This window comes from Talpa occidentalis, unplaced genomic scaffold (genome assembly GCF_014898055.3).
Source record: "Talpa occidentalis isolate TD23 unplaced genomic scaffold, MPIMG_talOcc4v2.1 talOcc4.5, whole genome shotgun sequence".
In the NCBI taxonomy this organism is placed as follows: domain Eukaryota; kingdom Metazoa; phylum Chordata; class Mammalia; order Eulipotyphla; family Talpidae; genus Talpa; species Talpa occidentalis.
In genome coordinates, this window is record NW_023604861.1 from 47,105,956 (window position 1) to 47,250,134 (window position 144,179).

The 144,179-nt window shown below is 40.3% G+C and overlaps 3 protein-coding genes and 1 long non-coding RNA gene across 6 annotated transcripts in view; 3 read left to right on the forward strand and 1 right to left on the reverse strand.

Moving 5' to 3' along the window:
- The first annotated feature begins 24,884 nt into the window (after nt 1-24,884).
- Nucleotides 24,885-38,970, forward strand: POMP (proteasome maturation protein). The gene is made up of 6 exons (XM_037527078.2): nt 24,885-25,055; nt 27,831-27,928; nt 29,560-29,620; nt 33,702-33,803; nt 36,063-36,156; nt 38,814-38,970. The coding sequence occupies exons 1-6, from the start codon at nt 25,053-25,055 to the stop codon at nt 38,879-38,881; spliced, it is 426 nt and encodes a 141-aa protein (XP_037382975.1). The 5' UTR covers nt 24,885-25,052; the 3' UTR covers nt 38,882-38,970.
- Nucleotides 38,971-46,473: 7,503 nt separating this feature from the next.
- Nucleotides 46,474-61,302, reverse strand: SLC46A3 (solute carrier family 46 member 3). Of its 2 annotated transcripts, XM_037527079.2 has the most exons (6): nt 60,979-61,302; nt 60,104-60,315; nt 57,274-58,144; nt 55,794-55,877; nt 49,790-49,946; nt 46,474-47,749 (listed from the first exon to the last, which is right to left on the reverse strand). In XM_037527079.2, exons 2-6 carry the CDS (start codon nt 60,290-60,292, stop codon nt 47,665-47,667), a joined length of 1,386 nt encoding a protein of 461 aa, XP_037382976.1. In that variant the 5' UTR covers nt 60,293-60,315; nt 60,979-61,302; the 3' UTR covers nt 46,474-47,664. The 2 variants fall into 2 exon arrangements, with proteins under 2 accessions (XP_037382976.1, XP_037382978.1); XM_037527081.2 differs by lacking the exons at nt 46,474-47,749; nt 49,790-49,946 and adding an exon at nt 53,196-54,222.
- A 333-nt stretch (nt 61,303-61,635) lies between these two features.
- LOC119258802 (uncharacterized) lies at nt 61,636-85,028 on the forward strand. Of its 2 annotated transcripts, none has more exons than XR_008554283.1 (4): nt 61,636-62,027; nt 62,143-62,217; nt 79,892-79,965; nt 85,002-85,028. It is a non-coding gene; the product is annotated as an uncharacterized LOC119258802 (long non-coding RNA). The 2 variants fall into 2 exon arrangements; XR_005128335.2 differs by lacking the exon at nt 85,002-85,028 and adding an exon at nt 80,964-81,173.
- A 36,645-nt stretch (nt 85,029-121,673) lies between these two features.
- Nucleotides 121,674-144,179, forward strand: part of MTUS2 (microtubule associated scaffold protein 2) — a 567,791-nt gene continuing 545,285 nt past the window's right edge. Inside the window, 1 exon segment of the mRNA XM_054701460.1 lies at nt 121,674-121,693. The gene's annotated coding sequence lies outside the window, so the exon portion shown is untranslated.

Consider the following 144,179-nt stretch of genomic DNA (forward strand, 5'->3'; position numbering starts at 1 on the left):
TCTTACACGTCCAAGAACAAGCTACATGTTCCAGGTCCTCCATTGTATTTTAAGTAGCGTTTAAATGAGGGTTCAAGAATGGATTGCATTCTTCTGAAAGGCCATTAGAGCCTCTTCCCCATGTTATCTGGAAGGTAATTTTCCAAAGATGTTCTTCTGGGGAATTTTGCTTTTTGGAGTGATCTTTAATTCCAAGATTGTATCATTTCAGTTTTTATGAAGACTTAACCTGAACTGATTTGCTTTGAGGTCTACTTTTCCTTTTTTTCTTTTTTTAAGATTTATTTATTTATGCATACAAGAGCTGGGGTACAGGCCAGAGGTGCAAGGCGGGGGTGGGGGTGGGTGGGTGAGAGGATTCACCAGAGACAAAGCGGGGTACAGAACAGGCAGACTGACTGAAATACACTGCTGAGGGGAGCAGCAGGCGAGACAGGAGAGGTCTGCTGTGCCATGTGGGTTGCTCCCTGAACTGCTAGGGATGGAACTCATGCTGCAGAGGCTGTGGATTGCTTCATAGTGTGATGCTTAACCCCTTGGGCCACTAGGGAGGCCCTGAGGTCTACTTTTCACAGACTGTGGCAGTGACCTGATGCCAAAACAATAAATTTGTAGCTTAGTCTTTCTTCGATTTCCCACAACCCTGTCCAGATAGCAACAATTTCATTTAGGTCAACCAATTGTCAATTTTTGGTTCTGGGAAAGAATATCTAATAAATCCTACTTCATTCCAGCAAACCCAGAGCACATTCCTTCTTGATGTCTAGCACATTCCGCTCTGAGCTAAGTACCATAGTTACAACTCCATCTTACATCTCAGGTCATCCATTTTCTGACTATGTTCTTAGAGAAACCCTAGAAGACCCCTCTATTTCAGTTTTCTCTGTGGAAAATATTTTTTTGCAGGAATCTGAAGCCAGGAGATAATCTACAAAATGACTCTGGTAATTCTAAACATTTTATTTTTTCTAAAGATTTATTTATTTATGCATACAAGAGCTGGGACACAGGCCAGAAATGTGGGAGGTGAGAAGACTCACCAGAGACAGACTGGGGAACAGAACAGACAGACTGACTGAAATACACTGCTGAAGGGAGCAGCGGGCGAGACAGGAGAGGTCTGCTGCGCCATGCGGGTTTCTCCTTGGCTGGCCAGGGATCGCACTCGTGCTGCAGAAGCTGTGGATCGCTTCATAGTGCGGTGCTTAACCCCTTGCGCCACCAGGGAGGCTCAATTCTAAACATTTTAAAAACATTTATCACACTTTATTAATTCACATGTGTATACCCTAGGAAATGACACCGGCATTAAAAAAATTGAGTCCCATAGTTGCAGAGCATGTAACATCCTTCTGCAAAGTGTCAGTTCGGTCTAAATATTTAATTTCTTTATTTGGGGCAGCATTCCTAAATTGGAGTAGAATAATTTTCCACTTGGAAGTAAAGAAGCTACTTATGAAAGTAAGTGTTCTAGTTGTATTTTTTTTTTTTTGGTGGGACCCTTGCTGGCGGCCGGGGAACGATCCGGCGCTGCAAGAGGCTGAGCCCAGCGCTCAACCGCTGCGCCACCAGGGGAAGCCCCAGTATCCTCGTTGTAAAGGTAGAAATAGATACCCATGTTTTCTTTTTTTTTTTTTTTACATTTCATTCAACTTTATTTTTTTTTTTTTAATAATAAATTTTATTTTAGATACCCATGTTTTCTGTTCCTGCCTGTCTCTCTCCTAACAGCAGTCTCTCCCCATTCAGATTTCTCAGGTCTGATTTGGGCTGCCATAATCGATAGCCTGCTGAGAGGACGGCTCTTCATCGCCACCTACCGTCTGCTCCAAGAACTGCATTTGCATGTCATTCGTCCCAGCCCCAAAATCCACCAAGGGGAATCAGTCTCCCAACTGCAGAATGAGAAAAGAAAGAATAAAACGGAAGAGCAAACGAACATTCAAAGGTTCTGAGGCACAAGCCTGAAAAATGAGTCACCAAAGGCAATCGGCTCTATCTCTATTTGGTTACTTCCAAAAAGGAAAACTTGTTTATAAAAGATCACAACCAAAGTCCAATAAGTTAAAGGGAAATGATATTTTCAATGTAATAATAAGACCTACTAATTATTCTCAAGTTGAATTAAAAGCGGTCATCGACTAACATTTCTATTCAGAGATATAAATACATTTGTTTTTATAATTGCTATCCCAGATGCTCACTGTTTGAAAGGTTAGCAACTTTGAACATAGTAGCAGTCTTTAAAAAAAAAATAGAACATATCTCCCTGATGTGTTGAGATTCTTTTTTTTCACTTCAGTGGTAATTATTTCATACTTTCACCAATTTCAGGAAAGGGTGGGTTAGAGTCAGGGGCTTCCTGAGACTTTTCAGAACAAGAATTCTCATGAAGTAGTGTGTTTAGAGAATCGTGTTTTGGAACATACCGACCCCATGTGGTATTATCTTTGTCACATTTTGCAGTTTTGTGTGAAATTTATTTTTAATCTTTAACAAAGCATGCCATGTTTACCTTAAGTTATGAAAAAGTGTAATAGTTTAAAACAAAACTTTTAAAAATAATTAAATATACAATGAATGCTGAAACATAAAAGTCAGACAGAATGTTACCTTAACAAGAAAGAACTTCCTAAAGATCAAAAGATTGTTGTTTGTTTTGTTTGCTAAAGACAAATAACAAGTACTTTCACTTTAAGGGATTCTGATGGCTACCAAAAAGGGTTAGGAGAAATTTTTATTTCTCTACCTCCACCGAAATAAAGATTTCCCACCCTTCACATTCACACATTTGGACAATTTACTTATGGACATAACAAAGATGCTTAGAAGAGTGGAATGCTGATACTTGACTGACAGCGCCTGAATCAAGTCAATAGCATTTTTGAGCATGTCTTTCAATCTTATATAAAATTAAGGGGAATTTTATAGGTGTAGTGGCAGAATGGTCACAGGGCTGGTTCTTTATGATCGAGCAGACCAGACGGGTAAAGTAGTCCTGGAGCCCTCGGTGGCTTTCTCAGGCATTTATTGAGCTTTTACATGAAGTGCAGCAACCAGGTACACGGCAGTCAGGGGTACTGTGGGGCCAGGAGGCTGGCAGGCCTCCAAGCCCAGAGCAAGTCTTCACTCTGGGCTTCTCTGGCATCCTTTCTCCCCTTCTCTCTCCTGCCTCTTCTCGGTGCCAATATCTCCCTACTGAGCCACAAGCCCAAAGAAGTAAACAACACAGCTTACAACAATGTAACAATTGCAGGTGCCTCATCAAGCAGGGCAATCCTAATGGTGGGAGGGCAGAAAAGCCTAAAAACCATTTACCCTACAATAGGCGAAGCAGGTGAAGAGACAATACCTTTTGCCTTACCTTATTTTGTGTAGGAGCAGCGAAGAACTAATGCAGCACTGAGTAGAACAATTGCATGGGCTGCTGAATTCAGTACTGAAAGCAAATGCTTTGAATTCCATTCACTTCTCTGGTTGAGGTGATTTTAATGCTAAAATTAATGGGACGCACTGGGCTTTTAGAAATGAAACCTCTTTTCTCTAAGAACTTAAAGATCTGGGTTTCCTTTAAGTCCCTAATATTAGTTAAGGAGGTTATATACTGGCATGTCCGAGAAGGACAAAATGGAAATGTAGTTCAGCTCAATTTGTGGTGGTTTGTAAAAATCTGTACCTTTCTTTATGGAGACATTGTAATTAACCAAAGCAACTTAGGGTGGTGTAAGATCTGATCATTTCCAATCTGCACATTGAATCTTTATGGGCCCGTATTATATGGGTCCTCTCAATTCCTACAAAAATATTAGTCCAACAGAAACAACAGTTCTTTTTATTTATCTTATATGTGTTCTTCCGAACAATTTCAAAGTGTTTTGCTATTTTCTAAGTCTTTATTAACTTATTTGCTAATTGCAAATATTCGTAGTACTTAACTTGAAAGGCTGCTGTGAGTGTAACAGGGTGGTCCCCAGGAAAGGGGTTTGAATTATATATAAGGAGCTCAGCACAGGGCCTGGTACTAAATGATAACTGTTATTAAGGTAAGTAAGGTTATATGTCCAAGTCTTGAAATCAATTACAAGGAACCTAAAAGGTGTTAGGCAGCAGTTGAGGGAAATCAAACACTTACTTTCAACTTCTGTTATAAACTCATGGAACGAAACTGGAAGTTCTTGGTAGAATACTCAAAGATAGGTAGACTACAGGTTCATACTGGGGTGGGGGGGGGAGAGGGAAGAAGGTCAAAAAGCAAAGAGAATGGCCCTGATAAGTGTAGAATTCACAGAAAATTGATGCTGAAGAGGGTTTTGTTGACCCAATCATTCTCTAAAACCTTACATGGGACTGAACTAAATTGCAGTGTGTGATAAAGGATATTCCGCGACTTCAGGAAATCTTACAGAAAAAACCCAAAACAAAAGTAAAAACCTCTCATGGTTGAAGAGCAGCAATGCACATACTGCAAAAATTGATACTCCCCAAATCCTGGCTTTGGAATGCACTGAGTCAGCAAGTTCCTTTGTTTGGTTTAATGTAGTTTGATGGGAAGCAGTATGGCAGAGCAGTGAATAAGGTAGTTCAACTATTATGATTGTTTTAAAATGTATGCTTAAAATATATTTCATGGTATCATTATAAATTTCTTGTGATTTTTTAATTGGCATTTCATAATTACATACCCCATAAGAACAGCAGGCAGTTCATATGTATTAGAAATAATAAAAGTAAGTTTTGAAAGTATTGAAGACAGAGGAAGGGGTTATTAGGAAACTGTACTAATTATTTTGGGTGGACTAAGTTTGTTATAAAAAACTTGAGGGCCTCCCTGGTGGTGCAAGGGATTAAACACCACACTGTGAAGCTATCTGCAGACTCTGCAACACAAGTGCAATCCCTGGCTGGCCAGGGAGCTACCCACATGGCACAATAGACCTTCCTGTCTTGCCTGCTGCTCCCCTCAGCAGTGTATTTCATTCAATCTTCCTTTTTTGTTTCCCACTCTGTCTCTGGTGACTCTTCATACCCCCCACACCTCTGGCATGTACCCTAGTTCTTATATGCATAAATAAATAAATCTTTAAAAAAAATAAAAGACTTGAAAGAGCATTGCTTTGGTTTGAGGAAAGGTGAGTTTGGGTCATTATCTAGTCAATATGTTTTATATGTAGATTTTTATTTAGTTTTCAATTGATTGAGTAGGTAACTTAAAAATTCCTTCATTTCATCCATGGTGTGATTAACATTAATATCTGGACTGAATCTGCAGTCCTTTCCCCAGTGTTGACTCCATATATCCTTTTCAGTCCTGTATGTGGAGAAGCTTTCACCTGAGTGGCTAATTCTGAATGAGGGTAGACTGTGCTATGGGCTAATTCTACCATCTCTATCGTATATTAAATTTCTTTATAGTCACATCCTGATCTGCCAAAATATTAGTGAACAGACAGTTGTAGGTCCAATCCCATAGCTCTAAAACCAAAATAGAATTTCAGATTCTTGTAATACAAGTGTTATCTAGATAAAACTATATCTAGGTCTTCCCTGACAAGTTATATGATTCAGTGCTTTGTTTCTATAAACTAAAGTTAGAAACTCAGAGTGACTCATTTTTCTTTTTTGTATGCATCTAAGTGTACAAGGAAATCAGACTTCTTTTGGTGTTGCTTTCTTTAAGAGAAAAAAAGGACATGCTCCTTCTCAAGTATCCTTTTTAGGTCAGCAATTTTGAAGTGCAAGACTTATTGGTATCCGAGCGGAAAGGGCTGATGCTCTGATTTATCACGACTCCCTGTGAGTGGAGTTCTTCCATGGCTGGAGAGAGGAAAACATTGTTGTACTAATAGTGAATGTGCTTCCTGTGTAAAATAACCTTTAACTCTGGAGATCCCCCATTTTAATGAGCAGGGACATAGTGGAAATAGAAGGAAGTCTAAACACCCCACTGGCAGCCATTCTCTCTCCGGCAGGTCAAGCTGCAGCCCTCCACATGACAGAAATCACTGCTAGGGGAATGCTCAGCTGTGCTCCCATGTCTCCTGTTTTAAGATATAATACGGTGATTGTTTAAAAATGCGTGTGACATTTTGACCTAAGAAGGTTGAGTTTTATCCCTCAGGGAGCATGAGCTGGAGGGACCACTCACACATCTTTCATGTGCACAGTAGGGAGTCTGGTCAACTGCAGGACCAGCTTGCAAACCCCCAAGCAGACTTCAGGTTCTGTCTCTCCATATCTTCACTGTGGAAACACTACTGAGCCTAAAGTGCTGCCCTAGGTGCTGGAACTTCTCTTTCTACGCAGAATTTGAAATGGAATTCCCTGTACTGAACAAGGGGAAAACCCAGCAGTGTTTAACTAAAGGAACGAACTTTGTGGGTATATATGCGTTTTTTTTTTACAACCCCCTACAAAGCCCAAATCTTTAAGTTCAGTGGAAAGGGAGTCGTTGTGATGGGAAATGAAGCTCCAGAGCTTCATGCTTCCATAACTTCCTATCACACTGGCACTACCTGTCCAAATGCAGACATAATCACATTCTCATAATCTCAGCAAACTACACCTTACTGATACACTCAGTATTCCCAGGATACACTTAGCACTGGCTGATGAACACGAGAGCTCTCCACCGGTCGATCAATGGCATGTCTGCCTCCAATTCCCTTGCAGATTGAGCCTTCTTAAAAGATATGTCTGCTTTTTAAAAGGTGTCTGAGCTGGGAGAGAGAAGAGTAACAGAGCTGGTTATTTTAATCTCTTTCCAATTCTGTCCCATTGTCTCCTCCCTCTTCCCCACTAGGCCTCAGGTCTGCAACTCCCTTAAGTCAGATCCTCCAATTAATCTTGATTTGCATCTGTTTTACCTCCTTATCCCTAGCAGTGAATGGCCTGTCAGTGAGTGCAGACCAAAGCTAACGACTTGAGTTGTGAGTTTCATGTGCCTTAGACTGCACTACTGGGTCTTAGAACTCTAGCTAACTCTGACATGATTGTGTCACAGTAGAAGGAACATTACCTGATAAATACACATTACCTTAGTGTCTAATAAATACTTACCAACTTCTGCTTGGTATTTGATGTTTGTTCATGGATTGCATACTCTTAGACACCAAGAAAGTCAGCATTCTACTAATTTGATGTGCAATCTTTGACAATCTTCTAGCCTGCATTTATAATTTCCTGGATTTCTAAAAAAAATTGCTCTCTCATCATTCTTGAAATGGAATATCCATGTACTTATATAGAATTGTTCAGGACTGTATCAGAGGATCCTAAAAACCAGAAGAGAAATATCTTCTAAAATTTCACTTGAGGGTAAATAATCTGAAAGTTTCTGTTACATGAAATCAAAATAGGATATATCAGCTACACCTAAAATGGTTTTGAATCATAACCACAGCTGACTCCTTCATTCTTACCTCCTATTCACATTCACGTGTCTCTGTTTGTAAAGGTTACTCAGGGAAAAATTCTGAATACTGTTAGGTAATATATACTTTCCTTTTGCCTCCTGCTTCTTTCTTAAAGTTCTTTCTCTTTGAAGGATCTTCCCTATGACCAGAGCTTCAGTTACCAATGATATGTATATGTCTCATTTATTTGTCTCCTCTGGGTGTCAAAAACCTGTATATTCATTGTCTACTTGGGATTTCCTTTTGCATATCTCAAAGGTACAAATCCAACATAAATAAAGCAGGACTCAACATTTTCCTTCAAAACCTGGCACTTTTCAGTGTTCCATAGCTGAGTAAATGCCACTATATCCACTAAATTGTCATCTTGAAATCTTCCTCTACCTGGTGCCCTATAGTCCATCTATCTATCATCAGAACTTGTCATTGATTTCTGAGTAGTTCTGAAATCCATCTTTTTTCCATCTTCAAATTGCTCCCATTCTTTACTTTAGCCTCCTCCTTATCTATGCCACATCCTACTCTGGCCCCTCTATCTACAGGACCCTGCATATTCTGGCCCTCTAATAGCCTCACTTTTCTGTTTCAGTCACACTGGCCTTCTTCTGGTCACTCATTTTGCTTCTTTCCATTTTCACTTGGTTAACTTCTGTTCTTTCAGCCCTTGGTTAATTTTTAATCATCAGATCAGAGAATCCTTTTCTGATCCCATTGATGAATTCAAATCTCCTTAATAAGGGCCATTTATTTCTCTTTTGTGGAGTTTGTCGGAGTTGCAGTTTTTGTTTGTTTGTGTCTTGTTTGACTCCCTGATTGATGTGTGCTCTCTACAAGACTGAAACTCCATAAGGATAGAAACCATACCTAGCAGGCATTATGGATCCACAAAGTAGCAAAATAGACACTGTAATGAAAAGATAGTTGGATAACCAATTAATAAAGTGGTTATTCACTAGCAAAGGCATGGGGACAATTTATAAATGACATCTATAATAATGAGCTAAAACAGAAGAATTTTGTGGATTAAACTGTTTAATTATTAATTTCTTTTTAAAGTGATTAGGTATCATTTTTCAGGCATCAAGTATAGATCATATACAAATAGTGTACACACTTTTTTTAAGATTTATTTATTTATGCATACAAGAGCTGGGGTACAGGCCAGAGGTGAGGGGGGTGGTGAGAGGATTCACCAGAGACAGAGTGGGGAACAGAGCAGGTAGAATGATCAAAACACACTGCTGAGGGGAGCAGCAGGTGAGACAGGAGAGGTCTGCTTTGCCATGTGGGCTTCTCTCTGGCCGCAGGGGATTGAACTCATGCTGCAGAGGCTGCGGATTGCTTCATAGTGCTGTGCTTAACCTCTTGCGCCACCAGAGAGGTCCAGTGTACACATTTATAAAGAAAAAATGCAAATAAGCTTTTGGAGTTAAGCACTAACATCCTTCAAGGGAATTGCCAGTTTTTTAATGGCTGTTGTACCTGTGCATTCAAAAGAAAGAGGAGTTTTTATACATATACATAAACCAGACTCTCCATATTCTATTAACTAATAAAAATATTTTCTATTAAAATTAACTTCCTAAGGGCCTCCCCGGTGGCACAGCCGTTGAGCGCTGGGTTGCAAAGCTGCCCACAGCTTCTGCAGCGCCGGTTCAAGCCCCGGCTGCTCCCCGGCCACCCGAGGAGGGTCCTACATGGTGCGCAGACCTCTCCTGCCGCCCGCTGCTCCCCTCAGCAGTGTACTTCAGTCCTTCTGCCTGCGCTGCTCCCCGCTCTGGCTCTGGTGAATTCTCTCACCCTCCCGCGCTTCTGACTGTACCCAGTGCTTGTATAAATAAATAAATCTTTTAAAAAAAAATTAACTTCCTGCACTTGAATGACTTTTGTCCTAACAAGATGAATACATTTTCACAGTGTTTCCCACTCAAAATGAATTTCCTTGAGGATTAATAGTATGGCATGGGAATATCAGCAATAGATATAATTTTCACATGATGCTCCTTTTATTTTAAGATACAGGTTTTTATAAAAAAGACAATATGGATCACAACAAAAAATTTTACAAAAGTAATTCCAATATGTACAGATTTTCAATAAATTTTAGTTGAGGATAAATCTCAACAAATTGTCTTTAGTCAATGATTCATCACCTTACTAATCATTAACTTAGGCATGATCAAAGACAAAGCATAGATATCTCCATGTATGTGGCACAAAATAACAAGTCGTCATTTGAGAAATATTATTAGGCACTTATTCCATTACAAAGTTGTATTAATACTAACAAAAAGTTGAAATTACAAAAAGAACAAAAGCTCATTTAAATACAATAGAGGAAATGATAAAAAATAAGAGCAAAAATAAGTGATATAGGAAACAATATTCAGTAGGAAGGATTAACAAAGCAAAATGTTATTCATTAAAAAAATTAATAAAACTGAAAAACCTTTAGCAAATTGGTGAAGAGCAAGACACAATTTTACAAAAGAAAATCACAAACAGCAATTACAGACAAAATATTACAAGCGATTTATCAATAAAATTTTAAAACTTAAATAAAATGGACAAAATCCTAGATACATGAAATTACAAAATTGACTTTAAAATTTTTAAATCTGAGCTAAATATCAGCACTGATAAATATCAGTGCTGATATTTAGCTTGTATGCAACTATACAGCTGTGGTGTTTGTTCAGTGTCAGGGTCTGTTCTAATTGGTTGGGGCAACCATTGTAGTTATTGTTTTGGTTTTTTTTAAGATTTATTTTTATTTATTTCTTTGTTTGTTTGTTTATACAAGCACTGGGTACAGTCAGAAGCGCGGCAGGGTGAGAGAATTCACCAGAGCCAGAGCGGGGAGCAGAACAGGCAGAAGGACCGAAGCACACTGCTGAGGGGAGCAGCGGGAGGCAGGAGAGATCTGGGCGCCACGTGGGACCCTCCTCTGGTGGCCGGGGAGCAGCCGGGGATTGAACCGGCGCTACAAAGGGTGCGGGCAGCTTCGCAACCCAGCGCTCAACCGCTGCGCCACTGGGAGGCCCTGTAGTTATTGTTAAATAATTTGATTACCATCCAACTGATATCACTAGTAAAATTTTATCAATATTTAACATTTTTTCCACAAAGAAAACACAAGGATAGGGTATTTTTTTAATTAATTTTTTTAAAATTTTTTACATCATTGTTTATTTTTAAACAATATTTGCTTGCCCCCTCCCCTCTTCAGGTGTAGTCCCCATAGAGTTTCCTTCACCAATGCACCCGTGCACCATCACCTCACTCCCCTGTGCTTCTCCCTCTGATCCCTCCAGGACCAGGAATTTTTATAGACAAATTTATCAAGATTCAAGGAACAGATAATTCCAATCTTGAATTCTTTCAGAACATAAAAGGAAGATCAACCCCTAACTAATTTTATAAGGCTAGTATAACTTTACACAAAAACCAGACCAAAAAAAAAAATATATATATATAGTCCAATTTTTGTTCTTGATCATGAATGCAAAAGTCTTAAACAAAATATTAGTAATTATATTGGTCATTGAACTGAGCTCTTTTTGACTTTACTAGCACCCTATCTCTGGGCCACAAGGACCACCACACAAGTTCTGGCCGACCTGGCTGATCTCTAGTTAACTAGACCTTTCTGCACCTGTGACCTGCATGGTTCTACCCTTGATTCTGTATGTACTGTATCTAATCATACCCCTACTTGTTTTATTTTATTTTATTTTTTTTTATAGAGGCATGTTTTATTTATTTATTTATTTGTTTTTGTTTTTGTTTATACAAGCACTGGGTACAGTCAGAAGCGCGGGAGGGTGAGAGAATCCACCAGAGCCAGAGCGGGGAGCAGAGCAGGCAGAAGGACCGAAGTACACTGCTGAGGGGAGCAGCGGGCGGCAGGAGAGGTCTGCGCGCCATGTGGGACCCTCCTCCGTTGGCCTGGGAGCAGCCGGGGATCGAACCGGCGCCGCAGAGGCCGCAGGCAGCATCGCAACCCAGCGCTCAACCGCTGCGCCACCGGGGAGGCCCCCTACTTGTTTTAATACAAATTTTTTTCTTTAAAGATTTATTTATTTTTTATAATTTATTTTTTATTATATATATATTTTTCAATTTAATTTTTTTAAATTTTATTATATATATTTTTACATCATTTTTCATTTTTGCACAATGTATGCATTTTCATCTTGGTTATAGTCCCCATATAATTTCTACCCCCCTTCAGTGTGACCCTAAACCCTCCTTCCCCCCCCTCCACAGTGTGTCTCTGGTTTATATTTGCTTGTTGAGTTTGATTTTTACTTTATTATAATTAGTCTTTTTCCTGGTCCCTTATATAGGTTTTCTAAATTCTTCCTATGAGTGAGACCATCCAGTATTTTTCTTTTTCTTTCTGGATTATTTCGCTGAGCATGAGCCCTTCCAGCTCCATCCATGCTGCTGCAAATTGCATGAGTTTATCTTTTTTGAATGCTGAGTAATATTCCATTGTGTATATGCACCACATCTTCTTGATCCAGTCATCTATTTTTGGGCATTTGGGTTATTTCCACAGCTTAGCTATTGTAAAGAGCACTGCTATAAACATAGGGGTGCAGGTGCCCTTTTGAATTAATGATGCTGTGTCCTTTGGGTAAATACCTAGGAATGGAATTGCTGGATCATATGGAAGCTCCATTTTCAGCAGACTGAGGAATCTCCACATAGCTTTCCATAGTGGTTGGACAAATTTGCACTCCCACCAGCAGTGCAGGAGAGTTCCTTTTTCTCCACATCCTCGCCAACATTTATTGTAGCTAGTTTTTTTAATATGTGCCATTCTCACTGCTGTAAGATAGTATCTCATTGTAGTTTTGATTTGCATTTCCCTGATTACAAGTGATACACAACCCTACTTTTTCTACTTACCTTCTCACTCCTTGCCTGCTCTCCAGCCTTTTCTGGAATCTCTCAGCAGGCGACTAGAGTCAAGGCAGTTCTCATATTTACTGACTGTAGTAAATAGTTTAGACCCAGGGCTAATTGTGCCCTGGCATTAATGTCACTCAGATCCTTCCACCAGCGCTATCAAACAAATAGCCATTGTTTACTGAGCTACTTGCTCTGGAGATTACCAGGAGAAAGATGGGGAGTAGGCTTTAGAGTCTAATGAGGAGAGGCACATGTGAAAACAAGAATAGCAACAATATGTTACAGATGCTGTGATGCAATTATTTGTGTGTATGCAATGGGGCACAGACTGTCTATTCTCTCTGGAATGGGGGAAGCAGGGCGGTACAGCAAGTCAAGAGATGTCATGCAGAAAGTGATATTTACCCTAAGGAGGAGCAATAGAGCATCCCGGAAAGAGGGAGAACAGGAATAAAAGTACAGAGGCATAAAATTAATGCCATTTCAGAGAATTCCAAGTAATTTAATCTGACAAAAGGATTTAAGAATGAGGTTGGCAGCAAGATCACAGAAGGCCTGTTTGCCATTCTAAAGGATCTGGAATTAATCCTGTAGGACAGGCCACAGGCGCTATTAAGGGCTTTGAAAGTAACAGATTTGAATTTTAGGGGACAAAACATCTCTGGCAGCAATGAGGACAAAGGTTTGGAGTAAGGCAAGGAGCTCCTCAACGCTCAGATTCCGCTAACCACGATATCCTGTTTCCTAGGCAATTTGACTGAGACACCTCGCAGGATAATAGACAATATCTTCTCCCCCTCCACACTCTATTGTATAAACTTAGTTGTACACTCTAATTTAATAAATGGAGTGAGGTTGAACAGCCTTTGGCATAAATCCCAGATACTGAAACAGTGAGAAAACAACAAAACATGAAACACGATATCTATCCATAAATCCAATTGTATGGTTAGAGTTATGGAACATTTTAAAAGTTATGATTTCCCTGGCGAAGTGTCAAAAAAACATACCTTCAAAAATTATTCAGAACAGTCATTTGGCAAGTAACCATGCTGACAGAATGAAAAATGTTGAGTAAATAGCCTACTTGTAATTCACCATTCCTAAAGAAGTAAAGGAAGGATGTTTCTTAAGGCTTCAGAATTATATACTTTATTAAATAATAATATGGTTATGAAAAAACCAAGGGGAAACGTCACAGATGACTTAGGAGTAGAGTCAGTCTATCGTTTTTTAAAACATAGATATATTCTGTCACACAGAAGAAGGTCTTTGAATGGATACATTCCCAGTGGTTACCCCTGCTCTCGAAATTCTCTTCTTTTTTTGTCTTACGGTGTTTTAAATTTTCTACAATGAGTATGCATGGCTTCTAGAAGGAAAAACAAGAAAGTCAAATACAATCAAAATGCCTTTGGATGTCTTTTTTCAGCTTTCAGATTCTATATCAGTCCTTAGATTCTGATTAAGTCTGATGTAGACAGCTTTTGAGAAAACTTTCTTTTTTCTTTTTTTTTTAAAGATTTATTTATTTATTTCTACAAGCACTGGGTACAGTCAGAAGTGCAGAAGGGTGAGAGAATTCATCAGAGCCAGAGTGGGGAGCAGACAGGCAGACTGGCGAAATACACTGCTGAGGGGAGCAACGGGCAGGGCAGGAGAGGTCTGCGCATTATGTAGGACCCTCGCCCAGCAGCCGGGGATCAAACCAGCCCTGCAGAGGCTGCTGGCAGCTTCGCAGCCCAGCACTCAACCACCTGCGCCACCGGGGAGGCCCTTTTGAGATAACTTTCTAGGGTGCTTTGAATATAGGCAAATGTTCTCTCTTTGAGCCTTTGTCTTCAGGAAATAAATTTTTGAATTTTCAAAAATACAAATAATTCCTCTCAATTACTCATGCCATGGCAGGAGAATTTTGATACTAGTATCTGAAAACATCAAGTATATATGCATATTATAGAGGGCTCTGTCATTGGGTTCTAAAAGGTACCGTGCAATATTTATGGCAAATACGCCTTTTGAATTAAATTTTTCTGGATCTAATATTTAAAAAACTCTATGCCCCTACATTTGGGCTGGCAAATGAAGGGAGGAGGCTATGATAAGAGAAACAGGTCTAGAATTTAAAAGTCATGGCATATAATCTACAAACTGTATGAGCCATAGGCAAATGAATAAACACTCTTTATGCTGGAAATATAAACCACTTTTTAAAACAGACCTGAAATAAGGCTGTGAAAGCATGGAAAACGGAATGCTAACCTCTGCTGTGACTGATGCAATGCTGATGAAAATAGTAAAACAAAACACCTGGATACAAGAGTCCATTCTAGTATTCATTCTCAAAACCCAGCTTTTCATAATCAGAGGACACTCTTTTAAAAGAAGCTCTATCTGAAATGACAGTCAGCAAAGTATTTCAGAAGAAATATGAAACACTCATATCTTAGGGTTAAAGAAAAGGGTCTGTCAAATAAACTTGATGTATTCTCAATCTCTTAACACATATCGAGGAATTTACAAAAACAGATATGTAAATATGATTTATCTTAAACTAAGCACATTGAAACTTTCCCAACACTATGAATTTAGATCATTTTAAAAAAAAGAGTTGGACGTATTATTTATAATTTATAGATTCTTTTCTAGTTCTTTGAAGTATAGTGATTTTCTTGAACTCACTTCCCCAACCTTATAGAGGGGCAGTTGCTGAAAGTTACAATAGTCTATTTAGTAGAATATAACAGTCTAATTATTAGGTGTCTTGGAGAATACGTTTTATAAACCTTTTACACTAATTCATTTCTTGCTCCCATCTTTCTCAGACAATGGAACCCTTGTGCTTCACCTACCCTAAATTCTAAGGGAAAACCATTGCCACCAACTGGTCACCAGTCCCTCTCCAAATCTCCCCATTCTTCTTTCAAAGCTCAAAAGAATCCATTAGGTTGAGAACTGTCGTTGAAATGGGGAAGGAAAAAGACTTAGCAGGTCTGACTAAAATGTGTGGCTAGGAGGGAGAAGGGAAGGTTAGGTATATTGCACACCTTGAGGCTCTTAATGTTGGTGAATGTCAAAAATGTAATTTGTGGTAGGATGCCAGTTTTTGTTGAGGGTCTCCCCTGAAAGGAAAGGGATAGTTGGAACCAGGTAGGGATTTAGGATTATTGTTGACAGAGTTGAGCTTTATGGTTGAGTTCCAGGCACAGAAGGTGATTCTAGAAACTTCTCCAAATAAGTTATTTGAACCACCATATATGCTTCCAACCTATTTCCCAGCCATGTTAGTCAGTCTTGCCTATTAGGCACAACTATCCATCAATCCATTCTTTGCCACACTTTTCACTCAATAAACATATATTGGGTGTTTTCTACATGTCAGATGCAGACTTAATAACATGTAAGGTAAGATATAGCCTCTGCTCATAGGAGCCTCTGGGGGAGAAGAAATTGATAGATGTGGAAATAGGTTACTGTAACCAAGTGTTAAAGGATATGATAAAGTGTGCACAGGTTCCATTAGGGGCATAAAGGAGAGGACCTAGACTTCTCTACTCCATGTACTCCTCTGCTGCCATTCTCTGCTCAGCCCCTTCACCTGTTGCTTCTCTTCACAAAATCTCGCCATTCCATCCCTTAGAACACGCAATTAGACTGCTCTGGTCTTCTGAGTTATTGCCACAAGTTCTCTTTTCCACATCTTAGCCTGAATGGAAATTCTGCTTTCTCATAAATGATGCCACTTACCTCAAAAGTGTGCCCAGTGGTATTTACTTTCTCCCAATTTCCCTGACTCGTATGTCATCACAACCTCTTGTTCCTCAATACTTCTGCTTCTTCACTAACATTATCACATTAACTACTTTGTCTAAAGATCACATGTCATCTGCTTTACACCACTCTTTCTCTATTTTTGGAGGGATGAGGATTCAATAAATCGTAGGAATCTTTCAAAAATCAGCATGCTTTACATCTCCTAATAATCAACCTCAGCTATCGGCTGGCTGTACTCATTTATCTGCTTCTCACCCATGCTTCATTATCAGAATACACTGTAGACAGGAGTTTCTTCCACATCCAACAACATGCATTCAGCAAATATTTGTGCCATGGAGCGAGTATTCAAGAATAGACAGATTGTAATTCCCATCTTTGAGGAGAGTGCTGTCAACAGAAATAAGCAAGTACAAAGGCTTTCAATACAAAGGCATGTTAAAAAAATTTGAAGTCAGGGGGCTTCCCTGGTGGCTCAAGGGTTAAGACAGAGCACTAGGAAGCTATTAGCAGCCACTGCAGCACATGTTCCAATCCCGGCCAGGCAGCTGACCCACATGGTTCAGCAGACCTTTCCTATCTCGCCCATCGCTCCCCTCAGCAGAGTATTTCAGCCAGTCTGCCTGTTCTGTTTCCCACTCTGTCTCTGGTGAATCCTCTCACCCCTCCCATCTCTGGCCTGCACCCCAGCTCTTGTATGCATAAATAAATCTTTAAAAAAAAATGAAGGCAGAAGCTATTGAGACATAAATGAAGGGGGTATTATTGTAGAACTTCCTGTTCACTTTCTGAGCCCCTCGTACTATCACCTAGAACCCCTAGAACCCCTAATCACTCTTCACTGATGGAAGTATGGAGTAGAAAAATTGGGGATAGGTGTACTCGCAAGGTCAAAACCAGAGGTGGGGGTAGGGATGATGAGTAAGTTGTTAAACTAATTATGGAAGTTTCCAGGAATCTGAGGTGGGGCCAGAAAAGGTTATTATAGAGAACCAACCCAACCAACTTCTAAAGCAATAAAATTCCACAAAAGAAAAACCCCTTGCCCCCAAGAATGCTATGTAAGAATGTCCCATTTTACACAATGTTTCTTGTTCTGCAAAATTCAGATCTTGTTCCAAGACTGCCCACCTGTGTCTATGCAGGCATCTCTTTTAATAAATCTGTCCTTTTCTAATGCAGCTCTTTGTCCACCTGTGTCTATACAGGTACCTCTTTTTCTTTTCTCTTTTTCCTAACAAACCTGGCCTTTTAAGATGCAGCCTCTGCCTATTTGTGTCTATGCAAATGTCTTTTTTCTTAATAAACTGGCAGTGTGCTGCTGAAGGGGAAACTGCTCAAATCTTTCTCAGAAGGACCCAGGAACCCAAGAACCCCATGCACCGAACTCCAACATTCATGAATCTGCTTTGTGAACACCTCATTATCTACACTGTGTTTCTGAGATTTGTTGCAGAAAATGAATACAACTCTATTGACCCAGTATATTACAAATTGATGTTACTACCGGCTCATATCCTTATGGTTCTGAACAGTCCTTTTAATTCACCTTATTGATTTTCTATTTCATGATCCATGTTGAGTCTTCAATTTTCTGGCTGTTCTAAAACTACCACCAGATCCTTTCATCCCATCAAGATTAACAGTGTTGGGGCCTCCCCGGTGGCGCAGCGGTTGAGTGCTGGGCTACGAAGCTGCCCTCAGCCTCTTCAGCACTGGTTTGATCACCAGCCACCGCGAGGGTCCCACATGGCATGGCAGACCTCTCCTGTTGTGTCCACTGCTCCCCTCAGCAGTGTATTTCATCACTCTGCCTGTTCTGTTCCCCGGTCTGGCTCTGGTGAATTCTCTCACCCTCCCGCACTTCTGACTGCACACAGTGCTTGTATAAATAAATAAATAAATCTTAAAAAAAAATAAACAACACTTTGCGATTTAAAAAAAAAAAAAGATTAACAGTGTTGACTGGTTTTTAACTTCCACAACATTCCTTCTCCACAGTGTAGGGCTTCTTTCTTCATCAAGTTTTCCATCTTTTCCCCTGTTTGAGAAACAGGCCACTTCCATGATTAACTGCTCCATTTCTACCCTTGCTCTCCCCTCATACCTACTCTGGCATCTGAGACATCTTTCCTTAATCACACCTTCTCAATGATTCTCTCTCCCTGGTATCTTCACTCTTGCACCTTCACTGACTCTTTCCAACATCTCCCTAATAAATGTTAGTCTTTTTAACTGTACTTATGAAACAAAACAAAACCCAACTTTCGTTCAAACCAAAATCCTGTTTCTCTTTTTTGGGACTGACAATTTTCTGGGAAAAAAAATCTACGTCATTTAACTGCAAGGTTAATATACAAAGTCCATTTTTTTAAAGATTTATTTATTTATGCACACAAGAGCTGGGGTGCAGGTCAGAGGTATGGGAATGGGGTGGGGGGGGGAGAGGATTCACCAGAAACAGAGTGGGGAGCAGAACAGACAGACTGATGAAATACAATGCTGAGGGGAGCAGCGGGTGAGACAGGAGAGGTCTGCTGTGCCATGTGGGTCATCTCCTTGGCTGGCTGGGAATTGAACTCATGCTGCAGTGGCTGGCAATAGCTTGATACCACTGTGTTTAACCCTTGTACCATCAGGGAGGACCCCAACATCCACTTCTTTACTACTAATTCTCTCATCCCTAGCAATCTGGTTTTTGTTCCCACCATTCTACTTAAATTTTCATCAGAAGACCATGAAAATGACATCCCATTTGTCAGACTACAGTGATTTTCCCACAATCCTGATACTTGACATCATCGGTCATTCCTATGCCTTGACCGATCTTCCTTGGCTCCTTAAACATTCCTTAAGGGAGACCCCTCTCTGCCTCTCTTCTCTATACCTTTTTTATGCCTCTTCTAGCTACTCCCAAAGAGAAATTCACTACATATAAAGACCTTTCTGAGTGCACACACCTTTCTTAACATCTGCACACACAGCATGCAAGGCACTGTGCTATACAGACACACCAGTCTTTAAGAAGGAAGCCAAGCAGGTTACTTTTCACTGCTTCTAAGTCTTTCCAATATCCTGTATTACCTTAATTTACATTTTTATCCTCTCTGGCTTGGGCTCTTGCAGCTCTCTAAATGGGATCCTGGTTCCTGTCTTCTCCCTCATGTTGTAACCAAGTTAATTGTTTTTTTAAATTTTTTTTGTGTGTAGAAGATGTTTTATTTATTTATTTTTTATGTGACGAAGATGTAGGGTGTAGGCCAGAGGTGGAGGGGGTGAGAGGAACTATCAGGGACAGAATGGGGAGCAGAACCAGTGGGCTTTACTGCAATACACTGGCAAGGGGAGCTGCAGGTGAGACAGGAGAGGTCCGCTGCACCGTATGTGGGTCAGCTTCCTGGCCTGGGTTCAAGCCCAGGCCATAGTGGTGACACAGCACTGAGACTCAGCCCCTAGGCCTCCAGGGAAGACTTATGATTTTTTTCCAATGTCAAATGTTTGTGAAAACGCCTCATTATTTTCTATAAGAAAAAGTCCAAAACCCAAGCCGTTTCTTCCATTGTTATCTCCTCTTGCTCTTCTGAATTCTAATCAGATGGAAATGTTCCTTACTGTTCAGATTGTAACTTGCCCTTTGCAAATTCCAGCCTTTCCCCATTTCCTCTCCCTCAAGTGCTATTTTTCCCTCTTTCCAATCACTTCCTGACTCAGTTCCTTTATCTTCTTGAATGTTTACCGCAATGCATTATAAATATGTTTACATATATATTCCCCCAAGAAAATAAAAGCATCTCAAGTACAGGGAAATGGCTTTTCATTTCTTTAGTTCCACAATGTAGTACCAAGCAAATGTTCAACAAATATTTAATGACTGAACTGTGAGCAATCACCAAACATTACATTGATTAAAAAAAAAAAAAAGTGGAATATTAAAAATTTCTCTTCAGGTGGAATTGAAAGGAAAATATGCAAATAAAACATTCAAGCTCAAATTTCATGGTAACATGGATATTATTTGCAAGAAACAGAGGACACATAAGGACAGCAGTGCAGAATACTTAAAAAATACTCAAGGGGCCTCTTTGGTGGCTCAAGGTGTTAAGCACTGTACTATGAAGCAATCCACAGCCTCTGCAGCATGAGTTCGATCCCAGGCTGACCAGGGAGAAACCCACATGGCGCAGCAGACCTCTCCTGCCTCTCCGGCTGCTCCCCTCAGCAGTGTATTTCAGTCAGTCTGCCTGTTCTGTTCCCCACTCAGTCTCTGGTGGATCCTCTCACCCCCTGCATCTCTGGCCTATGCCCCACCTCTTGTACGCATAAATAAATAAATATTTTTTTAAAGATTTATTTATTTATTTATATAAGCACTGGGTACAGTCAGAAGCGTGGGAGGGTGAGAGAATTCACCAGAGCCAGAGCGGGGAGCAGAATAGGCAGACTGACAGAAGTACACTGCTGAGGGGAGCAGTGGGCGCGGCAGGAGAGGTCTGCGCACTATATGGGACCCTCGCTAGTGGCTGGGGATCGAACCAGCGCTGCAGAGGCTGCGGGCAGCTTCACAGCCCAGCTCAACTGCTGCACCACCAGGGAAGGCCCAATAAATAAATCTTAAAAAAAAAAATACTTAAAATCTGAGGCAGTGCAGAAACTTCAAGTTTGCAGGACCTTGGCACTGGACATACATAGGACCTGATGATGGGGTTTTGATGAGATGTTGGGATTCAGTAAGAGGGTGTCCTTGAGTTAGTTACCTCTGAGAAAAATTTTGACAGAGTTCCCCTTTCAGTGGCACACTACAAATTTACTAAGGAAAAGACTTTTGCATAGACATATTAAAAGGATCGGCTTATTAGGAAAAACAGAAAGGAAAAAAGAGACAACTGCATAGACACAGGTGGGCACAGAGGTACTTCTGCTGATGTTTTTAAAGGAAAGGTTTGTTAAAAGAGATGCCTGTATAGACACAGGTGGGCACTCTTAGGACCAGAGCTGCATTTTTCAAGAACAGTTTTTCTTTTTCTCGTTTTAAAGATTTATTTATTTATTTATTTATTTATTTATTTATTTATTTATTTATACAAGCACTGGGTACAGTCAGAAGCGCGGGAGGGTGAGAGAATTCACCAGAGCCAGAGCGGGGAGCAGAGCAGGCAGAAGGACCGAAGTACACTGCTGAGGGGAGCAGCGGGCGGCAGGAGAGGTCTGCGCGCCATGTGGGACCCTCCTCCGGTGGCAGGGGAGCAGCCGGGGATCGAACCGGCGCCGCAGAGGCTGCGGGCAGCTTCTCAACCCAGCGCTAAACCACTGCGCCACCGGGGAGGCCCGAGAACAGTTTTTCTTGGCAGTGTTCTTTTGGGTATTCATACCTTTGTGGACTAACAGTCTCCATTTCTGTAGCAGTCTGTGTGGAAGAATTTTCTATAGCAGTCCATATAGCAGTCCAGTGCCTAAGGATTTCCTGTGCCTACAAATTTCCATAGCCAGTATAATGACTATTTTCGTTATTTCTTACCTCCACCTCTAGTTTCTGGCATTGTGAAGTTTCCATTCCCTATTTTTTCCTCTAATCCTCCATCGCTATCACCTGCCTCCTTAAAGTCCTTCAATGACTTTCTAAAGCTAAAACATCACCCTTAATCTGGCATATATGGGCCTCTGTAATAAACTTTCTTCTACCTGCTTACAACCTCATCTCTCACTACTCTCTACCTTACTATCTGAACTGCAACCTCACAGGCCTTTCCCACTTCAGACTGTGTACAAGCAAATCTGCCAAAAATGTTCTTTCATATACTCCACTTCATCTAGTTCATGCTCATCCTTTGGCTATCAGTCCAATGATTCTTTAAGTTTTCTTCATTATATGGTTGACAGCATAAAGTTTTACATATTTTATTTGGAAGACAATACAATATAGTATCATGACCTTAATAATGGGCCCTTAGGCCTATCTATTTAATCTCTTGTGGCATGGTCTGTGTTTGTAAAATCAGGGTAATAGAGTGGTCACTTCATAGATTATGTTACGATTCTGAAAGGCATTTGTCTGGCTTCCACTACTGAATTCCATACAAGTTTTGAAAGAACCAACAATAAGTTTCAAGCTAGGAACTTTTATTTTGGATCACCCAATAGCAGAGGGGCAGCAACTGCCCTGAGCCACTTATAGCCAGGATGTAGCCAAGTTTTGAATTTCAGTTTTTATGCAAGGGAGGGTCACCCAAGGGTAGTGTCAGAGCATATCTGGAGCTGAGGCTATTTTGAGCATGTGCAGTGGGTGATCATGTAGGCTATACACCCCATGCCTCATTAGAATCTTCAGTCTCCTCCCAGGAGTGTGCACTTTAGCATACTAAACACTTCAGGTCAGGTTCTTTTTTTTTTTTAATTTTTAATTTTTAATTTCATTTATTTATTTATTTTTAAAGATTTATTTATTTATTTATAAAAGCACTGGGTACAGTCAGAAGAGCGGGAGGGTGAGAGAATTCACCAGAGCCAAAGCAGGGAGCAGAGTAGGCAGAAGGACCGAAGTACACTGCTGAGGGGAGCAGCGGGCGGCAGGGGAGGTCTGCGCGCCATGTGGGACCCTCCTCCCGTGGCCTGGGAGCAGCCGGGAATCGAACCTGCGCTGCAGAGACTGCGGGCAGCTTCACAACCCAGCACTCAACAGCTGCGCCACCAGGGGAGGCCCTACTCCTGCTATCTTAAGGCCTATAGCTCTCTTTTTGTTTCTCTTGTGGCGATAGGGCTTGCAGTTGGTGAGGATGTTGGTGTGAGCCTGTACAGTCTCTCAGGAAGGGAGTACACAGCCAATTCTCCAAGTTCCTTCAGCATTGTTGAGGTTGTAGCATTGTATTTTAACTACTTTTACCTCTAAAAGATCTAGAAACATTGTGATTCCCAGGGAGACAAATAGTCCTGCGTATATCTGACGGATTAAGGAGTTTAGGGCTGAGTGATAGGGAGGTATCCAAGAGGATTAAGAAGCATGATCAAGTTCCTTGCTCCTGCCAATGGCATTTTCACAAGTATTAGGAGCCTAGGAAAACTGTGTTTCCTTATTGGTGCATCCAGGGTATGATTTCCACCATGGCAGGGTTCCTGAGTAGAATGCCAGGCAGCAAGAGCTTGGGTTGGAGTACAGTAGGTTGGCCAAGGAGTGGGGTAGTAGCAGGGTTTGAGGCAGCTGGACAGGAACACTTGGTAGTGGCTATCTGAAAAACTGCCTTTACCAATGCTTGCGAGTGCACTGTGGGACAAATTGAGTCCCACAGTTATCACATGGAATGCAAGCCAGGAGATGAGGATGTTTGTAAACCATCTAAAGGCTGACAGGAACAAATATTTAGAATTAAACTCGAAGAGCAGCAAGGTGCACTGCAATAAAAGGATTTGGGAAGATTCTGACTTATCTAGTTAGATTTCAGTCCAATTTGCAGGTTAGTCCCACATATTTGTTATGATGTGGTACCTACCAGGATGTGTATGGCAAATCCAACAGGCCTGAGGATAGGTCTGCCAAATAATGTCTTGGGTACGCCCCCCTGCAGGTGTTAAGAGCTCCAGCAGTGGGTGGTACTCTAGGTCCATACCCATAAGGTTACTTACAGTTAGGGGCAGTTTCAATAGCAATTCATCTTTAGCAGCCACTACTGCAGAGGAAAAAGTTCCAGGCAATGAGGCACAGTTAGAGAATAGGCTGAATACAGGCTAGAAGATAAAAGAACAAATACCCATGCATAAGGGCAGATACAGGGTTTTCAAGTTAGGATTACTTACTTTCTTGGGGTTTTCTTTTAAACAGCATAAAAATTATTGAAAAGATTAAGGGACATACTTTATATAAAGCACTTAGCATTATGTTATATGTAGTAAGAGCCCAATATTGGTAATTATCCTATTTACTAAATTAGTTGTCAGCTCCCCTCCACCACCCCTTTCCTCTACTCCACTAGCTCAGGAACCATATCAGCCTGATTCATTTCTGTATTAGCACAACAGGTCTTCCACGCGATTAAAAAAATAAACTGGCACAAAGTCTGGTGTTCTACTTTTACCTTGCTACCTAAACGGCTGCATTAAATCATGCATCCTACCTAAGAGTCATTTACCCTTATGAAAGTGTAGTATTTACCCCAAGAGGTTTTGAATTAATTGAGGATGCATCTGCCAAAGCACATCGCACATTTTTAAAGATTGATTTATTTATGCATACAACAGCTGGGGTACAGGCCAGAGGTATGGGATGAAAGTGTAGTATTTACCTCAAGGGGTTTTGAATTAATTGAGGATGCATCTACCAAAGCACATCGCACATTTTTTAAGATTTATTTATTTATGCATACAACAGCTGGGGTACAGGCCAGAGGTATGGGGATGGTGTGTGTGTGTGTTTGTGAGAGGATTCCCCAGAGACAAAGCGGGGAGCAGAACAGGCAGATCCACCAAAATACACTGCCGAGGGGAGCAGCGGCCGAGTCAGGAGAGGTCTGCGGCGCCATGTGGGTTGCTCCCTGGCCGGCGGGGGATCGAACTCCTGCTGCAGAGGCTGCGGATAGCTTCATAGTGCTGTGCTTAACCCCTTTCGCCACCAGGGAAGCCCCCCCACATCTCACATTTTCAAATGCACAAAAGGCAGGAGTTTATTATTAATTCAGCGAAGCTCCCGAGTCTGTCTCCCCTGCAGCACGTCTCGCCCCGACTCCCCTCCCCCCTCCCTGCACACACCCTCCCTGCGCCCTTGGCCCCCAGTCCGTCGGGGCCTCGGGCGTGGGAGTCTCGTCTCCGCGCGGCTCCCTCAGGGGCCCCGCGCCCTCCTTCCTTCCTCGTCCGGACCGACGCACTTCCGGCGGATGTGGGGGGCAGCCCCGGAAACGGAAGTGATCGGGAGGCCGCCTGACGGTAACGGCGCTGACAGGCCGCTCGCGGAGCTTGTTGAAAATGGTGAGTGAGCCCCGGGTGACCCGAGCGCCCGCGGGCTGGGGCCGGGGCCGGCGGGAAAGGCAGCCGCCTCCCAGCCAGCCCCGCGGCGGCGGTGGGGACCAGGGCGCGGACGAGCGCGGCCTAGGGCGCCATGATCTGTCGAGTCATGGGGACTGGGGTTGGTGGGTCTCGCCCAGGCGGTGCCCGGTGGAGGTCCCGCCAACAGTTCTTCCACGTCATCTTCTTCCATCGCTCTCTCTTCTCTCGGTTTGCGCCCTTCCGCCCCTGAGTCCCCAGGGTTCCCTGCCCCTTCCCCGTAGCTGCGGGGAGGAGGAAAGGACAGAACCGAAAGTGCCGCGCACCGTGGTGTGGCGCTGCCGACTGCCCTGTCGGGAGAACCCCTGGGGGCCCAGAGGCCTCGAACTCTCTGCCTCCGCTGACCCTCGCACAGCCCTGAAAAGCCACAGCTAAAGGGTCTCTTCTGTCGGCACAGCGGTTGAGCGCTGGGTTGCGGAGCTGCCCGCAGCCTCTGCGGCGCCGGTTCGATCCCCGGCTGCTCCCCGGCCACCGGAGGAGGGTCCCACATGGCGCGCAGACCTCTCCTGTCGCCCGCTGCTCCCCTCAGCAGTGTACTTCGGTCCTTCTGCCTGCTCTGCTCCCCGCTCTGGCTCTGGTGAATTCTCTCACCCTCCCGCGCTTCTGACTGTACCCAGTGCTTGTATAAATAAATAAATAAATAAATCTTTTTAAAAAAAAAGCGACAGCTAAAAGGAGCACGTTTTGAAAACTCATTTTTATTCTTCAGACATTTTTGAAAGCTTGGTAGTATGCTAGATGTTGGGGCGGGGGGGACATAGCAGACTGTGGCTTCTTCCTTTTGTCATTTTCCTCAGTGCCTCTCTTTCCCCCCCTTTTTTTACACTTAAAAGTTGTGATATTTGGGAAAGACCGCCGAATGGCCTTTGACCCCGACTTTGATGCCACAGAAAGCTGCTGTTGATAAATACTGCTCATCACTGTGAAGAGGTTTTTTTTTTTTTTTAAACTATTTTTTTTTTTAATAGAGGCATGTTTTATTTATTTATTTATTCATTTGTTTGTTTGTTTGTTTATACATGCACTGGGTACAGTCAGAAGCGCGGGAGGGTGAGAGAATTCACCAGAGCCAGAGCGGGGAGCAGAGCAGGCAGAAGGACCGAAGTACACTGCTGAGGGGAGCAGCGGGCGGCAGGAGAGGTCTGCGCGCCATGTGGGACCCTCCTCCGGTGGCCGGGGAGCAGCCGGGGATCGAACCGGCGCTGCAGAGGCTGCTGGCAGCTTCGCAACCCAGCGCTCAACCGCTGCGCCACCGGGGAGGCCCACTGTGAAGAGGTTTTATAGCCACTCTCAAGTGTAACTAGTGATAACTAATTTTCCATAGATTTTTTTTGTTTTCCTCTGCTACTTTATTGGGAACAGCAAGTACTACTCTTGATATTTTACAGAAGGAAACTGGGAAAATTAGAACAGTGTAACCCCTTTGCTTTGTGGAAGAAGAAACTTCTGTCATTTTTCAATACAGCAACCTGGGAAAAAGAGAATGTTTTTGTAGGAAAGTAACAGGAGATACATTTGGAAAAGTGAAGTCATACAACTGTAGTCCTGTGTTCAGGAACCTGGGGCAGATAAGTGGCTTTATGCCTTGGGCACGGTAACCTGCACTGTATTCCATTCTTTTCCGGATGGACCATGATTTCTGTGTCGAGGAGTTGAAACTGTTGTGTGGGTGCTTGAATTCCAGGCTAAGCACCTTGGACTTTTCTTCAAACAAGACATTGGTGAATCAGTGAAAGGGTTTTTTTTTTTTGTTGTTGTTCGTTTGTTTGTTTTTAGTAGCTTTGGTTGAGGAGGTTATATAATGTATGTATTAGGCAAACCTTGGTATGCAGAATTAGAAAATGAAATCGTCTAGAGGCAAAAACACGGAGTAGAGAGCTGTTGGAAGTTATCCGGCATGGGAACCTGCGCTAGGGTGGTATATTAAAGAAACCCTGGACAGGCTAAAGTATTTTTCCAAATAAAATATACAGATGAGTTAAGATATCAATAAAAAGTTGGTTTCATAGAATAGTTTCTTCAAGAATAGTGTAAGGCTGAATGCTAAAATATTTGTAGCTGCTTTATGTTTTTCTGCAGAATTGCAGGAATTTGTACTTGAGAGATTTGCATGGATATTGTCAGTATCTTGTTTTTACCTGTTGTAACATTTATTACATTTTATTTGATTGTTTTTATAGCAGTACCAGGAATTTCTGAAATTCCTTTTTTTTTTCTTAGCTACTGTGACCTGTCTTCTACCTTCCCTGTCTTTAATATTTTTCATTTTGTGCTTACCATCCCAAACTGAGGGAGAAATCTTTTTAATGAAAGTAATTCTGAGCATGCAGTCATCCTTCTGAGATGGTCAATTTCAGAATAAACCCAACTTTCTTTGTATGTTTAAGACTTTTCATTTTGCCAGTCCTTTGCTCCACTCAGGTATTTAGCCAATCATCTCAAACTACCTGTTCATTTATATTTTTATACCTTTACCCATGTTCTTTCTTTTTCTGTAATGACTTTTCACTCAGCATTCAGCAAAAACCTCAAAAATATATAACTGTACCATGTTTGTCCCACAATTATAATGCTTGAGATTCATTATAATTGACAAAGACCTTATTTTTTCTGTTTAATTCTCAGTGTTTTCACACAGGTGTTTGGTGTGGGTTTTTAACATTTTAAAATTTTTAACAGCATTTTAAATTTTTGTTATAGAATTCTAGAGGACTTGGATCTGAGCTCAAGGACAGTATTCCAGTTACTGAACTGTCAGCAAGTGGACCTTTTGAAAGTCAAGATCGTCTTCGAAAAGGGTACATGGGCGAGTTGTGTCTTTCACTGTTATAATAAAATATTTCTGTAAATTATTTTTCATGTATTTAAAAAATTTTTTTTTCGATAAGTCATAAATGTATATGTGATTTAGAGATATGAAGTCATATATTTCCATCTGGGCCCTGGTGGAAGCTTAGATGTTTTCTATAGTAGAAGCAGTCTTAATTGGAATGGTAGTTTCCCAGGAGAGGGCATCCTCTTAGGAGATGTGAACAAGTAGCATGGTTTGGTAGGAGTTTGATTTTTTGCTACTGATATTTTAGAAAGCAGTTTGTCTCCTTATCTTAATAACTACTGTGGAATAATTCACTTTTCTTTGGGAGACACTTGGACCTAGAAGGTGAGAGCATGGACTCTGCATCAGACTCTTTGGGTTTTGAGCCTGACTCTGCTGTTTACTAGATGTATGCCTTGGGACAAATTTCTTAATTCCTTATGTCTCAGTCCTCAATCTATGAAATAGGGCTGTTGAGAGTATGTAACTTAGTTGAGGAATGAATGAGTTAAGACATAGAAAATACTTAGAACAGGTGATGACAGTAGTAGGTACTCTGTAAGCGTTAGCTAGTATTTTTCTATTCTAACTTCAGCAGATAATTATAACCCTTTTCCTGGATTTGCCTTTTTTTGTTGTTGTTTATGTTTTAGTTTCTGGTACTTTTTCTTGACAGATGGCTTTTCTGCTTAATTAAGGACAATGCCTTTCTCCCATGAGTATCTTGTGTTTTGAATTTCATTTCTAATTTTAAGTTGTTTAATGTAACTGTAGTAGAATGTCATTCTAATACTGGTGTCATTATAGACTACCATTTTATAGTGAAAGATGCAGTACATAGCCTTTGGAATTGGATATATAAATTGATTTACAGCATAAGCATATTCATAGATCAGTCTTTAACCAAGTCCTGGCTTATTTATTCACATGAAATGTTCCTTTTTCTTTCCAGTTAGACTAAGATTGCCATGAGTGGAACCATTTTCAAATTCTACTTCTGGGATAATCCTCTGTATAAAGACAGTATACAATAAATGATTGTCATAGGATTTCTAAAATTTCTTTTCATTCTCAAATGATTTGGATAATAAGATAGTCATCTTTTCATATCTAGTGTTATAAAGACCAGTAGCTTGGTTCTAGCTGTGTGTCATGTAAAACATAGTACTTTGTACATAGTAGATATTTTATAAATGTCAAACACAGTATTCAGCATATGTTAAAGACATAGTCAATACTGAAGATGCATTAAACCTGAACAGAAGAGGCTTGAATAGTTTAAATAAGAAGCATGTCATCAGAATAATAATAATAAGCATACTTTATTAAATTTTGTGAGAGTTCTCCCTAGTACCTGTAATAGAGATATTGTAAAACAATTATTATAAAGTAAATTTGACTCACCCCGCCCCCCTATATGGCATATATTGATAGTTAAATGAATTTTAGTACATGTATCAGTTCCTGTAGCCATCATCATAGTCAAGATACAGGGCAGTTTCATCATCTCAAAAACTCTTTAGTGTTCTATTATAGTTACATCCTTGATAGATGTGATTTTTGAACTTGGGTATTGAGAGATATTTAACCTTCTATTTGAATGTTTATTTTCAGCTTTTCTTGTGTGAAAAATGAACTTCTGCCCAGTCATCCTCTTGAATTGTCAGAAAAAAATGTAAGTATGTTATGTGCACTTTATTAGTATTCTCCAGTAGATAAATACTTTTAATAGTCTTATTATGAAAAAAAATAATATTACTATGGTTTCATTTATTAAGACAGTTCTGATGTTGAGCATTTGACCGTGAAGCATGTTGAGCCTTGTTTTTAATGTCCTTTAGAAGACTTTAAGTGCTCACTTTGGCAGCACATACACTAGAATAGACTTTGAATTAGTGCTAGATTATCATTGCTTCACTAAAGCTCCCTTTCTACACATTCCTCTATTCTTATTTATGGACACTTTAAAAGGTCTGTCCACCTCTTCACTTTTCTCATGATGTTTTCTCATTTGATGACCTTATTTTCTTTTATATTTTTGCTGTTGATCTTCAAGTTCATATCTCTATCCTTGACCTCTTTTTCAAGCCGTCAGTCTCTAAGTTTTGTCTTTTTTTTAAAAGATTTATTTATTTATTTGTACAAGAACTGGGGTACAGTCAGAAGCGCGAGAGGGTGAGAGAATTCACCAGAGCCAGACCGGGGAACAGGACAGACTTGACTGATGAAATACCCTGCTGAGGGGACCAGCGGGCGGCAGGAGAGGTCTGCGTGCCATGTGGGACCCTCGCTGGCGGCCGGGGATCAAACCGGCGCTGCAGAGGCTGCGGGCAGCTTCGCAGCCCTGCACTCAACCGCTGTGCCACTGGGGAGGCCCCATTAGTCTCTAAGTTATTGAGACATGTTCACTTGCTAGACACACTAGGTACACAGATGAGTGTAATATAATTCCCCTACTTATGAAGCTGAAATTTAATGGAAGGAGGAGAAGTGGATAGGGGCTTCCTAAAGTGCTATTGAGGACCAAGGATGGAGCAACCACCTGTGCTTAGGGATGTGGAAGGTATTACAGTTAGGAACATTTGGACCGCTTAGATTGGTATTCACCAGGTAAATGTGGAAAAGTCACTCTCAGAGATAGTATAGTTTATATACATGTTCCAAAGACAACTTAAAGGGTTTTGAAATATACATTTAGAACAAGAAGAAAGAAGTCTCACCACTGGGAACATGTTGCATTGTTACCCAGTTTTTAGCTATCCTATTATGTTGTTTTGATTCCTTTCTCTTTAGTAAGGAAATGATTTTTTATAAAAAGGAGTAGAACAAATAATGTAATAAGGAAATTGAAGTTCAAATTAGATGAGAAAGTAAAGGATTCCTACTTGCTTTAATTACTCTGGTTTCATGCTCCAAGTTGACGTAGAAAGGTTAAGTGTTTTTCAAAGACTTGAGGTTGACCACTGAAAGCTTGTAAACTAGGTTTTGTGGAAGAAAGAGCTGGTATGGATAACTATTTTGATGACTTAGTGAACAGCTTTATAGATGCTACAATAGACCAAAAGACTAGGCCAGAGTTTCAAGAAAAATGCTTAAGTGGATGTGCGGTTCTGCATTTGGCTTCAGAAAATGAACTATGCACATTTACATGGAGTAAAATTTAACTTGTTATGTAAAGTTTAACAATTTTAATTGACTGTTTTTAGTGTAAGCCAGCAGATTGCGTTAGTCACTGGAAAGACCAGTTAATAATGCAATGTTGGACTTTATTAATAATAAGCTGGGACTCAAATCTAGAGAGATACAGTTTTACTTTCCTGTGAGCTAGTGGGGCCATTAGGTTTGGAGGATTGGTTCCGTTTTGAACAATATATGTTTATAGAGAAATTTTGGTAAGTGTGAGTGAGACTGGCCAAAATTGCCAAGAGTCTAAAAATTTTGTAGATCTTATGAAGCCCATCTTACATGTACTGCGTCTGTGTACTCTTCCCTAATGACTTAACCAACTAATGGCAGCCTCTCTCTTGAAATTCTGAGCACTTAATGTAAATCCTTTTGCACAGGTTGCATAATTGACCTGTAGTATGTTTAAATTGGCACCACACTTACTTGTTAAGTACACTCGAGGCGGGTTGTTTAATATCTTGTTTAAGTTTTAGTTTCTTTTTGTAAAATGGAATTAGTCCATCCCTTGGCATATGCTTGCTAAAATTAGTTCTCCATAATTGAGAGCTGCCATGGTAATAGTGATGAAAGAATACTATTACCATCTGCACTGGTGATTCTCAACAAGAAATGATTATGGCCCCTACAGAACATACAGCAATGTTTGATTGTTATAAGTGGTGTTTGGGGGGGGGGGGTGATACTGACATCTAGTGAGGAGAGTCTGCAGATTCTACCGATACTTCTAAATATCCTAGAATGCACAGAGTAGTCCTAATTACCCACAGCAAAGTATTATCTCACTCCAGATATCAGTAGTGCCAAGGGCTGAAAAGCCCTGATCTCTATGTAGTGTCTTTTCTGCTCAGTTCCTACAAGGTATACTGTTGGTTCTGTCTTGTTGTATATGACCATAAAGCCTAACTAACATTTACATATGAGGATTATTCAGTATTTAAAGGAAGCCCTTCAATTAGGATTTCAGATCATATGCTTAAAATACTGCATACTTTTCTTTAAGGAGCATTAGTTACAGTTTTGCTGTGAAGCTAATGTAATTGAGAACCAGATTGCTAGACAGCTTACGTTCAGATTTCATATTTGTGTCCCACAGATCATATCCTAGATGGGCACTTTTCTCAAAAAAATCCTGATTTTTTTGATTATGATATTTTTCTTACGAATGTTAGAAAAAAGTCTTATCCAGAGAGTCCTAATGTACAGGCACATCTCAGATATTTTTTCCTTTCTCTCTCTCTCTCTCTCTTTTAAAGATTTATGTATTTATTTATGGGGTATAGACCAGAGGTACAGTAGGTGAGAGGATTCACTAGAAACAGAGTGAAGAGCAGAACAGGCAGATTGACTGAAATACACTGCTAGGTGGAAAGACAGGAGATGGCTGCCCTGCCATAAGTGGGTTAGCTCTCTGCCGAGGATTGAACTGAGGCTGTGGTGGTGCTGAGATTTAACTCCTGTGCCACCAGAAAGTCCCACCTCAGAGATATTTCAGGTTTGTTATCAGACTACTGCCACTGCAATAATTATTACAGTAAAGCAAATCACATGAATTTTTTGATTTCCCAGTGTATATCAAAATTGCATGTACACTATAATACAGTCTGTTAAGTGTGCAATGTTACGTCTAAAAAACCCCAATGTACATACTCTTTAATATGACAGACACATGAAGTGAGCCCATGCTGTTGGAAAAATGGCACTGAGAGACTTTCCCTACATGGGTAACATCAAATGCAATATTTGAAATGCACAGTAAATCAAATTGCAATAAAATGAAGTATGCCTGTAATAAAAAATGATCACAGAGGTCACTTTTTCTAGTTGTTATTACCTTAACTCAGATAGATCTTTGTAATAGTCCTTAATAGTCCTTTTGGGAAACTGTCCATGAGTCAAGTTGATTCAATGCCTGAAATACATTAACTTGCTATACAAGTTTTTTGGAAGTTATATCAATATTCAGTAAAATTATGATTCCAGGGGAAAAAAGCTTATTAATATTCAATGCAAATTGGACCAAATTTTCATAGTTTTGGGGTTTTTTGCCCCTGGAATGAATCACCCAAAAACATAAGAGTTAGACATTGTAGTTTAACAGGATGATATGATGGTATGGTTATTTGTTTTGTAAAATCCTTTGCAATATATACTGTCATACTTACAAATACATCATTAACTTTTGTCACTGTGTGTAACTTTCTGCATCTCTATACTTTCACGCTACCAGTTTACAATAATTCTAATCAAACAAGTGTGATTATGCTTTGTAAACATACTTTTGCAGTGTGAAAAACATTCCTTATTAGTTTTGTGAATCCAGATTTTAGGTGGTAATTTTATACTGGCGAAGTACAGTGCATGAAGATAAGTACGGTGCATGCTGGGTAAAATATAGAAATACATCTACAATTTTTTGAAGAAGTAGGAAAAATAACATTGTTTTTAATTCTTCTTATGGATATTAAATCCTTCATCTGAATACTGTGTTATATATGTGTCAGTGCCATCTGCTTTGAATGTAGAATGTTGAGTGTGACATTTAAAATTATGTTTGTCTTTTTTTGTTGTAGTTCCGGCTCAACCAGGATAAAATGAATTTTTCCACACTGCGAAACATTCAGGGTCTATTTGCTCCACTGAAATTACAAATGGAATTCAAGGCGGTGCAGCAGGTGAGTTGTGGATGCCGTTTACATGTGCATCTCATATATGTGCTGGTAATCAGTTGGAAGGATTCTTCTATTTTAATATCAGCTGTGTAAACCTTACCTTCTTTTTTCTCCTACAACCTATTCTCCCTTCTCCCTTCTCAGGATAGGATCCTGATTCCTCCTTCATAGAGGGAAACAAGTCTTTAAGTGGAAAACTCCAGATTACAATTTCAGTGTCTGAAAATTTAAACCTGCATTAGCTTTCATGGTTTTCTCCTTTTGGGGGGTTTACAGTGAATTTAAGATGCCTCTAGGAATATCTAAGTGGGGTATATAGTGGGCATTTTGTGTATAGCTAAGCATGTCTGTTGCTCATGAATAAGATCTTCAGAAATGTCTTTCTAAGTGCGTAAAAACTATTTAACTGTTTCTCTTCCTACTCACCTTGGATTTTGCTTGAATTCTGCCACATCATAATGATTAAGGACATTCTCCTTTCTTGATCTTTTCCATAGCTGATACCTTCAACCTTTCTCTATTCTGACTCATCAGCAGCATTTATATATACTTGAACCTCTTGTTCTCTAAACCAAAATTGTGTCCATCTTAAATACCTTTATAGTAATTTCTCTCTCAGTAAGTGTGCTTTTGCAAGTTAAGTTTCTTAAAAAGTTGCCTACATTTGCTGTGTTTACTCCATTACCTCCTATTCACTCAACCTAGTTTTCTGACTTTAATCAAACCAGTGAAACTGCTCGAGTACAGGATGTTTAACAACTGCCTTTTCGTCCCTGCTTTTGATGTTTTCTCAGAATTAATACCTCTGATCAAGTTGTACCTATCATTCCCTTTACTCTCTGGTTTAATTTATAGGCTCGGTGTTTAACTATTTTTAATACTTTCTCTTTCTCCCTTTACCCTCCCACTTTTTATTTATTATTTAATTTTGACAGTCTAGAGGAATTTTTTCATGCTGTAAAAGGTTAAAATATAGGCCATTAGTAATTGAAAAAATGTTTAGTCTGGTTACGTTTTCTTTGGGGGAAAACATCTTAGTTGTCCCCTTAGATTCTGACATTGTGATTATTTAAAGTACAAGTATTATGTAGACATGGAGCACCTATTACTCTTGGTAATATCCAAAATTATATGCATTGATTCCAGTTATAACTGCTGAACAATTAACAAAGAACAGAAAACTGAAAATTTGCTTGGCTACATTAAAGCTTTTTGAATATCAGCTGTGTGCCAGTGACTATACTGTGTTTATACTATATACTATAGTACAAGTTTGAGAGGAAGGTAGCTACTATCCTGTTTCATGATGAGGAAACAGAGAGTTAACACATACAAAGCCATAGGGTTGGTCAGTGGTAAAATGAGAATTTGAATCCAGATCTGCGATTGCACAGCCTGTGGGTTTATCCACTACACATTGGTACCAGTCTCTACTGTGTGTACTTATTAGTCAAAAAAGTGACACCAGTTCAGACTGGCATTGTGTTTTAAAGCCCTGCAGTGACTTTGACCTTTATTTCTGGTTACCACTAATGTTTTCAAGGTTTATAACTAAATCTATACTTTTTTTTTTAAAGATTTTTATTTGTTGTGCATACAAGAACTGGGGTACAGGCTAGCGTTGTGGGAGGTGAGCGGATTCACCAGAGACAGAGTGGTAAATAGAACAGGCAGATTGATTGAAATACACTGCCAGGGGGAGCAGCGGGCAAGTCAGGAGAGGTCTGCTGCACCATGTGGGTAGCTCCCTGGCCGGGGATCGAACCCGTGTTGCAGTGGCTGTGGCTAGCTTCATAGGTTTTGTCTTAACCCCTTGCTCCAGCAAGGAGGCCTTAAATCTATACTTTAAGTAATATAAACAAATAGAATGATCAGTTTACTAAGGAGAATAATACTTTTCACTCATTGGGAATTCAGGAATCTGGTCATTTCACATATTTTCGGAAGGAGACGTGGGTTAGGCACTGGGATATTTCATTTCATCACATGGTATATATATATACTGTGGTATTCCTGGATATAAGCAAAGCTACAAAATATGTGCAAATTAATAAAAGGTATAGTTTCAGTGACTGTGTATTTTGAGTAACATTTTGAGGAGTTTAAAACGTTTGGTTTGTGTTAAATTCATGCTGATATGTTTTTTCCCCATTAGTATTAAAATGATAGTCTACTTAGTTTTGTGAATTTTAGAAACAAAAAAGATAAAATTAGGTCATATATTGTTTTTTTCTGATCTTGTCCTTTCATATTATCCCCAAGGTTCAGCGTCTTCCATTTCTTCCAAGCTCAAACCTTTCACTGGATATTTTGAGAGGTAATGATGAGACTATTGGATTTGAAGATATTCTTAATGGTAAGTGTCATTCAGCACTTTTTTTTGGAACCTCAGTAATGCACAGGCAATGGTAACAAACAAAACTAATAGGATTTTTCATCCACATCTAACTTAAAGTTGATTGGATTCACTTCTGTTTATTCACTACAACAAGATAAATTTAATGGTAATTGTTCTTCAGTTGGTTTTGAAAGTAAGACTTATTTATAAAGTTCTGAGGGTATAGTCATTCAGTCAAGTAATGTTAGTAAGTTTCATGTCCTAAGGATAATGTCTGATATGAGTATAATAGAGTATTCTTAAAGATAGCTTAAACAATGTTGACTGCAATACTCAAAAAGTTTGTGGGATATGACTTTTTAAAACTAGGAAAAAGACAAAAGTTTGTTTTTGGTTTTTTTTAAATAGGCCCTCACAAATTTTGTTTCTATAGAGTAGCAAAGCAGAATTTGTCATTTTTAATGAACTTCGAATAGTTCTATCATGTATAAGATAAATGGCTTTTATGTAAGAACAATACATGCAGCATCCTCTGTTTTCTGGTTCTGAGGAAGTTAAACAACTACAGTTCTGCTCAGTATTGCTTGTGCTTATTACGCCCCCAGCAGTTCAGGAGAAACAGAAAAACCCAACAGGATTAAATTACATTAGTTTTGCTTGGCTACTGATGTCCGGTAAGGAAATATGGTGGACACAACAGAAGTCTCGTGAGGCTCCTCTTTGACTATCTTCTCTGGGGGAGTTTTTTGAATGCTGGAAAACCTGGAAATTTTACTTTTTTACATTGACCTTAGACCTCATTTACAGTTAGAAAGGCGATAGTTCCATACTTTATATATTCTTATCTTTTTTTTGTGTGTGTGTGGGGGGGACCCTTGCCGGTGGCCGGGGATCGAACTAGCACTGCAGAGGCTGCAGGCTGCCTTACAACCCAGCGCTCAACCCTGCGCCACCAGGGGAGGCCCTATATTCTTATCTTTTAATTATAAAAGTCTTTTGTTTAAAAATCAACTCCTATAATTCTGTGTAAAGGAAAAAAATCTGTTTTCTAATGAAGGGGTATATATTAAACAGTTAAACATGTAATTACAAAAGGTGGGAGAGTCACATATCTCTGGTTATGACATAAGTTGATTCCTGAAAGATAGGTGAATTAGTTGAACTAAAACTAGAGACAGAAACAGCAGTATATTCAGGGTCTCCAACCTGAGAACAGCTGAAGAACTCTAGTATTTAAGATCTTATTCTAGTTAAAGGTAACAAGTTAGCCAGTCCTGGTTTCATGGATGTAGGTAGAAAACAAGACTTGAAAAGACAGGACAGTCACCAGAGTATCAATTTTCCTGTTGGTGCCCTGAACCTCATTTGCTACAGGGCAGCAAGAAGAGGATTAAGTCATGCCTGCATATATGGTGGATTTTGTTACAGGAAGAGGAACACCAAGTTAAGAGTGCCCAAATGTTTTATAATAGTCTATAAATCTGTCTTGTGCTCCATAGGAGGTAACAGTCTGTTTTCTGAAGTTGTTCACTTTAGAAAAAGCCATGGAAAGAGTCTAGAACAAAGACAGATACCGTCTCTAGTCCCAGGACTTACAGAATTGTGTGACACTGATTCTGTCTCCTGACACACATACGTGTGTTAAGATCCCCATGGCTGGATTTCTTGAGGAAAGTGGAGTGTGAAGTAGGGTGAGGTTGAAAGGCAGAGTGCAGGGGAGCCAGAATCTTGTGACTACAAAAAAGAAGTTTATTTTTGAGAGTTCAGTGTAAGGCTGTGAAAAGCAATGCAGTGGAAAGCAGTGATGTGATAGGATTTCATATTTAAAAAGATCACAGCTATTTTGTAGACTTCTTTTCATATTGATTCCTTGCCATCTCTCTAAGGTAGACATGAGCTAGAAAGGTTCCCTGAATGGGTAGGTGATTTTTGTTCAGTTGAGAACACTGGATTGCACTTTGGGTAATTCCTCAGTGGGAATTTTGCCTGTTACATACATAGCATTTTATTCTTAATAATTGTAGCAGTAACAGTTGCTGCTTAAGCTACTTTGTTGCATGATAAGGTCAGGAGTCTAGATTGCTGAACTGATGTAACACAGTAATGTCCAGTTTCTTGGGAAATTAGTGAGGAAACATCCAAATTGATCTGTAACTCTTGGTAATAATGATTTTAATGTGAGTGATTATTTTTACTAATTTTACAGTTTATTGAGTTTTTATTGTATTTCTAGTTCTGTGCTGAGGAATAGAGGACAAAAGGAAAAAAGACTTTATTGTCTTTAGGGAGCTTCCTGTTGGTATTCATTTTAAAGACTCTTAGGTGTACTATCACAATAAAAATAAGACTTTTGTCTGACCTATTTATAAAAATAGGAGTGAAGATTTTCAAGGTTTTTTTTTGTTTTAGAATTCTGACTCGTGGTATAATGGAAATGCAATAGAATATAAGCATGAATTCAAAGCAAATGGTGTCCAGCTATGTAATTGTCCTCCCAGTCAAGATATAAAATGTTGTCAACACTCCAGGCACTTCTCCACCCTTGGCCCCAGCCAACCACTAATGCTTTCTGTCACTTTAAATCAGTTTTGTCTACTAGAGGTTTTCATGTGGGTGGAATCGTTGAATTTATCTTTTTTTGAGAAAACTTTAATATGTTTTTTGTTTGTTTTCAGACCCGTCACAAAGTGAACTAATGGGAGAACCACACTTCATGGTTGAATATAAACTCGGTTTACTGTAATGCAGTATGTTCATGAGCACAGAGGCGCTGTTGTTTGTATAGTCTTCTTTTTACTATAATTTTATGTATACAACATTAAAAGTACTGACTGACACATGAGAATTTTTGCCTAAATGGTGTCTCTCATCATTTGAAATTTTTCGGGTCATTGGTTGAAACATACAACAGTTGAAAACACTGAAGGGACATAATTTTAGAACTCCTACTTTAAAACAGTAAAATTCTATCTTTAAAAATGTTAATGAGTACTGTGAAACTGTCCATAGGTTCCAGTTCAACTTATTTTCCATGTATTCCATAAATTTACTTTTAAATAAACATCAATATGACTATAGCCATCAGTGACTTCTTTCAGAATATATACCTGTCATTGATTTTCAGTGCTAACATTTTAAGTATAAAGTAACATACTTATATTGTTACCCTGTTTCAATTTAGCTTTCCAATATTTTGAAGAATAACATTTGCTTTGTTGATGATACTTTAGAATTATAGCTATTTTTGATTCTTTTAGATTAGAAAGCATAGGTTCAAAAGTTTTTTCTCATATCTAAATTGAAGGATAAAGCAACCAGCAAAAGCAGATTAAATTGTATAGATTTAAATATTGTCAAGTAACACTGTTAAAAGTAAAATTCATTTTACTTGATTATATATCACAAGATACTTTAAAAAATTAGTACATTCATGTACACCCACTATGCATCCACAAACAATTCCATGTTATTTTTTCCCCCTTATTTAAAACTAGTTCTTCCAACGATTGTTCTTTCTCATAAGGTGTTCTTTATGATTCTGGTATACAAAAATTGAAGATTCTTGGATTTAATTAGTGGATGGGTCGTCATTGAAGAAAAAGTATTTTTTTAATTTTTTTCAGGAACATTTCTATTGAATAAGGTTTACCACTTACAGCAATATCGCCCCCTCCTCTCTGGGATGGGGGTGTTTCACAATGTCTGCAGACATTTTTTGGTTGTCCCAATTCGGAGTGGAGGGCTGTGCTGTTACTGGAATCTAATAGGAAGAGGCCAGGGTGCTGCTAAACATGCAGTATATACTACATAGATTAGGGTTGTGTAATGAAAGTACTAAAGGAAGATAATTTAAAAGCTCTAAATTTATATTCAAGCAATAGCCCCTGTGTCTTAAAAAAATGTTACTGCAGAATGTTGTAAAGCTTCCTATATCCAAAGTTTGGTCCCTGCAACCAAGACTCATTTGGATCAAGGTATCAATAGTGTCAATGCTGACAGATGATGTATTTTTTAAAAATTGCTCCTGACTGTTAAGAAGACATTTAAAGCCATCTTTACCAACACAGTATTTGTCAACCTGTTTTACATTTAAGTTCTGAGAAAATACAGAGATAAGGTTCACCAATGCATGGTTTCTAGATACACATTCTCTTTTACTAGTTAAGAAAGTTTCATTAATTCTATACTTTAGATCTAGTTCTTCTGTACTTTAGTTCCTGAAAGGATGCCCTTCCTGACCAGTGAGGGAGTACTATAAAGTTAATGACCATAGTTTGAATGGGGAAGCCAGTGCTTTAAACATAAAATTGGTAATCATATGGTTAATGCTTACTTTCTGGAGGTCTTTTTGTTTCCTCTGACCCTCTACCTCCTGTATATTTATACCAGTGAACCTCATTCCTAGATGTCCCGTAAGGACTTAGTCTTATTTTGGTGTGTGGGTCTGAATCTCTGAAATTCCAAAAGAACTAGTTGGGTGTATCCCAGGAAGTACACTTTTAAGATGCTCTTCAGGGCTGAGAACCTTTGATTTATATGCTTCCTTTCTTTGTTTGCTTATGGCTTTTATTGGTGACATTCAGTAGTATCGGCTAATTCTGGCGTACCTCAAGTGTAAACTTTATTAATGTTTCTTATAATCTGCAGTGTTTGCTTGGCTCTGGGGAATTACTTGGGTTCCTTCACAAGTCAGTTACTGATCTCTGGGTTTCTTGCCTATGTACCAAACTTACTATTTTTTCAGATGCTATGATTTTGTTGAATTGGAAAGAACAATGTAAAGAACAGCCAAGAGAGCCTTTATGTAGATTTCTGGTGGTCAAATAGTATTTTTGCATGAGTAGGTTCATGCAGAACCTACATATTTGGCAGGAAGTGTACAGAGGTGGTGACATATACTTCTTAGTGACTCATAATGTCAAATTGTCCTACTTATTGGTGTTGCTAAGTATGATCACTTAATTGATGTGGTGGCACCAGAGTGTCCCATTTTGAAAGCACAGTTTTCCTGTTGCAATCAGAAAATAATCTGTGAGGAAATAATTTGAGAACTTGTGTATGTCCTGTTGCTCAGGGACCAGTCACCCACAGGCGTTAGCATCCATGAATTTTTACCTCAATCATTTATAACTTGGTTTTTGGGGACTAGGGAGGAGACTACAAAATCGCAATATTTTATTCTTCTACATTTATTGGCTGACAAAATTTTGTGAAGTCAGGTTTCCCCATTTCTCTTCTCTCTAAGGTATCCTAATTAACTGATGGATTTTTAATATTTCATAATCCATTTCTATTAGTACTCTGATTCCTTAAGCCTAATTGTTTTAATGAACAATTAGACCTTCATTTTGGAAACAAAATTACATTAGGGCTAGGGGGCTCCATATAATTCTTAACATTGCTAATTAATGTTATTTCATAGAATATGGAATATCGAATATCTTGAGACACTTTAATTATCGATATTGAAACCATAATTACAGAAAGTATGAGCAAAGAAATAGTGAGCCATCAGTCAGCATTTAGGCTGACCTTACTACTACTGATGTTTTGCTGAGTCACATGAGAAAGTCACAAGATCACAAGAGGCAAGGGTATCAATAATAGCCTTGCTCCATTCTGTGCAGTGTCTTAAAAATAAGCATTTTGAAAAGAGACAAAGGGAACTGATAAGGCACAAAAAGTAGTTTATTGTGCTTCCTAAGGTTTTTATTAGGGAAATTGTCAAAATGCAAAAGTAGACAGAGAAACACAATTAGCTCATGATCCCATCATCTGGCTTTCATAATTTACTTATGACCAATCTTATTTACATTTTTTAAAAGATTTATTTATGCATACAAGAACTGGGGTACAGGCCAGAGGTGTGGGGGGGCGAGAGGATTCACCAGAGACAGAGTAGGGAACAGAACAGGCAGATCAACTGAAATACACTGCTGAGGGGAGCAGTGGGCAAGTCAGGAGAGGTCTGCTGTGCCATGTGGGTGTCTCCCTGCCTGGGGATCGAACTCATGCTGCAGTGGCTGTGGATAGCTTCATAGGTTGTGTCTTAACCCCTTGTGCCACCAAGGAGGCCCCTTATTTACATTTTTCATCCCCTTTCCCCCTTGATAAATTTTTTTTAAATTCCAGACATTTCTATATATATGAATAATTTTATATTTTATATTAATATTTATGTATGTAAATATTAAGCTAGTGTAACCACAATACTGTTACACCTAAGTTAATAATTCCCTGTAATTAAATGTCCAGCCAGTCTTCAAATATCTTATGGTCCTATTGTTGGTGTATTTGGCAGCTATTTTGTTTGAATCAGGCCTAATCTAAGTAATTTACACACATTGTGATTGCTCTTTGTCCCAATTTTTCTTTATTTATGGGTTCCACCTCCATCTCTTCTTTTTCTTGCTACCTGTTGAAGAAACCAAGCTATTCTGTAGAATTTCCCAGTCTAGATTTTGCTCTTTGTATCTTTAAGGTGTAGATTTCCACCATTGTGTGTTTTGCCTCCCTCTTTAGAAATCTAAGAGGGCACACCTCTCTGCTCCTGGTCCCTCCTGTGGGCATGTGACCTAGGTCAGTCAATCAGACTTCTCCTGGACTTGGACAATAGAGCAAGGGCAGGAGGGTGCCAATGAGGTGACACTGCTGACAGTAGCAGTGCCCTTCCTGCTGCAGGATCACTGCTGTTAGTTGCCTTGTCTGTGGAGCTGTCTTCATGCCTGATATTTTCTTAACCCTTTCCTAGGCATTTTATTGAAACTGTGAGCTTCTACTCTCATTCCAGTAAATCCAGGGTGCTTTAGAAAACCTGAGTACGTCGTATTGCTTGAAATGAGATGTCTGTATGATATTGTAATTGGTATCAGACAACTGGTATTTCAGGGGCACATCCTCAGGGAAATGTGAGGATTGGGGACTAGGTGAACTAAAGTAGGTCAGGTAGTGAATCTAGATAGGAAATACAGTTGTCTTTGACAGGCAATTGTAAAATAGCTAGTCTATCTAGTCACATGCAGTCACATGCTCATTTTATAGCAAATTTTGGACAAGAAGAATATGAAAATGTCAGGATGATGGGGTGATTGCTTCTGATAGCATTGGAAAATTTAAAGTCAATAATAAGCTCAAATCCCCAAATCAACCTAAAGAATGTTAAAGAATGTTAAAGAAGCCTAAAGAATATTATTTCTTCAAGTTGTACTCAGCAAAAATCCAGAAGCAGTTCAGCTCGGAGGTTACTGCCGTGCCTGAGTTAATTTGTGAAAGTTGAAGCACTGACTCAGGACCCTGAGCATTGAATTGAGTGAAAACATAATTTAGGAGGGAAGTATTTTTTTCACTTAGAAGAACAGTGTTCCACTTTCTGTACTTGAAGGGGTTAGTGTACCAGAGAAAGCCAATTCCTCTTTTGCCAGAGAATTCTTTATTTCCAAACCCATAGCTAGTATAAAGAGCCCAGTATGCCCCCTGGAGGCCAAATCCAAAGAAACCCAACACGCAGCAACAATGTGGGGACTTGGCTAATTTATAGCTATAGGAATTTCAGGAACATGTGAAGGAATAGATTTTGAATATGCTTTTGGATTATCAATGTGATACCCTTATATAAGATGATTTTATTTATTTTTATTTTTTATTTTTAAGAAGATTTATGCATACAAGAACTGGGGTACAGGTCAGAGGTGTAGGGGCTAAGAGGATTCACCAGACAGAGTGGGGAGCAGAACAGGCAGATCTACTGAAATACACTGCTGAGGGGAGCTGAGCGGGCAGGTGAGACAGGAGAGGCCTGCTGTGCCATGTGGGCCACCTCCCTGGCCAGGGACTGAACTCGTGCTGCGGTGGCTGAGGGTAGCTTCATAGTCCTGTGTCTTAACCTCTTGCACCACCAGGGAGGCCCCAACACAAGATAATTTTATTTTATTTTATTTTTTTTATAGAGGCATGGTTTTATTTATTTATTTATTTGTTTGTTTATGCATGCACTGGGTACAGTCAGAAGCGCGGGAGGGTGAGAGAATTCACCAGAGCCAGAGTGGGGAGCAGCAGAGCCAGAGTGGGGAGCAGAACAGGCAGAAGGACCGAAGTACACTGCTGACGGGAGCAGCGGGCAGCAGGAGAGGTCTGCGCGCCATGTGGGACCCTCCTCCGGTGGCCGGGGAGCGGCCGGGGATCGAACCGGCGTTGCAGAGGCTGCGGGCGGCTTTGCAACCCAGCGCTCAACCGCTGCGCCACCGGGGAAGCCCACAAGATAATTTTAGATTCACTTAACTCAAGAAGCTGCATGTGGCTTTAGAGTTTGCAAATTTGAATTCAACACAGGTTCCATGCTAAATGAAACAGATGCCAGTAGTACGTGTAGAGCAGTGTTTCTCAAACTACTTTTTGCATAATACTCACAGGAGGTATTTTAAAAACACAGATTGTAGGGCCCCATTCCTAGAGTTTGTGATTCAAGAGGGTAGAGTGGAAGCCTGAAAATTTTCATTTCTAACAAGTTCTCAAATGATGGTGATGCTGCTAATCCAGGGACCACAATACTGGATTACCTGGAGAACAATGTTTTGAACCTACAGAACATGTCTGTCTGCTGCTCTCAAAACTTCTGAATTAGTTGATCTGTTAAAAGCTCTCCAGGTGATTCTACGTGGCAGCCGGGATACAACTGCTAGCCTAGATTGAGGCTTGGTATTCATATTTATTTTCACTTTCCACCCCACACTGTACACTTAGGGCTAAGATGCGCTCATTTCGGACAGTAGTTTCTAGATCTAGGTGTTTATGACTTACCTGGGAGGTTTGTAAAATTGCTTCTAAAATCCCACTCCATATCTGTTCTAACCAGTAAGAGTTTTGGAAATTGAATGAGTAACCAGAGGATTATTTAGTGAGTTCAAGAATAGAGAAAAGATTTCATGAGGTTGTGCTATGCTGGCTATGAATGATGATCCTTTTGAGGAGAAATGGCAGCACATCTTTGGTGATGAAAATATCCATTTCTATTAGATATGGTGTATTAAACCTCCCTTATATGGTGCTGGATAAAGAGGAACATGTTTTTCATCTTTATTCTCCTTTATCTGAACTCCAGGTCGGTCTTATTACAGGAGATTAGTTTTTTATTTTTGCATTTCTGTGTTTATTATAGTCCCCTATCAGCTTGTGTGTTTTTCTAGTCTTTTTTTTTTTAAGATTTATTTATTTATGCATACAAGAATGGGGGGGACAGGCCAGAAATATGGGGGGGTGAGAGGATTCACCACAGACAGAGTGGGGGAACAGGCAGATATGCTGAATACATTGCTGAGGGGAGCAGAGGGCGAGTGAGGAGAGGTCTGCTGCACCATGTGGGTAGCTCCCTGGCAGGGGATCAAACTCATGCTGCAGTGGCTGCAGGCAGCTTCATAGGTTGCATCTTAACCCCTTGCACCACCAGGGAGGCCCTGTTTTTCTAGTCTTTTAGTTTCACATTTACTAAACATCTCTTAGGATAGACACTTTGGGGTGTCTTTGGAGATGGCTAAGCCAATTCATGCTATATTTTTACCCTGGGCTACCTCAATCCAGTCCCTTGTTACATACTCAAACAGTTTTGGCTCCACTGAGAAACCATCTGCTAATCCTTCAACTGTATCAAGTAATACCATCTGTGGTCTCTTCAGTTCAGATGAAATGTGTAGGATCATGGAATGCTGATCTTGAAGAAACTTTGAAGATCATCTTCTCTAACCTCAAAAAAGGCAATATTGAGTTAGGTACAGATAATGCTGATGTATTTGGGGGAGCACAATATAAGCAGGGACAAGTCCACCTCTGTATAATGGGGTAGCTGAGTAACTGGTCAAATCTCTGAGACTTACTGCCTTCCTTCTCTGTAAATGAAGAAAACGAAGATCTACTTTGCAGGGTTATTAAGAGGATAAAATGAATAGATACAGCAAGCACTTTCTAACTTGTAAAGTGCTATTTCTTTCAGTTTTGGAACAGGAATGGAAACATAAATAAATCTGAGAATCACTCAGTTCTTACATGGTCTCCCAGTCCAGAAGACATTAGCTAAGTCTAAAAGTAAGGGTCTTGGAAATAAATTCTATTATTTTAAATTGTGAGTGCTATCTGCTAGTTAAGCAGTAATTGATGACTCTTCAGGAAAAAGCCCTAAACAATGTTATCAAACTCAAGACTGTCTGCATTCAAAAGATTCCAAAGAAGTCAATCATCCAGTTGTACTTAAAGGCATTTGTGTTATTACAACTATGACTTGGAAAATGGCAGCTATTGAAGGACCTGTGAAGATACCAATTTAAAAGGTATATGGGCCAACACATTTTCCAGTTTATTTGCTAGGCTGGCTTAATGATTGTTGCATGGTATCAGTGGCTACTCCCATAATGCATTAAAGACAAAATTTTGTAGGCACTGAAAATATTCAACAAACATTTATTGAGAATACACTGAGTAATCAAAGAATGTCCCTGTCCTCAATATGCTCATGGTCAAACAGGCAAACAAATGCCAGAATGGAAAGTGCTAGCATCTAAATATCCACAAAGTGCTCTGCAGGGGCTGGAGGAGGTCTGGAGAGAAGAGAAGAAATGGTAAGAAGGCTACACTGAGAAAGCAATGTTTTGCTGTTACTTGAAAGTTTCAAAGGACTAAAGTGCAAATGGAAAGGTGTTTTTTAAAAAAAGGTGGCATGAAAACGTGTTTTGAGAGACCAGGATGGATACCAGGATGAGTGTAAGGGAGCAAGAAATAGACATCCTTTCACAGAAATAATGAATACTGGTGCAGTAATATTACTTGACAATTAGCTGCTTATTCAGTATTCACATTTCTTTAGAAAGTATTTTGTTATCCAATCACTGCTATTTACATATAGAGTTAACATGCCTATCACTAATGAAACATTAAAAAGATGAAAATGGATTATTTCAATGTGTCCCTTCTAGGGATTTTCATTTTTTTTAAAAGCTTTGACTATTACCAGTACCTTGATGGGCTCTATCAAACAGCATTATCCAAGTAGAGATAAAATTATAAGTATTTAAAACTTTTGTCATTATTTTCCTGTCAGTCAAGTTCTCATAATTTTCAAGTTGTGCCTTCAAAATCCTTGAGAAAGGTCAGAAACCTATTTTGCAGATGAAGAAACTGAGGTAAAAAGTTCTTCGTCTCAATGTGATTGGAGTATATCAAGGAGATTATTGCTTTTAATTGTATTGCGTTTCTTAATCCCTTCTTACACCATTCAATTCCTGTTTTTTCCCCCTAAATCCAAAAGTGGGAAGTATTTTGATTGGTTCTATTGGAAACAGATCACATGGTATTTCTTCATAAAGTGCTCAAAGTGCATGGTACTGTCAGGAGCTCGTGCCAGGAACAATTTCCCTGAGTGTTCTTTTTAAAACGAAGGACGTAGAGCTTTGATTATTCAGGAAGGATTGATTGTGGAGCTAGGTTATAGCCTTCAGAAGTCAGAGAATGATATGCGCATATTTTTTTTTAAATCACAATTTGTCATCTGTCCGAAGAGTCTTCATTAGATTCTACTTCTGTGTGACGCATATAGCTTCCCTCATTCCAGCTGGTGCACTTGGCGACACTGCCAAAGCAAACAAGACATTTTAAAATTGGGATTAAGGCAACACCCAAATAATCTGTATTCCTTCTTTTTCCTGGTTATATGGTTTTTAATAAATTATGCAAAGAAGGATCATCCTGGTATTTTGAATCTAACTGACTTGTTATGCACAGTGTTCTGCATATGATAAAAAATCTGCTTGAGTTCTTTCTTATCCAGAGCCTAGACTATCCATCTGCCCCAATGTCTACACATATAAAATAGTTATAACTAGAGCTCTTACTGAAGTTCATGTTTAGTAGCTATATCTGAAGTTAGGACAAAAAGATCTGGAAATAATTTAAATAGCACATAATTTTAATTTTAAAAATATCGAACAGCATAGGGTTAAAAGAATCTCAGAAGACCATCTACATTCATATTATAAGAAGCATTTTTGAAAGGATAATTACCTTTTATCCATCTGCACTAATTATAAAAATTTTCTAATTATAAAAAAACTGTTCATAAGTAGAAATGAAAATAAAATTCAACCTGTTATCCCACTCTCTATGAATACAATTCTTTTTTTTTTTTTTTGTGGGACCCTCGCCAGTGGTTGGGGATCGAACTGGTGCTGCAGAGGCTGCAGGCAGCCTCGCAACCCAGCGCTCAACCACTGGGCCACCAGGGGAGGCCCTCCATGAATACAATTCTGACTAAAGTCATTTTTCATGATACGGATACTCCATGATATGGAGTTCGATCCCCAGCCAGGGACCTGACTCACATAGGACATAGCAGTCCTTTCCTGTCTCACCCGCTGCTATCCTCAGCATTGTATTTTAGTAAAAAATCTACCTGTTCTGCTCCTCACTCTGTCTCTGGTGAATCCTCTTACCCCCAGGCACCTCTGGACTACACCCTAGTTCTTTGATGTAAAATAAATAAATAAAAATGATAGTATTGAGTAACATTAAACCCAACAATGGGTAAGACTGACTGTCTCATAATGTGCTCACTAATACAGCATATTATTTTTAATTTGTCATATGAGTAGGTGAATAGTCTCTTTAAAAAAAAAAGATATCAAGTAACTTCTCATCAATTACAGAGGAACTGTCAATAATACTGTACTCTATCTTACACAGATGTAGGTGTCAGCATTCAGTTGAGACCACATGCATTGAGGTGAAACTATGAATAACATTTGGACAGCCTGTTAAGAAGTTCACAGTCTTGGTAGAAAGTTTTACGATTGCAAGCATGTGATACTTGCTCTCTGACAGCCACATCCACTGTGCATACCAGAAAGCCCAGATGCCTGACAATTGTGCCCCACCTTCTGTAGGTTCCCATTAGTCCTGTGAAATGGACATAGCCCAGGTGAGACAGGTTAATGAGCTCGCAACTCAAAGTTTTAGCCCCATAGAATGATTCAAATATCAATATATTTGCTTGGGTGCCTTCGTAACCACTTACCTAATTGGCTTAAACTTTTTGTTAAAAAGACAAAGGGAGAAATAAATATTGTCTTATGCTTATGTCTGATCTTTTTATTCTATGAACAATTCATAACTTGAATTTTGTAATTATTTTTATTTGCATACTTGGGCATTTACATATTAAAAGGGAGTCATTAAATTAGTCCAACTCTCTGGAAAGAGATTCCTAATATTTAGTGTCTGCTATCTGCTTTTGTCATTTATCCAAGAATCCATATTAGAGTATATCCTTTTATGGTAACCTTGGCCATCAGAGGCTATTATACTCTAGAAAAATCACAGTTTGAATATATATACCTATATTCTTAGATACTAATTTAATTAACTGCCTATATTTAAAGAAATGGGGTAACTTCTCAGAGTCTCTATCCAATCTAGTCTTTCTTTTTCCTGATTTTGGTCAGCCATGTCATCCGAATCTGTAAAATTATTGACAGGTGTCTTCAAGTCTAATGCTTCTTGAGAAAAGTTCACCCTGTGATAAAACTTCAATAGATCTATGTCATATTACTGGCAAGTTGAGGGAATTCACTCAACCTGGTTATCCTTGGATAAAATGATTTTAAAAATTACATACCATAGACTGGTGGCTGGAAGTAGTAACAGAACAGCAGACAACAGAAAGATAAAGCCTGGGTACCAAGCAACGGTGGCTGAATAAATTCCATTGAAAGTAGAAACTGCAATGACTCCACTGAGTGTTTCTGAGAAAGCAATACAAGCAAAAAGGGTACCTGTTTGGGGTCAGGGTGTAGAGGGAAAAAAAGAAAATGCTGAATTACAAAAATGGAGAAAATTATTGTTTATTGAAAAGAACAAACATGGAGGTACTACTTGGTAAAGCTATTCTGTCAAGCTCTGTGAGAAATCAGTAATCCATTTTGCAGGTAAAGAAACGGAGGTAAGAGTTCTCCTTGGACTTGATGGGAGAGATGTTGAAAACACAATAGCCAATATTCATAGGGCACAGCAAAAAGGACACAGTGGCTGACTTATTGGAGCACCACACATCTCCCCTCCCTGCCCGGCCTCAGCCAGAGACTACATTCATCTGAGGTTCTAGATGCTATAGCCCACTTTCCCTTGTGACAACTTGTTTTGTAGGGGCAGAATGGCTCCTAGCAGCAGATCTTTCCTCTCTTGAAAGGCAAAGAAATCTTTTTATCAGCCTCTCAGATCTGGAAGAGTGACAGCTACAGGCAAAGCGAAGTGCTCTTATACATTTTTTTGCAATTGGAATTTGAACCCTCTCTCCAAAGTGACAAAAATTCAGTTAAATAATTTTTTTTGATGCCTGCCTGTTTGACTTACCAAGTCAAAGACTGTGCCTTAGTGAATTAAACTATGGTTTCTTTTGTTACTGTTTTTTTAATACTATGGTTTGATGTTAAGTGTTTTTTCTGTCTTATCTGCTTGCAAGAGTATAAACCACGCTGAGGTGGTTCACAAGGGTGAGAAGAGTGGAGATTCTGCTGCCCTTCACACTTGTCACACACCAAGTCTGGCGAAGGGGAGGCCATGAGCACTGTTCAAGAAGCATGAAATGTCTGCATGGTCAGTGCAAGTTCAGAGTCAGAAGATGGTCATTATTCTAACCATTTTTAATTTTGTCTAGAATCTAAGACCATATTGATAGAAGAGTTAAACCTCCAAAACATAGCCTGGTCATTCAGACATACTTTTCTTCCTGTTTGTCAAATTTTGCAATACAATATAAAACATTTGTAACCATTCTTATTTCTCCATGACTTCCTTGGTATAAGTTCCTATATAGTTTTTGCTGATGCTATCATTAAACCACTATTCTTTCTCCCTACTTCACCAAATTTACTTTTCCATGATAATGGCCATGTTCTTTTATAAAAATGCAACTTAAGTAAATAGTTATATCTGAACTGATAGGAAGGCAAAGTCAAGCTTGAGGATTACCCTTCAAACTGGGTTATGGTTTACATGTTTCTATTTTCTCCATGGTCTTACTCTTTTAGACTGTGTATTGATTTTTATCTATGTAAACTTTTTACTCTATTACACATGTTTTGACACAAATCAGCAGATTCTTCCTTGAACAACAGGAAATGTTCAGAAAATAAACATATCTCTTCAGAAATGGTGTTATCATTTATGTGGTTTCCTTGGACTAAAATGAAAATCCTGTCTATGCCAAGACACCTTCGTTCACTGCTGTGTCCCCAGGGCCTAGCTGTGCTGGTAAATGTTTCATACGTATTTGTCAAATGAATGAATAAAATCTTCATTAAGGAGCCAGTTATCAGTCATTAAGTAGAATACTTACTGCCTCTGTAAATGATGTTGATACGTAAGTCAGCTTAATTGAGAAGAAATCCTCTTGTCTACCTTATTATTTTATTTTATTGCAAATCCTTTGCTACAGCCAGGGATAGTGCCATGGAGGACAGACCACAAAGCACTAGTCCCATTATGCAGTGGCTTGAATATATTCTCGGTGGGAAGAGGCAGGCAGTGCAACCTCTGTTCTGACACAACCAGCCATATTATTATAAAGTAGTTTCAGCTTATTGCTGACCTTCCCTGAGAAGTTCATGCTTAATAGCTGTCAGAGATTAATTGGATTAAATAATAAGTGGTATTTAGTTTTTATCTAAATTTAAAAAAATTCTCAAAACTGAAATCATGTTACTGTGTTTTCATTTATAATCATGAAGATATCAACAAAAACAAACAAAAAAGAAATGGGGAAAAATCAGAAGAAAAAAAAACCCACAAGCAGCACAGAGATTTCAAAATAATCATCCAAATCCAGTTTTCATATTTAAGGTAATAGACTGACAGGCATCTGAAAACTTCCGCAGCTTTCCCTGCTTCTCTTATTATTTTAAGTATATAATGTTTTCACAAAAATATTTGTTTTTAGAAAATGACAGGTGGGAATATATTCAGTTATGGAAATTGCAATACCATCAGGCTTACAGGTGGGAATATATTCAGTTATGGAAATTGCAACACCACCAAAGGATTACTTAGTTTGTATTTGAAAAATGAAGTAATTATAAAATCCCAAAATAATGGAATCCTAATTCACAAAATTAGAATTCAGAAATGCCAAAATGCAAGCCAACCTTTTAAACTAAACACTTAAAAAGGTCACTACATTTAATAATATGAAATGACGTTTTTAAAGATTTTATAAATCAAATATAAACAAAAACAAAGGTCTATTTCAGTTCTAAATCAAGCAGGTACCTTCTTTCTTAACTGAAAAGCTTCACTGATATATAATTCACATATCATAAAACTTTTTTTAAAGTTTTTTTTATTTTTATATATATATTTTACATTGTTCTTCCTTTTTGAACAATGCATGTTTTCCCCTTTCAGGTATAGTCCCTGCAAAATTCCCATCACCAATTCACCTGTGTGCGCCATCACCATAGTCCCTTGTAATAAGATCAGATTCCCTCTCCTGTTTTGATCCCTCTCCCTCTCCCACTCCCACTCCAACTCCCTGCAGTGTGTCTCTGATTAATAGTTGCCTGTTAATTTTATTTATTAATTTATTATAATTATTTCTTTTTCCTGGTCCTTTATTTGGTTTCCCTACATTCCTCCTATAAGTGAATCCATTTGATATTTCTCCTTTTCCTTCTGGCTTATTTCACTAAGCACAATCCCTTCCAACTCCATCCATGTTGCTGCAAATGGCATGATGGCCAATAGGTATATGAAAAAATGTTCAACATCACTTGTAATTAGGGTAATGTGATACCACCTTACCCAATGAAATACCACCTTCCACCAGTAAGAATGGAACATATTAAAAAAAATAGGAAACAACAAATGTTGGCAAGGATGTGGAGAAAAAGGAATTCTCCCACATTGCTGGTGGGAGTACAAACTGTTCCAACCACTATGGAAAGCTGTGTGGAGGTTCCTCAAACTACTAAAAATGGCACTTCTGGAGGATCCGGCAATTCCACTCCTAGGAATCTAACCAAAGGACACAAAAACATTAATTCAAAAGGATACCTGCACCCCTGTTTACTGCAGCACTATTTACAATAGGCAAGCTATGGAAACAACCCAAATGCCCCAAAATAGATGACTGGATCAAGAAGATATGGACACAATGGAATACTACTCAGCAATAAAAAAGTTTAATGTACAGTTCAGTGATTGTTAATATGTTCACAGAGTTGGACAAGCATCATATTATCTAACTTTAGACCGTTATAATCACCCCCGAAAGGAAGTGACTGCTAAAGTGACTTCCTTTCTCTTAAACATTAATTGAATTTCTGTCTCTATGGACAGAAATTATATGGAAATTTCATATAAATGGAATTATATTTACATCATAATATGTGGTCTTTTGTGACCAGCATCTTTCATTTAGCATAATGATTTCAAGTTCATCCATGTTGTAGCATATAACAATTCATTTCCTTTTATTGCCAAGTACTATTCCATTTGGCAGATGAACCACATTTTATTTATCCATTCATTAGTTCATGGACATTTACATTTTCTACTTTTGGTTAATATAATGTTGCTACGAACACTGTGTACAAAATTCTGTGTGGATTTATGTTTTCAGTGCTCTTGGGCATATACCTAGGAGTAGAATTGCTGCTGAATCATAAAACTCCAACTTTCTGAGGAGCTACCAAGCTGTTCTGCCAAATGGCTGCATCACTTTGTTTTCCCACAATCAGTGTATAAGGGCATCAATTCTCCATATCCTCACCAACACTTGTCATGGTCTTTGTTATTTTAGTCATCCTAGTGAGCCCTGTAGTTTTGATTTGCTTTTCCCTAACAGATAATGATGTTGAATCTTTTTTCATCTGCTTGTAGCCATTTATACATCTTTGTAGAGGTGTCTATACAAACATTTTCCCCAGTTTTTAATTAGTTTTTTTTGTTGAATTTCAAGAGTTCTTAAATATTCTACATGCAAGCTCTTTATCAGATGTATTATTTGCAAATATATTCCTGTGAGAGGTTTTTTCATGTTCTTGATGCTATTCTCTGAAATACAAAAGTTTTTAATTAGGACAAAGTCTAATTTATCTATTTTTTCTTTCATTGTGCTTTCGTATCATATTTAAAAAAACCATTGTATAATCCAAGGAAGCAGGTAGATATTTGCATACTATAGTAAATTTATATTTCTAAGTGGTTTTCCAATTAATCATTGTATAATCTATAAGTGAAAATCTATCTATATATAGTTATATCTCCTGAGTAGAAAATAATAAGGAAATACATTTTTTAATTTACTGAATCATGTAGTCTTCCCAGTGTTGACTAAATTGGCATAAATATAATAGCATATTTATGAATTATTCATAAATTAATATGAACATTTGTACCAGAATAAGGCATGAATCAAAGAAAGCTCCAGAGCCTAATAAAATTCATATAACACAAAGGGGAAGGAGGACAACCTGATATGCTTAATATCTTAGTAAACAGTTCTAACTTGAAATTTAATTCATTTGCTTTCAGTATTGGTAATTCTTCCCCTTTCCTGCCAACTCTAATGTTTTGTGCCCTGCTCTGTGCTTGGGAAGCTGATTATATAACTTGAACTTCCTTGCTTGTCTAACTTCCTGTTGTGCTTGTTCAGTGGGATGTGGCGTTTCTTCTCCACTCCCTCTCTACTAGGGCCATCCACTACTGCCTATTCCTCTGCACTGCCTTTTATTAAAGTCTCGGGCATAGTGGATCCTTTTTCCTGCCAGGACTCTGATTCAGGCTCAGTTCTAACATACATATGTCCCAAAGCTAGCATATAATTGGAGGTCTACATATTATAATCTAAGTATTTAAAGTTTTAATACTAACAAATCATTAGCTAAAATATGTTGTCTCCCTACTCTGAAAAATACCCTTGTAATGATCTGGAAGGCCAGACACAACCTAGAATTCTCAGACCTTTTAGATGTAGGGACATGACAGCATGGGGAAAGTTGGCCCTTTGCCCTCAGGCCCTGGCCTATAGGCTGCAGCCCACCAACACTGTATAGTACCACTTGCTCATCTGGCTCAAAAAGCCTTTATACATGGCCATAAACATGCCACTCAGGTTTTCCAAAGATGCATCAGACCCTTCTATAAGGAGTCACTGCTTAGCTATCTTTTTGATCTAGAGGTGAACACACTGAAGTCACTGTCCACCCTCAGGAGAAAATGTCTAAGGAAGGTCTTCTAGGCATTCACTAGATATGAGCCCAGAGCTGTCTGGCTGGGAAACATGGGGACTTAGGTGCCTAGAGTGTAGTTTAGAAGTGTGTATGTGTATGGGTGGGAGCTCCCAGTGGGCATAACCAACTGGCCAGAGGACTCCTCTCCTCCTGGACAGGGCAATGTTGAAAGCAAGTCCTGTAAAGCATGAAACCCTGGGTAGTAGTCCCTTGCATGAATATAGCCTCTTCCTAACACAGAACTTACCACTTAATTCAAAAGTAGTTTTGTGATGAAAAAGGGTGATAGAATATTTTGAAGACTTAAACACTGATTGTACATAAATTTGAGTTTTTACAAATTATAGATTAAGATTATAGATTAATTATATTTCTTAAACAAATTAAACTCACCTTGTTCAGTGGAACCAACCACTGCTGACATCATGGACCGTAGAACAGACAGTGGAACGACAGTGAAAAGGAAAGGCAACCTGACTGTGAGAAAGAATTGGAAATCAGAAAACTAATGGTCAATTTTAATATGAAACACTTTCAAAATATTTCATTTTCTATAAGCATCCTAATTCACTGCAGCTGAAGATTAATTGTAGTCTGCTTAATAAATTAAAATAATTATAGACAGGTATGTTTGTTAGTTTACTTTCAAATTCACACTGCAGTGCTAAGAACTAGAGTTCACCAAAATTTTAGGCCCATATATATATTTCCCTAATCATTACCTCTCACTTAACAAATCGCGACTTAGCTTTTTTTCCGTTTTTTTGCCTTTTCATCCCTAGTGCAATTTTTAGTGTTTGCACTCTTTTATTATATTGACTCATTTATTAATAAACTGGTTCTTTATCATCTTGTTTGTTCACCTTTTTGGCTGATAAACTTCATGAACACAAATTGCATCTGGCCTTAAAGTATGACCTTTAATAATCAGTAGCATTTTAGTTATATTATAAAATAGCAATATATTATATTTGCAGATTGCTTTAAAGTTTTTGACATGCTTTCATATATATTAACTTACTTTGCCTTGGAAACTAACTCTAAGGGAGACAAGGAGAACTGGCATTTATTGAATATTGGGTGTTGTGCTAAGTGCTTTATGGTTAACTATTTTAATATGCATTATTGCCCTCTGAATTAGGGACTGTTATGCTGATTTTTTCAGATGAAAAAATGAGGACTCACAGTGGTAAAGTAACTTTTCCAGGATCACCTAGATCACCTGGATGCTATGATAGAATCTAAGCCCAATTCTGTTTGGTCTTCCCACTTTTCTAAAGGATAGCAAGAGGTCAACACTGCCTTTGCAGAAAAAGATTAAATTGGACTTTCCCCATGGTCCCAATATAGAGAGCCTACAAACCTTTCAATGTAGTCTCTCATTCAAGCCCTACAAAAACTATTTCTGACGTAGGTATCTAAGGGTGCAGTTCAAGTTGCCAAAAAGTAACTTGCCAAATGACAATTCATGAAATGACCATTTGTAAAACCTTGTCAAAGAATTTTCTTATTGAATATATTCAATGAATATGATTTGTCTTGTGAATCTTTGGTGTATACTTTATTTTTAAAATTTTTTATGGGATGTAGTGTTAGCAGCATTTTATGAAATACTCAGTCTGGTGAAACCTATATCAAAGAGATGATTCACAAGAACATTTCTCAAAAATTTTTTTTTGGCAAAAATACACATTTGGAAAAAATTCAGTGGATTATAGTTTCTTGCAAACTAGCTTTTAACAAATAACTTTTAACTGAACTAGAATGGATTGAATGGAGAATTTAATATGAAAATTTCTCTCCCAACAGACTGAATTTATTTTATATAAAGATCAAATACACAGTCAGTTCTAAGGCTACATTTGTTACTCACCTAAAAACATCATCAGTGTTGTTGTGGCAAAAGCAGTCATAGCCATTCCCACCATGGTGGTAAAAATTCCAATGAAGGCCATGTAAATGTCTTTCATACAGTAAGAAAAAAGCCATATTCCTAGGAAACTAGTCAAGAAAGAGATGCTACCCAATGCTGACCCATAACCTATAAAAACTTCATTCCAGCAGAGTGGTGAATCTAATTCATAAAGGATAAAAATGGGGGCAGCGCCAATTATCACAAAAAAGTAACTGATCATTGTAAAAAGTAACAAAAAGAGCAGAGATCGTCCCCTACCAGCAGAATTTTTAAAAAGCATGTAAGTTCGGTTAAATAGGTTTTTAAACGCTTCACTGCATGATACGGAAACATTCTGAGATGAAGTCTCTTTCATTGAATCATCAAGAAAAAATAAAATATAAATCAAGTTAACAGTATGAGCCAGAGTAATAACTAAAAATGACCACGTATAATCTAGTTCTCTAATAAAATAGCCAGAAGACAGTCCTGTTAATCCAGTAACAAGTCCAAGTAAGAAGTCAGTTATAGCTATTCGAAATGTTCTTTGTTTCTCTTCTTTACATTGGTCAACGATATAGGCAAAACAGGCTCCCAAAAATGTGGTAGAATTGCCACAAAAGGAAGCAATAAAGGTAGATGCGATCAATAGCTGGAATGGAAAGGCAAAATAGGAAAGCAAACAGAGCCAAACACTGGTTGCGAGTGCACCCATGCAAGACAAAATCATAGGGAATTTTCGTCCTTTGTGATCACTATAAGACAGAAATATGAATGAAGACACTAGACCCGGAATTAATCCACTTATGTCCATCTGCAGATTAAAAAGGGACACTTTTTTCTGAACTTCCTGCAAAGAAATAAAAAGAAGACAATATGTTTACAGAGGTTTGTACAATAGGCATCAAAACATCATGGTGCACAATTTTCATGACATTGCCAGTAGGTCACAGAGGTGGAATCTCTGGTGCATGAGTTTGATACAGCTTAAATCTTTGTCCACTTTGCAACGCAAATATCAAGAAGTGATATAGTCATCAAGGCATCAGGTTTCCCAGCCCAGTGGGGACTTTAATCATAAAAATGTGTACACCAGTGTGTCCTGTCTTTGGACTCATAATCCAAAGTCTCTGGGACTGGCGAGAAAGAAAGAAGACTTTCTTCTATGAACAGTTAGTACTGAGAGATCATGATCCCTGCTCTAAAGCAATAGCAATACCCTTGTAGCTCTAGAGCATCAACTTGAAGGGGAGGTATCTAGGCCAGTGTTTTTTCCTTAAACATTAATCCAATTAAAAAGCAATAAGCAAAACAATAGTCAATAAGTTTAAAATTCTGGTAAAAATCTTCAAAATGAAATTACTGTTCTGGGCATTGGGGGCTCTCAGCAGCTGAACCAGGCTGAAGGTAGGGTCAATATGCATCACCTACACAGTCACAGACGCCACCGAGTGACTAGCTCAAGCCCTGTGTCCCCTCATTCCTGGAGGGCAAGAGCAGCCTACTTTCCAGAGAGTCAAGTACACTCCTCCTTTGTCTCTCTTACTCCTCCAAGGAGTTAAGAGAAGGAAAGCACAGAAATCGATAAGCCTATTAAACAAAACCAAGAAGGGAAGACACTTGCCTTTCTATGTTTATGACCTCAGTATAGACCAACACCTTAAGGTTTGCGTGACTGTCCAGAGTAGTCAGTTCCAAGGAAATTTCTCCATGGAAATTAGGAATTGAATAAGAACCAGGGCAGTGCTGAATAGCTAGGTCTCACCCCAGCAAGGCTATGATTCACATCCAGGGAACACATAAGGAAGAAGTGCTAGAACCTTTCTTCTCCAGCCCTCTGCCATTTCCCCCAGGCTTCATCTCCAGTCATAGCCCCAGCTCTCTGAGAAGAAAACTGAAGAGCCAGCAGGCAGGTGACACAAATTCCCTTTAATTTTTTGTTCCTTTGGGGAGGAAGAGCCAAGACTTGCCATTATAAAATAATACTGAGTTCAGAGTTTATAAGAATGGTCTGTTTGTCAAGAATTATGGGGAAAAAGTTCTAGAAGCTGGATGCTATCTCTGTTGCATTTGGACATTGGTAGGCTTTATTAAAAACTGTCTAAGGGGAATGGTCCTATACCTCCTGTTTTAACCAAATAATTGGGGGAGGAGGCTAGAGAGGGAGAAAAGGCTCTATAATGTCTGGCTAAATATTTTTGGTGTCCTCAGAGCCAAAAGGAGTGCTCTGCTGCCTTGATGCCCTCACATACTTGGGAGTCAAAGCTGATTTGATAATATCAGATGATGAATGACAAATGGTGGGCAGTGATGCTCCCCACCCCATGCTCATGACAGGCTCATCACAGTCTTCAGAAGTGACTCAATTTCAGGGGTCACTGAAAACTGGGTCACGCACATGCAATGGAAGTGGGCTGTGAAGAAGCAAGTAGGAGAAAGGCAGAAACACCATGTTTCACTCCACCAAGAACTTGTTCCTGCTGGCCTTGGTCCAACGTGCAGGCTTTTGGGTGGGAAGGAGAAAGAAGATAGCCACAGAGGAGATGAGACTTTGCTGAGATACTGAGAATGGAGAAGAATCTGTATGACTGAAGAAGGGGGTTTTAAGTAGAAGAGGCAGATTAAAGGTGTTAGTAATCTTCAAATGGAATAAACGAATAAAGACTTTTGGACTGGGACTTAGGAGTTTTATGGTGATCCTTGAGAGAACAATGCATGGTGAGTGCAATGTCCTCTTTCGTGTAAAGGTTGCATGTTCCCATTACAAGTTCCTTTTTTATTATATTTTAGGAATATTTTAATTTCTTACCTCCTGGAATGCAAATACTGGACTGTTTTCGTGCATTTCACATTTAGAAATATTGCTATCAGTTGTAATACTAGAGTTAACAGTTTTGTCCCATATTCTCTTATACACATATTGTGTTGTCAGTGGACCAACCAAAGTCATAGCAAATGCACTAATGCAAAGGGCAGGTTCTACAAATAAAATCTTCATATTGCTTGGTAGATAGCCAAACTCTACAGAAAAGAAAAAGGAGAGAGTTAAACAACTGTATTCTTATCAAAGATGCTGCTATTTTTAAAAAATCTTTATCCTTTTGGTTTTTGTTGATGCAACATTGGTTTACAACACCATATATGATTTAGGGGACTAGGTTCACACCTATTCAGATGTCTGTTACCACACCACACACCCCTCCAGAATACCTAGAGTCCTTACCTTAGAGAGCAGGGGGCTCCCTCCCAGTTACCTCCCTCCCCTATTTTTCCCCTCTACAGAAGCTGTGTTTTTTTAATCATGTGGGGTCAAGAAGCAAACTAGGGGACAGAAAGCAGTAAAAACTTCCTAATTCAGTAACTTTTACAATATTGAGTAAAGTAGAGGCTGTCATACTTCCCATTTTTAAGAGTAAGACCTGTTAGGGATCAAACCATCTTTAAGAATATTAAAAAAAAAAAAACCCTTAAGTTGTCACCGTCACCATTTTGGTTAGCCAGTGATCACATTATATTGTGTATTACCAGTTGGTTTTCACAAGGGAAAAGAGGTTCCTCTCAGGGCACTACAGTTACGAAACTGTTACTGTTTCTTCCCTGCATGTAAACAGCCGCCAGGAAGGGCAACTTTGTAAAACAGCTCCCAGTCATAAGGGGATTTTTTTTTTTTTTTTTTAAACTCACCCCGCAGTTACCAGTCTTTCTGCCAGGCTAGGCGCAGGGATGACAGTTTTCCGGGTTGATTCCTCTTTGGCCGGTGCCCTGCGCTCCGGAGGCGCCTCCTGAGCAGCAAGTGCCGGAGCCTGAGGTAGCTGAGGACGCGCGAGGGCACTGACCTCCGGGGCGGCCGGGCCCGCACCGCCCTCTGAGTCGGGCGGTTGCTTTGGATTAGCCCAAACACACTCACCAGGGACACTTAAGCCCTCGTCTGCAAGCAACCCGAGGAGAGCGCACTTCGGAATCCAAAGTGACAGCGGCGACCGGGCGCAGCGCGGCCCTGGCTGGGCACCTCGGTGGCCGCGCCCCGGCCTCGGCAAGCTCCGGTGGCCCCGGCGCGCCAGGCAGCTGTTCCCCGAGCGGTCGCTTCTCTGCCCGCCGGTGGTTCAGTGCCCCTGTGGGTGGGTCGGCCGTGGGACTTGCCCTCGGCCGGGACCAAACCCCGACCAGCCAGCACCTACCCGCCCGCCGAGGGGGCGGGGCCGCCGGGGTGCAGGTCCGGGGGCGGCCTACGCTGCTCTGGCCCTGGCAGCTCCCCTGCGATTGGGCCCCGTGGCCGGCGCCCCCACGGCGATTGGGTCGCCTCGACGTCACTCTCGTGCGCCAGTGCCCGGGGCACCCCTCCTGCTGCTTGGCGCAGCCTCTTTCTCTTCCTCAGTTCTTAGCAAGTGGTAGTTACGGAATGTGTCAAAAGCCTTAGATTCGAATCCTGATTGCTAATTAGTAGCTTGTAACTTTGAAATGACCACTTAACTTTCTTCAAAATTTCAGCAAATGAGCATTTACGAAGTGCTTGTCAGGAGTCTGAAACCGTGGAGTATGAATGTTGGAAAGATGGTATGCAAGACACACTTTCCTAGGAAGATAGATAATATTTTTAAATTGCAGTACTGTGTGTGCTAAGTGCTAAATGAGGGTCATACTCAAAGTGGAATGGGACAAAGAAGCAGCCCAGGAAGGAAGAGTTGGTCTGGGAGTGGTAGACATCTGACTGTCTCACAAGGACACTGGGAAGAGTAAGTGAAATAATCCATGCAGAAATGCTGTTGAGAAGTGTAAAGCCCTGGATAATCTTAATTATTGTCACTGAAATAACACTTGTACTTGCTGAATGTTTTTTTGTTTTGGCAGGTTAGACCCTCTTGTTAACTGTCAGGAGTAAAATGACCATTTCTGGTGCTTGGACCCTGTAAAATCAAGGTTAAGGTAATGCCCCTAATCGCAATACCTTAAAACAGTGAAGGTTATTTATTTATTTATTTATTTATTTATTTATTTATTTTTATAATCTCTCAAGGTACCTGTCCATCTTGGGGTTGGGGAGGGTAGCTTTGTATCCTATCATTTTCACTCAAACAAATTAATGGAGTCATCATCTGAATATTTTTGCTGGCATGGGGCAGAAAGAAGAGAATATAGTCTGTCTAACATACAGCTTTTAAAAAATTTCCCTCTGGAAATGGTGTGTTCCACTTCAGTTCAAATTTGATTGGCAAAAGCAAGTCATAGGGCTTTATGGAGAAGTGTAATTCTACTGTGTGCTCCAAAGCAAAGGAAATACTTGTAAATTGCTGTCATGACATCTTATGAAAATCAGTAGAAAGGAAAGGCATTCAGAAGATGTTCTTATGGACAGAAAGAATTAGTCTCCAATATATTTCTATGCTTTGCTGTCCCTACTCCTCCATGTGAAGAAGAAAGCTGGGCCTTCTTAATTTATTCCAGTTCATATCTCTATGGTAATATGCAATCTGCTTGAATTGTATTAAAGCAGATATTAATATTAACTGCTTGAATATGTATTAAAGAAATCTTAACCAATGTTAATTGGATATCACTGTACTGGGTACTGTGGATGAAACAGAAGTTAACATACCATAATTATTTCCATTTATTTAGTAAGAAAAGATGGGAAAGAAGTAAATAGTGATTTTTAAAATCATGTCTGGATATCATACAGACCAGTAGCTACCCTTTACCTACTACTATTACTATTCCTTCTGAATTCCTGATCAAACCTTAAAGACTGTGAAGCTGACAATAAAGTCTAGACAAAGGAGGAGGAGTTCCCATTCATTGGGCATAATCTCCCTGACCATGTTTCTGAAATGTGGGTCAATAGGAGTATTGACAAGGGTCACCAGGAAAAATTTTGACATTTTATGTTTTCAAAAGGGTTTTGAATCATATTATAATCCAGTTTTGACCCTTGATTTCAGTGTCTGTATTTGCATTTCTGTTTGTGATCATATTGGCTCCAAGAAGAAATATGTTAATAATGTGACATTAAAGCGAAACATTCTAAATAATATAAGTGATTTGTCCAAGCTATGTGAAGACCAAATGGTGTTATATCATGTTCAAGACATTTTCATTGCATTCCAGTACAAAGTGTGGGAGAACTGAATCACCACCTTACATGTGAATAGACACACTGAACTCAAAAATCCCACACTATACTAGGCAAGGCCATTTCCAAGTGGCTGTGCCAAAACATATAGTACTAGCAGATTTTGTTGGTTTCAAGAAAAAAGTGGCTTTTTCAGTTTTGGTAAAATCAGCCAAGTAAGATATGATGAAAAGACCTCAGTTATACCAATTACTGCTTCGTACTGATTGTCAACACTGTGCTGGTAAGAGTCTAATGGTACACCTTCCAAGTACAGATTGCTGAAAGGAAATGTAATCTGTTTATATGACCTTGGTCAATAAAATGCCAAAAACAGACTTAAATAGGTCTTATCTAGTTGAGAAATTCATAGCCTGACTTTAACCCTTGTCTTTTTTTTTTTTTAATAGAGGCATGTTTTATTTATTTATTTGTTTGTTTGTTTGTTTATTTTGTTTATACATGCACTGGGTACAGTCAGAAGCACGGAACGGTGAGAGAATTCACCAGAGCCAGAGCGAGGAGCAGAGCAGGCAGAAGGACCGAAGTACACTGCTGAGGGGAGCAGCGGGCGGCAGGAGAGGTCTGCGCGCCATGCGGGACCCTCCTCCAGTGGCCGGGGAGCAGCCGGGGATCGAACCGGCGCTGCAGAGGCCGCAGGCAGCTTCGCAACCCAGTGCTCAACCGCTGCGCCACTGGGGAGGCCCAACCCTTGTCTTTTTGACCTCTGTTGCTCTGTTGACCTTTGCTGCTTCTTGTTAACCAGGGTTTACCGTTCTCCCTCCAGTACATGTAGCACTGTTTGCAGTGGGCAAGGCATTCTACTCTTACACGCAAAAGCTAGATTTATCATTTTCTGTACCAAACTCACCACAGGAAAGGCTGGAGCCTTAGGCAGTCAGATTAGATTTCTCGATTTTTTTCCTGCATGACAGAAGTAAATAGATTTGACTCATTTAGGTGAAGTAACCACCGTGAAGAATTTCCTTTTCAAGGAAGGGAGAACTCAGAAGATGAATTGATTTCTCACGAGTAGGATGAACGCTCAAATTTGATTTGTGTAGTAAATTAAATATGACTTTATTTTCTGCCACAGCAGGTAGAATATATATGAAAGCTTAGAATAGAGTGTGACATGGTGGGTATTCAGTAATGTTTGAGTTTGAATGAAATACCTTGTATTGTGTTTGAGAAGTTGTAGAGAAGAACCTGGCCACTACTCCAAACTGACTTTTTCTTTATCCCAATAGGGCAGCTTTCCTCTTAAGAATAGTCAGTCCCTGGGTCTCCCCAGTGGGTGGCGCAGCGGGTTGAGCGCTGCACTGTGAAGCTGTCTGCAGCCTCCGCAGCGCCGGTTTGAGTCCCGTCTGGCCAGGGGGATTCCCACATGGCGAGCAGACCTCTCCTGTCACGCCCACTGCTCCCCTCAGCAGTGCTTTCGGTCCATCTGCCTGTTCTGCTCCCCGATCTGTCTCTGGTGAATCCTCTTACCCTCTCGTGACTCTGGTCTGTACCCCAGCTCTTGTATAAATAAAAATAAATCTTTAAAAAAAAAAGAGTAGTCAGTCCCATTTTTAATGAGTTTGAGTCTGTGAATAGGGAAGAGTTTCAAGTTAGCAAAGTAAGTTAAATTCATGCACATGTGACTCCATAATATAAACCATGTTTAGAGGATTAGCCCTTTTCCTTCCATACCTAGCTTCTTACCCCAGGACCATCATTTCTCACCTTGCTGAGGCCACAGTTTCCTATGTGAGCACTCTACCTCTACTCTTTATTCTCTATATGACAACAAGCAGAATTATCTTCACAAAGATACAGGCTCACATCATTCTCTTGCTTGAAACCCTTCAATGGATTCCCCATTGAATCTAGAAGAAACTCAACCTCTTTGCCTTGGCCCGAAAGGCCCCAAATGACCTGGCCAATATCCATCTCTTCATTCTTCAACTGCCTCCAATGATCAGGATTGCCACACTTCTTCCTTTTCTTTTGTTACCTAAAGGTCACCTTAGATAAGTCTCCGTTGAGCACCCTACCCAAATTAGGAAAGTGGGTGGTTTTCTGTTATTCTCTAGCTCAACATCTTGTTTGATTTCTTTTGACACTTCATAATCTCTTTTTTTTTTTCTCGCATTACCTTTTTTTTTTTTCTTTAAAGATTTATTTTTATTTATTTAAACAAGCACTGGGTACAGTCAGAAGCACAGGAGGGTGAGAGAATTCACCAGAGCCAGAGCGGGGAGCAGAGCAGGCAGAAGGACCGAAGTACACTGCTGAGGGGAGCAGCGGGTGGCAGGAGAGGTCTGCGGGCCATGTGGGACCCTCCTCCAGTGGCCGGGGAGCAGCCGGGGATCGAACCGGCACTGCAGAGGCTGCGGGCAGCTTCGCAACCCAGCGTTCAACCGCTGCGCCACCGGGGAGGCCCTCATAATCTCTTTTATGTACTCATGTTTACCTTCTTTGGTCATTTCTTCCCAGCGCTAACATGTACATTACATGCACATAAGACCATGACTAACTTATCCAAGGCTGTGTCCACAATAGAAGTGGCTGACATACGTTAAATTTTTATCAAATAGATGAAATGGGGTGGTTATTTTCAGTGCTCTCAAATTATGGACTTGTACAGTAAATTTACCCTTGGGTATCACAGAGAATAATTATCTGACATATTTATTTCTGTAAGAGACTGTGTTTATGTTTACATTCTTTGTCTTGCTTAATACCAGAATATTCAGCAAACTATAGTTAGAAACAATATTCAACATGATATGCAATATTGACAGAAATGAATTTTTTTCTTTAAAAAGTTATTATTTTTAGAAGGTATTTTAAAATGTATTATTTCCAAACTGATTGTCATTCTAACTGAAATTATTTTCCTTACTAGAATAAGAGAGAAAAAAGTTCAGTTTCACTAGCAATCAAATAAACTTCCCTTAGAATAATGATTATGATATCATCTTCCACATTCAAAATGGACAAAGATTTTGTGTTTAAGAGAATTAATTTGGCCATCCTGAGATGAAATGAATAAACTGTATACTATTGGTAAAAAGTGAATTGGTAGAAATTTTTTAAGTAACAATTTCAAAAAAGTACTAAAATCATTAACATTTTGGATATGCATTGTCTATTATGCTTTATAGCTTATTATGATATGTTTTATATCATAATTATGATATGCTTTATAGCTATAATCATAATTATAATTATGATTATAATTATAACCATGTATATATTATATATATAATAATAGGGGAATAGTACATATATGTAGTGGTGTGTTTAAAAAGGCAATTTTTTTCACAGACATTAATTACATGGAAACATTTTTATGCTTTGACAGTAAATGAAAAGAAAAAAGAAAATAAACGTACATTGTATTCTCCAACTTGGCTCAAAAATAAGTGTACATATGAATGTATAGAAGAAAGCCCATAAGTACGATGTCAAATGTTAATAGCAGTTATTTCTAAGTTGTGGTATTGTAACAATTTTTGTTTGTGTATTAGATATCATAGTATAATTTTCTACATTTTCCACATTTTCAAGAATGAACATGTATTGATTTATAATCAAAGAGTTTATATGAAAAGAAATGAGAGGAAAATGATAAAACAATTGCATGCAAAATCATCCATATTTGTTACAAAGCTTTAGGGAAAAAGTTCTCAGAATTTCTCAAAGGTTGATATCTTCCAAGAGGTTCTCTGAATTTTAACGTTGAATCAGCAACCATGAGACAAACTGACGTTCTTGGTCTGTCACAGGAGGCACATGATAAGACAGGATGGTAAGGATGACAAGCAGTCAGGAGTCCTTTATCTAGAAAAGTTATCACAAGAATGGGGAAATAGGGCCTCCCCGGTGGCGCAGCGGTTGAGCGCTGGGTTGCAAAGCTGATGCAGCGCTGTCGATCCCCAGCCACCGGAGGAGGGTCCCGCATGGCGCGCAGAGCTCCCCTCAGCAGTGTACCTGGCTCTGGTGGATTCTCTCACCCTCCCGTGCTTCTGACTGAGTGCTGGTATAAATAAATAAACCTTAAAAAAAAAAAAAAAAAAGAATGGGGAAATAACTGTCATAAATGAAGAGAGAAACCTTTTGGGTTGATTGGACCAATCTATTTAACCAGACTCGCAAAACACTAGAGGCTCTTAGAACAACTCCCTAAGTTGGTCTCTAGCCCCTAACTTTACCCAGAAGAAAACTGAGGCCAAAGTGAGCCACTGTTATTTGCCACAGAAATATTTGCTATTCCACTGTCTGGCCTCACAGAGATCTGGAAAGAACCTCTTTGGAATATAGTCCCTCCTGCTACCCCTCTCTCCTCCATTTTCCTAAAAAAAAAATCAATGTCTTTCTTAAGGAGGAGTTTAAGAAGGCAGTTAATATGTTTAAGAAGGAGTTTCACGGAGGAGAAGGTCTAATAAGTGTACTTGCCCCAGGAAGGTAAACATAATAAGATGGATTTTTAAACATAATAAGATGGAATTTTGCCATGCCTATCCATAAACAGTTTAGAGGTAAAATAAACTAATGAAGTGTCCTCTCTTATCTTTCATTCCTACATCTACTCCCATCACTACTCAGTTTTTACTACTGGTGTCCTCCAGGACCTGGCATTCATTCCCTGTGAACTGAACAATCACACCCCTGGCCTCTAACTCTGATGGGGAGCCACAGTCAGAGATGTCTTTAAATGAGAGGAGATATAATTTTTCTTGTTACCACTCACACCAATCCTGAATAATTGAATCATGATTTATTTTATTTCTGTCCCCTGTAACTCTGATATGCAAAAAAATTTCAGGTAATCAATTGTAATATGCAAGTATTCAGAATATCACTAAACAGAACTCTTTTAGTGGACTTTTAAAGAAAATATCCTTCCCCAAATAGTCTGCTAACCCACAAATTCCCTATGTGGGGTTCCACTTCTCATCCTAGCCAGACCTATTGTCATCCTTGAGTGTTCCCTCTGGTATATTCTCTCCACAAGTGTTCACTGGCACCTGTTGGTTGTGCTTTATTCTTTCAGCAGAAATGTACTGTAGTTTCAGCCAATGTGTAAAGACCTTAGAAGATGTCATTCCTTATAGCAAAGAAGCTGACTGAGCTGAAAATCAATGACATATTTTAGACTCGTCAGACTGAGGTCTCAGCATACAACTACACCCCATGATCTGGAGATCAGGTGAATCCAGAGTCACAGCTGAGATCTCCTTATCTGCATAGAATGTACTGGAGCCACAAACTGGTGGGAACACTTAGATAATAATTTTTATGAATTGCTAGAGGTCAAGTATGGACTAGGCTGAGAATAAGAAGCTCCTGGGTTTTAGCTGTGTAAGGGGCCCTGTACTTCTGTGGGTATTAACTCCAAGAATCCCACCAGGATCTCACCATGAAGAGCCAAGAATGATTCCTTTTCGGCTTTTGTAGTGGGAAGGGAATATTTACCATTTTGAAATATGCTTAGAATTTTCTCATAACAAAGACTTAATTTATAAGGGAAAAGACTTGTTCCACTTGGGGAAAGGCACTTCCTTGACACCAACCCTCTCTCTCCTTCCTGTCTCACCTAAGGGAGGAAAAAATAGCTAATAAATATTTGTGAAGATGGAGCCCAGGGACACAAGTCCACTAAAAGTCTGATATTGAATTACAAGATTATGTAAGAATGCCTCCCCTCCCCCGTACCTTCCTATCACTAACAGAGCTCTGTCAAATGATAGTACATTAGAGCTAAAAGAGCTGTAAGTTACAAGACTGTTAACTTTGAAATCTCTGGAACCTACAACAACAAGAAAGATTAACCACAGCCTAAAACCCTAGTCATATTAACATAAAACTTACACTAAAGGCCTATTTACCTCAGTTTCTATTATCTGACACATCATGTCCTTCATTATCAGTTTTCAACAAAAAAATTGCAAAGCATGCTAAAAGGCTAGCAAAAAACAATCTGAAGAGCCTCAGAACCAGATACAGATAGGGCAGAGATTTTGGCATGACTGAACACGCAATTTAAAATAGCTATGATTAATATTATAAGTGCTCTTTTGGAAAAAGTAGCTAACTTGAGGAACAGATGGGTAATGTAAGCATTGAGATAGAAACTGTAAGTATCAAAAGGAAATGTTAGAAATCAGAAACTCTGTAACAGAAGTGAAAGAATTCCTTTAATAGACTCAACAGATTGGGCACAGCCAAGAAAAGAACCTGTGCTCTTGAATACAGATCAAAATGGGTTGAGAGCCTGCCTCTGTGTGCCAGATGCCAAGTTGGGCATCAGTCAACAAGACAGGCCCAATTATGTCCACCAAGCAGAGAATTAAGAATCTATCACTTTACTGTGAGTCTGTCTGTGTCTTGTTCTTCCCATCTTTGCTGTCTATCACCATCCTAGTCCTGGCCTTTGCCTTTTGAAATCTCCCCAATTACTCTAACCTTTCACATCTTTTCTTACCTTTCAATCTGTCCCCATTCCAGTGAATTCTTTGCACAGCCTCCAGAAAAAAATTAATCTCAAATATAAAACTGATTGCTTCTGTTTTAGCAGTTACAGGTTGCTGTTGGGATAAAGTCCAAATTCCTAAGCAAGTCATGCAACACTACTGCCTACTACTTCCGTAGCTTAAACTTTTACCACCCCTACCTGGAATTTTATGTACAGACACAATGAACTTGGGTTCAGTAACTTAAAGTTGTGATCTGAGTTCCCTGCTCTTAAAGGAATGTCCTCTTCCCTTTCCCGACTTGCCTAGCCATCCAATATGTCATTCCAGACATAATTTAAGGGTCAGTGGCCCATGGAAGATGTCCTACTCTCTGTTTAGCTCTTAAGGGCCTTCTCTCTATCATTGCAATCACTTCCCTGTATCATAGTCTTCTGTTTTCCTGTTCTACCCTTAGCTAAGCTATGGGTTCTTTAAGGGTAGGAGTCAGATCGTAACAGATCATGTATCTTGTGCTCCTAGCACTTTGGCATATAAATACAGGCAGTAAATGATGGATGAATGAATGATGAACATGGAAGGCTTACAGGAGGAAAAACACAGGTGTGTGAAACAGACATAATGGAGCCATTTAAAATAAGCTCAGAGTTGTCATGGTGGAAGACATGTTTATTGTCTGTTTGGACTGAGCCAAAAGATCCTGTACTGTGTCAAACAGCAATTTTTCATAAATCCTTATTTGATAGTATACCCTATCTTCTTTATTCAGTCATTTGGTGATGGCGCTTAGGTTATTTCCAGCTAGCGGTTTTGTGAATAATGTTGCAATGAACATGAAGTTTTATCTAGATCTTCAAATTAATGTTTTTGTATTCTTTGGGTAAATATCCAGAAGTAGGATAACTGGGTTAAGTGGAATTTCTATTTTTACTATTTTGAGGAATCTCTATGCTGCTTTCCATAGTGACTGCACCGATTTACTTTCCAGCCAACAGTGTATGAAAGTCCCTTCTGTCCACATCCTCTCCCACATCTGTTTCTTGTCTTTTGGATAATAGCCATTCTCACATGGGTAAGGTGATATCTCACTGTTGTTTTGAGTTTCATTTCCCTGTTAATCAGAGGATGATCTTTTAATGTGCCTGTTGATCATCTGCATGTTTTCATTAGAGAACTGCCTCTTCAGACCCTCTGCCCTTTTTTTTTTTGTTGTTATTGAGTTTTAGGGGTCCTTTATATACTAACCAATTGTCAGTTGGATTATTTTCTCCCTTTTAGGAGGATGCCTTTTCATTTTGATGATCGTTTCTTTCACTGTGTTGTTTTTCAGTTTGATGTAGTCTCATTTGTTTATCTTTGTTCTTATTTCCCTTTTATTTTAAACCTTTACTTAACCACTCACCTCAACTTCCTATTTTTTCCCATAAAAAATTCCCCAACTTTTACCCCCCTTTGGGGGCACATCTTAACTTGTTATCTGAAACCAAATGCCCTGAATTGCAAATCTTTTTAATCCCAAATAAATGCTCAATTACAACTTTTTACTTTAAGGTTAATACAGAAAAATGCAAGAAACCAAACTACAACAGGCATTTGAGGCAAAAAAGCAAATTCTAGCAGGTATTAGTCAGGGTTCTTCATTACATGTAACAGAAAATTGACTCTGGTTTACTTAAACAGGGAAGGACTTTTCTAGAAGGGTATTAAGTAGTTCACATTATCAACAGGAAGGATGGAGACTCACTGATAAGACCTAGTCAGAAATTTGCCACAGGAATGAGCCACGGAGAACTGAGGCTGGTGTCACTGCCCTGGCACATTTCTGTGCTGCTTCTGGACAGCCACAGCCACTCCCAGGAGTCTCAAATTGTCAACGCAGTTCCTCTTTCAAGAGGCAAGGCTCAAAGAGAGACTCAGACTTGTCACTATTGAGGTGTTCATGATGTAGTAGCTTCTCCTCAGCTTCCCATATAGGAATGGTGTTTATATGCAAAGGAGCTAAATGACAAGTGATTTTCCTTAAGACCTATGTGCAGTTTCCTAGGACTGCATAGCAAGTACTACAAACTGAGTGACTTAAATTGACAGACATATATTTCCTCATGGTTCTGGTAGTCTGAAATCAATGTCAGCAGAGCTGTTTCTGGAGGGTGCCTTTCCCTTGGCTTCTTGTGGTCACCCGCAGTCCTTGGCTCCCTTTGACTTATACATGCATTATTGCAATCTCTGCTTCCATCATTATGTGTTTTTCTCCCTGTGTCTCTGTGTCTTCTCTTTTAAGGACATGAGTATTTTGGATTAAGGAACTACCTACTTTAGAATTCATCTGAATTTCTCACATATACAAAGACCCTGTTTCCAAAGTAGGTCATATTCTGAGGTATTGAGAGTTGTGACTTTAAAATACCTTTTTGAGGGATGCATTGGAAACCATAACATCCTACAATTGCTACATCGATGATTTCCTTCTATTCCATGGTATACCAAGGGCTGGGATGTGGAGTGTTTTGCCCCACATGTATATAAGGGATACATTATTTATGAGGGATATAAAGACATAAAAAAAAAAACTAAAACATGGTTATTTTTCTTGTCAGCTTGAGCCAGGAGTTCTAAACAATGTTAGTGATAGAATATATTCCATACCCCCTCCCTTCCCCTCAGAAAACCTGTGTGTATAGGTTCCAAATAATTGTTGTGTGGTAATTTTAAAAATGCATCCAAAAATTTTTCAGTGTTCCTCCCTTCAACAAGTATAATCTCACTTCCCAACCTAAATGTGGGCTGGACTTAACATTTTTGTTTGGTAAGTGCAGGTATTGGCTTATTCATAATATAGTTACAGAGTTTGAATTCTTATCAATAAGTGGAAATTTATTTAGTTGTTCAAAGTTGTTTTAAAACAAAAGAAGGAATCTGGCAAATAAGTATAAAGTTAATTATACATATAAAAACTATTTTTGGTAATTACTGACAATTATTTTGTTACAGTTAAGGGAATAAGAAAAAATGATTTATCATCATTGTCAAATCTGCTAGGTATTATGCCACTGCTTTTATGGCATCTAAACTTGATACTCAGAGTTCTGTGAGCCAGGATAAGATCTGCAATATGTAAGGAAGACTCAGTCTTCTTCATGGCTCTTTCTGATGTCAGAGGGTTAGATCATGTAAATTACTGACATGTGACAAACCCCAAAATGTGGCTGGAGGAATGAAGAATGAACCCCTGTGCCACTCAACAGTGAGTAAAGCAAAAGGGTTATTAAAGAAGCAGGCCAGCTCCTGCCAGCTGCCAGCAGGCCTAGCAAGATTTATGCAAGGACAGATAAAAGAGGCAGAACAGATCCTGCAAGGAAGGGATCCCAAAGAGGGGTGCCATCCAGTGAAGATCACATCAGAGTTTTTATAACAGTGCTAAGGCTATGGGCTAGGGATGGTGTTAGTCATGCAGTTTTTTGATTGGTGGCTTGGGACTTTCATCCTAATATGCTTTTAATACTGTATTTTGAGTCTGTCTGTCCCATTATTCAGTGCTCTGGCATTTCCCTCCTATTATGACTCCCCCAGAGCCCTGTCCCTATCTGCCTGTCAAGGTCTAACTCCTCATTATGAAATCATATCCCTACTTAAGATGATCAAAACACAGTATAAAATTCAACAATGTTTGGATGCATCTGCACAAAACAAGGACTTTTGCTTTGTGAAGATATCACTAGTGGAGAGAGAGCACAACAAAACAAAAAGTACATAGTAGATTAGAAGTGGATAAGTGCTTGGTTGGGGTAGGGGGAATAAAGCAGGATAGGAGTCAGGAGAACAGGAGAGATGGGAGTGGAGTGGGATTATACAGGTTGATCTGCGCAAGCCTCATTGAGAAGGGAGACTTGAGCAAAGACTTGGAGGAAACAAGGAAGTTTACCACTATAGCTGGAGAGGATCACTCCAACAAAGGGACCAGCTAAGGCAAGACACTGCCCCTATCCTGGTGTGGAGAGGCAAGGAGGCCATGTGAGCAAGGAGAGAGAAGTGGCTTCCCCTAGAGAGAGGCAGTATCCTTGGGCAAGGGAGTTCTTTTCAGAAGGTGAATCCCTGAAGTACAATTAAGTGAGAGTCTACAACTGCCAATGCTGCCAGCAGCTGGTGAAAAAAATGATTCAGCCCTGGAGGGGATCTGGGAATAATTATCCCACAGAGTATCTCACAGAGCTGGACTGATAAATCTTGAGTAGTTTCATTTGGATAGAGAGTTAAAGGGAACTCCTAGAAAGTTAGATATTATAGGTTGTTCATGTAATTCTCATAGTTGATCAAAGCTGAATGCAAAGAGACAAAACTAAATACAGGTCTCCCCTACTATCTGAGAGTAGAGTGTTCCCAGTTGGTATGATTTCATAGATTACTTTTTGGACCTGGAAATCATATCACCATTAATTTATATGGAATAATTTTTGAGCATTCCCAGATCCAACAAAACCCTACCAGTTCATACCTGTAGGGTAAAGAAAATATCAGGCTTTTCTGCCCTTCCGCCATTAGGATAGATGATGGATCCTTGTCCTGAATGCATGCCTGATGGCGGGCACCTGGAATAGGGTGTGGGCATAGGTAGATGGGATTCAGCTGAGCTAAGACTGTGCTTTTAAGGGCGGCGTCACGGGGGGACGCGAGCAGCCCCAGCCAGCAGCAGCAGAACCTGAAGGAGAAGCCGAAGCAGAAGCAGAGAACGCCAGAGAGCCCAGATAGAGTGAAGACTTGCTGGGGGCTGGGAGGCCTGCCAGCCTCCCAGCCCCCCAGCCAGCACCCCTGCCTGCCATATGCCTGGTGAACCCCAGATAAAAAACCTGCAAAACTACTGAGGACTCTGACTCCTCCTTTACCCGGTCTGCATGGGATCAGAAAACCTGCACCTGTGCCCATGTCCTGCCCCTACAATTGGCGTAAGTCAGCAGGATCCATGCAGACGGGTATTGGAGCCCTCCGAAGACCTGGAGGGACTAAGGAGAACAGACTTTGCCTGTGACGACACTGGAGGCGCCATGGCGGCACAGAAGGTGGATACGGTCCGGGAGCTGTGGGACAAGACCTCACATGGAGGAGAAGATGCCCAAGAGGACCAGCCAACGACACCGGAAAGGACCAGCCAATGACCCCTGAGGCAGCAGGCCGTTGCTGACGCAGGGAGAGGCCAATGGACTTGAACTGATGGACTGATGGACTAGGACTGACAATCCCGCCAGAAGGCGGAGGACCTTGGCAGGTTATGGTTTTTTTTTTGAGAATCTGGGGGTGGCCAGTGGGCCTTGATGGCCAAAAGCAGCCTGTGCATGGCCAGCAGCCAGGTGGAGGAGAAAAGCCAACTAAGAAAGCAAAAGCTGGTACTGATGCTAAGTTGAGAAGCCCTGAGCGGCTGTTAAGCAGCCTGGGTATGCTGAAGACCTGTGAGTCTCGTAAAATCACCTGTGGGTGATGCCCTGCTCATTCTTGAGTGAAGGTGAGGAGCTGAGGAACCTGTCCTTGGGGGACGGGTGGGGAACGTGGCTTGGGGTGGAGCCCAAGCCGAAGAGGGGACCCAAAAGAGGCCGAATGCAGAGTTTGGATCCCCGACCCATGTGCTTGTGCTGTGGGTTGGCCTGAGTGCAGGGGTCTGCGAGTCGCATGGGTGGCCATGAAGGCCGAGTGTTGGAGCGACTGCAGACAGAAACCCTGAGGGTTGGTGATTACCCCCAACAGAATAAAATTGCCAATCCCAGAGCTAGTGCAGCCTGGGGGTGGATGCTGTGTGTGCCTTGTAGCCTAGAGTACAGCCAGAGAAGGCCAGGAAGCCTGACGGCTCCTGGTATGTTATAGTAGATGCCGTGAGTGATTCCCCTCCCTCGTATGAGCAGTGCCTTCAGCAGCAGATTTGGTGGCTCATCTGCTGGTACCAATAATTGTCTTTTGCACTTGGTTGGTGCCCTGCCTGGACTTATTTGTGTTTTGTTGTATTTTGTTATATTTGATGTATTTGCTTTTGTGGGCCATGGCTGCATTGTTTGTTTGCTTAGAAAATTGTATATATATGTATAGACTGTATGGCAGAAAACCCTGAGGGGGTGGACTGTAGGGTAAAGAAAATATCAGGCTTTTCTGCCCTTCCGCCATTAGGATAGATGATGGATCCTTGTCCTGAATGCATGCCTGATGGCGGGCACCTGGAATAGGGTGTGGGCATAGGTAGATGGGATTCAGCTGAGCTAAGACTGTGCTTTTAAGGGCGGCGTCACGGGGGGACGCGAGCAGCCCCAGCCAGCAGCAGCAGAACCTGAAGGAGAAGCCGAAGCAGAAGCAGAGAACGCCAGAGAGCCCAGATAGAGTGAAGACTTGCTGGGGGCTGGGAGGCCTGCCAGCCTCCCAGCCCCCCAGCCAGCACCCCTGCCTGCCATATGCCTGGTGAACCCCAGATAAAAAACCTGCAAAACTACTGAGGACTCTGACTCCTCCTTTACCCGGTCTGCATGGGATCAGAAAACCTGCACCTGTGCCCATGTCCTGCCCTTACAATACCAAATAGGAATGCTCTATTTCAGAAGCAGGGGGAAACTGCATAAGACAATTTTACATAGATAAACCAAGATGGGGTTAAAGATGACTTTAAAGAAGCATCAAGGAAATTACAAAAAATCAAAAATATTCCTTGCTACTTTCTTTTTCCCGTGTCTGAGACCCATGACTAGACATTTAGCTATTAGTGAGAAAGAGGTGGATCTTCTTTTGTGTGTTTTTGGTGTGCTCAGGCTGCCATAGCAAAACACCACAGGTTTAAACAATAGACATTTATTTCCCACAGTTCTGGAGGCTGGAAGTCTAAGATTATTGTGTCCCCAGGTTTGGTTTCTGCTAAGACCTCTCTCCTTGGCTTGCAAATGGGCATCTTCTGCTGGCATCCTCACATGACTTTTCTTCTGAGTGTGCCCATCTCTGGCATCCCTTCCTTTTCTTATTAAGGCACCAGTCATATTGAATTGCACTTCCACTATTATGACCTAATTTAACCTCAATTACCCCCTTAAAGGCCTTATCTCCAAACATACTCTTATTGGGGTTAGGATTTCAGTATATGAATTTTGTAGAGACACAATTCAGTGCATGACCGTGCCTATTACATTGTGTCATTTTAGGCATATAATGCTATAAAATTTGAAATTGGGTGGGTGTAGGGTAAAGAAAATGTCAGGCTTTTCTGCCCTCCCGCCATCAGGATAGATGATGGATCCTTGTCCAGAGTGCATGCCTGATGGCGGGCACCTGAAATAGGGTGTGGGCATAGGTAGATGGGATTCACCTGGGCTAAGACTGTGCTTTTTAAGGGCGGCATCATGGAGACGCCAGCAGCAGTAGCCGAAAGAGAAGCCGAAAGAGAAGAAGCCCGAAGCAGAAGCAGAGAACGCCAGAGAGCCCAGATAGAGTGAAGATTTGCTGGGGGCTGGAAGATTTGCTCCCAGCCCCCCAGCACCCCTGCCTGCCATGTACCCGCTGAACCCCAATAAAAGGCCTGCAAAAAACCACTGAGGACTCTGACTCCTCCTTTACCCGGTCTGCATGGGATCAGAAAACCTGCACTGTGGTCCATTCCTGCCCTTTACAGTGGGCTATTATAAGTGTTCAAATTTAACTTCTGGAATCTCAACCGAGATTCGGGTTTAAGGGTCCTTCATTGGTAAAGTCCCCAGCACCTGGGAGAAGCAAATGCAAATCCCCGGTGGAGGAAGCATCTCTACCCCAGGTCTCCAAGAAGTTCTAGATATCATATTTCTAGGACCATGGCCTCTGCACAAAGGTAAATGGCAAATCAGGAAACAAGGCTCCATGAGGAAAGGCTAATGAAAACACAAAACAGCAGATAGACTACACAAAATTTAAAAAATGTATCAGATGCAAATTGTAAACCAGCTATGCCATTTTATTTCAAGAATCAAGCAAAAACTCAACAGTAAATGTTGCTCCACTGTTGCACAATCCAGGAGCTCAAAAATTCATTCAGAGATCCAAAGTGTTTCTATCTTTCCATTTTGCCCACAGTCCTCAGCAGTTTGTCCTCTACTAGTTTTCCTCATGGTGACAAGATGGCTGCGAGAACTCCAAAACATACAACTTACAGAGCAAAAAAAGGGGAGGTGTGTTTTTGTGTATCCCTCTTTCAACAGTAAAGCATGGACTTCTCTGCAATGCTCCATGTGCCAGGATTGCATCAAATGCCTGTGGCTAACGTAACATAGGGGCCTTCTTTCTAATTATCCATCCCTGATGTCTTCCTTTTCTCACATGGCCGCCTATCATATTGGATCAGGGCCTACTCATTGATTTCATTTAAACTAAATTGACTCTTTAGAGGTGCTATCTCTAAGTACAGCCATATACTAAGGTTCTAGGAGTTAGAGATTCAACATATGGATGTTGGGAGGACACAGATTTGCACATAACAGGATATATCACCTCAGACTGCCTGCCTCAAGTCAGAACAATTCCTAAGGCCATCCTGGCTTCAGAGCATCCGTAGATCACCTAAGGCCTTTGTTGCTACGGCTTACTCTTTTGCTCAGGTCTGTTGCCTTCACTGTCCCTCAGATGGATCCCAGAGCACTCCTCAATAAAATTCCTATGGTCAACCTTCCATCCCATAGTCTGTTTCCTAGGTAACCAGACCTAACATATGGGTCCTCCACTTATTTTTTTATCCGTGGAAGAACACTTTGGTAGTATTTGAGGAAGGCTATCCTTACCGTAAAGCTCGTTAAAAATGCAGCGTTTCCTATTTACAATAGCTAAGCTATGGAAACAACCCAAATGCCCAAAAGTAGATGACTGGATCAACAAGATGTGGTACATATACACAATGGAATATTACTCAGCAATCAAAAAAGATAAACTCATGGAGTTTGCAGCGACATGGATGGAGCTAGAAGGGATCATGCTCAGCGAAATAAGTCAGATAGAAAAAGAAAAATACCAGACAGTCTCACTCATAGCAGGAATTTAGAAAACCTAAATAAGGGACCAGGAAAAAGACTAATTAATACAAAGTAAAAATCAAAATCAACCAGCAACTATAAACCAGAGACACACTACGGGGGTGGGGGGAGGGAAGGGGAGAGGAAGGACTATGGTCAAAATAAGGGGGGGGGTGCAATTGAATGGGGAATATAACCAAAATGAAAATGCATGCATTGTGCAAAAATGAAAAATGATGTAAGAATTATATAAAATAAAATATTTATTAAAAAAGAAAATTTAAGGGGCCTCCCTGGTGGCGCAGTGGTTGAGCGCTGGGTTGCAAAGCTGCCTGCAGCCTCTGCAGCTATGGTTTGATCCCCCGCCACCGGTGAGGGTGCCACATGGCGCGCAGACCTCTCCTGCCGCCCACTGCTCCCCTCAGCAGTGTATTTCGTCAGTCTGCCTGTTCTGTTCCCTGCTCTGGCTCTGGTGAATTCTCTCACTCTCCTGCACTTCTGACTGTACCCAGTGCTTGTAGAAATAAATAAATCTTTTTAAAAAAAATTGAGCCTTTGTCATACATTTTTAACAAGCACTTTCAAAGAACATGATTTCATTTTTCTTGATGTTTTGACATTTAAATAATAAAAAAAATGCAGCATTTCCCACAGTAAAGAGTGACCACCCCTGGAAGGGTGTGAGGGGATGGTAAATGGCCTGATCAGGTGGTCTCTACAGTCTCTTTTATAGGACTTGCTTGTTCTAACTCACTGTTACCGGATTGTTCTTCCTTAAGTAGTCAAAGGGTGCAGAGACTCAAATAAAAGTGCAAGTTACATACCCTGTTTCTGCTGTAACTGAGTCAAACCTAGCTCTCTGTCCAAGCTCTCAGGACCCAAAACAGTTTCATGTTCTCCCTCCTACCCTTCTTGTAAAAACTAAGGAAAGACTTCAGGTTACCAAAATCACAGAATGAAACTTACAATGGAGTGAATAAATTGAGAACTAATTCTTTATTTATGCCCCTCTTTATTTGTGCTTCTTTCCTATGTAGGGCACTCTACCATGGGAAATAGGAAAACAAAATAGAAGAAAAACCCTCTCAAGTTGTTACAAAGCAGATGAGAGGTAAGTTATAGTCATACTGAACCTTGGCATTTCATGGGAGATGTGCCCACCCACAAAGGAGATGTTGGTGAGGACCTGATGATGAGGACCTTGCTTCTGGAACTCAAAGTGAAATCTAGGTCCTGTGACCAAGGGCAACCCCAGCCATGGGAATCTCTTCATCTCCATTTAGTCATTAAATGTGACATGCACTCCAAGAACTGCTGGTTAAGGATCTATGATAATTTGTCTTGCCTCTGCAAGATGTGACATCTGGGCAAGATGTATGGGAACACTCTTTGGCATCTATAAATATAGAGAATGAGAAACCATCAATGCAAAAAATCAAATATATATATATATATATATGTTTATTGCACCAAGTTACAATAACTTGGACATGGATGTGGCCTAAATATCCATCAGAAGATGGCTGGAACAAAAACTGTGGTTATCCACACTATGGAATACTATTCAGCCATTAGGAAAGATGAAATGCAGTAAATTTTAGCAAAATGGAGGAAGTTTGAAAGTATTATATGTAGTAAAGCAAGTCTGAATGGTGAAAACAAATATTGGACATTTATACAGCAGACAATCTGGTAAATAAAAATACTTACAAAAACTAGTGGACATTTATAAAGGAGGTGAGAGCTCCGAGGTAAAGAGGGGGAGGGAAAGGAACAAGAGGATATAAGGAATGACATGGGTGGGGGAGGGGAGGGATGGCGGGAGAGGGAAGCCAGCATATCCAGTTGCCTTGGACAAATGTTTCCAGTACCAATCTTGATGCAGTGAGGGGGTTAAAAACCTCTTACAAATATCTGAAAATATCTGAAAAGCCTTTTGAGTTCTTTGGAAAGAACTATGGAGTAAACATAAAGATGATGTTTGCAATGTTAATACAAAATGAGTAAAGCATTTTTTAGTTGTGTTGTTCATGTGAGCAACGCTATTGTTCACGAACCTAGAGCCTCAACAAAAAGTTAGTATATTTATGTCTGTCCCATTTCCTCTAGGAGTCCTATATATGCTCCTAAGAAAAAAATCACATGAAGCCAAATATGTAACCCATTTAATGAGTACAGGAAACTCTCAAAGACTTAGAAGAAAACCTTAGATCAGATAGGAGAAAACAATGAAGAGTTGGCTATCAAATCCATCTCCTGCTTTCTGTCGCCTCACAGTGGAGCCACCACAGCAGAGCAGTGTATGTCTTCATTCTTTTCTGGGTATGTTACGTGCAGTTAAAAGTCACTGGAGAATTAGGCATCCTGCAGAACTTTATACTAAATCTAATAGAAGACCACATAGGGAACCTTGCCATGAGATCTGAGACAGCTCTGAAGCCAAAACTTGAGTTCTCATCGAGCAAGACCAAATTATGTGGATCCACTTTTTTTCTCTAGGTTTGGCCAAGATCAAGGCTTTAGGGGCATGAGGAGATTCTGGAAGTTTACTGGGGACTTCTTATGGAGGCCAAGGGAGATTTGGGCTGAGTTGGGTCATATGCTGTATAGTAAATTAAAACTTAAAGAAATTCCACAGAGACTATATATTGCCTTTTCTTAAGAATATCTAAAGCAACTCCAATCCTGACCTTAAATTCAAGGTGTAAACTAGATTTGCCTAGAAAATCCACAACTGGGTGTTTGGTCACTTATTAGTAGATTTGGACCCTCTTTGGACATGTAGAACTGATCTAGATCCTTCCCACTATGTTCACTACTTTAGAAGTCAACACAAACATTCCTTAGGTGACCCCAAGTAGCATTTGGATCTTTGCTTTGAATGTATTTACCCAAAACTTAGACAGTATCATGTCATTGAAAGGAATGTCGAAATACATTTATTTTTCATTATTTACATTTGTCTATATGTCCTCTGTTATTCAGAGTAATTTTCTTTTGATTTTTCCTTTAGAAAGTGGAATTTTGAAAACCTCTACTGGAAAGTGGGTTGTTTTCTGCATTTTGCAGTAAGTTCTGTGAGAAAAAAATGAGTGTAAACCATTCACTGATGATACATAATAAAAATATAATGAATTCATGTTAGAATTTTCATCCAAAGGCCACTCCCACCCATCTCCTCATGTTATAGACTTAGATTTGCATTTATAGCACATATAAAACCAGATTAATGTGCACATATAAAGATGTCATTATTAAATATATGTGCATGTATATAAGTATATATACACATATATACATAAGATGTAATAATATTGCATATGTGGATATATATGTGTATATTTCTAGGTATGTGTATGTGCTATGTGTAATTGTAAAATATAAGCATACTGTAGTACAGGGCTAGTAATATAAATTTTGTCCAAGACTCCTCTCAAAATGTGTTTATGATAGAATATGGAAATCTTTTTTATTAATTAATGTTTTAAATTTTTTTTACATCATTGTCCATTTTTAAACTATTTGCTTCCCCCCACCCCTTTAGGTGTAGTCCCCATAGAATTTCCATCACCAATGCACCTGTGCTCCATCACCTCAGTCCCCTGTGCTCCTCCCTCCCTCCCTCTGATCCCTCTCCCGCCTACTCCCCTGCAGTATGTCTCAGGTTTATAATTGTCTGTTTTTGCTTTGTTGTGTTTTGATCTGTTACTATTTTTTTTTTTTTACACTGATGTCTTCTTTGGTTCCCCTATATTCCTATTATAAGTGAAACCATCTGATATTTTTCGTTATTTTTCTTTTTTCCTTCTGGCTTATTTCACTGAGCATAATTCCTTCTAGTTTCATCCACATTGCTGTGAATGGCATAAGTTTATCTTTTTTTGATTGCTGAATAATATTTCATTGTGTATGTATACCACATCTTCTTGATCAAGTCATCTATTTTTGGGCATTTGGGTTGTTTCCAGGTTTTACCTATTGTAAACAGTGTTGCAATAAACATAGGGGTACAGGTGTTCTTTTGAATCAATGATTTTGTGTCCTTTGGGTAGATCCCTAGTAGTGGAATAGCTGGGTCGTATGGTAGCTCCATTTTTAGTAGACTGAGGAACCAACAGACAGCTTTCCATAGTGGTTGGACCAGTTTGTACTCCCACTAGCAATGTAGGAGAGTTCCTTTTTCACCACATCCTTGCCAACATTTGTTGTTGCTTGTTTTTTTGATATGTGCCATTCTTACTGGTGTAAGGTGGTATCTCAATGTGGTTTTGATTTGCATTTCCCTGATGACAAGGGATGTTGCATATTTTTTTATATGCCTGTTGGCCATTTGCATTTCCTCTTTGGAGAAATATTTTTTAAGTTCTTCTGCCCATTTCTTGACTGGATTGTTTATCTTGTTTTTGTTGAGTCATGTGAGTTCTTTGTATATCTTTGTGATCAGTGCCTTATCAGTTGAATGGACTGCAAAGATTTTTTTCCCAATCAGTGGGGTGTCTCTCTGTTTTGGTTAATGTCTCTTTTGCTGTACAGAAGTTTTTCAGTTTGATGTAATCCTGGGTGTTTATCATTTCCTTGACTATCTTTGCTTTGGGTGATGAGTCTTTAAAGATGTTATTGCGATGTATGTCTTGTAGTGTTTCCTCTATGTTTTCTTCTATATTATTTTATGGTTTGAGGTCTTATGTCCAGATCTCTTATCCATTTTGAGTTGATTTTTGTGCAAGGTGAGAGGTAGTGGTCTAGTTTCATTTTTTTGCATGTGGTGGTCCAGTTTTCCCAGCACCATTTATTGAACAAACTGTCCATGTTCCATTGTATGTTCTTTGCTCCTTTGTCAAAGATCAGTTGTCCATATAAGTGTGGTTTTATTTTTGGGCTCTCTATTCAGTTCCATTGGTCTGTGTGTCTGTTTTTTGTTCCAGAACCAAACTGTTTTAATTGTTATGACTTTGTAGTATAGATTGAAGTTTGGAAGTGTGATACCTCCTTTCTCCTTTGTTTTCATCAGTAGGGCTTTGGCTATTCATGTTTTTTTGTGGTTCCATATGAATTTCATAAGTATTTGTTCTATTTCTTTGAAGAATGTCATTGAGATTTTTATTGGAATAGCGTTGAATCTGTATATTGCTCTTGGTAGGAGAATATGGAAATCTTTTAATGATGAATTTGAAATGATTAACTTCTTTTATTGCTACATTTGAAAAAATGCACTGCTATTTGTGAGCTCCGTGGGACAAACAAAAAAATGTAGTTAAAGTGTGCTAAATTGAAGCTTACAAATATAATAGTAAACTTCCTAATGACTGTAGTAATTGTTTAGGCCACAAAAGGAATTTTCAGGTAGGTGTTAAGAGTTGCTGGTGCATGTTGATTATAAAAAGCAAATGTACTTTTAGTCAGCTTTATTAACGTTTGATGCAATCAATGATGCAGCTCTATTACCTTCTGCTATTGTTTCCCCTCCCCCTTCATAATAGAAAGAAATAGAAATCTGAACTTAGATTTGGAGTGATGATGTATGACCTTGAGGAAATGACCAATATAGAGCAGATCACTTTGCTTATTTATAAAATGAAAATACCACTTCTCTGCTGATCTCAAGCAGTTATGGAGTCTGCTATCTATACAAGTATTAATTTGCCTGATTAGCCCCTGCAGTTGCAAGTTGCCATGTCAGAGCCTGACAGAGAGGCTCCACCTTGGGCTTCATGATGTCCTCCCCTCCTTGTCTCCTGTCACTGGCTAGCTTCCTGGTCTGCTTCCTGAATACAGTGAAGAGGGCACTTCCCCAGGTTCTGGTTTTGATTCTTGTCTTCTTTCATTCTCCCATTTCAGCCTTTTCTTCTTCTTCTGCCCATTCCCCCGCTGAGCTTACCTCCACTTTTTTTAGTAAGTTCAAAAACACTTTCCAAATCCACCCTCCCTCCACTCCAATGCCAAGCCAGTATTTCGAATAGTTTGCTGTGTTCTGTCTTTTCCGAATGAAGTGATTTGAAATGGAACCTTTATCTTTCCCCTCCCTCTTCCCAATTGCATGCTCCTCTTGATTTCCCACTTTTGGACCTTCTGTATTTCTTTCTGTAACCCAAACGGGAAGCCTCAGAGGCATCTGACTCTCTTCTTACCCTGCACATATCCTAACAGAAGTGAACCAGAGGACACCAGAGGCACGGGTTTGGGGCTTCCCAGTCAGCTGACACTGGATTTGGATCCTAGCTGTACCGCATGCCAGTTGTCTGACTTAGGGTGAGTTTCTTAACCCTCTACACGTCTTAGAGTCCTAAGTAGGTTTTGACTTGTATTCTTCCATTTCGTATCTGTAATAAAAACTCACAGAGCCAATATTTGCATAATATTATTTTCCTTTCAGGGCTATTAATTTTTTTATTACAATTTTTAATTGTGGTAGAATACACCTAACATGAAATTGATAATCTTACTGTTTTTAAGCACACAGTTTCCTGGTAATAGACACTTCTACACTGTCCTGCAACCATCGCCACACCCATCTCTGGAACTTTTTCATCCTGTAAAACTGAAACTCTATACCAATTAGATAATAATCCCCAATTCCCATCTCCTTCAAGCCCCTGGCATCCACCATTCTATTTTCTCTGTGAATTTGATTACCTGAGGTACCTCATATAACACACATAATCCACAGCTGTATCAACTGTACCAGCTTTATCTTTTAAGGGCAGGAAGGAAAGTATTGAATTTAAGAAGTAAATGCCAATGTAAAGAAAAATGTTTTTTAAATACTATTCTTTCTTTCCTGTCTGGCATTTCACGTAGCATAATGTCCTCCAGGTTGAACCATGTTGTAGCATTTATTAGAATGTCCTTCCTTTTTAAAGCTGAATGAAATTTCACCACACACCACATTTTGTTTATCCACTTATCTGTCAATGGACACTGGGTTGTTGCCACTTTGCCTGTTGTGAATAATGCTACTTTTGTGAATATGTGTATACAGATAACTCTTTGAGACCCTGGTTTCAATTCTTTGGATATTGAATTGCTGGATCCTATGGTGATTCTCTATTTTTAACTTTTGAGGAGACACCTTACTTTTTTCCAGAGCAATTTCCCCATTTTACATTTCCACCAATAGAGCAGAAGCGTGCTAATTTCTCCACGTCAGCTAACATTTGTTAGTTTCTGCTTTTTGATATGATTTTTTTTTAATATGAAGAATTGACTAGATTTTAGGCCTACTTCTCTAAACTTATTCTGAAGGTCATCTCCTTAGACTAGCCTGAAGCACTTGTAAAAATGCACACTCCTAACCCCACCTCGGACTAAGTGAAACTTCTGAGTGTGAGCTTTTAAGGAAGCCCCTGTGTGTGCTGCCATCTTCACTTACAAACACGCCTCCTACAGGTGGGATTGTGGGCCTGCAGGCAAACTGCTGGGGAGAGCTTTGAAAGGGAGAGCATCCTCCAAAGCCTCTAAAAACAATAGCAAAAAATAAATAAATAAAATAAAATAAAAACAGTAGCAAGCCACACTGCTTAGGGTAATCCCATCATGTGGATTCAAATGACAACAAATTAAAGAATGACAATCATTCATATTTTTCCAAGTTTTCAGCCTTTTCAACCATAGTCTCCTGAAAAAAAAAAAATCAAATCAAGGTCTGGAACATGACATTTTTAACTAAGGAAATGCTCTTTATCAAAAACTGGGTTTTTACTGGTGATCCTCAAATGAAATGTCCTATTATCAGCTTCCTACAGATCTCTGCAGAGCCGTTCTCAGGCAGCAGGGAAGCAGTCTTCACAAGGGCTGCCTCCCAGCTGTAACGCCTACTGTGACATGAGTCATGTCTTTTGTCTTGTGCCTGGAATTTGGGGATGTTTATGAAAGGTTGTTGTAAATACTAGTCATAATTCCTCTTTTCACAAGATTCTTTATTTCAGAAAAATGAGGATCTTATCACGTACAAATGTAATATTGCCAACCCCATTGCCACCTGGAATTATTCTCTCTACTATTTTACTAGAGATTTTGAGAACAGTGTGTCATAGAAACTGTCTAGAGATCATAGTTTCTGATATACCACCAATAGCGTTAAAATACACATCTGTATCAACTTTATCTTTTGAGGGCAGAAAGGGGAGTCCTGAAGTTAAGACACAAATGTCAATGATAGGAAAAATATCTTTTTTGGTGCAGGTTCCTTCCGTGGAAGCACATCATCTATTTACTTGTTTCATTACATCCCCAAATCGGATGGAGATATAATTGACACAAAGATCATGATGACTTTTTTCATAGCAGAATAAAATCGTATTTCAAATTCAACTGCCCTGCTATTGAGCACTAGTACTTTAAGGAAAACTGTGATGGCTCATAGCTTTTATAAGATAGAGAGAATAGATCACATGAGAGTTCTTCCTCACTGGCATTCTGCTTGGCGTATCAGAGACAGATATTAGACTCTTACCATATGAACATAGGACATAGCCCAGATGGCCCAGTTAGTCTCAAGCAAAACAAACAAAGCAAAATAAAATAAAACAAAAAGACAATATTCCACGGAATCCTTGTAAATAGAAATACACTTAAATCAATGTCCCTTATCTCTAAGGTTCTGTACTTGGCCAATATTGGTGGAGTGAAAGAAGACCATTAGAAATAATATGGACAAATATGTATGCCTAATCAATAATCTGGAAGAAATAGATACTCTGCTTATGGAAGGGGCATTTAAAACTTATTTTTTCTAAAGAAGAAAAATTATACTTTTAATGCAGTTCCATTCACATCGACACCAGCTATTACTAAAAGCCTCTGAGATAGGTGAATTGTTAATTAAATGTTTGGGTTACTTTGATTATTTGACAATAAGGTGGTAAAGAAGCCAGGTGGAAAAGTTGGCCTTTCTTCTTTCTTTTGTTCATTAGAAAATAGAGCTCTTCTGATGTGAATGTGCATACACAGCACCTTGGGCCTTTACTGACACACACACACACACACACACACACGCACACACGATCTGTGTGTTTACCTAGCAGGGCTGGGGTAGGGTTTAGGTTCTGAGGTGAGATCACTGGTGGACTCACTGTTACTAGTGGCAGAATCCCTTGAATTTGACCCTAATTAAAATGGCAAGCCTGAGAAACAAACAGGTGCTTTGCACTCTCTCCCAGCTGCAGAGAACAAAGCCTGAACAACAGGAAGACAGCCCAGCTAATAGCCTTAGCCTTCTCGGATGTCAACCTGTTTGGCTCCATAATCAATCCAAGTGCTTGTTTTGAGATTTAAAAGTGTACTTTATAATTTCTGGTGGGATTTTAGAGTGCAAAGGAGACATAGTGCTGATGGTGGATGATTCAAAGTTTCATCAGAGGCAATAGTGTTTCCAGTTTCCAGGAAAATCTCAGGCTCTACAGACAACATCCTCCTTTGGGAGAATCCCTGGGGAATTGTCGGTGCCATGAACATTTCCCTCTTGTGATGAGTTCTCAGTTTCCTTCCCCTGTTCCTGTCCTGCCCATTACTTTATTTATTTATTTTTTTAAGATTTATTTTTTTTATTTATACAAGAACTGGGGTGTAGGCCAGAGGTGCAGAGGATGAGAGGGTTCACCAGGGACAGAGTGGGGAGCATAACAGGCGGATCTACTGAAATACACTGTTGAGGGGAACAGCAGGCAAGACTGGAGAGGTCTGCTGTACCACGTGGCTTAGCTCCCTGGCCGGGGATCAAACTCATGCTGCAGTGGCTGCTGATAGCTTGATAGCAACTGACTTTAACCCCTGTACCACCAGGGAGGCCCATGCTTCCCATCGCTTTATTTCACAAAACGCATCAGTTACATTTTATCAGGGATGAAAGGTCATTTTGCTTGGTATTTTGGCCTAGAGAAGGTCAGGAATTTTAGTGATTCAAAGATCGAGGTCAAAGGCATAGACTCCTGCTTGGAGGTTCCAGTCAAATCCTTAACCCTACCAGCGTTGGGTTTTTGCTTTCATTGAGAATCATGTTTCATTAAGAATCACAGGGTTGTAGGCCAAATAGTTTCAAATTTCTCTTCTTTTTAAAACCTGTTACCTAGAAATGGGTTCTCTAGCTAACATGTGTAAGAGCTAAAATATCATGACACTAGATTTTGAGAAAAGAAAGAAGTTTTTTGTGAAGTTATTGGCAAGGACACAGGAGATAAACTCCAATCTACCTCCCAGATTAAGAAAGGGAATGAGGTTATTTAGGTTTTAGGGACCAGGGAAACAAAGGTCTTACATTTTTATGACTATGGTGGGGCTAAGGACAGAGAAATGTGGACTTGGCTGAGATTCATTGACTAGTTATAGAGCAGTTCATAAATGAAGTATGAAGAGACTTTCTTTTTGATAACTGGAATTTTGAATTTCTATTGGTCCATCTCCCTTTCCTCTGACTAGCCCTGTCCCCAGCACTTGTGTCTCCCAGCTTCCAGCTGACCTTGGAGCTCAGCTCAAGATCAGTCATTTCTGCTTGCTCAGGCTGTGTTATTTGTAAATAAGATGCAGATTCTTCTGTCTGTGAAGCAAATCTCAAAAAAGAAAGTTAGATAAATTTGTTTTTCTTTTGTGCTCCAGGTTCTGAAATAATTTAACCATTAAATCGTGGTTACAGATCTACCTATTTGATTCCATAGACCTCAGGACCCATGGGCATCTGGAAACCTCACAATCCAACTGTAAGTTCTCAAACTGCTATTTGCACAGTAGGTTTTTTTGGTCTTTTTTCTCTATATTCACTGGCTGCTATCAGCTTTGTCCAGTTGTTGCCCAATGTACACACCCACCTCCTGAAACACTACCTGTCGTAAGTCTTGGGCAGCTCTTCATCCAGGTGTTTTGTTTGTAATCCACCAAGTTAAAGGGAACCTTTTTTTGGTGTCACAAGTTCCTGTGTCTGACATCAATTTTTTTATTTCAGTGTCATAGCCGTTAGAGCTGTACCTTAGTTTAAAAAAAAGTTGCAATCTCCTGCTTTCTGGGCACATGCTAAGTTTGTAGTTTGTGATCTTTTCTAAAGTTAGGTATATAACATGTGACTTGTGTTGGTCAATGAGTGTGGGTGAAAGTTATATATGTTACTTTTAGGAGGCAGTGTTAAGAACTTGTGCACAATTCTGTTTCCAGTCTTCTAGTATCAATGGAGCAGTTCCTGAGAGGGCAGCCCAATAGCCAGGATGGTCACAATGAGAAATGTTTCTGTATCACCACATTCTGTTATCTTCCCTGAACATGTAGTATGAGCTAAAAATAAGCCTTTGTTGGACACAAAAACATTGATTCAAAGGAACACCTGTACCCCTATGTTTATTACAGCACTATTTACAATAGGTAAAACCTGGAAACAACCCAAATGCCCAAAAATAGATGACTGGATCAAGAAGATGTGGCATATATATGCAATGGAATATTATTCAGCAATCAAAAAAGATAACCTCATGGCATTCTCAGTAACATGGATGGAACTAGAAGGAATTATGCTCAGTGAAATAAGCCAGAAGGAAAAAGAAAAATATCAGATGGTTTCACATATAGCAGGGAAATGGGGGAACCAAATAAGATAGCAGTGTAAAAAAATAATAACAGTACAAAACACAACAAAGCAAAAACAGACAATTATAAACCTGAGACATACTGCAGGGGAGGAGGGAGAGGGATCAGAGAGAGGGAGGGAGGAGCACAGGGGACTGAGGTGATGGTGCACAGGTGCATTGGTCAAGGAAATTATATGGGGACTACACCTGAGGGGGTCGGGGGAAGCAAATATTGTTTAAAAATGAACAATGATGTAAAACAATTTAAAAATTAAATAAATAAATAAATGAACAAACCTTTGTTGTGTTAAACTGTGGAGAGGGATCTGTTTGGTTGGGGAGTATTTGTTATAGCAGCTTAACCTAATATATCCTGATGGCTCCAATGACATTCATCTATCATTCATAAGTACAGAGTTACTAGGAAACACCCTTTTGGTATAGACTTCATTTTCTGTTGTAGGATAGAGAGTGGTGGGGATGGAGTGGGGAGAGTTCTTTCAAGTTTAGGGAAACAGTTATAACTACCACAAAGAATCACTTCCTCATCTTCTGGAACAACTGGTTGGTGATTCAGTCAGGAACGGAAATTAGTTCTTGGTACATTGTAAGGATTACATGAACAATTGTTTATTTAAAAAAATGTTTAATGTCTACAGTGCCTTCCTGTTCATTCTTCCAACACCTGTCTCAAGGGTACATCTGTATTGGGTATATATCCAATCTTCAGTGAAAGCTGTGTAAAATATAGACACATGTAGGAAACCACAGAGTCAGACAATTCTTCTCTAGCAGGAAGATTAATTTACATTCACAGGTAACTTGTTTTTGTGGAAGCAATTAGGAACTATGGCAACTCGGCTTATTTTATTGCTTCTGTTCCATTCAATAATTAATTTAGGATCTCTGATTGACACAGAAGCTTAGGATCTGCTTTATTTCTTTCTTGTCCCCACTTTGACTTTATGACCAAATTCCTCCCCTAAATTTTCCAGTCACCATATGTCAATTCTGCTGACATGATCACTAGCTGATGATGAAAAACCTAGACATCTTGTGGATATTCTCTGCCATATTTTCCTTTGGTCCTGACTGGGTTTGAAATTAATGAGAAAAAGTACTCATGCTTCTTGTTTTAAATTGTTGACTTCTTTGTGTCAACAAAGAAGTGTAGGGTGCAATTTAGAAACCAAATTACAAATATGTAAGTTTGACCTTTTTTTGCTGTATGAGAGGTAATATCGGGAAGTGATATTACCAGTTCCACTGTGACACTATCTGGGTGATTTGGGGCAACTTAGCCTCTCTTTGTCCTAGTTTCCTTATCCTTAAAATGGGATTTTAGTAGTGTTTTCATAGGTTAATGTTGCGAACACTAAGACAGAGTGGAAAACAGCAAGAGCCTAAGAAGTATCAGCACTTAGACAGCCCTGAAAGGAGACAATAAGGCCCAGCTGACAGTACAGGCCAAGGCATCTGACTATCCCTGTTGCCTTAAGCAAATCAATACCTGTCTGTGCTTCAGTTTCCTTGACTGTCAAATGGGTCAATTGTACCTACTTCATAGGAGTTTTGTGAGGCTAAAATGAAATAGTATGCAAAATCTTAGCAGATCGAGTTGGGGTATATAAAATGCTTAATAAAAGCCAGTTATTTTATTATTATTATTACATTCTTAGATTTAATACAACCTGCCACCTCTTCTCCAAACATCCTATACTTTCCTCTTCTTTTGGCAGCATTCCTCTAATGGTTTGAAAGATTGAATTTCTGATGTCTAGTTTTGCTTTGATGGGATAGATTCTTTGATCCAGGAGGTGCAGTGTTTATGTTGGCTGTGAACAGGGCAACGCCCAGGAATTATTTTTTTAAATGATCTCAAATAATCTCCCAGAAATTCTCCAAAAACCAAATGCTTTTAGGGACAAAATAAATAAGAAACTTCCATTAGTTCTTTAGCATAGTTTATAACATATCTAACAAACTAGTATCTTCCTGGATATTCTGACCTTTTTTTTTTTATAATTCTTACATCATCTTTCATTTTTACACAATGTATGCATTTTCATTTTGGTTATATTCCCCATACAATTGCACCCCCTCTTATTTTGACCCTAATCCTTCCTCTCCCCATCCCCCCTCCCCCGCTGTGTGTCTCTGGTTTATAGTTGCTTGTTGATTTTGATTTTTACTTTGTATTGCATGGCTCTGACATGAGAATTATTTGGGTTAATTTAATACATTCTCTTTGGTTTGAGGTATATTTTGTACTGGAAGTTTAAAAGAATTTTTATATTTAGACTATAGTGACTTGTTTTCTATCCTACATATTCATTCAGATTTGTGTCCTACTTTATTTTATAATTATCAAAAGAACATTGCAAGGTTCTTTGTGAATCTCTAAATGATTCAGAATTAGGCAGACATTGTTAATTATTGCTTCACATTTTTGAGAAACACCACATTTCTCTCGGGCCCTATATTGAAAAGGTCTCTAAAACTCTGTAGGTATAGAAATCAATAGAGGAGCAGTATCTTTGAAAAATATCTCTTAATTAATACAAACATGCAATCAAATTTCTTGGCTCAAGGCAAGCACAAATTTTACTTCTCTCAAAATATTAGCTCAAGTTTATTCAGGCATAATGCTGACTCTCACATATATTCAGAAGTGCTGAACCATCGTCTGGCGCCACACACAGAAGCCAACAGTATAGCCACGTGCTTGCTAAAGATCAGCAGGGGCCTTGTGGACATTCACAACCTCATTCATGACTGGACACAGCGCCTTTGCAATGATAGCCATGTCTCATTTGGTTGAAAGTTCTTTTTTTTTAAGATTTATTTATTTATGCATACAAGAACTGGGGTACAGGTCAGAGATGTGGGGGAAGGGGGTGAGAGGATTCACCAGAGACGGAGTAGGGAACAGAACAGGCCGATTAATTGAAATACACTGCTGAGGGGAGCAGCGGGTGAGTCAGGAGAGGTCTGCTATGCTATGTGGGTTGCTCCCTGGCCAGGCATGTAACTCTTGCTACAGTGGCTGTGAATGGCTTCACAGGTTGTGTCTTAACCCCTTGTGCCACCTGGCAAAATCCCTCAGAAACTAGATAGGGGAAGGGAAAGGAGAAGTACCTGGAAGATTGGGTTCATTAGAGGAAGTGTGCTGCGAATTTAAGGGGAATATGAGGATGGAGAAAAGGGAGTCTAACTAAAGAGCGTATGGGTAAAGATATCTGAACGATCTGCATCCAGGGGAAGCATGGAGCAGGCTAAATTGATGGATTTTAGTGGAACAAGGTGGAGAATAAAGGGGGAAAGTAATTTTAAAAAGGAATCATTGTGCATCTATAGCTGCAGTGAGCATATTTTGACTAAACAATCTATGTTGGGAGGCTGCTGACCTAAAGGGAGCTGGAGTTTTTGGAATATACCTGTTTACTCTGCATATGGAGTTCAGGATGTTTGCAGAACTTCTTCCCAGAATTGACTCCTGTTCTCTGAAGATGTACTGGCTTCTACACATGTTCCCTACTAACCAGGAAAACTTGTTTTTAGCAGTAACTTATTAATCTGTACGAGCAAAAACACAATTGTGTGCTATTTTCTTGTTCCTTTGTTCATATCTTCAATAAAAGCTTAGGCTGGGGGAGTGAAAGGCAGAGCTACTCTCCTCAGCTTCTCCCCATTGCAAATTCATTTAGCCTCTGAGTCTTCGTTAATGGCAGAGAACTTAATCGGCTTCCCTGTCTGCAGCAAATCTATATTTGGGAAGATGGAGAAATTGTAGTGTAAAGGAAGGAACAACTTCTTGCAATCCCATTTGTGGGAAATTTGTCTGCCCCCCAGTCTTGTGGGTTGTGGTTCAAATCTGGTGCCACTAGGGGGCACGGTGGTCTATGTAAAAATCAGACTCCTTAACCGCGTACTTGGGGGTAGCACTGAACAAAATGGAATTTTTTGAGAATGGCTTAATTTTAGGAACTTTGTTCTCTAGTGCTCTGTGTCCTCTCCCATGCCCTGAGGTAGCCTCTACAATATCTATCGTGCCCAGCTAAACATTTCCCAGGAAAATGAAGCCTAGCTTTGGAGCACACGCACCCACATGAATTCCGGTGGCTACCTGCCTCTTATTTCTGCCTGTTGTTTCTGTGATCTGTTTAAGGCTCCATTGACTAGCCCGACTCCAGCCTCTTCTTCATGTTGCTGCTTATTTCCCTGTGCCCCTTCTCCACAGTTGCTCCTCCTCTTCCTTTCGTGCTGATAAGATCCGGTGGGGCCAAACTCAATTTCTGCAGCTTTTCATTGACTAACAATCTCTACGCTCTAGCAGGGAGAGGTTATTTATTTTTTCCCAGGAAACTTCAGCATCTAGGTGGGAAAGGACCGGTTTCCTGGAAGAGCACTTCTAGATCACCCCCCAGCCCTAGGAAATGAAACAAACTTTTTATCTAGCTACTTCCTGTTTCCTCAGTTTAAAGTACTCCCTCCCCTGGTCACAGCCTTGTAAAAGGACTTCAAAGGCTTGGGCTTCCCAGATTTAGGCTCATAGGTTTTTCCTGGAACTCTTTATAATTTACTCCAGTTGGACATTTAGTTGTCCTACAGAATGGTCTGTGGCTAATTTAAGAAACAGTATTAAATTCTATTCAACTAATTCTCTTGTGTATATCTGAACATATATATTCCCTTATTAGATTGGTCTGGGACTTCATAGGAGCAAACATGCCTTGTTGAAAAGGCACACAGTGGATGATACTATTATTTCTAAGTATAAATATTTAGATTTATTGAAGTTTACAAAAAAGGTATACCCATGACCTCTTAACTTGCAAAATTATGATAATTTATAATTCTCCAAGGCTTCAGTTCTACATGCATTATTCTCCTTGAGAGGCACAGACATTAATGGTATGTAAGAGTCTCAAGATTAAGGAGTCGCTTCATCGATGCAAATGTTGCTTTTATAAATTTAATAATTTTTGAAGGGAAGATGTAAATAAGTTATCCATTCTGTAGACCTCATTATAGTTTATTAGATTGAAAAATGTTTTTGAGGGAGGCAGAAGAAAGGAGGCCCCAAGAGAATGGAGATGAGCCGAGGGACAGGGTAAACATCCCTGAGCACCCGATGTGCCAAAAAAGGTGGAGCAAGAAGTGAGGAGACCCTGAGTCAGGCTTAGTTACTTCACAAGTTTGTGTCATGTGCAACTCTGATGGGTCAAGACATCAGGGATGGCAAAAGGTGGTTGTGCCTGATGAAAACAGTGAGATTTTATGTGAACTGCTGTCACTACCAGTTGATATTCTTGAAGACTTTGCAAAAGTTTCTCAGACCCTACATGCCTTATTTTCTGGCCTGTAAATGGTGGATGATAATAAGTACTATTGTCAGTTTTAAATGGGAATAATGGAAAAGTTGGCTTTGTAAATTGTAAAAGGTTATGGTTGTGCTATTGTAGAATCGCAGTATTTAACCAGCTGTGTACTCTCTGCAGTGAGACAGTGGCACTGGCACCAAGCCATTGTAGTAGCCATTGTGTTCCTCCCCAACATGCACTCCCATGACAGAATATGTCCATTTTACTTAAGAGTGTCTTTGATGAAGGAGTAAAAAGTATTAAGATTATTAAATGTCAGATCTTGAGTGTCTGTCTTTTTTTTTTTTTAAAGATTTATTCATTCATTCATTCATTCATTTATTTATTTATACAAGCACTGGGTACAGTTAGAAGTGCAGGAGGGTGAGAGAATTCACCAGAGCCAGAGCCGGGAGCAGAGCAGGCAGAAGGTCCGAAGTACACTGCTAAGGGGAGCAGCGGGTGGCAGGAGAGGTCTGTGTGCCATGCAGGACCCTCCTCCGGTGGCTGGGGAGCAGCCAGGGATTGAACCGGCGCCGCAGAGGCTGCGGGAAGCTTTGCAACCCAGCGCTCAACCGCTGTGCCATTGGGGAGGCCCGAGTGTCTGTCTTTTTAATGTTCTCTTTGATAGTGTCCTTTGAGATTCCATGTAAATTTTAGGATGATTTTTCCTATTTCTGCAAAAAATGCCATTTAGATTTTGATTTCCCAGTGCATAGGGATTGGATTGAACTTGCAGATTGCTAGGATTCCAGGGAAGCAGTAGAGCCAGGTGATGAGAAGTTCAGGTTCATGGTTGTGGGAGGGTGTGGAAGCATGCCATTGAGGGGCATGGAGGAGAAAGTCACTGCCAATAGGGAAGTCAAGGAAATAGAATATAGGTTTTTGACGTCTTTCTCAGATATGTTTAATTCCTCCAGTCTAGAAGTGAAAAGGAAGGCTGGGCCAGATACTAAAGTCTTCAATAAATGATGGCACAAGATGAGATGCTTGGAAGATAACAGTGATGTGAAGAGAAGTGTATGCAGTAGATGTGAATATGTTCACTCTGTTCAGGTATGCACAACATGACTTTGTCATTTAACAAATCAAATCTGCCTCCACATCCCTCTTATCCTGGCTGGTAGTCAGTGTTGGTCTTTATAGGGGCTTCTTTTGCCCATTTCTATTGAACTCTGTAACAGAATCACATGATTTCTGGAAATCTCGATAGTATGGCGACTGCATCATTCTTCCTGCTTCCATTGCAGGTGAGCTGGACTAAGGCTGGCAGTGGTGGTCCTAGCCTCTGATGGTGATTTAACTACCATGGACACTCACTGATACCCCTGTGTCTATGGATTTAGATGCCAGCCTCCACAGACATCCAGGGCCCTGATTCAGGTCCAGCCATCTCTAGGACATGGGAATGTGTGGCTGAGGTGTCCAACATTCTTGGAGTTCTTCATGCTTTATTTACAAATTATTGAGCAATTACAAAGAGCATTTGTGTATGTAAAATGTATTTATATGTATCTCAATATTTACTGTATTAGAAATTAAAACTGAAAAATATTTAAATTTTTCATTAATTCATTTAAAAATCAATAACTCCATTGCACATTAACAGAGTAACATATTTCTGTATAAAATTAACATATTTCTAAAACAAATATTGTTGAGAAGAGTGGCATTATTTTACGTTTTCCCAAATCACTTTAATATTTGGTACAATAGAAGATAGCTGGATTCCCATACTGCTTCTGCACTCTGGTGTCATATCATACACAGCCTCAGGACAACTCTATTGTACACTCCTGAGAAAATGAAAAAGACAAATAACATTGCACTATTATGAAAATAGTTTTGACCTTCTGGATGCACTGAAAAAATCTTGGGGAACCCCCAAGGGACCCAGTGAAAGACAGAAGTGAGTCTGAGATGACAGCTAAGGCTATGAGCCTTCCTTAGTAATTACTGGAATGAAGTTCTTTTTCTCCTTCAAGTCTCCTTCCAAATGCAGGATGGCATTTAAAACCGTGTGCCCTCCACTGTGATCACTCTCCAATGTTGGTGACTTGATTTTGATTCCATGGAAAGTAGTTGGTTTTGATTTGAGCTTTTACTTTTGATTTTTACAACTTTGATTTTGTGAATTTTTTCCTTTTGGTATATAGGCTTACAAATGATTTTCCTCTTTCACTCTTTGCAGATCATTTTTTTTTGCTGGTACATGGGTGGTTTGGGTCAACAAAGAACCTGGGTACTTTAATGTGAGTAGAACTGCCTTTCCATCAGCAGCAGTGAAAATTATCTAGCTTCAAAGAACTAGAGTTGGTCATTATAAGGAAGTGAGAAAATTCTGCGTATATGCAAATATGAGTAAAACTGAAGTTGCATAACATACTCCATGTGGGTTAAATAAAAACTCAGAGAGTTCTGTGTATACGTGTAATATGTCTTTCTTTCTTTCTTTCTTTCTTTCTTTCTTTTTTTAAGATTTATTTATTTATTTATACAAGCACTGGGTACAGTCAGAAGCGCGGGAGGGTGAGAGAATTCACCAGAGCCAGAGCGGGGAGCAGAACAAAAAGACTGACGAAATACACTGCTGAGGGGAGCAAAGGACGCGGCAGGAGAGGTCTGCGTGCCTTGTGGGACCCTTGCCAGCCGGCCGGGGATGGAACCTGCGCTGCAGAGGCTATGGGCAGTTTCGCAGCCCAGCGCTCAACCGCTGGGCCACTGGGGAGGCCCTGTTTGTCTTTCTTTTTTGTTTTACTGTTTTGGCTTCCAGAGGATTACAAAAAATTGATATAAATGGCACCTATAGGAATTTTGAGCTCAGAAATATAATGGGAACTGGAGTAAGTGCTTCTAGGAGAATGGTCTGGGATAAATTTTGATGGATGAGAACTAATATGGAATTAATGTGTTGGTTTGAAACATACAAGTATGTCTATAAAGTTGTGGTATTGAGTGTGGTGATTATTTCCCTCTTACCTGTGCCATTTCTGTTGGGTACATGCTACATGAGAGGCAGACTGAGGTGAACTGCTTGAGTCACCCAACACCAGAGAAAACAGAAGTTGGAAAACTAAAGGTTTTTGATGGATAAGGTAAGAATTCCAGTTGTGGAATCAAAATAATAGGTTAAAGTTTGATTGTAAGCATTGTGCTGACTGAGGCTAGTTGGAGCTTTGATATCTTAAATTGTCACTCTTAGGTAATTAAATGGTCTATTTTTTATGACACAACTACCTAGAAATCTAAATTTAAAAAGAATTGTAGCCTTTTGATTGATCAGAGGAAGTTTTGCGGAGGAGTTTTGAGGAGGTTTTGTGGAACCTCAGTAGAGCTCCTGAGACGCTCCATATAATTTCTCCCTTTCCTTAGGAGAAAGACATTAGATGAATTTGAGCTACTTGGCAATTTTTTTGTAAATTGGAACAAAATGGGAAGCATTTTTCTCTTGAGAGAAATATTTAACCTTAGCATACATATGAATACCATTATTGGTGTTCTAATATTATGTGAAACTTCTTAAGTGTCTGATATAATACTGGTTATCAATTTTTATTTTTGTTGTCCTGGAATGTTGTAGGTTACAATGTTGAACAAATTTCCTTGTCAATTATATCATCAGATTTTAACTTTAGTTATTTCAGAGTTTTGGCATTTGCAGAAATTGTTTCTGGTGAAATTACGAGGAGAATGACTTTGACAATATTTTAAGACACATGCTAATTGATGGAAGTCAAGATTGAGAATCTTTTACATAGGACTGAATTGACTATTGGAAATGAATATAATTTAATAAGTTTTCGTTTGCAAAGACACTTTTTTTTAATGCTTTTTTGGTTCAAGGAAGACTCTCCTTTTAGCTGCCAGGATATGCAGCAATGTGAAACTGAATTTTTTTTTTCAAACTTTTCTTTTAAGATTTATTTATTTATTTATACAAGCACTGGGTACAGTCAGAAGCACGGGAGGATGAGAGAATTCACCAGAGCCAGAGCGGAGAACAGAGCAGGCAGACAAAGTACACTGCTGAGGGGAGCAGCAGGTGGCAGGAGAAGTCTGCGCGCCATGTGGGACCCTCGCCCAGCGGCTGGGGATCGAACCAGCACTGCAGAGGCTGTGGGCAGCTTCGCAGCCCAGCTGCTCAACCGCTGCGCTACCAGGGGAGGCCCGAAACTAAATTTTTTTTAATGAGCAGAACTAAATTGTGTTTGCATTTTCTCTCTCTTTGATACTATCATGATATGGAAAATGGTAATAAGTGTTCTTATTACTCATGACAATATGCTATTTCAATACAAGATTTAATTTGCTGGTCCTTAAATAGAGTATTGGGTGTCACCAAGGCTTTTCTTGGAATATTACAGTTGAGACCAGATTGCTGCTGGAAGTTGATATTTAGCAGAGCAGAGAAGAAAACGACTACTACTACTTTGCCTGTAGGGTTCCAGAGACCCAGTGAAGGTAGGGGAGATTTACTCTGTTGAAGATCTTAAGACCGCAGAGAGAAAAGCCTCTGGAACTTAGAGAAGAGGAAATCTCAGGTGGAGTCTGATGTGACCATATAATGGCATGGCTCCAGAAGCCTGGGTAGGCCAAATGTTGAGAGCACAATCTAAGATTCCTTATGGAAAGTTCCAACCAAGTCAACAGAATTTCTTCTTATTTGTTCCACCCTATAGATTTATTCAACAATAGACCAAATAGATTGGGGTTAGATTTAATTATTTTATAAAGCTTATTTTAATAGGTGGAGAGGAAAAGATTTCCTCTTTTAACCATTTTTATTTTTTTTTTTCAAGATTTATTTATTTATGCATACAAGAACCAGGGTACAGGCCAGAGATGGGGAGGGTGAGAAGATTCACCAGAGACAGAGCAGGGACACAGAACAGGCAGACTGACTGAAATACACTGCTGAGGGGAGCAGTGGGCAAGACAGGAGAGGTCTGCTTTGCCATGTGGGTTGCTCCCTGGCCAGCCGGGGATCGAACTTGTGCTGCAGAGGCTGCGGATTGCTTCCTAGTATGGTGCTTAACCCCTTGCGCCACCAGGGAGGCCCCCTCTCTTAACCATTTTTTGGAAGTTTTTTAGCTTGGACTGATTAACTGTTATTTGGAATGAAGAACTGCCACATGGTGACACATGGGCAATGCCCTGTGATTTACTGCTGTTTGCTTTGAATACAATGTAATGAGTCTTTTAAGGCCACATCCTAGCTCGCACACATCTGACCTTCATCACCATAGAAATGGTGATAAAAATGCAAAGTGGGGACATCCAAGAGGCGGAGCAGGGTTACCCAGTAAATTTTAAAAGATACCTGGCAGGGCATCTTGCAGGTTGGGGCTTTTCTGGCTAGCTCCTGCCTGCAGTTCAGAGTTTGTGGTTCTTTCAGCTTGGATCCCAGCCTTAGCTGAGTGGGTATCATCCGTACTAGGACAAACAGCATCTGGCCACATGCCGGCCAATCCACTGTCTTTTCCTACTTGCTCTCTCCATTCTTTCTTTTCCTCACTCCCTGTGTAAATAAACACTGCTTTCCTTTCTGTGTTTGGATCACATCCTGCATTCTGAAGCATGCAGGTGAGAACTCAACTGGGTCATCTCCAGTTCCCAATTCAACAGCATAGCATTTTGAGAACCTCTTTTTAGAGGCTCCAATTCTTTCTGGGGATGAAGGTGTCATACCCTGTTTTCCTGAAAATTTAGGGCACTTCCAAAGGCCTGTTTTCTCATCTTGCGGTGAAGAATAAATATGTTTCCAAGATTCACAAACACGATTGTATTCTGGGAGTTGGGTGAGAAAAGCACTTCTCATTATCTTTCAGTGTGACACCAGCAAAAATCATGACAGCAGATTTCTCAGTCAGATTAATCTGCTGCAAGGGGATGGCAAGTGTGCTTGGTGAAGGTGGATGGAGAATGGTTTGAAGTGCGGAGAAGGAGTAGGGCGGGAATGAGCAGCAGGCTCAAGTGCCCATTAAAGCCAAGCAGTTTAAATGCTGCTAGAATCCACCCTGGTTTTCTCCCACTTAACCTGAAATTTCTCCTTCACACCCGTGATCAGAGTTGATACACAGATCTAGCCCTTCTTTTCTTTACCCTATTTCCTTCAATCCAGACTAGAAGCTCTTGCTATCTAGTTGGAATCATGCTAATTGAATAGACTTGAATGACTCACTTAATCTAAACCTCATTTTCTAATCTGTAAAGTGGGAGATTATAGTAGTGTCTGCCCCAGAAGATTGTGTGATCACATGAGGAAGTGAATGCAAATCACTCAACAGGGGCAGCATCTGGTAAACTGCACAGTCACTTCGCATTAGCCATTGTTAAAGAGTATCCCTGCCAAGGCCCCCTGAGGTGTTAAGAGTCAACTGACACTACTGAATATGCCTTTTACTCTATATTCTAAGATTTTTTAAAAAAGCCTTCCAAAGGAGTAACAATTTCAATTTTGTTTATATCATATCTAGGTGGGAGATCTTAAGCATCTTGTTATTTTGCCTACGTCTCCAATACAATTATCTTTGCCAGGGAGACTAGACACAACAATCCCATCCCACAACTCTCTTTTTAAACCAAGACTAGTTTTTAGGTTCACATTCCATCCACCAGGGATTATTCAGAAAGAACAGAAAAGTGAAGCCATTTCTATGTGGATCATTGTCACTCAGCGCTTTCCTCCCTGGCTTGAGTCACTGGGCCACAGCAGCTGCAGCCCCTCGGCAGGGATGGGGGGCTTTTGGGGGTGGGCTCAGATCCTCCAGCGGAAGGAGACGAACCATCCATTCTGTCACAAGGTCCTCTCCACTGTGGCCACCTACTCAATCCTGAGACTAATTTGGCAGAAAACAGGATTTCAATTTAGTTAGTGAGAATCAGGTATTAAATACTCTGCCAGACTTCCCCTTTTATGAGTTCTGTTTTTTAAGAGATAGACAATTTAAAAAATCCATTTTTTTCGGTTTACCCATCCCAAGGTACTTAGAACTAACATCAGGGTTATTTTGGGAGTTATGCATAAGCCATTCATCCAATACTTATTTCTTGGGAGCCCCCCATTTTACAGTCAGTTCTTGGTTCTGGAGTTCCAGCAAGGAACAGCAGACAAGGTTCCTTGTCTGATTGAAGAGGATGGTAGAAATAGGGTGCAGAAGACGCATAAGGACACAAGTCAGAAAATTACCCAGAGGCCAAGTGTACCAGCTAAAGATTGGGGTTAATAGTAATAGAAACAGACTTTGCTTTAACAAAAGGCAAAAGAAGCATTTGATTGGGAAGGTACAGAATGGAAGGAAAGACTGAAAACTACTGTTTGGAAGCTCCAAAACCGGATAACTTTGATGATCTAAAAAATTAGAAGTAACAGAGGAACGGTGGCTTTTCAGCACCCCCACTTAACTCATTCGCTTCCACTTATCTCTCCTGGGTCAGATGCCAAAGAAGGCAGCTGGTTGTCAAACTTTAGTCACGTGCCTACTTCTTAGCTAAGTCAGGGCAGGCCATCTGGATTGATAGTTTTTCCAATGGATAGAGTGGTAACTCCCTAAAGCAAAATTGTTGCAGAAGTGGGCGAAATGGCTACTGAGCAGGAAAAAAGAACAGATGTTTCCCGGTTTTAAAGCATTTTACACACAAGCAGCCCAGGGCTTTTAGCCTATGCAGATATGCTAAAAATGAATGTGATTTTGGTTTTCATGAATTATATTCACTTGAATTTCAAGGCTGTGCCAACCTTATAGCTCCTGATAGTGGTAAGAATAGGATCAAAGATTTAAGCTTAGTCATTTTTAGAAGGACACTGAAAACTTAAAATTTATTGAGGGTAACTAGGATGGATGGTGAAGGATCTGGAAAACCAAATCAATGAAGAATAGAAGAAAAAGCCATTGTAAATAGTCTGGGGTCCTTACAAAAGATATTAGTTGCTTCATTATTTGATGTATTCTAAATGAGTTAATTAGCAAGTTTAATTCTTTCTTTAAATATAATTTATTGTGTAAATTTTGTCCGTCGAGGGAAGACATTAAAACAGTTACCTCAAACTGATAATTTGCTATTTCTGCACTTTTGTTTATTCCTCTGCAAAATGACTTAACTAGAGCACAATTGGGGAGCTCTTCTAAATTTTAAAATTCTGTGTCCCGTCCCACATATCATATTTACCAATCTCTTATTAAAAAGCTACATTCTAAATAATAATGTTACTAACATGGTACCTTTGCTTGCCAAAATGTGTCTTTTGATATTTTTGGGTTTTTTTCTCAGAGTGCTAAATTAAGTTAAGCAGATAAGAATCATACAGAATTCCTTCCTCTTCAGAGATTTAAGTAATAAGAAGCACAGAGATTCATAGACAAGGCTAGGACACATTTCAGTGTGTCTAGTCACATTGAAGTGTATTTATTGCCTCTTTTGTAATAATTATACATCAGGCACTATTAGGTAACTATGTTGTGAGGCTCACAGCAAGTAGGAAATTTTATATTTATCTGAACGTTATCTATGGTGTAAGGTCTATTTGGTACTTAGCTGAGCTGAGGTCTTAAAAATAGTTTAGATAATGTGAGCATAGAAACACCATGATGAAATCTAAGATCTTCATTTCAAGAGTAAGAAGCAATTACAATTTGCAATTTAATTAGGAAAACACAATTAAAGGAATAAAGAGTGTCTATCCTTCTGCTGAATTTTAACATTAACCACAAAGGAAAGCCTCATGTGAAATGTAGTTGTGGCTAATTAACTACAGTATATGGGCTGGAACAAGTGCCTTGCTTAGGGCTAGACAAGAACTCCTCAGGGGCCAGAGATCAATGATCATTTAGGAGGCAAATGCTTAGACTTACATAACTTAGAATATGCCTGCTTATTGCAGTATTTCACAGCACACAGCAAACTCCCCTATATTTCCCCTTGATATTTGATATGCAATTGCTTAGAAACATATCCTATATGTGGCCTTATTAATAAGGAATTGTTGATATGTTGGCTTGAAATGAATCCAAGGCGAAGTTGCCTGACATCTGCAAACAAGCTTAGCAAATTTCCAAGGTGCTGGACCATGAAGTAGAGTTGTTGGGAGCAGGAGGTCTAGACTTCTGTAATAAAATGAAAAGCTCAGGTTGCAGACCACACAGTCAGAATAGTGTGATTTAAGGAAAAATATATGAGGATAAAACTCAAGAGTCTTAGGTTCTTGTCTTCTAGATTTGGCTTTGCTTCTGTGAGTTGTATGACTTTAAGTAAGATTCTTTACCTGTGTGGACTCTATTTATTTTAGCTGTATGAGGAATGAAGTAGTCACTCTCCAAAGGTGTTTTAAAAGCATCACAGATTTAGGTGATGGGAAAATATAATGGTAATATGCATGTGGGCATTCTTCTTTGCAAGCAAATCTGCTGAGAGAGAGAGGAGCTGCCTTCCTACCCCAAGCACTGATCTGACAGTCCTTCCAAAGAACCTGCTGAATACACTCTGGTGGTTCTTTGGTCTTTTTTTTTTTTTTAAAGATTTATTTATTTTTATATATGAACCAGGGTACATGCCAGATGCCTGGGAGGGTGAGAGGATTCACTCGAGACAGAGTGGGGAACAGAACAGGCAGACTAATGAAATACACTGCTGAGGGGAGCAGCGGGCGAGACAGGAGAGGTCTGCCATGCCATGTGGAATTCTCCCCTGCTGGCCAGGATCAAACCCACACTGCGGAGGCTGTGGACAGCTCCACAGTGCGGCGCTCAACTGCTTGTGCCAGCAGGGAGGCCCAGTTCTTTGATCTTTATTTTTGTCTCATCAGGCAGCATTGTAGCCATTAGACAGTTGGTTGATAAGACTTTCATTGTCGTTTCAACATTCTAGTGTTTTCATGTTAAGCACTAGTCTAAGAGCTTGAGATATAATCATGGACCAAAATCGCTGCAAAATTCCTGCTCCCATGGATATTCTAGTTAGTGCAGACTCACACAAAAGCAGATAAATCAATACCCAGTACATCAGATGTTGGTGATAAGTGTTATGAGGAAAAAATGAGGCCAGTTAAAGGTTCAGGTCCCATGCAGGAGATTGCTATTTTAGATGGGGAAGTCCTCTTTGATAAGGTGACATCTGAAGAGCTTTCTAAATGAAAGGAGGGAGGGGGTTCCCACATCCCCTGGGTAAAAGCTGTCCAGGGTAATGGACAGTTAAGGCAAAGATCCAGCGGGAAGAGAAAACTTGGCTTGTCCAAGAAACATCAAGGAGACTTATGTGACTGCAGTGAGGAGGGAGAGAAGATGGGTGTGTGGTGATGTTGTCTGTTATGGTGGTAGAAGAATTATGGGAGTTGTGATCGTTCATGTTTCCCAAGCTGGAAAGAACATGGGTGACCGGCTGGATTTTATGCAACCTAAGTTGTTAGTGTTTGTTGGACTAAGATTCTCTGGACAGCGAGTGACAAGTATGGCCCCACAGGCCCCCACCCTGAAGGGGAGCCCTTAATTTGGCTTTTGATCACCATCTTGAAATAGTTGATAATTTTAGGTTTTCATTTGTGGAAGGTAAGTGAGATCTGATGGGCCAGTGGCTGCTGTGCCAGGGAACTGGAACCTGAATCCTTGCATAGTCCTGCTTGCTACCACCCCTCACTCCCCTAGGCTTGGTTCTGGGTCACCAGCCTCTGCCCTTGCCCCGGACTGCTGCTGCCCTCATCCCAGCCAGACTGGCACTGTGCTGCCGCTACCCACACCTGACCGGAGCTGGGACCAGTGGCAGGATATACTTCAAGGGCAGGTCTGGCCCTCTGTGCACCCAGTCACCAGCTGTCCTACCACCAGTTACCCCCACATCCCAGGACCCTGAGATTCTCCATCTCCCTTTCCCATATCCTAGAGCCCTAGGGAACTGACATTACTTGACAAATAAAACACCATGAGAGGTAGAGATAGAGACTGCACAAGGCAGGAAAAGGTTTTTTTCCGTGTTTTTGGAAAAAGGGACCATATTCTTATTTTGCATTGTTCCACTCCCCCTCCCCTCGGTGCTCCCTTCCCACCTTACTGGGCCAGAAACAGAGTGTTACACCCTATAGACCAGGGCTTTCCGCTGGAGATCCTGCAGTCTTGTTTTAAAATCCAGGCCACTCTTGGTGCTTTCTGGTGGGTCCTGTTGCCCTCTGCTGGGCAGACTAGGCATTAGCTCTACCTCTAAATCTGAAGAAAATACTTCCAAATCAAGAATTGCAAAACCAATTGGAGGCAACAGTTCAACCGTCTGTGTTCTTCCTCTGGGTTTTTGAAGACGGTTGCAGGTTTGAATAGCCAATTGCAACGTGAATAGGGTAGGTGATTTTTTGTTTCTAAACAAGTAATCAGAAAACTTTAGTATTCCATTATGTATGTGCGCACATGTGTGTGTGTGCATTGTGGGATATATGTGGAGCATAAGTGAAAGGTGAAGGCTGAGTTTCCTCTGGATGTAAGGTGAGGGATGTAATGAGCAGGCAGCAGTGCATGTCTACACTCTGAGCACTGGGCATATGCTCATACAACTTTGCAAGAGAGGTATTACATTTCCCACAGAAAATGGAGTGTCAATGAAGTTAAATAATTTGGCCATGGTTGTTAATCTAGTAACTGACAGTCTGGACTCCATGCCAGATCCACCTGACTGTAAAGTTCCATGTCCTTTTATGCAAAGTGGTTGTGTAATGAATGACTCTAACCCTTATTAGTTTTGTAGAGAGCTAAGTTATGGGGACTTCACAGATTATGTAATGCAGTGGCACATTACAGTTTTCAGATGGCAAAGCTGTAGACCCAAGGAATGAAGTGACTTGCCCTAAGCTAGGTATTTAGGGGGGAGAGCTAGACGTAGGTCCCCAAACCCCTCAACTTCTAGTCTAGATTTTCTTGATATACCATATTGCTAGATACACTTCATTTTAAAAATTGAGAACAATTTTTTGCAATTGCTTTGTCTTTAACCAAGCTGAAATTAAGCTTTCATTTGCTGCCCAATTCCTCTAGAGAAATTCACCACAACCTCTAGTAATCCACATCTCTATTCCTTGTTAACCAAAATAATTTAATTGCTTACAAAAATTTTTCACTATTTCCAGTTCCTGGATTATTTCATGATCCTTTTGTCTTTACAAGTTGGAATTGAAGCATACATATTTCACTGTTACAAGGACTATTCCCACTGTCATCTTATCTCCTATGTTGTGTTTGGGATTCACAGTAACTACCTCGAGTGAGAGATATTTTAAAATTACATGGTACAAGAGTTGAAATGGTTGTTCTTTGGTCATGGTCTAACTGCCTAGGGAAGAGAAAATTCATCAAATGGGCTGTCCACTGTCTGTCACTTTAACATACTCAGTGCAACCTTCAATCAGTTCAGCAGTAGCCGACACTTATTGAGAGTCTTCCATGAGCCAGTACCAAAATGGGGACCAGACTGCTAGAAATGACTATCTGCTAACGGGGAACTCACAGTCAAGTGAGAAGGCAAACGTGTAAGGGCACTGCAACACAAGGCCTACCAACACTGCTGTGGGACACGCAAAGAAGAGCCCCAAATCCCCAGGGAGACTTAGGGAATGCTCCACCAAGGGGAGATATTCACTCACACCAGGATACCTTTAATAAGAAACGCCATTCACATAACAGTGTTCTAGTCCTTGTAACAGTGAAATATGCATGCTTTAATTCCAACTTGTAAAGACAAAAGGATCATGAAATAATCCAGGAACTGAAAATAGTGAAAATTTTTTGTAAGCAATTAAATTATTTTGGTTAACAAGGAATAGAGATATGGATTACTAGAGGTTGTGGTGAATTTCTCTAGAGGAATTGGGCAGCAAATGAAAGCTTAATTTCAGCTTGGTTAAAGACAAAGTAATTACAATAGTTGAATTAGTATGCTAATCTAATTAAAATTTTAAAGCAAAAACAAATTGTTAGCTAAAAGAGTGGCTATTATATAATCTTAATGAGTTTTCAATTTAAACATTTCCCCAATTAGAAATAGGATTAATTTTAGGGCTCCTACATATATTGCATTGAACTTAGGAAAAATAATGAGGATCTAGAAATGATTAATATACTTCTCTTATTCCAGATAGACTTCAGAACTTTTCTAAAGCTTTAGAAAAATAGATAATGGAGTTGATTATTTATTAAATCTCAGAAATGGGAAACACTTTTAGATTCAAAAGTAGAAGTACAGAGGAAAACTACAAATTTAATGAGAATTAATTTTCTAATTAATTATGTAAAAATTCCTGCATGAGTGGGAATAGTACACGAGTAAGCTTATAATTATATTAAATTAATTATATATTAATTATAATTATGTATATTATATAAGTTAATAATTATAAGAACTGACCAGAAATTCTCTAACAGCCTGATAAATAGATATATTAATGTTTGAATTTTTTGGATAGGTGCCTAGGAGTGCAATTACTGGGTCAAATGGCAGGTTCATGTTTAGTGTTTTGAGACACCTCCATACTCCTTTTCATAGAGGATGGACCAGTTTAAATTTGCAAATATTTTAAAAGATTAAATGAAAGGTGAAATTGCTTTTTTTTGTAAATTGATGACAGCTGTATCAATCCACAGTCTTTTGATTGGATCTCTATCTCTCTTCCTCTATATATAGAATACACACATATATTACACATATGCCAAACAATGTACAGATATATGTAAACATACATACAACAGACACATGTATAATCTACCATATGTATATATTGTCATAAACATGTTAATATTCTCTAAACCAGTCATTTAGTTTTGAGGAATAAAGGATATAAAACTCTCTAAAATTAAAAAATGATTGAAATTAACTCCTCAAAGTTAAAAAAAAATGAACACAAAGACATTAGCAAACATTTTTCTCCTTTGGAACTCGTCACCTTTCCTTCCTTCAGCCTCAAGGCTTTGCCCCTGAGACCTGCAACCTGAGTTCCTGTCGTATTGTCCCTTTTATTTCTTCCACAGTCCTTGCACAAGCTGTAATTACCAGGAATCCAAATTCCCTATGAGCAGGAACCATGCCAGCATGGTCTTCCCACTGGGATAAAACAAAAGTGGGTCCTGTGAACACCTGTGGAGAAGTGAAAGCCTACTCAAAGAAGGAAAGGACTTTTTGGATGCATTCAAGAAAGAATGTAAGTAATTTGTATGATTTTTATGATTATGAACATTTTATAATTACGTTTGAATTTTTGGTCACTATTCACTACTCCCCAGAGAAATGCCTTTCTGAGACCTGAGCTAAAATGCTAAGGGATTCTCATTCTCCTAAGAAGCCTCTTGTTGAGTCTTCTGTGGTTAGGTTTTTAGCTTATGTAGCATTCAATAACAATTAAGGAACCTGGGATGTTAGAAAAACTGGATTGAATATGTCAGATTTTCTGAGACGTGTTCTTTATATGCTATATATAGATGGTGTTAAAATCTACATCCATATTGTTCAATAGGCTTTGCTATAATAACTGAAATTTATTCTACCATAAATTTGTGAAACAAGAAAAGGAAAGCTTTCTTTGTCTTTCAATATAGAGTATTTTAGTCATAGTTGTAAATTAATGTCACAATGTGAATATCTTCTCAAGAGACTCATCATGCTTTAGAAATTCAACAGCTTCATGAGGGCTGCAGACATTTTTTATTCTGATATTTCAGTCATGTCAAATATAATTGCCTACAGGAATTTACCTTAAGTCTTGGGACAGAAATCAGAATTTTTGTACCATTTGAGCATTCTCAAATTAGAGGAAAAACTGAACTTCAGAGCAAACAAAAAAAAAATGTGCACGGTTGAGGTGAAACCTTGTCAACTCAGTTTTACCAGGGTCTTTAGCATATTAACTACAGTATTCAAGGCTGTTAACACATTCAGAGGGAAAAAAGAAGTCTTTAAGCTGACATTAGAGCCAAGTGTGAACCACAGGTGGGTTTCAAGATCATCAACAAACTATGTAACTTTACATTCATGGGGATGCCCGTGTTGATGGCATATAATAATTGTAGCCAATGTTCAAGAAGCCATACCTTGAGAGGGAGAGACTGATGGTTAAGGCCAGCTCCAGGAGTTCCTATCAGGAGGTTGAGAAGGCTGCCTTTGAATCTCTAATCTCCGCGCTGTCTTTTCCCTGGATAAAAGGTTTTCTCTTCTCTGTGGAGCCAGATTGGTGGTCACAGAGGCAGCAGAAGGGTGAGGAGCAGCTGGGAGCTCCAGACCTCTTATGTGAGGACAGGACTTATGGGAAAGATGTGCTTAGTCTTTGTTTGGTCCACTTGCTTAGGAGCTGGGCGGTATGCTCTGAATGGGGAGGTCTGGGGCCCTGTCACTGGGTGAGGGGATGTTTGCACACACCACACAATCCTTTCATAAGCCAAAAAGCCTAGAAGTCAGAGGTCACCAAGTCTGGGAAGGAGGCAGGGAGGATCCCATTGCTGTTGATGCAGTGGGTGTTCTTGTTATTAAACTATCTCTTTGCTTCTTATTTAATTTTGATCACTGGTTACATTTTTTAAAAGTTGTGATAAAATATACATATAAAATTTACTATCTTAACCATTTTTAAGTGTACAGTTCTGTGACTTAAGGATATTAACTTTGTTGTGCAACTATCACTTTTCATCTCCCAAACTGTTCATCCTGCAAAACTAAAATTCTGTTTCCAGGAAACAACTCCCCATTGAGGAGGTGAATTGTTACTGCATGATTGGATAAAAAGGAATGCAGAGGATTCACTGGCCATCTTTTGGTGCTTCCACGCCCAGCAAAAGCAATGAATGGGGAACTATGGCAATCATAGCTCAAGAAAGGCAACTAAGAGTTCAGACCCCTTGGGGAGGTCAGGGCTTCCCCATCTTCTAATCAACCATACTTGGTGAAAGTCCTGGCAGAGGTAAAGAAAATCTGGAATGGGAAGTAGAAGAGGAAGACATTAACTATCGGTGACTTTCTAGAAAAGAGGTGCAATAGAAAAGACTGTCACTTGTTTTACTAACCACTGGTGGTGGTTTTACCAGCCACCACCATTAAGGGGATTCTCATGATTGGACTTAATGGGAAAAATAAGAGGTATGAGTGGTGTTGAAGCATGATGACCTGAAATAACAGCGTGGGGGTCTTAGTAACAACCTTTTGCTCAGTTCCTGCTATGCAACTTAGTTTCTGGTATGAATCTTGCTTCATGTTAAACCATGTACCACCATGAGGCAGAACAGACTTGGTCAATAGTCCCATTGTCACAGGGCAAACCCCGATATAAAATGGGGTTGCCTGACTGTGGGTCCTCACCCACGCGTTTAAAAGGGACTTACTAATGCTAAACTACAGACACACACAAAATGTTGATAAAAGGTTTATTTACAAGGGAAGGGGAACTGGGGAAATGAATAACTCAGGGAGAAAAAGAGGGAGATAAGTTCATAAATGCATCCTACCCATTCCGCTGATCTGGAATCCCAATGACCCGCTGAGCTGCCAAAAACCTAGCAAGTCTTGTGGCCAAAAAGGGGTGACACTCCTCCCTCCCCCTCCCCACATGGCCAGTTAAATACCCAAACCCCAAGCCTAGTTGTTTAACTCTGCCCTCGGGTCCTTGCAATCTTCCCTTTGGTGATCATGGGATTTGTATTTCCCAGTGTCGTGGGGGTGGAGTCCACAAAGCCTGTATGGAGTTTGCTCAGGACATCCTTTTCCCCCTATCACCATGACTATTGACCCTTTACTCACTTCTTGTTATGCAACTATACAACTCACCTCTTAGAATATAGCCACGTCATATCTGACCATGTACAGCTGCCAACACAAACCCACCGGGAACCTTGTAGAAACTGAAAGTGTATATAAGCCCTTTCTTTCTACAAATGGGGCTCAGCTCAGCCTTTGGATGTGAATCTGCTGAGTCAGCACCAGTGAAATTAAACCTGCTCTGGTAACAAGACAGTCCTGGTCTCTAAGTGTCCCTTCTGCCATAAACAGTGCAAGGAGATATATCTGTGATGCATTTGATAAAAGTTAGCTTCTGGATGTTCTCTGGGATCACTTCCCAAATGAACTTCCCAAATGTCCCCTGTTCTGTATTTAGGAGGATGCATACTATAATAACATAGATTTAGTGCATCGCTAAACTCATTAATTAAAGAGTAAGAGAAATTGACCAGGGACTAAAAGGAAATGATAGCCAAAGTCAGAGTGGAAAGCAAGTACTCAAGTAGTTTGCATACAAATTAGTTTTAACTGCTTTGGGATGGGAGATTAGGCTTGGTTTATACATGGGATGGATGTTGGATCTAAGACTCCTGTATAAAACCTGTAAGGTTGAATCATAACTGAAAGGTTGAGGCTATAAAAAGATCCATCCATCATACTCAGCGAAATAAGTCAGAAAGAAAAAGAAAAATACCGGATGGTCTCACTCATAGCAGGGATTTAGAAAACCTAAATAAGGGACCAGGAAAAAGACTAATTAATACAAAGTAAAAATCAAAATCAACCAGCATCTATAAACCAGAGACACACTATGGGGGGGGGAGTGGGGAAGGCGCGGGGAGAGGAAGGGTTAGGGTCAAAATAAGGGTGGGGGTGCAATTGTATGGGGAATATAACCAAAATGAAAATGCATACATTGTGCAAAAATGAAAAATCATGTAAGAATTATATAAAATAAAATATTAAAATAAAAAAAAATCCATCCATCAGTAAAAGAGCTAGAAGGAAATGAAGTATGATCCCTAAATAAAAAATTACCAAATAAGTGAGGAAACAACTCATAATAAGCGAGTGTGAACAGAAAAAAACAAGTGACATTATTAGACCCTTGAGATCTTCAGGTATTGAACTAATCAAATGTAAAAATTTCATAAGTATTCTTAACAGGTTTACTGAAATCGAACAGATAATTGAAAATATAAGAAAAGAATAAGAATAAAAGACTATGAAATGAACATGAAGAATGAAAAAAACACTGACTAAAATTTGAAGAAACAAACAAGAAACATTAAAAAGTTGAAAAGAACTAATGAGAATGTCAAGAAAAATTTAATGAGTGGGATAAATTGATAAGACACTACTGATGAGAAACTAGGGAACAGGAAAAGAGATGAGAGAACACGGCACAAAATGGGGAAGGTGGAAGTTGGGAAGAGAAGAAAGAGAAGAAAAAAAAAAGTGGGAAGTAAGAAAAACAGACAAAGACACAGGATAGAATAACAAAGTATAACTTATATTTAATTGGAATTTCAGAAAGCTAGAATGAGGCAAATGATAGAAGATAGTATTGGAGAATTTCCTAAAATTGGTAACAGGCAGAATTCTTAGATACAGGAAGTATAATAAATGACAAGTGACAGGAATAAAAAAAAATCACACTTAGACATAAAGAAGCAAATTGCCAAACAAGGGACGACAATGGAAGATCTTAAAAGCACACAGAAAGGAGATCGCTTCCAAAGGAGTAGCAATTAGTTTGGATTTGAAGTTCAAGTTGCAGCAATAGAATACAATGAAAATATACTTTCAAAGAGTTGAAGAGAAAGTAATTGTTAATCTAGAATTGTAAACATGAATAATTATTGTGCAAAATCAAAATAAAAACATGTTTAGGAAATCCAACTGGAAAGTTCATCACCAGAGAGCATTCACGAAAGAATTGGGATGCTGGACTCCAGAAAGAAGGAAACTGATTCTGGCAGATCTGAGATACAAGAAGGAATGGTGAGAAAACACTGACTATAAAGTAATAATGTTGTCGTTTTTTGGAGTCTGTGGGTTTGGAGTGCGGGGTCCTTGGGTTCACTCTGGGAAAGGTTTCACCAGAGCTTCTTTTTCAGTGGCGCGCCGTGAGTTTCCCAGGCGAGTTTCTCCACGAGACAGAGACGTTAGTTATATTTAAAGGGCAGGCTTATTAGGGAAGGGATAAAACAGTTAAAGACACTTGCATAGACACAAGCAGGCAGGAAAAGCTGCCACAGAGGGACAGGTTTGCTAAAAGAGGCCTGCATGGTTGCAGGCGGGCGGCCTTGAGGAGAACAGTCTCCACTGAGGGAGGTCAGTGGAGAGAAGTCCGGGCAGGTGCAGGTCACGGGCAGGAAGGAAGCTGCTGCCCTGCAGAAGAGAGAGTTGGTGAGAAGAGGCACCTGCATAGGCACAGATGGGCAGTGGGGTTGCTGCCCAGAGCCAGTGCAGAGACTGCACTGATACAGTCTTCTTCTGTTTGGGAGGAGTCACTCCTGGTGAGCCTTCAGTTGGTTGATAATTTTGGATAACTATGTAGAATTTGAAAGGGACCGGAGATTTTACAATGGGCTCAATCTCTGTATCTTTACCTTTGGGCCTGTGCTTTAGACAGCAGTCTGATACCAGCTTGGATGTTATGCTTTGTAATCTAGTCATCTGTGCCTCAGGATACTACTGTGGTCGGTGCCTCTGGTTATGCTAATTTCTTCTGCCCCAACCTCCCTGTGTTTCTGGTCTCCTGGCGCTTCCTTTATTAGTTTTGTTTTTTTTTTTCTATTCTTGTCCTCCATCAATAATACCACTTAATTTGCAGAGTAAAGAAAAAAATCTAGTAAAATATTGCATGATGTGTAAAATGGGTGGGGAATAAAATATTGCATGATGTGTAAAATGGGTGGGAATAGAGTTTAAGTGCTCAAAAATTGTTTACTGTTTGGGAAAGGCATAGAAATAATAAAGATTTAGAATTTCCAGTTACCTGTGATTGTAGTTTTAGGATCACTCCTGGAAGAAAAGTACTTGTTTAACAGGAAATATAAATAAATGGGAGATTTCCCTCAAACAATATAAGGGAGGCAAAAAAGAAAAGAAGATGTATAAAAAAGCAGGATTAACAGAAAACACACAATTATAAGGTGGAAGTAGTTTCATTATGTAGGTAATTGATATCTGATCTAGTTACATAATAATTATATAAGTAATTACATGCAAACTACTTACAAATGAAAAAATAGATGTCAGATTGAAGAAAATTAATCAGATATTGCAATTTGTATGAAACACACCTGAGACAACACAGAAAGATTAAGATAAAAAAGATATATGATTATAATTATTAAACAAAAGGAAGCTTCTGTAGCAATATTTTTTTTCTAGTTTATTTTTTATCTTATTTTTTTAAATTTAGTATTTTTTTAAACAATATTTTCTTCCCCCACCCCCTCAGGTTGAGTCTCTATAGAATTTCCTTCCCCAGGGCACCTGTGCACCATCACCTCAGTCCCCTGTGCTCCTCCCTCCCCCACTATGATCCCTCTCCCTCCTTCTCCCCTGCAGGATGTCTCTGATTTGTCTGATTTGTAATTGTCTGTTTTTGTAGCAATATTTTTTTAAAAAACAATTTATTCCTTTAATTGTGGTAGCATTAGGATTCTCTCCATTAGGTATTGCCATTATAGGGTCCTCACCCCTGAATTACCCCTAGTCCACCGCTGTAGTCCTTTGTGCTGTAGCAATATTTATATCAAAAGAAAATACATTTTAAGGTAAAAATTATTAGGGAGAAAGAGGTCACTGTAATGTGATAAAATATATAATTTATTAAGAATATATAACATTTCAAAAATAACCCATTATGTTACAGGGTAACCCCAATATAAAATGAGTTGCCTGACTGTGGGTCCTCACCTGTGTGCTTAAAAGGGACTTATTAATGCTCAACAGCAGGAGCACACAAAAGGTTAACAAAAGGTTTATTTATAAGGGAAGGGGAAATGAGAAAATGTACAACTTAGGGAGAAAAGAGGAAGATAAAGTCTTAAATGCGTCCTACCTGTTCTGCCCACCTGGAATCCCAATGGCACTGCTGAGAGCTGGCGAAGAGCCAAGAGCGGTAAAGCCAACAGCCCAACTCAAGGCCCACGTGTCTGGTTCTATACCAAACCTGGCAGCTTAGTTCCGCCCTCAGGTCCCAGCAACCTCCCTTTGGTGATGATGGGATTTGACATTTCCAGTGTCCTGATGGCTTTGGTCTGGAGTCGGGGGTGGAGTCCACAAAGCTGTATGGAATTAGCTCAGCACATCCTTTCCCCCTAGCAATTATAACATTGATTCAATATATATAAAGTAGCAACTGACCAAGTTGCAAAGAGAAATTGACAAATTGAGTATCATATGAGGGATTTTAATACTCCCCTTTCATTAATGCAGACAAAATATTAGCAAGTTTATATAATAGTTGGGCCCAAAATTAAAAAACTTGATCTAATGAACACACATAGATCTCTGCATCTAAAAATTAGAAGATGCATATTCTTCTCAAAAGCATGGCATCTTCATGAGCTCACCATATAGCAAGTCTATATCAATTTCAAAAAAACCCCAAAGAGCTTAGAAATGAATAGCAAAAAGATATTTTAAAAAGGCTCATACATTTAGAAATCAAAAAGATACTTCCAAATAACTTATCGGTCAAAAAAGTAATCATAATGGAAATTAAGAACTTATAATTTAATGATATTGAAAGCAACACATATAAGAATGTGAAGGATGATGAGATACTACTCAGCTATAGAAAAAGGTGAACTCTTGCCATTTGTAGCAACATAGGTGGAACTAGATGGGATTATGCTAAGGGAGCTAAGTCAGAAGGAGAAAGATAAATACTGGATGATTTCACTTATTTGTGGAATATAGAAAAACAAAACAAAGAAACAGCCAAAATTAAGCCAACCCTTATCCCTTCATGTGAGGACATGGGAAAGATTAGTTGTCTAGGAAGCTGGCTTTCATTAGATATCTAGTCTGTCTGTGCCTTGATTTGGATTTCCTGGCCTCCAGGATGGTAAGAAGTAAAGATCTGCTGTTTATAAGTTCCTCAGTATGTGCTATTTCTGTTACAGCAGCCAGAATGGCCTAAGATACCAGTCTCCTGCCCAAGCATCATTCATGACTTGCAGGCACTGCTTTACCTTTCTTCTGTCTTTGTTCACTGGCATTTCAGCAACTTGTACAAGCAATTTGTACAGCAATTGTACAAGGTGAATGCCTTTAGCCTACAGAATGCTCCTCAGATTGGTAAGACAATTCCAAAGACTGCTAGAGCAGACATTCTAGCCGTACCACAGCTGTTGGTTACCTTTTCTTTTTTCTTTTTTTTTTAAACATTTAATTATTTATGCATACAAGAGCTTGGGTACAGGTCAGAAATTCAGGGGGTGAGAGGATTCACCAGAGACAGAGTGGAGCACAGAATAGGCATATTGACTGAAATACACTGCTGAGGGGAGCAGTGGATGAGACAGGAGAGGTCTCCCTCGCTGGCTGGGGATCAAACTCATGCTGCAGAGGCTGCGGATTGCCTTGTAGTGTGGTGCTTAACCCCTTGCGCCACCAGGGAGGCCTTGGTCACCTTTGATAGCTCTTAGAGCAACTTGGGATTCAGATTGATAGTGTCCCACCTCAAAGATGCTGTCAGGAGTCACCTTGCTTTCCTCCTCAGGGCCTATTCTAAAGCTCTGGGTTCTTGGAGGTATGGGAGTTACAGTGCTCAAGGCAATTCCCATCCACACAATAGGTGATAGAAGGTAAATGCTCAGTCCAGTATCTTAGAAGTGACAGTGCTGGGAGTGTAACAGGGTGGTCCCCAGAATAGGGGGAGGTTCCGGGTTCCCTGCCCCACCCAAGGGAGGGTGGAGCTGAGCAGGAAGAGAAGAGGATGCAGAGGAGACTGAGGAAGGAAGGAAGCAGGATGGAGATCCAGGAGGAGATCTGGAGGAGGCACATGGGGCCAAGAGACATGGGAAGAAACTGAGCTTGTCTTTTGGTTGTGGACTGGGTGACACAGATGTGGGTGAGACCCGTGGGGAAGTGACAATGGCAGCTTTTATCTTGATTTTGATTTTGCTCTTTTCCTTCCGGGCTTGTTTGGTTGTTTCTGACCCTTTTCTGTGGGTCCCCACTGGAAGATGCTTTAGACTTGTGGCAGGCTTTGGGGCCTTGCTCTGGGCCAATCCCATTTGGATGGAGTTTTACCCACGAGGGGACGGGTAACTTTGGGTGCTTCATTTAGAAACTAGATTCTTTGCCTTTCCTGTATTGTTTCTAAATTGTATTAAAGTTCCTTCCCATTAAAGTCTCATATGTTTTGTGTTGATGCGGCGGATGGTAGAACCCATTTAGAATAGACAGGTTTGCGGGGTTTGGGCTGCCCCTCTCCCTGCCCTGTAACAGGAGGACTTCTGTAAGCTTCTTAGAAGCTTGGTATTAAGTGCAGTGTTGCTGTGGCAGCGACCTTGATGGCACACCTTTATATTGACTTATTCCCCATGTCAATATATCAATGTCATCATTACTACTTCTTGGTATCACCTACCAAAATAATCTCTCTGCATCCAAGTCCTATCTGGTTCTGCTTTGGAAGGGAAACTACACTATGATTACTATCAATCATGTTTTTCTCTCAAAAGAACATTCTACTTTTCTTTTTATAGTTTCTAAATATAAGCATAACCGAATGTTAAAATGGGACTTGCCGTGAAATAACAGTAGGGGACTGTGCCAGTTTGGGACCTCTGAGAAGCAGCTGCCAACAAGGATGAAATGTACAAAGGGTATAGGGGAGAAAATGCCTGTGTGGGTTAGCGCAGGGAAGGAGCTTGGTGTGCAGGAGACAGGAGCCTTTAGATTGACAGGAGGGTTGACACTGTGAAAGGAGAGAGGGAGGGGGAAGACTAAGTAGGAAGAATTTCAGACTGCAGAGGAATTCTGAGGAAGTTCTGGCAGGGTGACAGGAAGTTGTGGAACAAAGTTTGCCCATTAGAGTATCCTGCATCAGGCAGAAATGGCCCACCCCACTCAGCCATCGGCTGGGAATAGCTGGGGGACATGTGAACTTGATGTTTGCGGTGGATCCAAAGGTGTGACAGCAGGAGGCTGTCAGTTGTACTCACCAAATTTGAGAGGCACACTTCTATGACCTCCAGAAGAATTTTAAGTAGAGATTAGAACATCTTTATAGGATTTTTCTGAATAAGGGGTCTGATACCTTCAGTCTAAATTTAAGGAGAGGGTGATCAAGGGAGAAGGTTGGTATGAAAATTACAGGGTGTTGTGGGGTGGGGGGCAGAGGATCTAGTCACTTCATGCAAAGAAAGGCATGCTTCTGGAGAAGTACTTGGAGCTTGGCATGTATCACCTGGTGTTTGGGGACATTCATGAACCCAGAGACAGTTGCCAGACTTCTACAACTCCAAGGAGAGAGGCTGGTCAGAGCTCCTTGTGATCAGAAAACGAGGAGGGTGAACTGCTGTGGCAGCAGACAGCACTTCTAGAGTCTGATGGGCAAAAAGGTGTCACGTGTTTTCTCTGGTTCAGCATATACAAGGTGGAAAGTAGCTGGGTCTGCCTGACAGGGCATGTGACCCTTCAGGGTACCTGTGGGAGGTGAGCCACCAGAAGAGGCATTAGCTAGAAACCAGGACTGGATCCTGGCGCAGGGGGAAACCTTGTCATCTGAAAGGAACCAGTCTCCACAGAGCCAACCCAGAGGATGCAGAACAAGGAAAGACCTTTCCCTTCCCCATGTGGGCTTCTGGGCAAGCGTCATGTGGAGGCTGGTGAACGGTGGGAGCGGAGTGTGGAAGGCTTAAGTAGAATGAGACTGAAGTTTTGAGTTGAGTTGAACTGGACCTTTTAATACTGGAGAATCAGTCTGTTTATTAACACCTGAAAGTGACAGGAAAAGCTATGAAATCTGTCCTAGATTCTTCCAAAGGAGAAGGAAGATCTGATAGAATAATTTTAAAGATAGTGGTGTGAAAAAAGGTGCTGTTTCATGATTTTCCTTCACCAATAGCCCAGTTTTAAAAAATAACAGGCATAAAAAATATCGTTTAATATAGTAAATTGTAACTGGCACCCCCACCCTTAAAAAAACCCACCCAAAAAGTGCAAGGACCAAACATTGCAGCGCCACCATTTCGTTTCCAAAACGCTGTTTATTGCATTTCCATTTGAACCAGAGAGTGCAGAAATTCTCGGACTTCGGGTCCCTTTTCAAACCTTCTAAGTACTGTTTAGGGGAGCCTGGAGCATTACAGGCGGGCCTGGAGGGTCCTTGAGAAGTGATTTCTCTTATTCTATTCATTCATAAGAGCCAGCCAGGGAGGTTCTCCAGGACCCATCCAACGCGCTAGGCATATTTGTGCTTATCAAGCACAGAAACAAGCCTGATTTTAGAAAGAAACGCCTGCCTTTCCCGCAAGCATTTCCAGAGGTCGACTTTGGAATCAGGAATCCTACGTTCCTCCAAGTTCTTTCCAATGCTGAACCCAAATTTCTCCTTTACATAATTCGAAGCTACTCCCTCTTCCGTCCTAGGGGCAAAACAGCAGATCCCACTCCCCGAATCCCCCTGTCCTTGGCCCCCGCCTCTTCAGTCTCACACCTTCCCTTCCGGGGTCCCCCGGGGTGTCCTGCACAGCGGGGTCGCCCCCCACGCCGCGCTGGGGGTCCCGCCAGCCGCTGACTGGCGGGTGCGCTCACGGCGGCCGGCAGAGGGCGCTGCGGCCCCGGCGGCGGGGCTTAGGTCCGCGGGGCGCCGGGCCGGGAGGAGGCGCCCGGGTCCCCGCGTGTGCGTCTCCCGGCGGCCGGGAGGGGGTGCGCGCCTCTGCCGCCCCCCGCCGCCCTCCAGCGCGGGCCCGCCGGCCGCCCGGCGCCTGTCACCGCGCCCCGCACCTCTCGAGCGCCGCGCGCGGGCTGCGCTTCTGGCTCGAGGCGGGGGCTTCGTCGCCGCCCGCCCCGCGGCTCCTCTTTGTCGGGCGAGGCGGCCGGAGGAGCAGCTGCCGCCGCAGCCGGGCCAGGTAGCGCCTGGGGTCCTGCCGGCGGCGCGCGACCCCGTCCCCCCGCTGCCGCCCCGCGCTCGGAGCCGGGGCAGCGGCCTGGGCGGTGCCGGCGCGAGGTGAGTGCGGGGGCGCGAGCGGGCGCCGCCGGCGCGGCGGGGGCGGGCGGGGGCGGAGGTGTCAGTGTTGGGGAGCCGGGCCAGGTGCGCTGGCGCCCCCGGCTCCCCTCCGCGCGCCGCCTCGGCTGGCTCTCTCGGCAAGTTTGTGGGCACCCCCTGGGCGGACATCCTTGGCGGGTCAGCGGAGTCGCGACCTGTGGGTGAATCGAAAACTCGATCTGGAGGAGACTCGGAAGGTGGACGGGGATGAGGGTCTCGGAACCCGCGGGGGTTGCCTCTCGGACCTCTTTCCTGGCTCTCTCCCACCCAGGTGAGCGAATCTTCTTCTCCCAGTGCGTCGGGGTCCGGCCAGGTCTGGCCCTGGAGGCCCTGCAAGACAGGTGCGTGGAGTTGGGCAGCGATGGCAGCCGGGGTCCGGACAGCGCAGTATTTGGCTTTTCTGTCAGCACAGCACTTCATTCTCTCCTGCCTACCTCGTCTGCTTGGACTGAGGTGGTGCAGCTCATTTGCCACCCTGCGTGCTGCCAGGTTAAACATCTTCTGTTTTAGAAGGGATGGTAGGTTGGTTAAAGCGAGTCCCTCCCTCCATCCCCACCTCCAGCTTTGGAGAATTTGTTCCGTGTCTTAATTTAGTACGAATGCGTTATTTCCTTTTAGCTTTTTAATGGCAAAGCAGTGAAGCGGTTTGCTACTTTCATTTTTTCATTCTGAGCCTGTGCGCAGAAGGAATTTCAGGCACACAAGTGATGTTACTACCAGTCTATTTTAAATACAAACACGGAGAGAAGTACTGTTGGCAGGATACCAAAAGCGCCTGTACTCTCCGTTATATAAGTGCTTCAAAAAATATTTGCTCATTGGTAAAGTTATAAAAGTGATTACCAGAGCATCTAAGAAATGAGGCTGAAGATTAAGCAGAACCATAATTTCTGCTTTAAACCCAAACTTTACCTGAGGATAATCGTGATCTTAGCTTGAGATGCCCTTGAAGAGGATATACAGCTCTTTCTTTGACATTATTAGGTAGAATTACCAAACATTAAAAAATAGGTTTTGTAAAGGCTGTTAAGAAACGTGGTGAAGATTCTTTGATTTGATTGATAGTCATAAAAAAAGGTCCCACAGATACTCTGTATGGTTTTCTAACAGTTGAAGGATTTTATTTTGATATGTGATAGAAACTTAGTAATTATGAGCTGCCAGTATTTAAGGACTTCTCTCTCTCCCCTCCTCCAATAAAACCTCTATTCATTATTATGCTTATTTTTTCAGGTAAGAAGAAGACATCAGATATACTGATGTCTAGACATCCCCTTTTTGTACCGCCTCATCCTCCTCTGCCATTCTAATTGGTTTTTGGTGATACTGTGGCATTGGGATGTTGACAGCTCCCTCAGTGATTATAATGTGCAGCCAGGGTTGAGGCCTGTTGGGTAGCAATGTTTCTTTTAATTTGTCACTTGACCGTTCAAGGTGTGGCCAGAGTGGTTTAAGTAAAAAAAATCAGTGATTTGAAATATAGGGAGAGGAAAATGGTATTAAAAAGGAGATGTGTTGGATAATTATAGCATATATACACTTTTGGATTTTGTCTAGATATCTTTGATTTTTTCTAAGCCTGCACAGAATAGGTTTATCAGGGAGCCATGTCAATAATTATGGGAGTCTGAAATGGGACATTTCTTTGTGCAGAGGTAATGGTGAAGTTGAGTAGTAGTGTCAGGATATTCCTTTATGTTTATATGAAAGGCTAGTCAAGACTTATTAAAGGTTATTTTCTCCATCCATTTAAAAACTTGTTATATTACTATAGACTAGTAAATTAAGTGTGAAATACTTACTGTTTTTAACGTCAGAGATAAAGCTGACTGCTGTATCACTGTTTTTGGTTTACCTTATGTAATTCCAAACATTCAAATCTGAGAGCAGACCTTATGGAAGGCTTATGTAAGAAGCCTTACGATTATGCATTTCCTAGTCCAGTTAATTCCCTGTTTTGGTTATTACGTAACTGACACAGTACTAGACTGTGAAAGCCAAATTTGGGGAAAGACATACAACCTCAGTCCAGCACATGCACCTTTGTAATGCATTGTTGCTGGAGAATTAGAACAGCATGGTGGTTTGTGAAAGAGAGATAAGAATAACATCTAGAGGATTGATGTAATATAAAACTGTTATGCTTAACGGTTTTCTAGAGATTTTAATACTGCAGTATAAACCTTTCCAGTCTTTATATCTCCCAGCAGAGGCAGATTGACTGGGAAGCTAATGAATCTTAAGCTTCAGGGCTCCTCACACGGGCTTCTGGCAGCCCCTGGAAGGGCCCCTGGCAATGTTCACGTGGTCATACCTGAGTTTGTAATTTTGGATTCTTTTTAAAAAAGGAAGATACTGTCCTCAGCCTTCCCACCTCTCATTATATAAACATAAGGCTTCATAAGCCTGCATCTGCCCCTGCCTCCAAATTATGCTCAAATGTTAACTTATCAAAATGTTTTTTCTTCCTGAAGACAAGAGAGGAAATCTGGCCAGTATTGTGGTTGACCTGCTGGGAAAGTGAGAGAGCCCCGTGTGACCCAGGACTGTGTGGAACTAGTAGAATCAGGTGGTCACTGGAGAACGAACTCTGCCTCGTGATATCACATGAACAAGACGTTTTTGGGTTCGAATGTGAGCTGTAGGTGGAGAACTGAGACGTGGGTGAGAGTTGGAGGAAAATGGGTTAAAGCTCCTCCACATGTCTGAGGCAGGCGGCCAAGGGAAAGGAGGAAAAATCAACTACTGAAAGATGCTTCATTAATAAAAAGTTATTAAAAACAGATAGCATCAGCTTCATAGGAGATCTTCTTAGGATCTTCTCTAATTTGAAGTTGATGCAGTGAACAAACTCAGATCTAAAAAATATGCTTCAGGAAACCATTTGTGGGTCACGGAGACCTAGACAACTATTGCCTTGTTCCCATTAGCAGTTTTTATGAGTAAGTGGGAGTCTTAACATGTCCATTGTAGGAATGTTTGAGAAGGAGTTGTTTCTTGTTTTCTTTGTTCTTGACTGTCTTCTTTGAAAACACTAGCCCTTCAGATCCTCTACCTATTTTTTTTTTAATGATTGCTTTTTTTTTTTGTGCTATTGACTGTGTGAGTTGGATGTCAACCCCTTATCAGATATGTGATTTACACATATTTTCTCCCATTTCATAGGTTGCCTTTGTGGTTTGTTAATACTTCCCTTTGCTGTGCAGAAGCACCATTTTTTTTCTTTAAAGATTTATTTATTTATTTATATAAGCACTGAGTACAGTCAGAGGCGCAGGAGGGTGAGAGAATTCACCAGAGCCAGAGCGGGGAACAGAACAGGCAGATTGACGAAATACACTGCTGAGGAGAGCAGCAGGTGTGGCAGGAGAGGTCTGCACGCCATGTGGGACCCTTGCCAGTGGCCAGGGATTGAACCGGCGCTGCAGATGCTGTGGGCAGCTTCGCAGCCCAGTGCTCAACCGCTGCGCCACCAAGGGAGGCCCAGAAGCACCAATTTTGATTGCTGTTCCAGAGGCCCAAGTCCATGTTTCGATTTTTTTTTTTTTTACTTTGTATGACTTCATTGCTTTATCTGTTATCTGATGGTATTTAACCTTTCCTCATAAGGTTTTCACAAACTGTGATTATTTTCTTACATTGTTGTTTATTTTTGGACAGTATTTGATGTCTCCCCTCAGGTGTATCCCATAGTTCTCCCACCACCACTGCCCCCGTGACCCATCAGCATAGTCCCTTGTGCTCCTCCCTCCCCTCTTTGGAGCCCTCTACCCCCATTCCTGGTGACACCTTGTGTTTTTTAATGATATTGGATGAAACACTGTCTATAACAAATGATTCAGACATTATAAAGTGTTATGACTTGTTTTGATATCAAGATAACTTGCATAAGAAGAGAATTGTTGAAGAGTTGAAGATTTTTCTTCTTTTCTCTGAAATGATTTCTACTTCCTATCTGAATATGGTTATATTCAGATCTTATCATCTCAACCTCTTTCCCACTAAGTCTTGTACCCTATCTGTCCACACCCGCACCCACCCATGCACAAAGAGTCTCTCCCAGACCAAACTTGAGTCAGGCTTTTCTGAGTCCTCTTCTTTACTAGACCTCAACCTTGACCTATTAAAAACGGCAGTTTTTAGCACAATTTTGTCCTCCCCCTGCCTTCCTAATTATGAGACTTGAAAAAACTCTAATATGGTATTTAACAGCCTAAGGTCATGATCCTAGGATGACCCAGTTCTTCAGTTTTTATGTACAAAAATTCAAGGCTGTCAAAAGAATTGGTTCTCTATTCCAGCCACACCTGCTAGGCCTCTGACTTACTTTCCTTTAAGCATTTACTTAAAAGAACAAAAAAGACCTTACAATTATAATCTTTTTTGCTGTTCCTTTGAGGTGCATATGTATCTTCTGTGAGTTGGGAGTAATCTTTCTTCAGTACTCCAAAGCCATTCCTTTGAAATGTAAAAATTAGGAAGCATCAGGCCTCTCTTCCAGCCTCTGTAAGAGAGTAGGAACCTAACTTTGACAAGTGCCAGTTAACAGACTCAGATGCGTAATTGCACTGACGTTGACCAACCTCCTACCTGCTTTTTGTAATTTTCCACCTCCTTGACTCTGCTCCAACCCTCCCTGGTTCCTTCTCCTGACTCTCTACATTTTCCTTTAAAACTCCCAGTAGCAGGAAGATAGGATAAGATATCAGTGTAAAAATATAATAACAGTTCAAAACACAGCAAAGCAAAACCAGACAATTATAAATCAGAGACATCCTGCAGGGGAGGAGGAGGGAGAGGGATCAGAGGGAGGGAGGGAGGAGCACAGGGGACTGAGGTGATGGTGCTCGGGTGCATTGGTGAAGGAAACTATGGGGACTACACCTGAGGGGGTGGGGGGAAGCAAATATTGTTTAAAAATGAACAGTGATGTAAAAAATAATAAAAAAATTAATATTAAAAAAAAACCTCCCAGAGATTAAAGTTCAACCCACTTCTATACAGAATTCTTTGTCCCCAATTATGGTAAATAGTGATAGTGAGTACAGTCTGTCTTTACTGCCTTTAACTAGGTCTGCTTTGTTGTTAATTAATTTATTTTTAATTCAGGTAATATTTGACTACCCCCATCAGGTTTACCTCCATGGTGCACCCACCACCAAATACCCATAGTTCACCACTATAGTCCATTGTACTTCCTTCCCCCTTTATTCTTCTCTCTCCCTCATCCCCTCCCCTCCTTGGTGCTTCTGTTTTATAGTCAGCTTTCATGGGTTAGTTTTTCAGCTTGTCTTTATCTTACTCTTAGCTTTGGCACTTTATATTTCACATATTAGTGACACCATTCATTATTTATCTTTGTCCTATGTGACTTATTTCACTTAGCATTATCCCTTCCAGCTTCATCCATGTTCACAAAAGGCCTGAGTTTATCTTTTTGATCACTGAGTAGTGTTCCATTGTGTATATATACCACATCTTGATTCATGCATTTGTTTGGGGGCACTTAGGTTGTTTCCATAATTCCGCTATAGTAAATAGTGCTACAATAAATATGGGAGTGCAAATTTCCTTTTTAATTAATGTTTTTGATTTTTGTGGGGTAGCAACATTCAACAAATGCCTTTGAGGGACTGTATGCGTCAGGCACTGTTCTAGGCATTAGGTATTGCAGAATACTGAACAAAAGTGACAAAAACTCTGCCTTGAGGAACTTACAGTGTGATGGGTAAACTTAAATAAAATATTTAATGTATCATTTATGCATAGTGCTATGGAGAAAATAAATCAGAGAAGGTGTGAGGGGCAGGGAAGTACTGTTCAGGGTAGTCCTCCCTGAGAAGGATTGTTAAGTAGGGCCCTAACAGAGATAGAAGAATGAGCCTATGGATACCTGACTGGCAAAGGACATTTCCCTCCCTGGGGATCAACGAATGCTAGGTCCATAGACCAGAGCTTGATTGGCACATATGAGCAGCAGAGAGGCCTGGAATTGCAGGCAGTTGAAGGGGAGTCTCATGTTGATGGCTGGGGATGACCTGTATTTCTCTTGCAGTCGTTCTTGGGTCTGCCTTTATACTACTTTCCAGTGACCTGAAGCCATGTTAGTGAATAATGGTGTTGGTCTTGGGGCCTTAGATGGTTTGATGTGAGGGCCTCTCACAGCAACTGGAATGCAGTGTAGACCATTAGGAGCAGGAAAGGAGGTTTTCTGTCTCTTGCTGATGGTTCCCACTGGCTTTAGGAAAGGGGCCACTGGGAAAGTTCCACTTTACTTTGGATTCCCTGAAGCTCCCTCTGGGGCACAGAGGTGTGAGACAAACATGGACAGCTGTTTCCTTTTTTAAGGCATTGGCTTATATCACTTTTATCCCTGACACGAAGAAGAAACCTTCCATACAGAGGTTCTTTGGATTGTTTGCTGGTGGGTTGGAGCATAGTAGCAGCAAGAATGAGCACACAGGCAGATGGCATTAGGAAGGGCCTCCTGGTTATTGTTATATACTGGCTATGTTATGTTGTCTTAGTCTGTTTGGGATGCTGTAACAAAATGTCATAGACTGGGTGGTTTATAAATAACAGAAATTTATTCTCACAGTTCTGGAGGCTGGGGAGTACAGCAGATTCAGTCTTCTGTAAAGGCCTGCTTTGTGTTTCATAGGTGGCACCTTCTTGCTGTATCACTTAGTGGAAAGGCAAGCAAGCTTTCTGGAGTCTCTTTTATAAAGGTACTAATCCCATTCCTGAGGGTTCTGCACTCACGTCCTAATCATCTCCCAAAGGCTCTGCATCCTAATACCATCATCTTGGACAACAGGTTTTCAACATATAAATTTTTAGAAGGGACATATTCATCTAGACTGTAACTTATATACAATCAGTACTTGATATAGAGAAAGCTATTTAAGATGTAAATGTAAAATCTGACTCTTGCAGGCCCTTAAAATTTGTAATCTTTATTTGGGTTATTTTACATGAATTTTTTTGGTAGACAATCAGATCATCTCCCGATGATGATTTTGGTTTCCTATTTACATTTTATGTTACACTACCAGAGTATAGACTGGATAGAAGGAGAGTAGATCATTGACTAAATCTGTAGGGTGATTAAAGAATAAAAATAAGATTAATTATAGTCTTTCAGGCAAAGAGAATTCCTTCTCCCAGAGAGGGTAGTCTACTCTTCCTTGTCCAGAGAAGATAGTCTGTTTGACCCTGCAAGGTTTCTCCTTACTAGTCTTGCCCCCTTTGTGTACCTACAGACCTATTAAACCAGTAGATTCAGCTTGTAATGGCAGGTCAAGACACGGAGCAGGTTTTCTGATCCAGCAGACCGGGTAAAGGAGGAGTCAGAGTCCTCAGTGGCTTTTGCAGGCTTTTATTGGGATTTACCCGGTACACAGCAGGCAAGGGTGCTGGGGGGCCCGGAGGCTGGCAGGCCTCCCAGCCCCCAGCAAATCCTCACTCTATCTGGGCTCTCCGGTGATCTCTGCTTCTCTCTTAGCTTCTCTTTTGGCTTCTGCTGGCATCCCCGTGACGCCGCCCTTAAAAGCCCAGTCTTAGCCCAGGAGAATCCCATCTACATATGCCCACACCCTACTCCACGTGCCCGCCATCAGGCATGCATTCAGGACCACAAGGATCCATCATCTATCCTGATGGCAGGAGGGCAGAAAAGCCTGACATTTTTCCTTACCCTACACAGCTCCTTTAGAAAAACAAAACAGCGTGTACACACAGTTGTTAAAGGTAAGTCAGCAATATTTGCAATTGGTTCTAATCCAGTATTAATGACCATTTGATATTGTCTTCGGGAAGCTCAGCTTACCTGAAGAAATGAAATGCCAACATATTGTTCTCATGTCTACAAAGACTGTAATAAGGTAATTAAACTTGTCTAGAAACAAGCTAATATTGGTATAGTGATTTTAAGTGTTTCTTTAAAGTATAGTGGAAAAAAAAAAGCCATGGTTAATAAACATGGAAGATAATAATAAACACTTAATGGAAAACTAGATTTCTACATTTGCGGACTGTACTAACAAAGTACTAATCTAAAAACTTAATATGAACACTATCTCTCTTGAATGACAGTCTAGAACAGGTAATCTCAAATTATCCAGAATTAATTGTCTTTGTAATTAATTGTTTGAAATTACTCACTAAAAATAGCGTTTCAAGATAGCATTCTTAGCTGACACACAAATATCTTCTCAGTTTGGAAATGTTACCACATATTAAGCCAAGCACACTTTTTGTCCCTAATTCTTATATTTATTTCAGTTTATTTTCAGGGAAAGCCAATTTGAGAACCAAAATCATGCAACAGAATAATTTTAGTTGAAATAGATTTTTCTAAGTTTGATGTAGTTTCTGTTAGCTTTGTATATCTTAGGACATTTGTGTGGCAGACATACCAAGCACTATATTTAATTTCCTAAAGACTCTACCAAGTATTTCTTTTTAAAAATCCACATTGTATTACTTTAACTGACAGCTAGTAAGAGTTTTATACTGAATGAGCCCACTGGTCTTTACTAGAAAATTTAAGAAGTAAAAAAGTTTAATATAACTACTTAGTTCTCTATCCTCAACCTTCATTCAGAAATTTTTCTGCAGGATTTTAGTTTATTTTGACAACAGCCAATATATTGTAATGGACCATAGATGTGAGTTAGAACTAACATCTCAATTTAGGAAATAAAAAAAAAAAAAATCAGCAGAGACGTGGTCTGAATATAACTCTTCTCCAGGACTGGGACTCAAGAAAGGGTTGTTAGACACTTCTCTCAGGTATAAATTTAAGGGAGTACCAAGAAACTGAGCAATAAAAATAAATATTATTGTTATTATTTTAAAAAGATTTATTTATTTTTATATAAGAACTGGGGTACAGGGCAGAGGCGCGGGAGGGTGATAGGATTCACCAGAGACAGAGCGGGGAGCAGAATAGGCAGATGGACGGAAATACACTGCTGAGGGGAGCAGTGTGCGCGACAGGAGAGGTCTGCTGCGCCATGTGGGTATTTCCCCACCAAGCGGGAATTGAACCTGTACTGCAGAGGCTGCAGACAGCTTCACAGCACTGCGCTCAACCCGCTGTGCCACTGGGAAGGCCCAAAAGTAAATATTATTTTAATGCAGTTTAAAATATGAAAATTAATGCATAATATCCATGGCGAACATCAATATTTAGAAAAATACAACATCAGAAAAATACATTTTTCTCTTTTTGTGACTGGTCCTGATATTAGCAGGACACCATCACTGATTTTAATTTAAAATTTTATTTTTTTAATCAATAATTATTTGATTAATTTTTATTAAAAAAATATTTACTTTAGGGCCACACCTGGATTCTTTGAGTAAGGGCATTCTGTAAACCCTCTCCTCCAAAACAGAAGTGAGAGTAAAATTTCACCAACTGAGTCAAAAATTGTCAGTATAAACTAATTTAGAACACTAGAAATTACCAAAGACTTGTAGCAATCCAAGGAACATTTATTTAAGTTAAAAAATCCAAAATCTTGGTAAGAGTAGTGAACTTTATGGCATTTAAATTCATTGCTATTACTTCTTCCTAGCACCATGATAGCTTTGAAAACCAAAAGCTACTGGAGGGAGCAGGTTGGGTTTAGAGATGTCTGAATGCCCCAATCTCAGAAAATTGTCACTATATAACCTGTCTGTTAACTCCCTGAAAAGCTCCATTCTCAGAGCTTGTTTATATTTCATCTGACTTAGAATTTACTCTGTGAAAACAGTTTAGTTTATTTGTTAAAAAACACTCAGTGATAAGTGTCTACTATCACATTTGTCTAAGGTCACTATACCAGTTGGGGTTAAAAAGAGGCTGACCAAAAATCTTAAAAGGAATAATTAGGAAAGGTGATGTCCATAGATAGTTTTGAAAAATCTTTGACATATTTTTTGGAAAATAGAATATTTACATATGTAAATCTGTGCCTACGCCAATGAAAGATTTGGGAAGTCCTTAAGCTATCACCCAGAGAGATATTATGCAAGAAGGAAGAAAAGGCTAAGGTAGAGTCATGAACTCCTTATCAGAGAATAAGGCATGCATTAATACACATGTAGAGACCCCCAGCAAAGGCTGTGAAACATACTGGCTTGAAACATTTAAGGAAATCAATATTCCATCTTTATCTGGTGTCTAAAGTGAATTGAGCAGAGACTAGTGGCTGAACATGATAAATAGAATGACTTTAAAGAATAAGTCCAGGAAATGTATAATTAACATCAGGAACTACAGAAACAACAGATAGCAATAATAATATATCTTTTGGAAGGGGTGGAATCTGATTTATGGAGTTGCCATATTACATGACTTAAAATTCACTATTCATCAAAAAGTTATGATACATACAAACAAGGAAAGTATGATCCAACACAGGGTAAAAAGTAATGTTTCCCTGACATGTCTAGAATAATTGGAATATTAGTCAAAAATTTAAAATCAGGAATTATAGATGTGTTCAAAAGTGAAAGGAAATTGTATCTGAACAATTAAAGGAAAGTGTGAGAATGCCCTGATGAGAATGTCTCACTAAATAGAGAATATCAATAAAGAGGTAGAAATTATAAAAAAGAATAAAATTGAAATTCTGGAGTTTGAAAGTACAGCTGAAATTAAAAAAAATCCCTAGAGGGACTGCACTGCAGATATGAATGGGCAGAAGGAAGAATCATCAAATTTGAAAGTTGGTCAATTGAAATTACGTAATTTGAAGACCAGAAAGTCAAAAGAATAAAGATTGAAAAGAACATCAGCCCAACCATTATTAGTACCTTTATGTGTAAAATGGACATTCAAGAAGAAGAGAGAGATGGGGCAGGAAGAATGCTTGAAGGAACAATGGTCAAAATTTACCAAATTTCATTTAAAATATTTACCTGCACATCCAAGAAGTTCAATGTATATCAAGTAGGAGTAACACAGAGATCTGCTCCTAGACACATACCAGTCAAGCTGTTGAAAGCCAAAACAAAAACAAAGGACAGTGGGAGAGAAATGAATCATTACACAGAAGGGATTCACAATTATATTTACAACTGACTTCTCATGAGAAATCATGGAGGCCTGAGGGTAGTAGGTAACATACTCAAAATGCTGAAAGAAAGACATCCAATCAATAATTCTGTATCCAGCTAAATTCTTCTTCAAAATAGAAGTAAATAAGAATATCTCAGAAAAACAGAACAAATGATTTGTCACTAGGAGACCTACCCTACAGGTCTTTAAAAGTGTAATGAAAGGACATTAGATAGTAGCTCACCTTCAAGAAGAAATAAAAAGTACTATAAGGGTAACTACATTGGTATATGTGAAAAACAGTATAAGCCTTTCAGAAAACAAATTTAAAAACTATAATAAAAAACTACAAGGTAGGGAGGGGGCGGAGCAACATGGCGGCGAGGAGACGCTGCGAGTAAGATCTCCCATTAAAAAAAAGTGAATAGGGAGGAAAAGCGGCAGGTCCCAGTGAGAACTGGGACACGGAAGATAAACGGACGACTCCAGCAAACTGCCCGAAGAAGAAAGTGGCCATAAAAGAGGACCAGAAGGGAGGGAAGCGCAGAACCCTGCTCCCCTCCCCCGCCCACAGAGGCGGCACTCTCCGACCGGCAGAGAGGAGGAAAACAACAAACTAAAACGACCCACAAGAACAAACGACGCAGCAAACGGGACTGTGAGTGGAAAGGAACTATTTCAGCCACCACACCCCGTGAACGGGAGCTGTGGAGAACCCTGCAGGATCCGCCGCGGAGGTGAGCTCCGGGCGCCATTAAAGAGAGACCCCGCCCAGGAGGAGGCCAGCACCAGCACACAGCCCCGGCCGCCCAGTAAGCCTGCGCGGAAAGCGGCGCGCTGGAAAAGCAGGTGCGGATCGTGGTCAGGATTGCGCGGAAAGCGGCGCGGATCGAGCTGAAAAGCAGTGCGGTTGAAAAGCAAACGCGGATCCAGATCGGATCGCAGCTGCCCAGGTCCCCGCGCCTGCGACCTAGGCTTGCGGGGAGACGCGCGGAGGCCCTCCCTGAGTGAGCAGGAACCAGGCGCCCAGGCACGGGAGCGGGATCCAAAAGGCGCCATTCCCGCGCCACTGATCTGGGCTACAGCCCGAGTCCTGGAACTGAGGGCTTTGGAACTGAGACCCGGGGCACGAAATTAGGGGCGTGGGTTCCCCACGACGGTGGGGCACAAGGCAGACACAGCACACCAAAACGTTGAGGTGTACCCTACCATCCCTGCTCTGCTCCCTGTCCCATGGGGTGGAAAATCAGCTCCCCAAGGGCTCTAGGAGAGATCTCTGGCGCCACCTAGCGACTTGAAGCCAGCAGAGGCTCCTGAAGGAGCTAGTGGCCAGCTGGGGAGTTAGCCCACGCCGGGCCCCTTCCGAACAAGTAGTCTGAGCCCACAGGGAGAGCGAGCACCCACAGCCGGGGCAGACCAAGCGCGCAGAAGAGTGTGCCTGAGACCGGACGCGCAGGGAGTGTGTCCCACATCACCATTATAGAATAGGGACATTTCTTCAGTAAAGACTACCTGCAGAAGGCTTCCTCAGGAGCCAGAGGTGAGCGGGGGAAGTTCGCCCACGCCAGACCCCCTCTGGCCCGCAGTCCAAGCCCAGAGGGGGAGCAGGAACCCACCGCCGGGGCAGACCAGGCGCACAGGGGAGTGTGTCCCCACATCGGCATTTTAGAACAGGGACCTTTCTCCAGTAAAGACTGCTTGAAACTGACAGATGACTCCTGGAGGAACCAGAGGGGAGCAGAGAAGCCCACCCAAGATGCCGGCCACTCCCAACAACACAGTGTCCCAACGCATACGGCAAATTAGAAAACAGACAGTAGGGAGGAGAAGAACCACACGCAACCTAGCAACTCTCCAGAGAAAAAGCACACCACAAAAAGAAAACCAGCCCCCAGATTGCAACGACAGTAACTTGGAAGAACTTCTGAGCCTTCCAGAAAGAGAATTTAAAATTGCCGTGATTAAAAAACTGACAGAAGTCATAAAGGAAAACAATGATAAGGGAAAAATAATCAACGATCAGAAGAATGAAATTGAGTCCCTAAAGAGGGAAGTAAAAGAAATGCAGGAGATCAAAGAATTAATGGAAGAACTAAAGAATTCTGGGAAAAGCAATGAAAGCAGAATTGATGAAATGGAAGAACGAATAAGTACTCTTGAAGACACAGAAATAAAAAGAACCAAAACAGAAAAGGAAAGAGAAGTACGAAGGAAAAAGAATGAAGAAAGACTTCGGGAACTATCTGACTCCATGAGGAAAGGAAATATAAGAGTTATAGGAATACCAGAAGGAGAGGAGAGAGAAGTAGGAACAGAGAAAATATTCAAAGAGATAATTGAAGAGAACTTCCCAAATGTGAAGGAGGAGCTGAAAATTGATATACAAGAAGCAAGAAGAACACCAAACTTCCACGACGAAAGGAAAAATACAGCAAGACACATAATAGTAAAGCTCCCAAGAATCCAGGACAAGGAAAAAATAATGAAGCTCGCAATAGGGAAGAAACAGATAACATTCAAAGGAAAGCCAATCAGGCTGACATCAGACTTCTCTGAAGAAACACTACGGGCAAGGAGAGAGTGGAGGGACATAGTCAACAGACTCCAAGAAAACAGATGCCAACCAAGAATACTCTATCCCGCAAGGCTCTCCTTCCTCTTTGAAGAAAGAATATGGACTTTCCCAGACAAACAGAAACTCCGGAATTTCATTGCAACTAAACCCCCACTCCAAAAAATACTACAAGGAGTCCTAAAGCCAGAACCTCAGAGGGACGAATAACAATGAAAGAAGGCCAAAAAAAAAAAAGTTATTAAAAGAATAAATAAATAAAATCAAAGGAAAGACAAACACAATGGCAAATACAGATGTTAACATATCAATATTAACTCTAAATGTAAATGGACTAAACTCTTCAATAAAAAGACACAGAGTTGCAGCCTGGATTAAGAAACAAAACCCAACCTTTTGCTGTCTCCAGGAAACACATTTAGCTACAAAAGATAAAAATAGGCTCAAAGTTAAAGGATGGAAAACAATCCTACAAGCAAATGGACCAAAAAAGAAAGCAGGAACAGCTATACTTATATCAGATAAAACAGATTTCAAACTCAAAAAGATAAAAAGAGACCCCAATGGTCACTACATTATGATCAAGGGGACAATACTTCAAGAAGAAATAACACTCATTAACATATACTCACCAAACGAAGGAGCACCAAAATATATCAGACAACTGTTGTCCTCTCTGAAAACAGACATCAGAGAAAACACATACGTAGTGGGAGACTTCAACACACCACTATCAACAATGGATAGATCAACAAGACAAAAAATAAGTAAAGAAACCAAAGCTCTAAATAAGGACCTAGAGCAATTGGGCTTAACAGACATCTATAGAACACTAAACCCCAAAAAAACGGAGTACACATTTTTCTCAAGAGCACACGGATCATTCTCCAGGATTGATCACATACTGGGGCACAAGACAAACATGAACAGATACACCAAGATTGAAATCATATCAACCATCTTTCCTGACCATGAAGGCATCAAACTAGAAATAAACCATAAAAAGAAGGCAAGGAACTTTCCTACCTCATGGAGATTAAAAACCACACTACTGGAAGACCACTGGACTAATGAGGAGATCAAAGAAGAAATTAAAAAATTCTTTGAATTGAACGACAAGGAGGACACCAATATCCTAAATGTATGGGATGCAGCAAAAGCAGTAATAAGAGGAAAATATATAGCAATAGAAGCTCACATCAAGAAACAAGAAAGAACTCAAAGAAACAACCTAATCTCGAAGCTCAAAGATCTAGAAAAAGAACAAGAAAAAACCCCAAAACCAGTAGAAGAAAAGAAATAATAAAAACCAAAGCAGAAATAAATGAAATTGAAACTAAAAAAACAATCCAAAAGATCAATGAAACCAAGAGCTGGTTCTTTGAAAAAATCAATAAAATAGACAAACCCCTAGCCAGGCTCACAAAGGAAAAAAGGGAGAAAGCACAAATAAACAGGATCATCAATGAAAGAGGAGAAATCACAACGGACACAGCAGAAATCAAAAGAATAATCAGTAACTACTATGAACAGTTATATGGAAACAAGTTTAACAATCTAGAGGAGATGGACAAATTCCTACAACTCTACAATCACCCAAAGCTAGATAAAGAAGAAATAGAACACCTAAACAGACCAATTACAATTAGCGAAATTGAAATGGTAATCAAAAACCTCCCCAAAAACAAAAGCCCAGGACCTGATGGATTTACAAATGAATTCTACCAAACATTCAGAGACGAATTAGTGCCTATCCTTCACAAACTCTTCCAAAAAATTGAGAAGGAAGGGACAATACCAAACACGTTCTATGAAGCCAACATTATACTAATACCAAAACCGAACAAGGACAACACAAAAAAGGAAAACTACAGGCCAATCTCCCTAATGAACACTGATGCAAAAATCCTCAATAAAATTTTAGCTATCAGAATCCAACAATGTATCCATAAGATAATTCACCACGACCAAGTAGGATTCATTCCAGGGACACAAGGATGGTTTAATATCCGAAAATCAATCAACGTTATCCAACACATCAACAAAAAGAAATATAAAAACCATATGATAATATCAATAGATGCTGAGAAAGCTTTTGACAAAGTGCAACACCCATTCATGATAAAAGCCCTTGAAATTCTTGGGATACAAGGAACATACCTTAACATCATAAAGGCCATCTATGACAAGCCAACAGCCAGTATCATTCTCAATGGTGAAAAGCTGAAAGCAATTCCATTAAGATCTGGAACAAGACAAGGATGTCCACTCTCACCACTGCTTTTCAATATAATACTGGAAGTCCTAGCCAGGGCAATAAGACAAGAGAAAGACTTCCAAGGAATCCAAATAGGAAAAGAAGAAGTCAAACTATCACTATTTGCAGACGATATGATATTATACATAGAGAACCCCAAAAACTCCACAGAAAAGCTAATTCAACTCATCAATCAGTTCAGTAAAGTGGCAGGATACAAAATCAACACGCAAAAGTCAGTAGCCTTCCTATACACAAACAATAAATCTGAAGAAGAAGAAATCAAAAAAACCATCCCTTTCGTTATTGAAACAAAAAAAATCAAATATTTGGGAATAAATCTAACAAAAGAGGTAAAGGACCTATACAAAGAAAACTATAAAACACTGTTAAAAGAAATAGAAGAAGACACAAAGAAATGGAGAGATATCCCCTGCTCATGGATTGGAAGAATAAACATTATTAAAATGGCCATCCTTCCAAAAGCAATATACAGAGTCAATGCTATTCCAATCAAAATTTCAATGTCATTCTTCAAAGAAATAGAACAATTATTGATGAAATTCATATGGAATCACAAAAAACCCCGAATAGCCAAAGCTCTCCTGAAAAAAAAAGAAGGGAATGGAGGCATCACACTCCCAGACTTCAAACTCTACTACAAAGCCATAATCATCAAAACTGCATGGTATTGGAACAAGAACAGACATACAGACCAATGGAATCGAATAGAAAATCTAGAAATAAACCCACAGATTTATGGTCAACTAATCTTTGACAAAGGAGCAAAGACTATGCATTGGAGCAAAGAAAGTTTGTTCAATAAATGGTGCTGGGAAAACTGGGTCGCTACATGCAAAAGAATGAAGCTTGACCACTACCTCACACCATACACAAAAATCAACTCAAAATGGATTAAAGAATTAGACATAAGACCTGAAACCATAAAATATATAGAAGGAAATATAGGCGAAACACTACGGGATTTGCACATCAAAGACATCTTTACAGACACATCACCCAAAGCAGTGATAGTGAAGGCGAAGATAAACAGCTGGGACTACATCAAATTAAAGAGCTTCTGCACAGCAAAAGAGACAATAACAAAAACAAAGAGAAACCCCACCAACTGGGAGAACATTTTTGCACCCAACACTAATGATAAAGGACTGATCACAAAAATCTGCAAAGAGCTGATGAGACTCAACAACAACAAAGAAAATAATCCAGTCAAAAAATGGGCAGAAGAGCTAAAAAGAAACTTCTCTGAAGAGGAATTGCAAATGGCCAACAGGCATATGAAAAAATGTTCAACATCACTTGTCATCAGGGAAATGCAAATCAAAACTACCATGAGATACCATCTTACACCAGTGAGAATGGCACATATTAAAAAAACTAGCAACAACAAATGTTGGCGAGGGTGTGGAGAAAAAGGAACTCTTCTGCACTGTTGGTGGGAGTGCAAACTGGTCCAACCACTGTGGAAAGCTGTGTGGAGATATCTGGACCTACTAAACATAGAGCTTCCATATGATCCAGCAATTCCACTCCTAGGTATTTACCCAAAGGACACAGAAACATCCATTCCAAAGAACACCTGCACCCCTATGTTTATAGCAGCACTGTTTACAATAGCTAAGCTTTGGAAACAACCCAAATGCCCAAAAATAGATGACTGGATCAAGAAGATGTGGTACATATATACCATGGAATATTACTCAGCATTCAAAAAAGATAAACACATGCAATTTGCAGCAACATGGATGGCGCTGGAAGGGATCATGCTCAGCGAAATAAGCCAAAAAGAAAAAGAAAAATACCGGATGGTCTCACTCATAGCAGGAATCTAGAAAACTTAAATAAGGGACCAGGAAAATGAATAACTATAAGAAAGTGAAAATCAAAATCAACAAAAAACTATGAACCAGAGACACTTTTAGGGGGCAGAGGCGGGAGGGGAGGGATTGGGGTCAGAATGGGGGGCTGCAATTGTATGGGGAATATAACAATAAAATTTATAAAAAAAAAAAAACTACAAGGTAGTTAAAATGGCATAAAATTATCTTTATCACAAAAGAAGGCAATAATGTTGAAGTGGAGAAATAAGAAGCCATAAGACATGTACAAAACATAATTAAATGGCAGATGTAGATCCTACCAGTATGTGAACTGTAAATGTACTAACCACTCCATTAACCACTCCACTAACTAAGACAGATTGGCAGACTGAATTAAACATGATCTGACTGTGTGTTCTCTATAGTTGATCAATTTTGTATTTAAATGCAAATAGTTTGAAAGTAAAAGGATAGAATAGTATGTACCATACATACAATAACTACAAGAGACCTGAGAGTGACTATAACAATATTAGAGAGTGGCTATATCAATAGATTTTAAGTAAAAATTATCATGAGATGAAGTTCATTATATATAATAAAAGTTTCAATCCATCAGGAGGTTATAATTACAAACATGGGCATCTAGCAAGAGATTCCCCCAAATACATGAAACAAAAAATGACACAATTGAAGGAAAAAATGAAAAATTCAACAATAGTTGGAAACTTCATTATCTTATTTTTGATAGCAGATTGAAACTAGGCAGATATGCATTGAGACATCTAGACAGAAGATCAACAAAGCAATTAGAAAACATGAACACTGGCTTCTGATGTGTTGGCTTTTAGGTCTGGTAGTGTTACACATGCCCTACACTACAGGGATGGTGGGGTGGTTGTGGTAGTGTGCATCTTAGTGGAAGTGATGGTTGTGCTAGGTCCTAAGACGGATGGGTTACTAAATTTATTATTAGAAGTAAACAGTCCCTTCATTTCATCTGGACTTAGATCTATTTAATTTTCTCAATGTGGTGAGATACTCCCACTCTGTAAGTATTGGATTATTGGGCAGCCCCATCTGCTCTCTTCCCTGTGCACCTTATTCCTTCATCTTTTACTACCTGACAACTTGTTCCTCCTTTACTTTGACATATTTTCCCTTTAGCCTTTCCTTCATAGAGATATGCATTTGTAAGGGCAGGACTGGATACAGTGCAGGTTTTCTGATCCCATGCAGACCGGGTAAAGGAGGAGTCAGAGTCCTCAGTAGTTTTGCAGGTTTTTTATTTGGGGTTCACCAGGCATATGGCAGGCAGGGGTGCTGGCTGGGGGGCTGGGAGGCTGGCAGGCCTCCCAGCCCCCAGCAAGTCCTCACTCTATCTGGGCTCTCTAGCGTTCGTTCTGCTGCTTCTCGGCTTCGGCTGCAGCTGTGGCTGCTGCTGCTGCTGGTGCTGGTGCTGCTGGTGTCCCCCCGTGACGCCGCCCTTAAAAGCACAGTCTTAGCTCAGCTGAATCCCATCTACCTATGCCCACACCCTATTCCAGGTGCCCACCATCAGGCATGCATTCAGGACAAGGATCCATCATCTATCCTGATGGCGGAAGGGCAGAAAAGCCTGATATTTTCTTTACCCTACAGTCCACCCCCTCAGGGTTTTCTGCCAAACAGTCTATACATATATACACAATTTTCTAAGCAAACAAACAATGCAGCCATGGCCCACAAAAGCAAATACATCAAATAACAAAATACAACATAACAAAATACAACAGAACACAAATAAGTCCAGGCAGGGCACCAACCAAGTGCAAAAGACAATTATTGGTACCAGCAGATGAGCCACCAAATCTGCTGCCGAAGGCACTGCTCATACGAGGGAGGGGAAATCACACACGGCATCTGCTATAACACACCAGGAGCCGTCAGGCTTCCTGGCCTTCTCTGGCTGTAGTCTCGGCTACAAGGCACACACAGCATCCACCCCCAGGATGCACTAGCTCTGGGATTGGCAATTTTATTCTGTTGGGGGTAATCGCCAACCCTCAGGGTTTCTGTCTGCAGTCGCTCCAACACTCGGCCTTCATGGCCACCCATGCGACTCACAGACCCCTGCTCTCAAGCCAACCCACTGCACAAGCACATGGGTTGGGGATCCAAACTTTGCATTTGGCTTGGGCTCCACCCCAAGCCACATTCCCCACCCGTCCCCCAAGGACGGGCTCCTCAGCTCCTCACCCTCACTCAAGAATGAGCAGGGCATCACCCATAGGTGATTTTACGAGACTCACAGGGCTTCAGCATACCCAGGCTGCTTAACAGCCGCTTTAGGGCTTCTCAACTTAGCATCAGTACCAGCTTTTGCCACCTTAGTTGGCTTTTCTCCTCCACCTGGCCACTGGGCATACACAGGCTGCTTTTGGCCATCTAGGCCCACTGGCCACCCCCAGATTCTCAAAAAATAAACATAACCTGCTAAGGTCCTCCGCCTTCTGGCGGGATTGTCAGTCCAAAATCATCAGTTCATCAGTCTATCAGTCCATTGGCCTCTCCTGCTTCAGCAATGGCCTGCTGCCTCAGGGGTCATTGGCTGGTCCTTTCCGGTGTCGTTGGCTGGTCCTATCCGGTGTCGTTGGCTGGTCCTTTCCGGTGTCGTTGGCTGGTCCTTTCGGGCGTCTCCTTCACGCCAGGTCTCATCCTGTAGCTCGTGGACGTATCCATCTTCTATACCGCCATGGTGCCTCCAGCGTCGTCACAGGCAAAGTCTGTTCTCCTTAGTCCCTCCAGGTCTTCGGAGGGCTCCAATACCCGTCCGCATGGATCTTGCCGACATACGCCAATTGTAAGGGCAGGACTGGATACAGTGCAGGTTTTCTGATCCCATGCAGACCGGGTAAAGGAGGAGTCAGAGTCCTCAGTAGTTTTGCAGGTTTTTTATTTGGGGTTCACCAGGCATATGGCAGGCAGGGGTGCTGGCTGGGGGGCTGGGAGGCTGGCAGGCTTCCCAGCCCCAGCAAGTCCTCACTCTATCTGGGCTCTCTAGCGTTCGTTCTGCTGCTTCTCGGCTTCGGCTGCAGCTGTGGCTGCTGCTGCTGCTGGTGCTGGTGCTGCTGGCGTCCCCCCGTGACGCCGCCCTTAAAAGCACAGTCTTAGCTCAGCTGAATCCCATCTACCTATGCCCACACCCTATTCCAGGTGCCCACCATCAGGCATGCATTCAGTACAAGGATCCATCATCTATCCTGATGGCGGAAGGGCAGAAAAGCCTGATATTTTCTTTACCCTACAGCATTCTTTTTTTTTTTAAATTTTTTAAAAAAAATTACTTTGTATTCATTTTTGCATAGAAGAACTGGGGCATAGGCCACAGGTGCAGCGGGTGAGAGGATTCACCAGAATCAGAGTGGGGAGCAGAACAGGTGAATCTACTGAAATACACTGCTGAGGGGAGTAGCAGGTGAGACAGGAGAGGTCTGCTGAGCCATGTGGGTAGCTCTCTGGCCGGGGTACGAACTCAGGCTGTAGTGGTGATAGTGCTGAGATTTAACCCTTAGGCCACCAGGGAGGACCCGAGATCTGCATTCTTTTTTTTTTTTTTTTTTTGAGATCTGCATTCTTATTCTCACCTTTTTGCCTTCCAGCCTTTAGCTTTTCTCTCCGCCACATTTATGCTCTTGGAAAAGACTCTTAATGTTGCAGGAAGGAAGCTGAGAGGTAGTTGGCAGTAAATAGTGACTGTGTGGGAAGAAGCAAATGAAGAGATACACTTGAGCTCTTCCAAATACTGGAGACTATTCATTCACTGTCTTTCAAGTACCATGAAGATATATTGGCTTGGAACAAAAATTGTTAATACCTAGATCATTGATATTACTTAGAAAAGTGATGCATGCTGAGCAATAGGTAGTTTTGAAGATTTCATTGTTTCATAGTCTACTGGGTTTTCCAATCCTATCTGTTTTCTTGTTTGGAAAATGATGATATTGTCATTTTTATATGTAAAAAATGGTTTGATATTAGCAATTTTAAATGACTCAGCTTAATAATATCAGGCATTCTGTGGTAACTCTGCAGTAGCATTTGGGAGAAAATCCATCTACTAATCTTACTGAGCAATTTATTTATTTTTTTAAAAAGATTTATTTATTTATACAAGCACTGGGCACAGTCAGAAGCGCGGGAGGGTGAGAGAATTCACCAGAGCCAAAACGGGGAGCAGAGCAGGCAGAAGGACCGAAATTCATCCACTACAGAGGCTGCGGGCAGCTTCGCAACCCAGCGCTCAACCGCTGCGCCACCGGGGAAGCCCCTCACTGAGCAATTTAAAGAGAAAAGTATTTTTTGCTATTAAAAATAGTTTTATTAAAGATTTGATTAATATTGCTAATATTGTAGGGTTTATAGGCCCCCTGGATTTTTATTTCTTTTGAATTAGAAGAAAATAAGAAACATAACTATATAAATTTGGTGCAATATAAGAAGTTTAAGATCTGTAAAATGGACATGATTTTTCATGTATCAAAGATACTCTTCCCCTGACAAAAAAATAAGTGCTCAGTCCTTAAGATATTTCATTTATATGGTGTATTTAAGAATCAGTTTTCAGATCATTAACTACTTAAGGGATTAAGATGAAAGGAAAATTGAAGTCATGTAACCCATTGAGGATCAATCTGAAAATAAGATTAAGCATTGCTAAAATCTGAGACATAGCCAACAGAACA

What these genes read in the sequence shown, in the direction of transcription:
- POMP (XM_037527078.2), top strand. An exon ending in CAAGATCGTCTTCGAAAAGG is followed by an intron (nt 27,929 to 29,559) that starts GTACATGGGCGA and finishes GTTTATTTTCAG; the next exon opens with CTTTTCTTGTGTGAAAAATG. An exon ending in AATTCAAGGCGGTGCAGCAG is followed by an intron (nt 33,804 to 36,062) that starts GTGAGTTGTGGA and finishes ATTATCCCCAAG; the next exon opens with GTTCAGCGTCTTCCATTTCT.
- SLC46A3 (XM_037527079.2), bottom strand. Translation starts at nt 60,292, where the DNA reads ATGAAGATTTTATTTGTAGAACCTGCCCTTTGCATTAGTGCATTTGCT. An exon ending in GGTTGGTTCCACTGAACAAG is followed by an intron (nt 49,947 to 55,793) that starts GTGAGTTTAATT and finishes GACCCCAAACAG; the next exon opens with GTACCCTTTTTGCTTGTATT. An exon ending in CTTCCAGCCACCAGTCTATG is followed by an intron (nt 47,750 to 49,789) that starts GTATGTAATTTT and finishes TTGCTTTGGCAG; the next exon opens with TGTCGCCAAGTGCACCAGCT.